This window comes from Crassostrea angulata, chromosome 2 (genome assembly GCF_025612915.1).
Source record: "Crassostrea angulata isolate pt1a10 chromosome 2, ASM2561291v2, whole genome shotgun sequence".
Taxonomy (NCBI): Eukaryota; Metazoa; Mollusca; class Bivalvia; order Ostreida; family Ostreidae; genus Magallana; species Magallana angulata.
Window position 1 is genome coordinate 2,735,047 of NC_069112.1, and position 144,179 is coordinate 2,879,225.

At 29.9% G+C, this 144,179-nt stretch overlaps 1 protein-coding gene and 1 long non-coding RNA gene across 2 annotated transcripts; one reads left to right on the forward strand and one right to left on the reverse strand.

The window, feature by feature from the left end:
* The first annotated feature begins 10,571 nt into the window (after window positions 1-10,571).
* LOC128171472 (uncharacterized) lies at window positions 10,572-91,927 on the forward strand. Its single transcript, XR_008242091.1, has 3 exons — window positions 10,572-10,786; window positions 80,495-80,614; window positions 91,807-91,927. It is a non-coding gene; the product is annotated as an uncharacterized LOC128171472 (long non-coding RNA).
* Window positions 91,928-125,323: 33,396 nt separating this feature from the next.
* On the reverse strand, window positions 125,324-126,996 carry LOC128171390 (uncharacterized). The gene has a single exon (XM_052837184.1). The coding sequence runs from the start codon at window positions 126,715-126,717 to the stop codon at window positions 125,458-125,460; it is 1,260 nt and encodes a 419-aa protein (XP_052693144.1). The 5' UTR covers window positions 126,718-126,996; the 3' UTR covers window positions 125,324-125,457.
* Between the last annotated feature and the right edge of the window lie 17,183 nt (window positions 126,997-144,179).

The following is a 144,179-nucleotide window of genomic DNA, read 5'->3' on the forward strand; positions in this document are numbered from 1 at the left end:
ACCATAACTCTACGGTAAATAAACAAGTACTATGTAAAACGTTAACACGAAAATACTATCGAACACGTTTAAGAACAGTTACCTAAAGTCTTAAATATTACAAACAAGACTAAAGTATGAGGAAAAACGAACTTACCCCTAATGGAGATGGTTACCGTAAAAAATACACTTAGCTATACATCGTGTTACTACTGCAGTGCGTGCTAATGGACCCCGGCTCACTGACCAAAACATGGGTATTTATAGCATCATAGTAAACAAATAGAACAGTCCGAGTATAGTCCAATATTGACCAATACCTGAATTGATAAAATTGAGGCACCAAAATGGATATGAACATAGAATAAAAATCAGAGGTACCCTATAGGAAAATAGTAAGAATGAATAAATCTATTGATTGTGACATACCCTCACTTACAATAATCAAGAATGACTTACAATAATCCACCATGACATACAATAATCCACCATGACTTACAATAATCAAGTATGACTTACAATAACCCAGTATGACTTAAAATAACCCAGCAAGCCATACATTAATCCAACATAACTTACAATAATCCAGCATGACTTACAATAATCCAGCACGACTTACAATTATCCACCATGACTTACAATAATCCACTATGACTTACAATAACCGAGTATGACTAACAATAACCCAGCATGTCTTACAATAATCCAGCATGACTTACAATAATCCACCATGACTTACAATAATCCACCATGACTTACAATAAATCAAGTATGACTTACAATAATCCAGCATGACTTACAAATAATCCAGCATGACCTACAATAATCTAGCATGACTTACAATAATCCACCATGACTAACAATAATCCACCATGACTTACAATAATCCACCATGACTTACAATAATCAAGTATGACATACAATAATCCAGCATGACTTACAAATAATCCAGCATGACTTACAATAATCTAGCATGACTTACAATAATCCATCATGACTTACAATAATTCAGCATGACTTACAATAATCCAGTTCTTTATATTGGCAAGCGTTTTTTCGTTAAATATCAAGTTCTTCAGTCGTTGTAGTGGTCCTTCATTATCAACGCCACGGCAACGAGAAAACACATCACAGTAACCTTGGTAATTGTTACAGGGGGAACCTAGATCATAGAAAATCAACACATAAGTTGTAAAACTGTGGGATAAAGAGGCCCATGGGCTACATATCTCAACAGAGCAACAGTTTTTGTATAGTTCTATATCTGTTCTTCGACATCTTCCCTAAGCCTATACATTTCTAAGTTAAATTTTAAACCCTTATTGGGACTCCAGTATTGGTTTAGGGTCTCGATTTGAACAATTAAGAATCTACATTATTTGAGGATGTATCATTCTATATCAGTTTTTCAACAATTTCCCTATATATTTCTAAGTTACACTTTAAATTTTTATTGGGACCCCACGATTTGAACAATTTAGAACCTTTATCATATCAGGATGCTTGCATAGTAATCTCTTAAATTGTAGCATCATAGTTCTTGAGAAGAAGATTTTAAAACAATTTCCTTTTATATTTCTATGTCAAATTTTGAACCCCTCTTAGGGCCCCATTATTTGTTCGGGGGTCAATATTTTACAATGTAGAGTCTTCACTTTACTAGTATTTACAAGTTTCTTTGTAGACACATGTATTGGCATTTCTGTTGCAATGGTTCTTAAGCAGAAGCTTTTTAAAGCCATTACATGCATCTCCTTTTTGAAAAAAAAATTTTTGCTCTTTCTTTAAACAATTTGAAATTCTCTTTCCATAAGGATGCTTTGTACTAAGTTTGGTATAATTTGGCCTAGTGGTTCTTGAGAAGGATTCAAAAATGAGAAAATCTTAGAGACGAACGGACAGACTGACATACAGATGGATGGCTGTGATAAGAAGAGCTCACCCGAACCCACGATTTAGGCGAGCTTAATATTATAACAGGGTGAACCTGTATCATAAATTTAATAGTATTTAATTTCATTTTCAAATCTTAATTTGTCTATCAAATATTTTCCAACTATGGATGAATCCTACAGGAGTTTTTTTTTTAATGCAGGACCGAAGATTAAGGCTAGGATTTTGATTGGGTACATGTAGGTATGGTTTGTTTACTTTCCCGAGAGCAGCACATTATAAAAGTGTTGACAGGTCTAATCATTTACTTGATTCTCTCCTTCTAAAGAGAAGCAGGTAATGTTTTGACTTGTGTTAAAAATAACAACCAGACAGGAAACTTATTTCTGCATACATGTGTCATACTATTGAATCATTTAATTTTGTGAGGGCCAATTTTCAGGGACTGTGGGTTTGTTTTATTCGTGGGGATGTAGTATTGTGGATGCGTCAGTTTTTAGTTTCAGTAGGAAACCTAAATCTTTTATAATAAGTTTTCGTCGAGGATGTAAATTCTGATTCGTGGGTGACAGATATTAACGAATACCACAAAAACTGAACCACAGGGAAGTCTAATGATTCCACAGTATTTCTTACAGGGAGACAATATATATTTCACCTGGGGTTTCAGACAAATTTCTTACCGGCTGTTAGTTTGATTCCGCCGCTGGACTGTTTCCGCTGGTTGACATCTTGTAGGAGAGCATACAGGGCATTAGAACTGTCCAGGTTCTGGTTTGTGGCATAGCATGTATCATCAGAGTCATTCTTCTTTTCTGTTGAAAGACTCCAACATATTAATCACACTATGGCAAAACAGACAAAACTTAACAAGATTGATTTACAAGATTGATCTACAGCATGAACTACAACTTGTCAAGGCCTCTCACACCCATTTTTTGGTACTGTGACTGGGGCCAATGGATTGGGAAAATGCAACGTTTTGATATTAAGTGGGAGTTTTTATCCTTGCTAAATGTACAGTCCCCTGAACGAAAAACTAGGGTATAATGATATAATTTTTTAAAAGTTAATCTTTAAAAAAAAATCATTTCTTATACTGGGAACATGTGTGTATAATAATGAAAAGGAAAAAAGTTTATTCACAGTGTGTGATACAAGTTTGTTAATGAAGATGTTAAAGGAATGCGAACGAAAGCATTGTCTAGCCGCCTAACTAAAAGTAATTTTTTGAAAGTTGTCTAATCTATGTTATTTTTTTACTATAATGTAAACATTTATGTATATTTTCATTAAATATAAATGATTTAGTCAAACAAAGAGATACATAACTTTGTATTTTGGGTTAAAATAGCTCATTTCATAACAGAAAATAACCGAAAACAGAAAATGTTTTTAAAACATCTCCCCCCCCCCCCCCGTGAAACAAAATTTCCTTTTGAGGGGATTTAATTATTGTTATTTAGCATATTTTTACCAAACGGTTTGTTGTTTCACGGGGGGGGGGGGGGGGGGACATATGTCTACAGACCGAAATACATTTCAAAAAAAAGAATTTTGCTTTGTAAATTATCTCAAAATTATTAACAGATTAGAATTAAAATGGAATTTTACTTTAATACGCATCGTAAATATGTTATTATTAAGTTTTTATGCACATATTGGCCGCTAAAAAATATTTTACTCACTCATAGTGACCGATTTCAATGAAATTTTTTTAAAGCCCCGCGTTAGCAAAACTTTTGTTTAAAGATAATTAATTTGATTACAAATTTTATTTTTATATTAATTGATTAGGATTTGATTATGTTTTTTATTAGAAAACTTAATTTTTTAATATCTGACAGAAATTTCGAAATATTTGGATGTAAAATGTAGGCGGGAAACGGGCGTTAGCGTTCGCAGTTCTTTCCTTAAAGTTTTTTGTGTAATTACTAGCTATGTGCCAAATGGCAAAGAAAATAATGTAACAGTCTTTTAGAGTTTTAAAAAAAGTTATCTTATTTGCATTAATGTAAAATTTAGTCTATTTTGTATTTATACCTTTTACAGATAAATGTTTCTTGATTGTGTTAGCCTAATGACAATATTTATAAAATCAGTCTTTGTACTTCTGTGTATTTGGGGTAGTAGTCCAACCCTTTGACCCACTTATTACTGTTTTGTACAGGATCTGTATAGACAAACATTTATATAATAATTTTAACTTTTATTTCAGAATTATCAACTACTAACAGCTTATCAACTAACTGTAATATCAGGATTAAAAGTAATAAACATCATTTTTAAAATTACATTGAGGAAATTCTGGCTTAGTTACCGATCACAAGAAACGGTTTACAACGCGCTAGTGTTGCATTATTTACAGTGCTTTTATGACTGCTGATTATACAAGATATATATTTAGAATAAGTATTTTGTCTAAAATACTACAGATTAGATAATTTGTCTATAATACTTACTACAGATTAGACAACTTGTCTATAATAATACAGATTAGACAACCTGTCTACAATACTTACTACAGATTAGATAACTTGTATATAATACTACATATTACACAACTTGTCTATAATACTACAGATTAGACAACTTGTCTATAATACTTACTACAGGCTAAGTAAGACAGCTGCTCCTTTTGTTGTACTGTCAGACAATTTGTCTATAATACTTACTACACATTAGACAACTTGTCTATAATACTACAGATTAGACAACTTGTCTATAATACTTACTGCAGGCTAAATAACACAGCTTGTTCTTTTGTTGTACTGTCAGACAATTTGTCTATAATACTATAGATTAGACAACAATACTTACTACAGGCTAAATAACACAGCTGTTCCATTTGTTGTACTGTCAGATCACCAGGCAGTGTAACAAAGCATTCCTCCCAATCACCTGGAGATATCCCATCTTCTGGCGTTCCGACCTTCAGACACAAGGAGCCTGTGCAAAACTGAAAAAAAACCATTAATATTATCATAATAATATTATTAGTTTTAGTAGCTTCCTTTCATTTGATTGCAAAAGCATACAGCTAACGACTTCTGAAAATTATAACTTTAGTGATTGCTTTTTGTGATTTTTCACTCAAATTCTGTAAAATTGATTTTTAAAACTGGCTTTTGGAGAAATCATTTTAATAACAAACCTACCCCTTGTTTGCAGACCTGGGAGTATTCATTGTAGTATTTGAGATTTGGCTTCTTCACTGAATCTAGACATGATGCATTGTTCCCAGCGAAAATCAGTTAACAGTCCAAGGTCACTTACATAAGTTCATAATTGGTGGCAGGTGCATAACTTTACTAATGAGAATCACTGGAAGTTCAAACTTTACATCAAGATTGTTATGACAAAAATAAATGACATTACTTTTGACTCAAGGTCATTTCGTACAGTATACGGTTACTTACAAAATAAGTTCAAAATTGATGTCAAGTGCATATCTTTGTTATGGTTGTTCATACTTCACACAAAGATTTCTTATGACCACACAATGTGACATGACATTGACTTACTGTCATTTCGTAAAGTTCAAGGTCATTGACAAAAAAATCTTTAATTGCATCTTGTCTTTATCCTTCTTAAGAGAAACTGTTGGAGTTTTATTTTACAAGACGACTTTTAGAATGTGTCTTTGCAAGGGTGGGATGTTATTCTTAAGTTTACTAAGAGTGCATTTTAGTATCGGTTTAATTTTAAATGAAAAACAACAATCTGTTTGAAATTAAAGAATTTTGCAATAAGTAATCTGTGTCATGGTAAATGAATAAGCTATAAAGTACAAATTTCGATGTTTACTTTTTAGAAAAATAAATGTAATACGTGACAGTCATAGAGACATCATCGTTGACAAACATGTAAATTGCATATATTATTGCGTCAACAATTTAAATAGTTTTTTTTTTGTATTCTTATTTAGTACACTGATGCACAAAGTGTTTCAATCTAAAGATTTTACTCTCATTTCTAAAAAAAATAATTACTGTATGCAGAGAAATATTTACCATTTGACCCCCCCCCCCCCTTTTTTCGCCTTCGTCGTCAACAGGCAAATATAAAACTGGGCGAATTCCAATATTTAAAATTATCTCTTTATGAGCACATTTATGTCAGCGCGCATTTAAGTTGGAGCAAGTGAAGAATTACGAAAATTAAATGGGGCAAAAGAAAAAAAACCTGTATACAATAAATAAAAACAAAAAATGGTAATCACACATACACTTGCATACTGAATTGTGAACAGTTAAGCAATAAGTAACAATGTTAGTGTACAATTATCCAAGAAAAATTATTTTTATAAAAAAAGTCTGCAGTGAGGGATCTACAAAACATAAATTTTATTTGTCATGGTTATTGAATACATTACTAAAAACACAATGTAAACAAACACATTGAAAGGTTTGGTACAAATGAATACGAACACAATATATATCAATGAAATTTATAATAAATGTATGAATACACATTCAAGTTCCTGTTAATTATATGTACATATAGTGTTTACACAGAAGATACAAAACAGTGATTACTCATGCAGACTCATGTAAACCTAATGCATGTACAACTATTCGTGAGGTAACTGATTGTGAATATGGTACATTTGAAAACAGGCAAATCTACACAAGTAGATATTGCAAACATTACACCCAAATATAGCTTCATGTCTTCGAACTTGAGAACTGCACCATCTGCATCGTCTCTTTTTTCCCATTTGAGGGTCTTCCACCGATTTCTTTGAACTGTACTGTTGGGAGCGGTCCACTCCAGAGTAGTTCTGCTGGTAATATTGTATTGGAGGAGGACGCTGAAGAACAACCAGAACACAATCCCTCCTGGGTCTGATTGCTGTATAGATATTAGTAAGTGGGTTTGATGTAGTGGACAATACATGTACCTGAAAAAGCATGCATTCATGTCATATAACTATTTATTCCAGGTTTTCCAGGTTTTCATATCAAGAAAAAGAAACCTGTTTCAGACAATTGTGTTAAAAATGATCCAAAATATACCAGTACAGTATACACAAAGATTAACAAAATCTCACTGGTTTATTATCATTCAAAACATCTGCATTTGCTTTGCATCCGCTGTCTGTGCTGCCTATTTGATGGTTTCCTCTGTTATCTTCCCGAATATGGCTGATGGCAGCATTAGCTGGAAGTACCGGTACACGTGCTCTTTGGAATCAAGAGTATTGCATGGGCCTTGATCTTCTCCAAATTTCCACATCATGAAGGTCGTCTTTGTTTAATTTTACATTATACGAAGATCCAGAACGTTTTTTACCTTTTGCTTTTATTTAGGAAATACACTTAACTTGATACAGGTGTTCGTCATGGAATAGTGTTGCGCTTTGTACTCGCAGGCACGGTCTGACTCTTAGTAAATTATTATAAATTTGTTACAGAATTTTAAATTAGATATTTTATTTTTATATTAAAAATTTAAAACTTACAAAAATGAAACTTAATGGTTTAATTTGCGTTGTATTCAAGATGCATATATAGTTTATACACCGTGTTTATCTCAACCAGAAAACACCAAAACTCCCATAAACAAATATCACCTTAACAATTGTTTTTTGTCGAAATGCTTGTAGAGACAAATGTAGCAGCAATTTCAAGCTTTTAAATGTTGATTAACATTTTCCTCCATGGTGAATTTAAAACAAAAGTACGACCGATGGAAGTTAGGGCAGATTCAGTCGACCAAGAGCGAGGTTTTAAGATTTCTGTACGAAAATGCGATATGCACTCCAGGTCGCACAAAAAATGATAATAATAAAAATGCTAAGTTTCAATTCTACTTTTAGAAAATAAAACGGTTTTGCTATAGACGAGTTATTAACAAAACGCCAGCATTTTATAATTAGTAACTACCGAAAGGCGTCAAAAGACGTTTTTGGGCGCTAAAGGGTTAAGTGGATCAGTATATATTTTTCGGATATATATATAGAGAGAGAAATAAATATAACCCCAGAATGTGAGAGAGAAAAACAGATATAAAGGCAAACAGAAAAGAGAAATATAGAAAGATAGAGATAATTTAACTTGTTTGATGCAAGACTACTAAAAAAATGTAGACCCACTTTCAGGCAGAAAGCATAGTTATGCCAAAAAATCTCATCAGATCACACTTGCTATAGAAACAGCTGTTTAGCCTAAATATGAGACACAAGTTGTTCTTTACCATACAAGTGTGCTAATCAGAGCGTGAGAATTGTGTCTGAGATCATACTGGCGTCGATTAATGTATTAAATTTAAAGGACAGGTGTCACAAAATCATTTTCTTCTAAAAACATTTTCTTTGATACATATAAATCAGTTTATTTTCCCACTTGACTAGCATCAGATAAGATCACACAACTTAATTCAAACTTAACTTATATTAAAGAGGGCGGATCAAGTTTTAATTACTTGTGACCAATCTCATTGCAATATATAATGCAATAAAATATGTTCAAATCAAATTAACTTGTTGGACGCCACACTACTAAGTGTACACCCACTGTCGGGCATTAAGCATTATTATGACACAAAACTCATTAGATCACACTTGCTATAAAAACAGCTGTTAAGCCTAAAAATATGACACCAATAAGTCTTTACCATACAACTGTACTTATCAAAGCGTGTGAATTGTGTCTGAGATCAGATTGGCGTCGATAAATGTATTATATTTAAGTTATTTAAGTATGATTCCCAATACTTTTTTACGGAAATTACTTATAATTGACAGCTATAACAAATCTCACAGGACTGAAATCTACATGATTCCCTTTTTAAACTAGTGGTCGATCGGTCAAGACATTTAGGAACCCAAGGAAATTCACGGACTGCACAAATTAATCAGGGTGTTTAAGACTCAAAGTTTCATATTAGTTAAATTAATTTTATCATCACGATCAATTCATTCATATATTTTATGCTTAATGTGGGTTATGTATTTTCTGCAGTGTCACTACATTCATATCCTCCAAGATTCACCAAAGAATAGATTTCAATCTAATATAAAATACTTATTACATACAATTATTTTTCTCTCCATACTTTTCATGGGTACTGCTTTAAATATTTGAGTAGCATTATATAAATAGTGCCTGTTTGGGAGGGTAACAGTTGAAATTGACACCCCGAGAAAGCCATTGTCAACCGACGCGAAGCGGAGGTTGACAATGGTTTTCGAGGGGTGTCAATTTCAACTGTTATCCTCCCAAACAGGCACTATTTATTTTGTTATACTGAATGTCTTTTTTAAAATTTTTAAGAAAATGTTACTGCTTTTATATAGGAATATCGTGAATTCTACAGCGAACCGTACGCGCATAATTTTCGCGCATGTAACATTTTTTAATGTTACCCGTTGCCAAGTGCGTTGCTAACGCTGAGGGTAATATAAAATATTATTAACTTCGTCTTAACCAATCAGATTTCAGTATTTAACATGAAAGTATAACAATAAGAAATGTCAAAATGCACTTGTGGGTATATTAGTGCATGATTTCAATGTTATGTCTATCAGTTAACAAATTGTCAATGCACTGAATTGAAGACAATTGTGCAGTATACTAAAAAAAACTATTATCTTGTACTTGTGGGTATATTAGTGTGTGATCTCAATGTTATAGCTATCAGTTAGCAAATTGACAAGGCACTGTATTGAAGGCAATCGTGCAGTATACTAAAAATCAATTTTTTAGGTCCATGTACTCAGAAATGTGTTGCTTTTGGTTAATTTGTGCAATGAATAGATATCCTGAACATAAGGATCAATAGATTTGTCAAACCATGAATATTTTATTTAAATGGGGCATTAAAGGAGCCTTTTGACCGATATCGCCTTTTTATTTATTCATTTGCTTAAAAAAGAAAATCTTAAAAAAAACAAAAAAAAACGGAGAGGTTGTTTTGGCTGCGGACTTTATAATTTGGAGATTAAAAATTGGTCTCAATGGATGTAATTTGATTTTAATAATTTATGAGAGCATGCCTAAGATTGTATAATCAAGTCCCTATTTCTTTAATAAAATATAAATGGATATATTTAATCATTGTTTTTTAGTATCTTTTAAATCCATGGAAAATTCTAATCACACCTAAGGCCTAATAATCATATAAACCATTTTTCAAAAGATGATTATCAAAACGAATAAAAAAAAAGGATAAACAAAATTAATATATTTAACCTCTTTTACCAGACAGCTTAATTTTGATTTTAAATTCAAAAATACTTTCATCCTTACACACGCCTATTAACTTACGGTCTGGCATTCTAATTATTTGCGTCATTGTAGGAAAACAGGTGTCGTATTACATCAAAACACCTTGTAGTATGTAGGGCAACCGGTCGGGTGTATCAACATTTAAAAAATGATGCAGGTGGGGGGGGGGTGAGACCTCCAGCGTGATTCGGTAAAAATTGCTAATAAACTGCATGAGTTAAGCTCTTAAATCATACATTGCTGGGTAAACAATGAACAATTTAAACTGAACTTTAAAATATATTGAATGTGGAATATGGTGCATTCCAAACTCCGTGTACAGCTTGAGTGAATTTATACACGATTTCTCTGCTGGAACGATACTAGTTTCTTCTAAAAAAAAGTTTTTTTAAATGGAGAGAGAGAGAGAGAGAGAGAATGTTTTAATATGTGTTTAATATTTTACTTCTTCACATTCATCTTATGTCAAACACATGTAAAAAGATATACAGTACAACAATTCAGGGTGTGACAGAGACTATACAGCAAACCAACCAATCAGATGACACTTCTATTGTTGGGTGTGGGATGTCAGCCATACAAGGTCTGCATACATTCAGGTACACCTGACTGCAGGCCTTACATGAATTATTGAAGGCCGGATATTTTATTAACCTGACTAAAAATACGTTTGTCATCATTGGGTAAGATATTGATTATTATAGGTAACTTTGATTTGATTTAAGCATTTCCAAAAAAATTGAAGTGAAGTTTTGTTTAAGTAATGGTGGTGGTGGGGTGGGGGGGGGGGGGATATGAAGGTGGGGATAAAAAAAATAGCGTTAAGTATATTAGAGAACTTGTCACTTGTTAACGAATTTTTTTACTTTCCAGTATTCCAATTTCTCTTTGTATTCCTTATAGACTAAAGAGTTATGATTTTAGCGTTCTAAATCGGATGTTAAGCGGGAAAACTACCATCCATAACTTCCGAGAAATAGAGCAGAACCACAGATTGCATTGAACGACACAAGTAATATAGAAGTAAGTCACGACAAACTATGTACCATGTCAAATTATATAAGGTAGTCTATAACATGTATCATGTCAAACTATATAAAATAGTCTATTAGATGTATCATATCACATTACATAATACAGTCTATTAGATGTACATGTCATTGAGTAGGACACATAGACATGATACAGACACACGTAACATTAAAGTAAGTCACTCCAAACTATATACCATGTCAAATTATATAAGACAGTCTATTCAATATTTATGCCATTGAATAGACTGCCTTTAAATCAATTCATTATTTTTCGAATTCGTTTTGTGCGTGTGATGTTTTTCTTTTAAAAAAAGGGGGAAGGGGGATGTTATTTAATTTGTGATAATGAACAATTATATGGGGTGATAATGCATGTATATAATGTGGTTTGGAATTATCTTATAAAACTGTTTATACTTACTATAGGTTAAACACAGTAATGAAAAATCAGTTACAAATATAACGGAAGCATTTACCTTTTTTAATAAAATTTAAAATGTTTTAATAAGATTTTGATACAATAAAACTTCCCACAGATGGTAGTAAGGTCCTTCGACGAAGCAGAGACATACAATTGTTGCTTATGTTTTGTCGAAATATTTTAGGAAATCCGTTATCATGCATGCATAAATTAAAAAAAAAAAAACTTTACACAGATGATAATGATGAATACATTTATCTATGATACGGAAAGATGTTCCCGGAAGCAGACACAATTAAATCTTATTTGATTTTTGCATGTACCTGGAGAGAAGTTAAACTGAAACGTCACTCATATTTTTTTAGGGAGGGGGGGGGGGTGGGGGGGGTGGAAACGTATGTTAATTTTAAAGTTCTTTTTCATGTTTAAATGCTGATATGTTCATAAAGTACTTCCCTGGTTATTGATTAAAATTAAAAGTAAACATAAACTTAATGAAAGCTTAAATTTACTATCAAAAAACCGCACACAGTGCAACATTTTAATTATCAGTACTAGAGTTATCGTTATTTAGTCATAGAAACCTTTTGTTCAACATAACTGTTCAAGGTGCATTTCCTCCCTGATGCTATACGATTGGTAAAAAAATCGAAGTTGCAACTTTTTTATGCATTGTGAGCTTAACAAGGCTTAATATAGAATGTCGTAAACTAAATTACTTTATTCTGATCTTTGGCACAAGAGTGCAAACATGAAATTCAGTAATTGTGGCATAAACTTGAAGTGGACGAGAACAGGTAAAGGGCAATTTCAAACCTGTTGTTATCTCCTTCATTACAATATTGGTAGACTAGATCAAGATCAAAAGGTCAAGTTTACATCTCAGTGTCACTTTTAAGGGGGTTACGACTTCTCCAATAGCTTAGAAAGAAACGTTCACGACAAACATGTTACTTCTTAAATTTGTTTTCACTTTTGAATATCTTTGACCTTTGACCTTGACTTTTTGTCATGCAGAGAAATCATTGATGCCACTGCAAGTTGTTCCGTGTAATTGCAATTACTCGTTTTCATATTTTTGATTCGACCACGGCGACTCATCACAAGTGTATTCAAAACAATGTATACGGTGTCAATTGAATCAATGTAATGTGATGTACACACACCCTTATGTATAAGGTAAGCCTTGTTTACATGAGCAAGTTATGCAAGATTGAGATACGTAGTGAATGAATAAACGTTGAATGACGGGTTGACAAGGTAACACCTTTAATAAAGGAAATAGTAATGCTGCTATTATACAGTGTTTCTGGATAGCATGACTAAGAAGTGAACACTCGCCTGGTCAAAGTTTGTCGTGAGCAGCTAACTAAGATGTTGACGGCGTCCTCTAATTTCAAATAAACAACTGCTGGATATTCCTGTTTTGTGTTGAATTGCATGAGATCAGAAGAGAGAAATATTGACAGACAGAAACATAGACAGAGACGGAAAAACGAAATAGCGAAATACTGAAAAAGATATAAACAGAGAGAGAGAGAGAGAGAGAGAGAGAGAGAGAGAGAGAGAGAGAGAGAGAGAGAGAGGGAGAGAGAGGGGTTGAGTACATAGCTGAAGAGGTTAATAATTTGACTGCAGGTTTTGACTTTGCAGTTAATATGTTCAAGGGTAATTTAAAACTAGTACACAACAAAATGTTAATACTTAGCGCCAATCTTCGGAATCCTATAACCCGGTATTCTTACCAATGTTCCCCTATAATTGTTTCCATAATTCCCTGAATAAATTGTGTAGAAGGGGTGGCCATTTCCATAAAAGAATACTTTTTTTATATGTGAAAAATGTCTGATTTAAAAAAATGTGCTAGAGTCAGGGCTTTTCTACCCCACCCACCCCCACCCCCACAGCCCCCAGGGTGCCGATAGCTATAGGGTGAAGGAAGAGTTGATCATTTTCGGCGCCGAAAACGTCCACAGCTCAAAGATAAGGAGTTCTTGGATATCGATATTTAAGGTAATGATCCATACGTCACAAAACAACGTCTGACGTAATTCACGCGTTATTACGTCTTTTCCGTGCCCGATCTAATCGAGACCTAACGCTAAAAGGTGTACATGTGTTTCAAAACAAAAATATCAAGCTGACCTAGAAATTAATTCAAAACAAATCTATTAAAAATCCTGAAAACTGCAATCAATTATAGCCTATTACTCAGCGAAATGAAAAATTGACCGGGTTGTGTCGATTGAGTACTCGTTTTGAAAACACAGACCGCTTACTTTTGTCCTGCATAAACATCAATTCATAACAAGGTTGAACTTAATCCAATTCTTTGAACGTTAATCCCTGAAAGTGCATAAACATCCTGACCGAGATCTATATTCCAGTGCATAAGGGAGATAAAGACACAAGGGGAAATAATTTGACTTATTTCATCTACATGTATATCCTATATTCGCTTAGCAACGAGCATAGATATATTTTCCACAAAAAATGTTTTTAGAATTAAAATCATGCGCTTAAGAAAAGTTATTTCATTTTAAGAACAGTCTTTAAAACCAGTCAAAAAAGGTTGAATAGAGGTTTTGTCTTACAGGCATATATCAGGTAGTTAGCATATCCACGCGTGGGACTGCAATTTCTAAATACCGATCTCGATCCATAATACTTACCGATATCCAAAGATACAATCTTTTGCGGATTAAATAATACAAATTGATCAACAGTTTGTTTAAATCATCTTTTCTATTTAACAATAATCTAAACATATTTTTTAGAGTGATGAAATAATAAACCTATGCACAATTTAATTTTTACGGATCTTTTTTCAAAATATATATTTTAATGATTTTTACCCAAAATACGCCCATTGTGATCCTGAAAAGGCCGGTCCCTTGGGTAATTTTATTTCCAGTTGATTAAGGGCGTTACGGCTTAAATAATATCAAAATTTTAGAGAATTCTGTACGTAAATAAATTTATAAGAGCTTAAATTCTCTTTGAAAATTTATTTCATTTTATCTCATTTGTATGCAGATTTATCTATTTTTGATAAATAAGCAAGTGTAACATAAAAAATTTTGTTTTGAAATAATAATTCCTTTTTTTTACATAGGATATAAGTCAAAAAATTTGAATTTTGTGAAATTCTAATTTCAGGCTTATGCTTATATTCTTTATGTATGAAAAAGCGCCATTTTCCGCAATCGGTTCTATTTTTAGCAATGACCCTAGCTTTTATAATACCGATGGACCACCCAACAGGGTAAAATTTGATGAGAACATATCCTCAGATACATGTTTGAAAAATATGAAAAAATTCTGTACGCATTTTGTTTATCTAGTGGGGTATGGACCATTACCTTAAATAATGCAGTGATTAAATTGCATCATAATGACCCAACATGCAAAAATCGGCTCTTTATCCTGCATTTAATGCAACAAGCTAATATTTTAAGTGGGTACAAATAACACGGTCAGTGACAGATAGCAGAGAATCACTTTTGTTCTCTCTATTCCCATTTTACTTTAAACAGAATTCCATATCTTTGCAAGAAACAATTTTAGTGTCCGTTCTATGTCCTGTTTGTGGAAATAGAACTGACCCGTAGCTTGAAACAATGGAATTGCGTTCATATTTATTAAAGAAATAAACTACCCAGAGGGCAAAATCCAGACACCTTACAAAACCCTTGGCTTTCTATGATGAGAATTATTAAAGGTATAAATGCCGTTTGAAATGAAAATTTTAAAAGAAATAAATGTTTGCGTTTTCTATTTAGCCACAAATGTTATACACTTTCTGCAAATTATACTGTTTAAATCAAACGCATTTAAAAGTATTAAATATAGATTCTAATTAAGGAGGCCGATTTGGGTTTTTTTTGCGGAAAAACTAAAATAGCATAACTCTTTATTTTTTAACCATATGTAATTTAAACCAACTCTAGTTTATTTGCGAAGGTTCATGAAAATCGACCTTCTGGTTCTTTTTAGGGGCCATCTCAAAATAGAGGTACATTTACTATAGAAATTTATAGGAAACTGCATTTTCCGCACATCAAAGCAGTTTTAAAAAAATACTACAATAGCTTTTTTTCTCAAATTGTTATATATGATTAGTAATAGCTTTTCCTACCTTATATGTAAAAAACACAAAATTCTACCGTCTGGTTTTTAGTAGGGGCCATCTCAAAATATTAAAATGCACCAAATTTTGCTATATATTTGGATTATCACAAATGATGATTGGTATAATGGATTCATTCCAAAAATGAGGAAAATGTCCTCGAGGATAGCAATATTCTCTATATAAAATTTCAACAGCGAACAATTTTTACTTTTTCTTTTATGCTTTTTTTTATAACGTACTCCTACAAAGCTTCATTTTATCATAACGTCATAAAAGCGCAATGGCAATGCCCCCCTACCGCACAACGTAAAAATCGTGTTAAAAATAAAAATTTCTCTTAACAATCTAAATATTTTTATCTGTATTTTGTTTATTGTGTTCAATTTTATAAATGATATCGAAAAAAAAATCATAAGAAGTATAAATCAACTGTATTATATTAGAATGCGCAAAAAACATGCGCAATGCAAACTAAAGTCGTCCTCCTTAATTCATTCGGTCGGTGAACGACCATTTTGAAATATTCAAAAGCACGTGATGTGACAAGCTTATTTTAGAACGTACACAAGATATCGACGCAAAAGCGTGGTTGGTCTGTAGGCAGTGGAATAACGCGTCCAAAGAGAAAAGAAAGAAACAGTTTGACAGGGAACGTTGTAAAATTAGGGTATATATTGAAGAACACATCGAGCGACGTCATTCTTAAGGTGGAATAACACAGCGGGAAAAAGTAACTTAAAGTAACAGGATTTTTTTGATAATGAAAGATATAATGATAAATAAATTGTACAGATGTCAAATAAGCGAAAAATTTGAAGATTGGGTATAAAAAATAATTATTCCAGTAAGTAACAACAAAAACCCCTGAGGGATTTGAACGCAGGATGTGCGGATCACAAGTCCGACACTTTATCCACTCGGTTATGGAGTAGGAAACATGTTTAAGTCCTCAAAATCCTTTTCATAAAACGAAATGTCGTTTCGATCAGTGTCAGCCATTTTTGTGATACTGTGTTATTCCACCTTAACTATGAGCTTGTCGGGTTCATGCTAAAGACGGGTGGGTCACACAGCGGTGTGTTCTCTTTTTTAAATAAGATATATTTATTCATAAAGGAAAAAAGGTTATATGCATGGCATGATATTCATTGTCTGATTATGATAAAACTTGTATAGGTTATTATACAGAAACGTTTAAAAAATCTAAAAATTGTATCTGTTTTGAGTCGAGTGACCCCAGAAGGGATAATTTTGACTTGCTATTTTATAATTATATATGTTGTTAAATGCATGAAAATAATGATTTATTGCAAAAGAGCTCTCATCAATTGTCATCGACACCGATACGCATCCATCCTCATAAAATGCAGATGACAATATCTGATATTGTTTTCCTGTTAACAGCACAAAAACCCCAAACAACTGTAAACAAACCTGTCTTATTACTTCGTCCTGTATGCTGCTCTTCTGAACTATTATTCCCGCGCACATGCGCAAATGTACTTCAAACATTAATCGTTTATGGATGCGCATAGGTAAATCGCCATTATTCATTTCAAACATTTTCTATCGAATTCTTTTTTATGTACTTAGGCAAGCTGACAAAATTTGGGTTGGCTTTCAACATCACAAACAATGGCGTTAAAACGGCAAATATTTACCTTCATTCATTAATATGTTGAATGATTAATGCGGGTTATGTATTTTCAGCAGTGTCACTACCTTCATATCCCTTATGAATCACCAAAGAATGGATTTTAATCTAAAATAAAATACTTATTAATTACAATCAATTATTTCATGGGTACTGCTTGAAATACTTTAGTAACATTAAGAAATGCTATCCTGTACTTGTGGGTATATTTCTGTGTGATCTCAATGTTATTGCTATCAGTTAGCAAATTGACAAGGCACTGTATTAAAGGCAATCGTGCAGTGTACTAAAACAACTATTTTTTAAGTCCATGTACTCAGAAATGTGTTGCTTTTGGTTAATTTGTGCAATGACAAAAATTCTTAAACATAAGTATCAATAGGTTCGTCAAACCACAAATATTTTTATCTAAATGGGTCAATAATGGGCGGACATCGCTTTGTAATGAATTGATTTGTTTTAAAAAGAAAATAAAAAAAATAAACCGGAAAGTTTGTTTTGACTTTAAAATCTGGAGATTAAAAATTGGTCTCAATGGATGTAATTTGATTTTAGTAATCTATGAGAGCATGCCTAAGATTGTATAATCAAGTCTTGATTTCTTTAATAAAACAATAATTGAATTAATGATCATTATTCTTTAATATCTTTTAAATCCATGGAAAACTCTAATCACACTTAACAATCATATAAAGCATCTTTCAAATGATGATTTTTTTAAAACAAATTCATCCAAAAAGATTTTAAAATTTACTTTATTTAACCTTTTTTAACAGACAGCTTAATTTTGATTTTAAATTCAAAAATTCAAAAATCCTTTCATCCTCACACACGCCTATCAGCTTACAGTCTGGCATTCCAATTATTCGCGTCATCACAGGAAAACAGGTGTCGTATTACATCAAAACACCTTGTAATATGTAGGGCAGCCAGTCGGCTGTATCAACATTTAAAACATGATGCAGGGGGGGGGGGGGGGGAACTCGAGCGTGATTTGGTGAGAATTGCTAATAAACTGCATGAGTTATGTTTTTAATTTAGACATTGCTGGGCAAACAATCAACAATTTAAACTGAATTTTAAAATATATTAGATTGGAATCGGATACATTCTATGATCGGTATACAACTTGTGTGAATTTATACTTTTTATCTCTGCTAAAACAATACTTCTTTTTTCTAGAAAAAGAAAGTTTATTAAAATTGAGAGAGAGAAAGAGAGAGAGAAAGAGAGAGAGAGATAGATAATGTTTTTATATTTGTTTTATACTTTACTTCTTCACATTCATCTTATGTCAAACACATGTAAACAGATATACAGTACAACAATTCAGGGTGTGACACAGACTATACAGTAAACCAACCAATCAGGTGACGCCTCTATTGTCGGGTGTGAGATGTCAGCCATACAAAGTCTGCATACATTCAGGTACACCTGACTGCAGGTTTCATATGAATTATTACAGGCCAGATATTTTAATAATCTGACAAAAAATAAGATATTGATTATTATATATAACTTTGATTTGGTTAAAAAAATCTTGTTTTAAAAAATGTGAACTTTAAATTGAAGTGAAGTCTTGTTTTGGTGGTGGTGGTGGTGGTGGTGGTGGTGGTGGTGGTGTGTGTGTGTGTGTGTGTGTGTGTGTGTGTGTGTGTGTGTGTGTGTGTGTGTGTGTGTGTGTGTGTGTGTGTGTGTGTGTGTGTGTGTGTGTGTGTGTGTGTGTGTGTGTGTGTGAGGGGGGGGGGGGTTATGACGGTTGGGATATAGAAATAGTGTTAAGTATATGAGAGAACATGTCGCTTGTTTACGAGTTTTCTTGATGTTCCAGTATTCCAGTTTCTCTTTTTATTTATTATAGACTACAGAGTTCTGCTTTTCGCGTGCTAAATCGGGTGTTAAGGGAAAAAACTACAATCCATAGCTTCCGAGAAGTAGAGCGGAACTACAGATTACATGAAACGACACACGGAATATAAAAGTAAGTCAGGACAAACTATGTACCATGTCAAACTATATAAGGTAGTCGATTAGATGTATCATATCGCATTACACAATGCAGTCTATTAGAAGTACATGCCATTGAGTAGGTCACACAGACATGATACAGACACAAGTAACATTAAAGTAAGTCACTCCAAACTATATACCATGTCAAATTATATAAGGCAGTCTGTAAGACGTACATGCCATTGAGTAGGTCACATAGACATTATACAGACACAAGTAACATTAAAGTAAGTCACTCCAAACAATTTATCATGTCAAATTATACATGTATAAGGTAGTCTATTAGGTGTACATATCATTGGGTAGGTCACACAGACATGATACAGACACAAGTAACATTAAAGTAAGTCACTCCAAACTATATACCATGTCAAATTATATAAGGCAGTCTGTAAGACGTACATGCCATTGAATAGACTTGTCTATAAGACGTAAATGCCATTGAATAAACTGCCGTTGAATCAATTCATAATTTCTCGATTCCATTTTGTGGCTGTGATTTCCTTCTTTAAAAAATGTGGGTAGGGGTGTTGTTGAGTACATGTAGAATACGTGGTATATTTGTTAATGAACAATTATATGAGGTGATTATATCAGGTGATAATGCATGCATGTAATGAGTTATTATCTTATAAAACTACTTATACTTACTATAGGTTAAACGCAGTAATGCAAAATCAGTAACAGATATACAGGAAGTATTTGCCTTTTTTTTAAATAAAAGACCAAATATTTGAATATAAAAGTAAGTCAGGACAAACAATGTACCATGTCAAATTATATAAGGTGGTAGCAAGATCCTTCGACAAAGCAGTCCGTCGACATACAACTGTTGTTTATATTTTGTCTGAATATTTCAGGAAATCTTTTATGCATAAATTAAAAAAAAAAAAAAAAAAAAAACTTCACACGGTTGATAATGATTGGGACATTCATCTTTGATACGGAAAGATGTGCCCGGAAGCAAATACAGTTAAATCTTCCTCATCATATACTTCCCTGGTTATTGATTACAATTAAAAGAAAACATAAATTTAATTGAAGCCTTAATTTACAATCAACAAACTGCACACAGTGAAACATTTTAATTATCAGAACTAGAGTTAACGTTATTTAGTCATAGAAACTGTTTTATTGAACTTAACTGTTTGAGGTTCATTTTCTCCCTCATGCTATTAGATTGGTAAAGAAAATCGGAGTTGCAACTATTTTATGCACTGTGAGCTTTAAGGGCTCAATATAGAATGCAGTAAAATTATTTACTTTGTTCTGATCTTTGGCACAAGAGCGTAAACATGAAATTCAGTAATTGTGGCATAAACCGGAAATGGAAGAGAACAACCTTGACTTTTTGTCATGCAGAGAAATCCTTGACGCCACTGTATGTCGTTCTGTGTATCTGCAATTTCTCGTTTTTCATATTTTGGATTCGACCGCGGCGACTCATAACAAGTGTCTGCAAAACAATGTATACGGTGTCAATTGAATCAATGTAATGTGATGCACACACACACACACACACACACACACACACACACACACACACACACACACACACACACACACACACACACACACGGCAAACAATGTGTATGGTGTCAGTTGAATCAATGTAATGTGATGTACACACACCCTTATGGACAAGGTGATCTGTGTTTACATGAACAAGTTATGCACGATTGAGATGCGTAGTGAATGAATAAACGTCAAGCATTGTTGAGTGACTGGTTGACATGGTAACATTTTAAAAAATAAAATAGTAATGCTGCTAATATAGATTGTTTCTGGATAGCATGACTAAGAAGTGAACTCGCCGGGTCAAAGTTTTGTCGTGAGCAGCTAACTAAGATATTTGCAGCGTCCTCGAATTTCAATTTAAAAACTGCTGCACATTCTTCTTTTGTGTTGAATTGCATGAGATCAGAAATTAATTAATTAATGCTGATTGTTGAACATTAAAAAACCAAAAAGTTCCAATTCGATTAAAGCCAGTCATGTAACGTATCACCTGAGAAGAAGTAAATAAATAATAAGAGAGGACATGTTAAACAATCATTCTGATAGTATTACATAAATAACAAGCATTCTGAGAGTATTGCATAAGCAATACACGTCCCCTACCGTTAACCCCTTTGATTGAGAATGACAAAAGTTTGAGACCCTGTATATTAAATACCCCCAATCATAAATGTAGTAATTGTAAAGTATGAAAAATGATTATAATTAACAGCAAACAATCTCAAAAATCCATTAAAAAAATACATATTTGAAGCAAAGCAAACACAGAAGTCTAACGTTAGTCTATATATCTCATTCAACAGCCAAACCCGATAACGAACCCGATTGTAATAATAATAATGATAAAACCCTGCCGTTAAAATTTACACAATACTTGACACCATTTTACAGAACTTATTTGTTTGTTATTAGAAATGATAAATGTAATAAAACAAATAATGCACGATAGTATTTATTATTTTACTGACCACATAATGTCCTCGTTCATTTAGTACACACCGATAATGAACCCGATCATTAAACAATTTGGAGTGAAAAAATTAAATTTCTGGAAATTATGTTAACTATTCGCTACAAAAGTATAAACTTAGTCTGCTGTTTGATATTTTGAAGCTGCTCAGCAAGTTTCACATCATTCGTCAAACGCATGCAGAAAAAAAAACAACGAAAAACTGAAGTGGGACAGACAGACGGACAGACGGACGGACGGACGGACGGACAGACAGACAGACGGACTGACGGACGCCGACGGACTGAGCTATAGTCCCCTCCGGTGAAACCGGTAGGGGACTAATAAGAGAGAACATGTTAAACAATCATTCTGATAGTATTACATAAATAATAGGAGAGAACATGTTAAACAATCATTCTGATAATATTACATAAATAATAAGAGAGAACATGTTAAACGATCATTCTGATAGTATTAGATAAATAATAAGAGAGAACATGTTAAACGATCATTCTGATAGTATTACATAAATAATATGAGAGAACATGTTAAACAATCATTCTGATAGTATTACATAAATAATAAGAGAGAACATGCTAAACAATCATTCTGAGAGTATTACATAAATAATAAGAGAGAACATGCTAAACAATCATTCTGATAGTATTACATAAATAATAAGAGAGAACATGTTAAACAATCATTCTGATAGTATTACATAAATAATAAGAGAGAACATGTTAAACAATCATTCTGAGAGTATTACATAAACAATTAGAGAGAACATGTTAAACAACCATTCTGATAGTATTACATAAACAATTAGAGAGAACATGTTAAACAATCATTCTGATAGTATTACATAAACAATTAGAGAGAACATGTTAAACAATCATTCTGATAGTATTACATAAATAATAAGAGAGAACATGTTAAACAATCATTCTGATAGTATTACATAAATAATAAGAGAGGACAAGTTAAACAATCATTCTGATAGTATTACATAAATAATAAGAGAGAACATGTCAAACAATCATTCTGATAGTATTACATAAATAATAAGAGAGAACATGTCAAACAATCATTCTGATAGTATTACATCAATAATAAGAGAGAACATGTTAAACAATCATTCTGATAGTATTACATAAACAATTAGAGAGAACATGTTAAACAATCATTCTGATAGTATTACATAAATAATAAGAGAGAACATGTTAAACAATCATTCTGATAGTATTACATAAATAATATGAGAGAACATGTTAAACAATCATTCTGATAGTATTACATAAATAATATGGGAGAACATGTTAAACAATCATTCTGATAGTATTACATAAACAATATGAGGGAACATGTTAAACAATCATTCTGATAGTATTACATAAACAATTAGAGAGAACATGTTAAACAATCATTCTGATAGTATTACATAAATAATATGAGGGAACATGTTAAACAATCATTCTGATAGTATTACATAAATAATAAGGGAGAACATGTTAAACAATCATTCTAATAGTATTACATAAACAATTAGAGAGAACATGTTAAACAATCATTCTGATAGTATTACATAAATAATATGAGAGAACATGTTAAACAATCATTCTGATAGTATTACATAAACAATTAGAGAGAACATGTTAAACAATCATTCTGATAGTATTACATAAATAATATGAGAGAACATGTTAAACAATCATTCTGATAGTATTACATAAACAATTAGGGTAACATGTTAAACAACCATTCTGATAGTATTACATAAACAATTAGAGAGAACATGTTAAACAATCATTCTGATAGTATTACATAAACAATTAGAGAGAACATGTTAAACAATCATTCTGATAGTATTACATAAACAATTAGAGAGAACATGTTAAACAATCATTCTGATAGTATTACATAAACAATAAGAGAGAACATGTTAAACAACCATTCTGATAGTATTACATAAACAATTAGAGAGAACATGTTAAACAACCATTCTGATAGTATTACATAAACAATTAGAGAGAACATGTTAAACAACCATTCTGATAGTATTACATAAACAATTAGAGAGAACATGTTAAACAATCATTCTGATAGTATTACATAAACAATTAGAGAGAACATGTTAAACAACCATTCTGATAGTATTACATAAACAATTAGAGAGAACATGTTAAACAATCATTCTGATAGTATTACATAAACAATTAGAGAGAACATGTTAAACAACCATTCTGATAGTATTACATAAACAATTAGAGAGAACATGTTAAACAACCATTCTGATAGTATTACATAAACAATTAGAGAGAACATGTTAAACAACCATTCTGATAGTATTACATAAATAATAAGAGAGAACATGTTAAACAACCATTCTGATAGTATTACATAAATAATAAGAGAGAACATGTTAAACAATCATTCTGATAGTATTACATAAACAATTAGAGAGAACATGTTAAACAATCATTCTGATAGTATTACATAAATAATAAGAGAGAACATGTTAAACAACCATTCTGATAGTATTACATAAACAATTAGAGAGAACATGTTAAACAATCATTCTGATAGTATTACATAAATAATAAGAGAGAACATGTTAAACAGTCATTCTGATAGTATTACATAAATAATAAGAGAGAACATGTTAAACAATCATTCTGATAGTATTACATAAATAATAGGAGAGAACATGTTAAACAATCATTCTGATAGTATTACATAAATAATTAGAGAGAACATGTTAAACAATCATTCTGATAGTATTACATAAATAATATGAGAGAACATGTTAAACAACCATTCTGATAGTATTACATAAACAATTAGAGAGAACATGTTAAACAACCATTCTGATAGTATTACATAAATAATTAGAGAGAACATGTTAAACAATCATTCTGATAGTATTACATAAATAATTAGAGAGAACATGTTAAACAATCATTCTGATAGTATTACATAAACAATTAGAGAGAACATGTTAAACAACCATTCTGATAGTATTACATAAACAATTAGAGAGAACATATTAAACAATCATTCTGATAGTATTACATAAATAATATGAGAGAACATGTTAAACAACCATTCTGATAGTATTACATAAACAATTAGAGAGAACATGTTAAACAACCATTCTGATAGTATTACATAAACAATTAGAGAGAACATGTTAAACAATCATTCTGATAGTATTACATAAATAATATGAGAGAACATGTTAAACAACCATTCTGATAGTATTACATAAACAATTAGAGAGAACATGTTAAACAATCATTCTGATAGTATTACATAAACAATTAGAGAGAACATGTTAAACAACCATTCTGATAGTATTACATAAACAATTAGAGAGAACATGTTAAACAATCATTCTGATAGTATTACATAAACAATTAGAGAGAACATGTTAAACAACCATTCTGATAGTATTACATAAACAATTAGAGAGAACATGTTAAACAACCATTCTGATAGTATTAGATAAATAATAAGAGAGAACATGTTAAACGATCATTCTGATAGTATTACATAAATAATATGAGAGAACATGTTAAACAATCATTCTGATAGTATTACATAAATAATAAGAGAGAACATGCTAAACAATCATTCTGAGAGTATTACATAAATAATAAGAGAGAACATGCTAAACAATCATTCTGATAGTATTACATAAATAATAAGAGAGAACATGTTAAACAATCATTCTGATAGTATTACATAAATAATAAGAGAGAACATGTTAAACAATCATTCTGAGAGTATTACATAAACAATTAGAGAGAACATGTTAAACAACCATTCTGATAGTATTACATAAACAATTAGAGAGAACATGTTAAACAACCATTCTGATAGTATTACATAAACAATTAGAGAGAACATGTTAAACAATCATTCTGATAGTATTACATAAATAATATGAGAGAACATGTTAAACAATCATTCTGATAGTATTACATAAACAATTAGGGTAACATGTTAAACAACCATTCTGATAGTATTACATAAACAATTAGAGAGAACATGTTAAACAATCATTCTGATAGTATTACATAAACAATTAGAGAGAACATGTTAAACAATCATTCTGATAGTATTACATAAACAATTAGAGAGAACATGTTAAACAATCATTCTGATAGTATTACATAAACAATAAGAGAGAACATGTTAAACAACCATTCTGATAGTATTACATAAACAATTAGAGAGAACATGTTAAACAACCATTCTGATAGTATTACATAAACAATTAGAGAGAACATGTTAAACAACCATTCTGATAGTATTACATAAACAATTAGAGAGAACATGTTAAACAATCATTCTGATAGTATTACATAAACAATTAGAGAGAACATGTTAAACAACCATTCTGATAGTATTACATAAACAATTAGAGAGAACATGTTAAACAATCATTCTGATAGTATTACATAAACAATTAGAGAGAACATGTTAAACAACCATTCTGATAGTATTACATAAACAATTAGAGAGAACATGTTAAACAACCATTCTGATAGTATTACATAAACAATTAGAGAGAACATGTTAAACAACCATTCTGATAGTATTACATAAATAATAAGAGAGAACATGTTAAACAACCATTCTGATAGTATTACATAAATAATAAGAGAGAACATGTTAAACAATCATTCTGATAGTATTACATAAACAATTAGAGAGAACATGTTAAACAATCATTCTGATAGTATTACATAAATAATAAGAGAGAACATGTTAAACAACCATTCTGATAGTATTACATAAACAATTAGAGAGAACATGTTAAACAATCATTCTGATAGTATTACATAAATAATAAGAGAGAACATGTTAAACAGTCATTCTGATAGTATTACATAAATAATAAGAGAGAACATGTTAAACAATCATTCTGATAGTATTACATAAATAATAGGAGAGAACATGTTAAACAATCATTCTGATAGTATTACATAAATAATTAGAGAGAACATGTTAAACAATCATTCTGATAGTATTACATAAATAATATGAGAGAACATGTTAAACAACCATTCTGATAGTATTACATAAACAATTAGAGAGAACATGTTAAACAACCATTCTGATAGTATTACATAAATAATTAGAGAGAACATGTTAAACAATCATTCTGATAGTATTACATAAATAATTAGAGAGAACATGTTAAACAATCATTCTGATAGTATTACATAAACAATTAGAGAGAACATGTTAAACAACCATTCTGATAGTATTACACAAACAATTAGAGAGAACATATTAAACAATCATTCTGATAGTATTACATAAATAATATGAGAGAACATGTTAAACAACCATTCTGATAGTATTACATAAACAATTAGAGAGAACATGTTAAACAACCATTCTGATAGTATTACATAAACAATTAGAGAGAACATGTTAAACAATCATTCTGATAGTATTACATAAATAATATGAGAGAACATGTTAAACAACCATTCTGATAGTATTACATAAACAATTAGAGAGAACATGTTAAACAATCATTCTGATAGTATTACATAAACAATTAGAGAGAACATGTTAAACAACCATTCTGATAGTATTACATAAACAATTAGAGAGAACATGTTAAACAATCATTCTGATAGTATTACATAAACAATTAGAGAGAACATGTTAAACAACCATTCTGATAGTATTACATAAACAATTAGAGAGAACATGTTAAACAACCATTCTGATAGTATTAGATAAATAATAAGAGAGAACATGTTAAACGATCATTCTGATAGTATTACATAAATAATATGAGAGAACATGTTAAACAATCATTCTGATAGTATTACATAAATAATAAGAGAGAACATGCTAAACAATCATTCTGAGAGTATTACATAAATAATAAGAGAGAACATGCTAAACAATCATTCTGATAGTATTACATAAATAATAAGAGAGAACATGTTAAACAATCATTCTGATAGTATTACATAAATAATAAGAGAGAACATGTTAAACAATCATTCTGAGAGTATTACATAAACAATTAGAGAGAACATGTTAAACAACCATTCTGATAGTATTACATAAACAATTAGAGAGAACATGTTAAACAATCATTCTGATAGTATTACATAAACAATTAGAGAGAACATGTTAAACAATCATTCTGATAGTATTACATAAATAATAAGAGAGAACATGTTAAACAATCATTCTGATAGTATTACATAAATAATAAGAGAGGACAAGTTAAACAATCATTCTGATAGTATTACATAAATAATAAGAGAGAACATGTCAAACAATCATTCTGATAGTATTACATAAATAATAAGAGAGAACATGTCAAACAATCATTCTGATAGTATTACATCAATAATAAGAGAGAACATGTTAAACAATCATTCTGATAGTATTACATAAACAATTAGAGAGAACATGTTAAACAATCATTCTGATAGTATTACATAAATAATAAGAGAGAACATGTTAAACAATCATTCTGATAGTATTACATAAATAATATGAGAGAACATGTTAAACAATCATTCTGATAGTATTACATAAATAATATGGGAGAACATGTTAAACAATCATTCTGATAGTATTACATAAACAATATGAGGGAACATGTTAAACAATCATTCTGATAGTATTACATAAACAATTAGAGAGAACATGTTAAACAATCATTCTGATAGTATTACATAAATAATATGAGGGAACATGTTAAACAATCATTCTGATAGTATTACATAAATAATAAGGGAGAACATGTTAAACAATCATTCTAATAGTATTACATAAACAATTAGAGAGAACATGTTAAACAATCATTCTGATAGTATTACATAAATAATATGAGAGAACATGTTAAACAATCATTCTGATAGTATTACATAAACAATTAGAGAGAACATGTTAAACAATCATTCTGATAGTATTACATAAATAATATGAGAGAACATGTTAAACAATCATTCTGATAGTATTACATAAACAATTAGGGTAACATGTTAAACAACCATTCTGATAGTATTACATAAACAATTAGAGAGAACATGTTAAACAATCATTCTGATAGTATTACATAAATAATATGAGAGAACATGTTAAACAATCATTCTGATAGTATTACATAAACAATTAGGGTAACATGTTAAACAACCATTCTGATAGTATTACATAAACAATTAGAGAGAACATGTTAAACAATCATTCTGATAGTATTACATAAACAATTAGAGAGAACATGTTAAACAATCATTCTGATAGTATTACATAAACAATTAGAGAGAACATGTTAAACAATCATTCTGATAGTATTACATAAACAATAAGAGAGAACATGTTAAACAACCATTCTGATAGTATTACATAAACAATTAGAGAGAACATGTTAAACAACCATTCTGATAGTATTACATAAACAATTAGAGAGAACATGTTAAACAACCATTCTGATAGTATTACATAAACAATTAGAGAGAACATGTTAAACAATCATTCTGATAGTATTACATAAACAATTAGAGAGAACATGTTAAACAACCATTCTGATAGTATTACATAAACAATTAGAGAGAACATGTTAAACAATCATTCTGATAGTATTACATAAACAATTAGAGAGAACATGTTAAACAACCATTCTGATAGTATTACATAAACAATTAGAGAGAACATGTTAAACAACCATTCTGATAGTATTACATAAACAATTAGAGAGAACATGTTAAACAACCATTCTGATAGTATTACATAAATAATAAGAGAGAACATGTTAAACAACCATTCTGATAGTATTACATAAATAATAAGAGAGAACATGTTAAACAATCATTCTGATAGTATTACATAAACAATTAGAGAGAACATGTTAAACAATCATTCTGATAGTATTACATAAATAATAAGAGAGAACATGTTAAACAACCATTCTGATAGTATTACATAAACAATTAGAGAGAACATGTTAAACAATCATTCTGATAGTATTACATAAATAATAAGAGAGAACATGTTAAACAGTCATTCTGATAGTATTACATAAATAATAAGAGAGAACATGTTAAACAATCATTCTGATAGTATTACATAAATAATAGGAGAGAACATGTTAAACAATCATTCTGATAGTATTACATAAATAATTAGAGAGAACATGTTAAACAATCATTCTGATAGTATTACATAAATAATATGAGAGAACATGTTAAACAACCATTCTGATAGTATTACATAAACAATTAGAGAGAACATGTTAAACAACCATTCTGATAGTATTACATAAATAATTAGAGAGAACATGTTAAACAATCATTCTGATAGTATTACATAAATAATTAGAGAGAACATGTTAAACAATCATTCTGATAGTATTACATAAACAATTAGAGAGAACATGTTAAACAACCATTCTGATAGTATTACACAAACAATTAGAGAGAACATATTAAACAATCATTCTGATAGTATTACATAAATAATATGAGAGAACATGTTAAACAACCATTCTGATAGTATTACATAAACAATTAGAGAGAACATGTTAAACAACCATTCTGATAGTATTACATAAACAATTAGAGAGAACATGTTAAACAATCATTCTGATAGTATTACATAAATAATATGAGAGAACATGTTAAACAACCATTCTGATAGTATTACATAAACAATTAGAGAGAACATGTTAAACAATCATTCTGATAGTATTACATAAACAATTAGAGAGAACATGTTAAACAACCATTCTGATAGTATTACATAAACAATTAGAGAGAACATGTTAAACAATCATTCTGATAGTATTACATAAACAATTAGAGAGAACATGTTAAACAACCATTCTGATAGTATTACATAAACAATTAGAGAGAACATGTTAAACAACCATTCTGATAGTATTAGATAAATAATAAGAGAGAACATGTTAAACGATCATTCTGATAGTATTACATAAATAATATGAGAGAACATGTTAAACAATCATTCTGATAGTATTACATAAATAATAAGAGAGAACATGCTAAACAATCATTCTGAGAGTATTACATAAATAATAAGAGAGAACATGCTAAACAATCATTCTGATAGTATTACATAAATAATAAGAGAGAACATGTTAAACAATCATTCTGATAGTATTACATAAATAATAAGAGAGAACATGTTAAACAATCATTCTGAGAGTATTACATAAACAATTAGAGAGAACATGTTAAACAACCATTCTGATAGTATTACATAAACAATTAGAGAGAACATGTTAAACAATCATTCTGATAGTATTACATAAACAATTAGAGAGAACATGTTAAACAATCATTCTGATAGTATTACATAAATAATAAGAGAGAACATGTTAAACAATCATTCTGATAGTATTACATAAATAATAAGAGAGGACAAGTTAAACAATCATTCTGATAGTATTACATAAATAATAAGAGAGAACATGTCAAACAATCATTCTGATAGTATTACATAAATAATAAGAGAGAACATGTCAAACAATCATTCTGATAGTATTACATCAATAATAAGAGAGAACATGTTAAACAATCATTCTGATAGTATTACATAAACAATTAGAGAGAACATGTTAAACAATCATTCTGATAGTATTACATAAATAATAAGAGAGAACATGTTAAACAATCATTCTGATAGTATTACATAAATAATATGAGAGAACATGTTAAACAATCATTCTGATAGTATTACATAAATAATATGGGAGAACATGTTAAACAATCATTCTGATAGTATTACATAAACAATATGAGGGAACATGTTAAACAATCATTCTGATAGTATTACATAAACAATTAGAGAGAACATGTTAAACAATCATTCTGATAGTATTACATAAATAATATGAGGGAACATGTTAAACAATCATTCTGATAGTATTACATAAATAATAAGGGAGAACATGTTAAACAATCATTCTAATAGTATTACATAAACAATTAGAGAGAACATGTTAAACAATCATTCTGATAGTATTACATAAATAATATGAGAGAACATGTTAAACAATCATTCTGATAGTATTACATAAACAATTAGAGAGAACATGTTAAACAATCATTCTGATAGTATTACATAAATAATATGAGAGAACATGTTAAACAATCATTCTGATAGTATTACATAAACAATTAGGGTAACATGTTAAACAACCATTCTGATAGTATTACATAAACAATTAGAGAGAACATGTTAAACAATCATTCTGATAGTATTACATAAACAATTAGAGAGAACATGTTAAACAATCATTCTGATAGTATTACATAAACAATTAGAGAGAACATGTTAAACAATCATTCTGATAGTATTACATAAACAATAAGAGAGAACATGTTAAACAACCATTCTGATAGTATTACATAAACAATTAGAGAGAACATGTTAAACAACCATTCTGATAGTATTACATAAACAATTAGAGAGAACATGTTAAACAACCATTCTGATAGTATTACATAAACAATTAGAGAGAACATGTTAAACAATCATTCTGATAGTATTACATAAACAGTTAGAGAGAACATGTTAAACAACCATTCTGATAGTATTACATAAACAATTAGAGAGAACATGTTAAACAATCATTCTGATAGTATTACATAAACAATTAGAGAGAACATGTTAAACAACCATTCTGATAGTATTACATAAACAATTAGAGAGAACATGTTAAACAACCATTCTGATAGTATTACATAAACAATTAGAGAGAACATGTTAAACAACCATTCTGATAGTATTACATAAATAATAAGAGAGAACATGTTAAACAACCATTCTGATAGTATTACATAAATAATAAGAGAGAACATGTTAAACAATCATTCTGATAGTATTACATAAACAATTAGAGAGAACATGTTAAACAATCATTCTGATAGTATTACATAAATAATAAGAGAGAACATGTTAAACAACCATTCTGATAGTATTACATAAACAATTAGAGAGAACATGTTAAACAATCATTCTGATAGTATTACATAAATAATAAGAGAGAACATGTTAAACAATCATTCTGATAGTATTACATAAATAATATGAGAGAACATGTTAAACAATCATTCTGATAGTATTACATAAATAATAAGAGAGAACATGCTAAACAATCATTCTGAGAGTATTACATAAATAATAAGAGAGAACATGCTAAACAATCATTCTGATAGTATTACATAAATAATAAGAGAGAACATGTTAAACAATCATTCTGATAGTATTACATAAATAATAAGAGAGAACATGTTAAACAATCATTCTGAGAGTATTACATAAACAATTAGAGAGAACATGTTAAACAACCATTCTGATAGTATTACATAAACAATTAGAGAGAACATGTTAAACAATCATTCTGATAGTATTACATAAACAATTAGAGAGAACATGTTAAACAATCATTCTGATAGTATTACATAAATAATAAGAGAGAACATGTTAAACAATCATTCTGATAGTATTACATAAATAATAAGAGAGGACAAGTTAAACAATCATTCTGATGGTATTACATAAATAATAAGAGAGAACATGTCAAACAATCATTCTGATAGTATTACATAAATAATAAGAGAGAACATGTCAAACAATCATTCTGATAGTATTACATCAATAATAAGAGAGAACATGTTAAACAATCATTCTGATAGTATTACATAAACAATTAGAGAGAACATGTTAAACAATCATTCTGATAGTATTACATAAATAATAAGAGAGAACATGTTAAACAATCATTCTGATAGTATTACATAAATAATATGAGAGAACATGTTAAACAATCATTCTGATAGTATTACATAAATAATATGGGAGAACATGTTAAACAATCATTCTGATAGTATTACATAAACAATATGAGGGAACATGTTAAACAATCATTCTGATAGTATTACATAAACAATTAGAGAGAACATGTTAAACAATCATTCTGATAGTATTACATAAATAATATGAGGGAACATGTTAAACAATCATTCTGATAGTATTACATAAATAATAAGGGAGAACATGTTAAACAATCATTCTAATAGTATTACATAAACAATTAGAGAGAACATGTTAAACAATCATTCTGATAGTATTACATAAATAATATGAGAGAACATGTTAAACAATCATTCTGATAGTATTACATAAACAATTAGAGAGAACATGTTAAACAATCATTCTGATAGTATTACATAAATAATATGAGAGAACATGTTAAACAATCATTCTGATAGTATTACATAAACAATTAGGGTAACATGTTAAACAACCATTCTGATAGTATTACATAAACAATTAGAGAGAACATGTTAAACAATCATTCTGATAGTATTACATAAATAATATGAGAGAACATGTTAAACAATCATTCTGATAGTATTACATAAACAATTAGGGTAACATGTTAAACAACCATTCTGATAGTATTACATAAACAATTAGAGAGAACATGTTAAACAATCATTCTGATAGTATTACATAAACAATTAGAGAGAACATGTTAAACAATCATTCTGATAGTATTACATAAACAATTAGAGAGAACATGTTAAACAATCATTCTGATAGTATTACATAAACAATAAGAGAGAACATGTTAAACAACCATTCTGATAGTATTACATAAACAATTAGAGAGAACATGTTAAACAACCATTCTGATAGTATTACATAAACAATTAGAGAGAACATGTTAAACAACCATTCTGATAGTATTACATAAACAATTAGAGAGAACATGTTAAACAATCATTCTGATAGTATTACATAAACAATTAGAGAGAACATGTTAAACAACCATTCTGATAGTATTACATAAACAATTAGAGAGAACATGTTAAACAATCATTCTGATAGTATTACATAAACAATTAGAGAGAACATGTTAAACAACCATTCTGATAGTATTACATAAACAATTAGAGAGAACATGTTAAACAACCATTCTGATAGTATTACATAAACAATTAGAGAGAACATGTTAAACAACCATTCTGATAGTATTACATAAATAATAAGAGAGAACATGTTAAACAACCATTCTGATAGTATTACATAAATAATAAGAGAGAACATGTTAAACAATCATTCTGATAGTATTACATAAACAATTAGAGAGAACATGTTAAACAATCATTCTGATAGTATTACATAAATAATAAGAGAGAACATGTTAAACAACCATTCTGATAGTATTACATAAACAATTAGAGAGAACATGTTAAACAATCATTCTGATAGTATTACATAAATAATAAGAGAGAACATGTTAAACAGTCATTCTGATAGTATTACATAAATAATAAGAGAGAACATGTTAAACAATCATTCTGATAGTATTACATAAATAATAGGAGAGAACATGTTAAACAATCATTCTGATAGTATTACATAAATAATTAGAGAGAACATGTTAAACAATCATTCTGATAGTATTACATAAATAATATGAGAGAACATGTTAAACAACCATTCTGATAGTATTACATAAACAATTAGAGAGAACATGTTAAACAACCATTCTGATAGTATTACATAAATAATTAGAGAGAACATGTTAAACAATCATTCTGATAGTATTACATAAATAATTAGAGAGAACATGTTAAACAATCATTCTGATAGTATTACATAAACAATTAGAGAGAACATGTTAAACAACCATTCTGATAGTATTACACAAACAATTAGAGAGAACATATTAAACAATCATTCTGATAGTATTACATAAATAATATGAGAGAACATGTTAAACAACCATTCTGATAGTATTACATAAACAATTAGAGAGAACATGTTAAACAACCATTCTGATAGTATTACATAAACAATTAGAGAGAACATGTTAAACAATCATTCTGATAGTATTACATAAATAATATGAGAGAACATGTTAAACAACCATTCTGATAGTATTACATAAACAATTAGAGAGAACATGTTAAACAATCATTCTGATAGTATTACATAAACAATTAGAGAGAACATGTTAAACAACCATTCTGATAGTATTACATAAACAATTAGAGAGAACATGTTAAACAATCATTCTGATAGTATTACATAAACAATTAGAGAGAACATGTTAAACAACCATTCTGATAGTATTACATAAACAATTAGAGAGAACATGTTAAACAACCATTCTGATAGTATTAGATAAATAATAAGAGAGAACATGTTAAACGATCATTCTGATAGTATTACATAAATAATATGAGAGAACATGTTAAACAATCATTCTGATAGTATTACATAAATAATAAGAGAGAACATGCTAAACAATCATTCTGAGAGTATTACATAAATAATAAGAGAGAACATGCTAAACAATCATTCTGATAGTATTACATAAATAATAAGAGAGAACATGTTAAACAATCATTCTGATAGTATTACATAAATAATAAGAGAGAACATGTTAAACAATCATTCTGAGAGTATTACATAAACAATTAGAGAGAACATGTTAAACAACCATTCTGATAGTATTACATAAACAATTAGAGAGAACATGTTAAACAATCATTCTGATAGTATTACATAAACAATTAGAGAGAACATGTTAAACAATCATTCTGATAGTATTACATAAATAATAAGAGAGAACATGTTAAACAATCATTCTGATAGTATTACATAAATAATAAGAGAGGACAAGTTAAACAATCATTCTGATAGTATTACATAAATAATAAGAGAGAACATGTCAAACAATCATTCTGATAGTATTACATAAATAATAAGAGAGAACATGTCAAACAATCATTCTGATAGTATTACATCAATAATAAGAGAGAACATGTTAAACAATCATTCTGATAGTATTACATAAACAATTAGAGAGAACATGTTAAACAATCATTCTGATAGTATTACATAAATAATAAGAGAGAACATGTTAAACAATCATTCTGATAGTATTACATAAATAATATGAGAGAACATGTTAAACAATCATTCTGATAGTATTACATAAATAATATGGGAGAACATGTTAAACAATCATTCTGATAGTATTACATAAACAATATGAGGGAACATGTTAAACAATCATTCTGATAGTATTACATAAACAATTAGAGAGAACATGTTAAACAATCATTCTGATAGTATTACATAAATAATATGAGGGAACATGTTAAACAATCATTCTGATAGTATTACATAAATAATAAGGGAGAACATGTTAAACAATCATTCTAATAGTATTACATAAACAATTAGAGAGAACATGTTAAACAATCATTCTGATAGTATTACATAAATAATATGAGAGAACATGTTAAACAATCATTCTGATAGTATTACATAAACAATTAGAGAGAACATGTTAAACAATCATTCTGATAGTATTACATAAATAATATGAGAGAACATGTTAAACAATCATTCTGATAGTATTACATAAACAATTAGGGTAACATGTTAAACAACCATTCTGATAGTATTACATAAACAATTAGAGAGAACATGTTAAACAATCATTCTGATAGTATTACATAAACAATTAGAGAGAACATGTTAAACAATCATTCTGATAGTATTACATAAACAATTAGAGAGAACATGTTAAACAATCATTCTGATAGTATTACATAAACAATAAGAGAGAACATGTTAAACAACCATTCTGATAGTATTACATAAACAATTAGAGAGAACATGTTAAACAACCATTCTGATAGTATTACATAAACAATTAGAGAGAACATGTTAAACAACCATTCTGATAGTATTACATAAACAATTAGAGAGAACATGTTAAACAATCATTCTGATAGTATTACATAAACAGTTAGAGAGAACATGTTAAACAACCATTCTGATAGTATTACATAAACAATTAGAGAGAACATGTTAAACAATCATTCTGATAGTATTACATAAACAATTAGAGAGAACATGTTAAACAACCATTCTGATAGTATTACATAAACAATTAGAGAGAACATGTTAAACAACCATTCTGATAGTATTACATAAACAATTAGAGAGAACATGTTAAACAACCATTCTGATAGTATTACATAAATAATAAGAGAGAACATGTTAAACAACCATTCTGATAGTATTACATAAATAATAAGAGAGAACATGTTAAACAATCATTCTGATAGTATTACATAAACAATTAGAGAGAACATGTTAAACAATCATTCTGATAGTATTACATAAATAATAAGAGAGAACATGTTAAACAACCATTCTGATAGTATTACATAAACAATTAGAGAGAACATGTTAAACAATCATTCTGATAGTATTACATAAATAATAAGAGAGAACATGTTAAACAATCATTCTGATAGTATTACATAAATAATATGAGAGAACATGTTAAACAATCATTCTGATAGTATTACATAAATAATAAGAGAGAACATGCTAAACAATCATTCTGAGAGTATTACATAAATAATAAGAGAGAACATGCTAAACAATCATTCTGATAGTATTACATAAATAATAAGAGAGAACATGTTAAACAATCATTCTGATAGTATTACATAAATAATAAGAGAGAACATGTTAAACAATCATTCTGAGAGTATTACATAAACAATTAGAGAGAACATGTTAAACAACCATTCTGATAGTATTACATAAACAATTAGAGAGAACATGTTAAACAATCATTCTGATAGTATTACATAAACAATTAGAGAGAACATGTTAAACAATCATTCTGATAGTATTACATAAATAATAAGAGAGAACATGTTAAACAATCATTCTGATAGTATTACATAAATAATAAGAGAGGACAAGTTAAACAATCATTCTGATGGTATTACATAAATAATAAGAGAGAACATGTCAAACAATCATTCTGATAGTATTACATAAATAATAAGAGAGAACATGTCAAACAATCATTCTGATAGTATTACATCAATAATAAGAGAGAACATGTTAAACAATCATTCTGATAGTATTACATAAACAATTAGAGAGAACATGTTAAACAATCATTCTGATAGTATTACATAAATAATAAGAGAGAACATGTTAAACAATCATTCTGATAGTATTACATAAATAATATGAGAGAACATGTTAAACAATCATTCTGATAGTATTACATAAATAATATGGGAGAACATGTTAAACAATCATTCTGATAGTATTACATAAACAATATGAGGGAACATGTTAAACAATCATTCTGATAGTATTACATAAACAATTAGAGAGAACATGTTAAACAATCATTCTGATAGTATTACATAAATAATATGAGGGAACATGTTAAACAATCATTCTGATAGTATTACATAAATAATAAGGGAGAACATGTTAAACAATCATTCTAATAGTATTACATAAACAATTAGAGAGAACATGTTAAACAATCATTCTGATAGTATTACATAAATAATATGAGAGAACATGTTAAACAATCATTCTGATAGTATTACATAAACAATTAGAGAGAACATGTTAAACAATCATTCTGATAGTATTACATAAATAATATGAGAGAACATGTTAAACAATCATTCTGATAGTATTACATAAACAATTAGGGTAACATGTTAAACAACCATTCTGATAGTATTACATAAACAATTAGAGAGAACATGTTAAACAATCATTCTGATAGTATTACATAAACAATTAGAGAGAACATGTTAAACAATCATTCTGATAGTATTACATAAACAATTAGAGAGAACATGTTAAACAATCATTCTGATAGTATTACATAAACAATAAGAGAGAACATGTTAAACAACCATTCTGATAGTATTACATAAACAATTAGAGAGAACATGTTAAACAACCATTCTGATAGTATTACATAAACAATTAGAGAGAACATGTTAAACAACCATTCTGATAGTATTACATAAACAATTAGAGAGAACATGTTAAACAATCATTCTGATAGTATTACATAAACAATTAGAGAGAACATGTTAAACAACCATTCTGATAGTATTACATAAACAATTAGAGAGAACATGTTAAACAATCATTCTGATAGTATTACATAAACAATTAGAGAGAACATGTTAAACAACCATTCTGATAGTATTACATAAACAATTAGAGAGAACATGTTAAACAACCATTCTGATAGTATTACATAAACAATTAGAGAGAACATGTTAAACAACCATTCTGATAGTATTACATAAATAATAAGAGAGAACATGTTAAACAACCATTCTGATAGTATTACATAAATAATAAGAGAGAACATGTTAAACAATCATTCTGATAGTATTACATAAACAATTAGAGAGAACATGTTAAACAATCATTCTGATAGTATTACATAAATAATAAGAGAGAACATGTTAAACAACCATGCTGATAGTATTACATAAACAATTAGAGAGAACATGTTAAACAATCATTCTGATAGTATTACATAAATAATAAGAGAGAACATGTTAAACAGTCATTCTGATAGTATTACATAAATAATAAGAGAGAACATGTTAAACAATCATTCTGATAGTATTACATAAATAATAGGAGAGAACATGTTAAACAATCATTCTGATAGTATTACATAAATAATTAGAGAGAACATGTTAAACAATCATTCTGATAGTATTACATAAATAATATGAGAGAACATGTTAAACAACCATTCTGATAGTATTACATAAACAATTAGAGAGAACATGTTAAACAACCATTCTGATAGTATTACATAAATAATTAGAGAGAACATGTTAAACAATCATTCTGATAGTATTACATAAATAATTAGAGAGAACATGTTAAACAATCATTCTGATAGTATTACATAAACAATTAGAGAGAACATGTTAAACAACCATTCTGATAGTATTACATAAACAATTAGAGAGAACATATTAAACAATCATTCTGATAGTATTACATAAATAATTTGAGAGAACATGTTAAACAACCATTCTGATAGTATTACATAAACAATTAGAGAGAACATGTTAAACAACCATTCTGATAGTATTACATAAACAATTAGAGAGAACATGTTAAACAATCATTCTGATAGTATTACATAAATAATATGAGAGAACATGTTAAACAACCATTCTGATAGTATTACATAAACAATTAGAGAGAACATGTTAAACAATCATTCTGATAGTATTACATAAACAATTAGAGAGAACATGTTAAACAACCATTCTGATAGTATTACATAAACAATTAGAGAGAACATGTTAAACAATCATTCTGATAGTATTACATAAACAATTAGAGAGAACATGTTAAACAACCATTCTGATAGTATTACATAAACAATTAGAGAGAACATGTTAAACAACCATTCTGATAGTATTACATAAATAATAAGAGAGAACATGTTAAACAACCATTCTGATAGTATTACATAAATAATAAGAGAGAACATGTTAAACAATCATTCTGATAGTATTACATAAACAATTAGAGAGAACATGTTAAACAACCATTCTGATAGTATTACATAAACAATTAGAGAGAACATGTTAAACAATCATTCTGATAGTATTACATAAATAATATGAGAGAACATGTTAAACAACCATTCTGATAGTATTACATAAACAATTAGAGAGAACATGTTAAACAATCATTCTGATAGTATTACATAAACAATTAGAGAGAACATGTTAAACAACCATTCTGATAGTATTACATAAACAATTAGAGAGAACATGTTAAACAATCATTCTGATAGTATTACATAAACAATTAGAGAGAACATGTTAAACAACCATTCTGATAGTATTACATAAACAATTAGAGAGAACATGTTAAACAACCATTCTGATAGTATTACATAAATAATAAGAGAGAACATGTTAAACAACCATTCTGATAGTATTACATAAATAATATGAGAGAACATGTTAAACAATCATTCTGATAGTATTACATAAACAATTAGAGAGAACATGTTAAACAATCATTCTGATAGTATTACATAAATAATATGAGAGAACATGTTAAACAATCATTCTGATAGTATTACATAAACAATTAGGGTAACATGTTAAACAACCATTCTGATAGTATTACATAAACAATTAGAGAAAACATGTTAAACAATCATTCTGATAGTATTACATAAACAATTAGAGAGAACATGTTAAACAATCATTCTGATAGTATTACATAAACAATTAGAGAGAACATGTTAAACAATCATTCTGATAGTATTACATAAACAATAAGAGAGAACATGTTAAACAACCATTCTGATAGTATTACATAAACAATTAGAGAGAACATGTTAAACAACCATTCTGATAGTATTACATAAACAATTAGAGAGAACATGTTAAACAACCATTCTGATAGTATTACATAAACAATTAGAGAGAACATGTTAAACAATCATTCTCATAGTATTACATAAACAATTAGAGAGAACATGTTAAACAACCATTCTGATAGTATTACATAAACAATTAGAGAGAACATGTTAAACAATCATTCTGATAGTATTACATAAACAATTAGAGAGAACATGTTAAACAACCATTCTGATAGTATTACATAAACAATTAGAGAGAACATGTTAAACAACCATTCTGATAGTATTACATAAACAATTAGAGAGAACATGTTAAACAACCATTCTGATAGTATTACATAAATAATAAGAGAGAACATGTTAAACAACCATTCTGATAGTATTACATAAATAATAAGAGAGAACATGTTAAACAATCATTCTGATAGTATTACATAAACAATTAGAGAGAACATGTTAAACAATCATTCTGATAGTATTACATAAATAATAAGAGAGAACATGTTAAACAACCATTCTGATAGTATTACATAAACAATTAGAGAGAACATGTTAAACAATCATTCTGATAGTATTACATAAATAATAAGAGAGAACATGTTAAACAGTCATTCTGATAGTATTACATAAATAATAAGAGAGAACATGTTAAACAATCATTCTGATAGTATTACATAAATAATAGGAGAGAACATGTTAAACAATCATTCTGATAGTATTACATAAATAATTAGAGAGAACATGTTAAACAATCATTCTGATAGTATTACATAAATAATATGAGAGAACATGTTAAACAACCATTCTGATAGTATTACATAAACAATTAGAGAGAACATGTTAAACAACCATTCTGATAGTATTACATAAATAATTAGAGAGAACATGTTAAACAATCATTCTGATAGTATTACATAAATAATTAGAGAGAACATGTTAAACAATCATTCTGATAGTATTACATAAACAATTAGAGAGAACATGTTAAACAACCATTCTGATAGTATTACATAAACAATTAGAGAGAACATATTAAACAATCATTCTGATAGTATTACATAAATAATATGAGAGAACATGTTAAACAACCATTCTGATAGTATTACATAAACAATTAGAGAGAACATGTTAAACAACCATTCTGATAGTATTACATAAACAATTAGAGAGAACATGTTAAACAATCATTCTGATAGTATTACATAAATAATATGAGAGAACATGTTAAACAACCATTCTGATAGTATTACATAAACAATTAGAGAGAACATGTTAAACAATCATTCTGATAGTATTACATAAACAATTAGAGAGAACATGTTAAACAACCATTCTGATAGTATTACATAAACAATTAGAGAGAACATGTTAAACAATCATTCTGATAGTATTACATAAACAATTAGAGAGAACATGTTAAACAACCATTCTGATAGTATTACATAAACAATTAGAGAGAACATGTTAAACAACCATTCTGATAGTATTAGATAAATAATAAGAGAGAACATGTTAAACGATCATTCTGATAGTATTACATAAATAATATGAGAGAACATGTTAAACAATCATTCTGATAGTATTACATAAATAATAAGAGAGAACATGCTAAACAATCATTCTGAGAGTATTACATAAATAATAAGAGAGAACATGCTAAACAATCATTCTGATAGTATTACATAAATAATAAGAGAGAACATGTTAAACAATCATTCTGATAGTATTACATAAATAATAAGAGAGAACATGTTAAACAATCATTCTGAGAGTATTACATAAACAATTAGAGAGAACATGTTAAACAACCATTCTGATAGTATTACATAAACAATTAGAGAGAACATGTTAAACAATCATTCTGATAGTATTACATAAACAATTAGAGAGAACATGTTAAACAATCATTCTGATAGTATTACATAAATAATAAGAGAGAACATGTTAAACAATCATTCTGATAGTATTACATAAATAATAAGAGAGGACAAGTTAAACAATCATTCTGATAGTATTACATAAATAATAAGAGAGAACATGTCAAACAATCATTCTGATAGTATTACATAAATAATAAGAGAGAACATGTCAAACAATCATTCTGATAGTATTACATCAATAATAAGAGAGAACATGTTAAACAATCATTCTGATAGTATTACATAAACAATTAGAGAGAACATGTTAAACAATCATTCTGATAGTATTACATAAATAATAAGAGAGAACATGTTAAACAATCATTCTGATAGTATTACATAAATAATATGAGAGAACATGTTAAACAATCATTCTGATAGTATTACATAAATAATATGGGAGAACATGTTAAACAATCATTCTGATAGTATTACATAAACAATATGAGGGAACATGTTAAACAATCATTCTGATAGTATTACATAAACAATTAGAGAGAACATGTTAAACAATCATTCTGATAGTATTACATAAATAATATGAGGGAACATGTTAAACAATCATTCTGATAGTATTACATAAATAATAAGGGAGAACATGTTAAACAATCATTCTAATAGTATTACATAAACAATTAGAGAGAACATGTTAAACAATCATTCTGATAGTATTACATAAATAATATGAGAGAACATGTTAAACAATCATTCTGATAGTATTACATAAACAATTAGAGAGAACATGTTAAACAATCATTCTGATAGTATTACATAAATAATATGAGAGAACATGTTAAACAATCATTCTGATAGTATTACATAAACAATTAGGGTAACATGTTAAACAACCATTCTGATAGTATTACATAAACAATTAGAGAGAACATGTTAAACAATCATTCTGATAGTATTACATAAACAATTAGAGAGAACATGTTAAACAATCATTCTGATAGTATTACATAAACAATTAGAGAGAACATGTTAAACAATCATTCTGATAGTATTACATAAACAATAAGAGAGAACATGTTAAACAACCATTCTGATAGTATTACATAAACAATTAGAGAGAACATGTTAAACAACCATTCTGATAGTATTACATAAACAATTAGAGAGAACATGTTAAACAACCATTCTGATAGTATTACATAAACAATTAGAGAGAACATGTTAAACAATCATTCTGATAGTATTACATAAACAATTAGAGAGAACATGTTAAACAACCATTCTGATAGTATTACATAAACAATTAGAGAGAACATGTTAAACAATCATTCTGATAGTATTACATAAACAATTAGAGAGAACATGTTAAACAACCATTCTGATAGTATTACATAAACAATTAGAGAGAACATGTTAAACAACCATTCTGATAGTATTACATAAACAATTAGAGAGAACATGTTAAACAACCATTCTGATAGTATTACATAAATAATAAGAGAGAACATGTTAAACAACCATTCTGATAGTATTACATAAATAATAAGAGAGAACATGTTAAACAATCATTCTGATAGTATTACATAAACAATTAGAGAGAACATGTTAAACAATCATTCTGATAGTATTACATAAATAATAAGAGAGAACATGTTAAACAACCATTCTGATAGTATTACATAAACAATTAGAGAGAACATGTTAAACAATCATTCTGATAGTATTACATAAATAATAAGAGAGAACATGTTAAACAGTCATTCTGATAGTATTACATAAATAATAAGAGAGAACATGTTAAACAATCATTCTGATAGTATTACATAAATAATAGGAGAGAACATGTTAAACAATCATTCTGATAGTATTACATAAATAATTAGAGAGAACATGTTAAACAATCATTCTGATAGTATTACATAAATAATATGAGAGAACATGTTAAACAACCATTCTGATAGTATTACATAAACAATTAGAGAGAACATGTTAAACAACCATTCTGATAGTATTACATAAATAATTAGAGAGAACATGTTAAACAATCATTCTGATAGTATTACATAAATAATTAGAGAGAACATGTTAAACAATCATTCTGATAGTATTACATAAACAATTAGAGAGAACATGTTAAACAACCATTCTGATAGTATTACATAAACAATTAGAGAGAACATATTAAACAATCATTCTGATAGTATTACATAAATAATATGAGAGAACATGTTAAACAACCATTCTGATAGTATTACATAAACAATTAGAGAGAACATGTTAAACAACCATTCTGATAGTATTACATAAACAATTAGAGAGAACATGTTAAACAATCATTCTGATAGTATTACATAAATAATATGAGAGAACATGTTAAACAACCATTCTGATAGTATTACATAAACAATTAGAGAGAACATGTTAAACAACCATTCTGATAGTATTACATAAACAATTAGAGAGAACATGTTAAACAACCATTCTGATAGTATTACATAAACAATTAGAGAGAACATGTTAAACAATCATTCTGATAGTATTACATAAACAATTAGAGAGAACATGTTAAACAACCATTCTGATAGTATTACATAAACAATTAGAGAGAACATGTTAAACAACCATTCTGATAGTATTACATAAATAATAAGAGAGAACATGTTAAACAACCATTCTGATAGTATTACATAAATAATAAGAGAGAACATGTTAAACAATCATTCTGATAGTATTACATAAACAATTAGAGAGAACATGTTAAACAACCATTCTGATAGTATTACATAAACAATTAGAGAGAACATGTTAAACAACCATTCTGATAGTATTACATAAATAATTAGAGAGAACATGTTAAACAATCATTCTGATAGTATTACATAAATAATTAGAGAGAACATGTTAAACAATCATTCTGATAGTATTACATAAACAATTAGAGAGAACATGTTAAACAACCATTCTGATAGTATTACATAAACAATTAGAGAGAACATATTAAACAATCATTCTGATAGTATTACATAAATAATATGAGAGAACATGTTAAACAACCATTCTGATAGTATTACATAAACAATTAGAGAGAACATGTTAAACAACCATTCTGATAGTATTACATAAACAATTAGAGAGAACATGTTAAACAATCATTCTGATAGTATTACATAAATAATATGAGAGAACATGTTAAACAACCATTCTGATAGTATTACATAAACAATTAGAGAGAACATGTTAAACAATCATTCTGATAGTATTACATAAACAATTAGAGAGAACATGTTAAACAACCATTCTGATAGTATTACATAAACAATTAGAGAGAACATGTTAAACAATCATTCTGATAGTATTACATAAACAATTAGAGAGAACATGTTAAACAACCATTCTGATAGTATTACATAAACAATTAGAGAGAACATGTTAAACAACCATTCTGATAGTATTACATAAACAATTAGAGAGAACATGTTAAACAACCATTCTGATAGTATTACATAAATAATAAGAGAGAACATGTTAAACAACCATTCTGATAGTATTACATAAATAATAAGAGAGAACATGTTAAACAATCATTCTGATAGTATTACATAAACAATTAGAGAGAACATGTTAAACAATCATTCTGATAGTATTACATAAATAATAAGAGAGAACATGTTAAACAACCATTCTGATAGTATTACATAAACAATTAGAGAGAACATGTTAAACAATCATTCTGATAGTATTACATAAATAATAAGAGAGAACATGTTAAACAGTCATTCTGATAGTATTACATAAATAATAAGAGAGAACATGTTAAACAATCATTCTGATAGTATTACATAAATAATAGGAGAGAACATGTTAAACAATCATTCTGATAGTATTACATAAATAATTAGAGAGAACATGTTAAACAATCATTCTGATAGTATTACATAAATAATATGAGAGAACATGTTAAACAACCATTCTGATAGTATTACATAAACAATTAGAGAGAACATGTTAAACAACCATTCTGATAGTATTACATAAATAATTAGAGAGAACATGTTAAACAATCATTCTGATAGTATTACATAAATAATTAGAGAGAACATGTTAAACAATCATTCTGATAGTATTACATAAACAATTAGAGAGAACATGTTAAACAACCATTCTGATAGTATTACATAAACAATTAGAGAGAACATATTAAACAATCATTCTGATAGTATTACATAAATAATATGAGAGAACATGTTAAACAACCATTCTGATAGTATTACATAAACAATTAGAGAGAACATGTTAAACAACCATTCTGATAGTATTACATAAACAATTAGAGAGAACATGTTAAACAATCATTCTGATAGTATTACATAAATAATATGAGAGAACATGTTAAACAACCATTCTGATAGTATTACATAAACAATTAGAGAGAACATGTTAAACAATCATTCTGATAGTATTACATAAACAATTAGAGAGAACATGTTAAACAACCATTCTGATAGTATTACATAAACAATTAGAGAGAACATGTTAAACAATCATTCTGATAGTATTACATAAACAATTAGAGAGAACATGTTAAACAACCATTCTGATAGTATTACATAAACAATTAGAGAGAACATGTTAAACAACCATTCTGATAGTATTAGATAAATAATAAGAGAGAACATGTTAAACGATCATTCTGATAGTATTACATAAATAATATGAGAGAACATGTTAAACAATCATTCTGATAGTATTACATAAATAATAAGAGAGAACATGCTAAACAATCATTCTGAGAGTATTACATAAATAATAAGAGAGAACATGCTAAACAATCATTCTGATAGTATTACATAAATAATAAGAGAGAACATGTTAAACAATCATTCTGATAGTATTACATAAATAATAAGAGAGAACATGTTAAACAATCATTCTGAGAGTATTACATAAACAATTAGAGAGAACATGTTAAACAACCATTCTGATAGTATTACATAAACAATTAGAGAGAACATGTTAAACAATCATTCTGATAGTATTACATAAACAATTAGAGAGAACATGTTAAACAATCATTCTGATAGTATTACATAAATAATAAGAGAGAACATGTTAAACAATCATTCTGATAGTATTACATAAATAATAAGAGAGGACAAGTTAAACAATCATTCTGATAGTATTACATAAATAATAAGAGAGAACATGTCAAACAATCATTCTGATAGTATTACACAAATAATAAGAGAGAACATGTCAAACAATCATTCTGATAGTATTACATCAATAATAAGAGAGAACATGTTAAACAATCATTCTGATAGTATTACATAAACAATTAGAGAGAACATGTTAAACAATCATTCTGATAGTATTACATAAATAATAAGAGAGAACATGTTAAACAATCATTCTGATAGTATTACATAAATAATATGAGAGAACATGTTAAACAATCATTCTGATAGTATTACATAAATAATATGGGAGAACATGTTAAACAATCATTCTGATAGTATTACATAAACAATATGAGGGAACATGTTAAACAATCATTCTGATAGTATTACATAAACAATTAGAGAGAACATGTTAAACAATCATTCTGATAGTATTACATAAATAATATGAGGGAACATGTTAAACAATCATTCTGATAGTATTACATAAATAATAAGGGAGAACATGTTAAACAATCATTCTAATAGTATTACATAAACAATTAGAGAGAACATGTTAAACAATCATTCTGATAGTATTACATAAATAATATGAGAGAACATGTTAAACAATCATTCTGATAGTATTACATAAACAATTAGAGAGAACATGTTAAACAATCATTCTGATAGTATTACATAAATAATATGAGAGAACATGTTAAACAATCATTCTGATAGTATTACATAAACAATTAGGGTAACATGTTAAACAACCATTCTGATAGTATTACATAAACAATTAGAGAGAACATGTTAAACAATCATTCTGATAGTATTACATAAACAATTAGAGAGAACATGTTAAACAATCATTCTGATAGTATTACATAAACAATTAGAGAGAACATGTTAAACAATCATTCTGATAGTATTACATAAACAATAAGAGAGAACATGTTAAACAACCATTCTGATAGTATTACATAAACAATTAGAGAGAACATGTTAAACAACCATTCTGATAGTATTACATAAACAATTAGAGAGAACATGTTAAACAACCATTCTGATAGTATTACATAAACAATTAGAGAGAACATGTTAAACAATCATTCTGATAGTATTACATAAACAGTTAGAGAGAACATGTTAAACAACCATTCTGATAGTATTACATAAACAATTAGAGAGAACATGTTAAACAATCATTCTGATAGTATTACATAAACAATTAGAGAGAACATGTTAAACAACCATTCTGATAGTATTACATAAACAATTAGAGAGAACATGTTAAACAACCATTCTGATAGTATTACATAAACAATTAGAGAGAACATGTTAAACAACCATTCTGATAGTATTACATAAATAATAAGAGAGAACATGTTAAACAACCATTCTGATAGTATTACATAAATAATAAGAGAGAACATGTTAAACAATCATTCTGATAGTATTACATAAACAATTAGAGAGAACATGTTAAACAATCATTCTGATAGTATTACATAAATAATAAGAGAGAACATGTTAAACAACCATTCTGATAGTATTACATAAACAATTAGAGAGAACATGTTAAACAATCATTCTGATAGTATTACATAAATAATAAGAGAGAACATGTTAAACAATCATTCTGATAGTATTACATAAATAATATGAGAGAACATGTTAAACAATCATTCTGATAGTATTACATAAATAATAAGAGAGAACATGCTAAACAATCATTCTGAGAGTATTACATAAATAATAAGAGAGAACATGCTAAACAATCATTCTGATAGTATTACATAAATAATAAGAGAGAACATGTTAAACAATCATTCTGATAGTATTACATAAATAATAAGAGAGAACATGTTAAACAATCATTCTGAGAGTATTACATAAACAATTAGAGAGAACATGTTAAACAACCATTCTGATAGTATTACATAAACAATTAGAGAGAACATGTTAAACAATCATTCTGATAGTATTACATAAACAATTAGAGAGAACATGTTAAACAATCATTCTGATAGTATTACATAAATAATAAGAGAGAACATGTTAAACAATCATTCTGATAGTATTACATAAATAATAAGAGAGGACAAGTTAAACAATCATTCTGATGGTATTACATAAATAATAAGAGAGAACATGTCAAACAATCATTCTGATAGTATTACATAAATAATAAGAGAGAACATGTCAAACAATCATTCTGATAGTATTACATCAATAATAAGAGAGAACATGTTAAACAATCATTCTGATAGTATTACATAAACAATTAGAGAGAACATGTTAAACAATCATTCTGATAGTATTACATAAATAATAAGAGAGAACATGTTAAACAATCATTCTGATAGTATTACATAAATAATATGAGAGAACATGTTAAACAATCATTCTGATAGTATTACATAAATAATATGGGAGAACATGTTAAACAATCATTCTGATAGTATTACATAAACAATATGAGGGAACATGTTAAACAATCATTCTGATAGTATTACATAAACAATTAGAGAGAACATGTTAAACAATCATTCTGATAGTATTACATAAATAATATGAGGGAACATGTTAAACAATCATTCTGATAGTATTACATAAATAATAAGGGAGAACATGTTAAACAATCATTCTAATAGTATTACATAAACAATTAGAGAGAACATGTTAAACAATCATTCTGATAGTATTACATAAATAATATGAGAGAACATGTTAAACAATCATTCTGATAGTATTACATAAACAATTAGAGAGAACATGTTAAACAATCATTCTGATAGTATTACATAAATAATATGAGAGAACATGTTAAACAATCATTCTGATAGTATTACATAAACAATTAGGGTAACATGTTAAACAACCATTCTGATAGTATTACATAAACAATTAGAGAGAACATGTTAAACAATCATTCTGATAGTATTACATAAACAATTAGAGAGAACATGTTAAACAATCATTCTGATAGTATTACATAAACAATTAGAGAGAACATGTTAAACAATCATTCTGATAGTATTACATAAACAATAAGAGAGAACATGTTAAACAACCATTCTGATAGTATTACATAAACAATTAGAGAGAACATGTTAAACAACCATTCTGATAGTATTACATAAACAATTAGAGAGAACATGTTAAACAACCATTCTGATAGTATTACATAAACAATTAGAGAGAACATGTTAAACAATCATTCTGATAGTATTACATAAACAATTAGAGAGAACATGTTAAACAACCATTCTGATAGTATTACATAAACAATTAGAGAGAACATGTTAAACAATCATTCTGATAGTATTACATAAACAATTAGAGAGAACATGTTAAACAACCATTCTGATAGTATTACATAAACAATTAGAGAGAACATGTTAAACAACCATTCTGATAGTATTACATAAACAATTAGAGAGAACATGTTAAACAACCATTCTGATAGTATTACATAAATAATAAGAGAGAACATGTTAAACAACCATTCTGATAGTATTACATAAATAATAAGAGAGAACATGTTAAACAATCATTCTGATAGTATTACATAAACAATTAGAGAGAACATGTTAAACAATCATTCTGATAGTATTACATAAATAATAAGAGAGAACATGTTAAACAACCATGCTGATAGTATTACATAAACAATTAGAGAGAACATGTTAAACAATCATTCTGATAGTATTACATAAATAATAAGAGAGAACATGTTAAACAGTCATTCTGATAGTATTACATAAATAATAAGAGAGAACATGTTAAACAATCATTCTGATAGTATTACATAAATAATAGGAGAGAACATGTTAAACAATCATTCTGATAGTATTACATAAATAATTAGAGAGAACATGTTAAACAATCATTCTGATAGTATTACATAAATAATATGAGAGAACATGTTAAACAACCATTCTGATAGTATTACATAAACAATTAGAGAGAACATGTTAAACAACCATTCTGATAGTATTACATAAATAATTAGAGAGAACATGTTAAACAATCATTCTGATAGTATTACATAAATAATTAGAGAGAACATGTTAAACAATCATTCTGATAGTATTACATAAACAATTAGAGAGAACATGTTAAACAACCATTCTGATAGTATTACATAAACAATTAGAGAGAACATATTAAACAATCATTCTGATAGTATTACATAAATAATTTGAGAGAACATGTTAAACAACCATTCTGATAGTATTACATAAACAATTAGAGAGAACATGTTAAACAACCATTCTGATAGTATTACATAAACAATTAGAGAGAACATGTTAAACAATCATTCTGATAGTATTACATAAATAATATGAGAGAACATGTTAAACAACCATTCTGATAGTATTACATAAACAATTAGAGAGAACATGTTAAACAATCATTCTGATAGTATTACATAAACAATTAGAGAGAACATGTTAAACAACCATTCTGATAGTATTACATAAACAATTAGAGAGAACATGTTAAACAATCATTCTGATAGTATTACATAAACAATTAGAGAGAACATGTTAAACAACCATTCTGATAGTATTACATAAACAATTAGAGAGAACATGTTAAACAACCATTCTGATAGTATTACATAAATAATAAGAGAGAACATGTTAAACAACCATTCTGATAGTATTACATAAATAATAAGAGAGAACATGTTAAACAATCATTCTGATAGTATTACATAAACAATTAGAGAGAACATGTTAAACAACCATTCTGATAGTATTACATAAACAATTAGAGAGAACATGTTAAACAATCATTCTGATAGTATTACATAAATAATATGAGAGAACATGTTAAACAACCATTCTGATAGTATTACATAAACAATTAGAGAGAACATGTTAAACAATCATTCTGATAGTATTACATAAACAATTAGAGAGAACATGTTAAACAACCATTCTGATAGTATTACATAAACAATTAGAGAGAACATGTTAAACAATCATTCTGATAGTATTACATAAACAATTAGAGAGAACATGTTAAACAACCATTCTGATAGTATTACATAAACAATTAGAGAGAACATGTTAAACAACCATTCTGATAGTATTACATAAATAATAAGAGAGAACATGTTAAACAACCATTCTGATAGTATTACATAAATAATATGAGAGAACATGTTAAACAATCATTCTGATAGTATTACATAAACAATTAGAGAGAACATGTTAAACAATCATTCTGATAGTATTACATAAATAATATGAGAGAACATGTTAAACAATCATTCTGATAGTATTACATAAACAATTAGGGTAACATGTTAAACAACCATTCTGATAGTATTACATAAACAATTAGAGAAAACATGTTAAACAATCATTCTGATAGTATTACATAAACAATTAGAGAGAACATGTTAAACAATCATTCTGATAGTATTACATAAACAATTAGAGAGAACATGTTAAACAATCATTCTGATAGTATTACATAAACAATAAGAGAGAACATGTTAAACAACCATTCTGATAGTATTACATAAACAATTAGAGAGAACATGTTAAACAACCATTCTGATAGTATTACATAAACAATTAGAGAGAACATGTTAAACAACCATTCTGATAGTATTACATAAACAATTAGAGAGAACATGTTAAACAATCATTCTCATAGTATTACATAAACAATTAGAGAGAACATGTTAAACAACCATTCTGATAGTATTACATAAACAATTAGAGAGAACATGTTAAACAATCATTCTGATAGTATTACATAAACAATTAGAGAGAACATGTTAAACAACCATTCTGATAGTATTACATAAACAATTAGAGAGAACATGTTAAACAACCATTCTGATAGTATTACATAAACAATTAGAGAGAACATGTTAAACAACCATTCTGATAGTATTACATAAATAATAAGAGAGAACATGTTAAACAACCATTCTGATAGTATTACATAAATAATAAGAGAGAACATGTTAAACAATCATTCTGATAGTATTACATAAACAATTAGAGAGAACATGTTAAACAATCATTCTGATAGTATTACATAAATAATAAGAGAGAACATGTTAAACAACCATTCTGATAGTATTACATAAACAATTAGAGAGAACATGTTAAACAATCATTCTGATAGTATTACATAAATAATAAGAGAGAACATGTTAAACAGTCATTCTGATAGTATTACATAAATAATAAGAGAGAACATGTTAAACAATCATTCTGATAGTATTACATAAATAATAGGAGAGAACATGTTAAACAATCATTCTGATAGTATTACATAAATAATTAGAGAGAACATGTTAAACAATCATTCTGATAGTATTACATAAATAATATGAGAGAACATGTTAAACAACCATTCTGATAGTATTACATAAACAATTAGAGAGAACATGTTAAACAACCATTCTGATAGTATTACATAAATAATTAGAGAGAACATGTTAAACAATCATTCTGATAGTATTACATAAATAATTAGAGAGAACATGTTAAACAATCATTCTGATAGTATTACATAAACAATTAGAGAGAACATGTTAAACAACCATTCTGATAGTATTACATAAACAATTAGAGAGAACATATTAAACAATCATTCTGATAGTATTACATAAATAATATGAGAGAACATGTTAAACAACCATTCTGATAGTATTACATAAACAATTAGAGAGAACATGTTAAACAACCATTCTGATAGTATTACATAAACAATTAGAGAGAACATGTTAAACAATCATTCTGATAGTATTACATAAATAATATGAGAGAACATGTTAAACAACCATTCTGATAGTATTACATAAACAATTAGAGAGAACATGTTAAACAATCATTCTGATAGTATTACATAAACAATTAGAGAGAACATGTTAAACAACCATTCTGATAGTATTACATAAACAATTAGAGAGAACATGTTAAACAATCATTCTGATAGTATTACATAAACAATTAGAGAGAACATGTTAAACAACCATTCTGATAGTATTACATAAACAATTAGAGAGAACATGTTAAACAACCATTCTGATAGTATTAGATAAATAATAAGAGAGAACATGTTAAACGATCATTCTGATAGTATTACATAAATAATATGAGAGAACATGTTAAACAATCATTCTGATAGTATTACATAAATAATAAGAGAGAACATGCTAAACAATCATTCTGAGAGTATTACATAAATAATAAGAGAGAACATGCTAAACAATCATTCTGATAGTATTACATAAATAATAAGAGAGAACATGTTAAACAATCATTCTGATAGTATTACATAAATAATAAGAGAGAACATGTTAAACAATCATTCTGAGAGTATTACATAAACAATTAGAGAGAACATGTTAAACAACCATTCTGATAGTATTACATAAACAATTAGAGAGAACATGTTAAACAATCATTCTGATAGTATTACATAAACAATTAGAGAGAACATGTTAAACAATCATTCTGATAGTATTACATAAATAATAAGAGAGAACATGTTAAACAATCATTCTGATAGTATTACATAAATAATAAGAGAGGACAAGTTAAACAATCATTCTGATAGTATTACATAAATAATAAGAGAGAACATGTCAAACAATCATTCTGATAGTATTACATAAATAATAAGAGAGAACATGTCAAACAATCATTCTGATAGTATTACATCAATAATAAGAGAGAACATGTTAAACAATCATTCTGATAGTATTACATAAACAATTAGAGAGAACATGTTAAACAATCATTCTGATAGTATTACATAAATAATAAGAGAGAACATGTTAAACAATCATTCTGATAGTATTACATAAATAATATGAGAGAACATGTTAAACAATCATTCTGATAGTATTACATAAATAATATGGGAGAACATGTTAAACAATCATTCTGATAGTATTACATAAACAATATGAGGGAACATGTTAAACAATCATTCTGATAGTATTACATAAACAATTAGAGAGAACATGTTAAACAATCATTCTGATAGTATTACATAAATAATATGAGGGAACATGTTAAACAATCATTCTGATAGTATTACATAAATAATAAGGGAGAACATGTTAAACAATCATTCTAATAGTATTACATAAACAATTAGAGAGAACATGTTAAACAATCATTCTGATAGTATTACATAAATAATATGAGAGAACATGTTAAACAATCATTCTGATAGTATTACATAAACAATTAGAGAGAACATGTTAAACAATCATTCTGATAGTATTACATAAATAATATGAGAGAACATGTTAAACAATCATTCTGATAGTATTACATAAACAATTAGGGTAACATGTTAAACAACCATTCTGATAGTATTACATAAACAATTAGAGAGAACATGTTAAACAATCATTCTGATAGTATTACATAAACAATTAGAGAGAACATGTTAAACAATCATTCTGATAGTATTACATAAACAATTAGAGAGAACATGTTAAACAATCATTCTGATAGTATTACATAAACAATAAGAGAGAACATGTTAAACAACCATTCTGATAGTATTACATAAACAATTAGAGAGAACATGTTAAACAACCATTCTGATAGTATTACATAAACAATTAGAGAGAACATGTTAAACAACCATTCTGATAGTATTACATAAACAATTAGAGAGAACATGTTAAACAATCATTCTGATAGTATTACATAAACAATTAGAGAGAACATGTTAAACAACCATTCTGATAGTATTACATAAACAATTAGAGAGAACATGTTAAACAATCATTCTGATAGTATTACATAAACAATTAGAGAGAACATGTTAAACAACCATTCTGATAGTATTACATAAACAATTAGAGAGAACATGTTAAACAACCATTCTGATAGTATTACATAAACAATTAGAGAGAACATGTTAAACAACCATTCTGATAGTATTACATAAATAATAAGAGAGAACATGTTAAACAACCATTCTGATAGTATTACATAAATAATAAGAGAGAACATGTTAAACAATCATTCTGATAGTATTACATAAACAATTAGAGAGAACATGTTAAACAATCATTCTGATAGTATTACATAAATAATAAGAGAGAACATGTTAAACAACCATTCTGATAGTATTACATAAACAATTAGAGAGAACATGTTAAACAATCATTCTGATAGTATTACATAAATAATAAGAGAGAACATGTTAAACAGTCATTCTGATAGTATTACATAAATAATAAGAGAGAACATGTTAAACAATCATTCTGATAGTATTACATAAATAATAGGAGAGAACATGTTAAACAATCATTCTGATAGTATTACATAAATAATTAGAGAGAACATGTTAAACAATCATTCTGATAGTATTACATAAATAATATGAGAGAACATGTTAAACAACCATTCTGATAGTATTACATAAACAATTAGAGAGAACATGTTAAACAACCATTCTGATAGTATTACATAAATAATTAGAGAGAACATGTTAAACAATCATTCTGATAGTATTACATAAATAATTAGAGAGAACATGTTAAACAATCATTCTGATAGTATTACATAAACAATTAGAGAGAACATGTTAAACAACCATTCTGATAGTATTACATAAACAATTAGAGAGAACATATTAAACAATCATTCTGATAGTATTACATAAATAATATGAGAGAACATGTTAAACAACCATTCTGATAGTATTACATAAACAATTAGAGAGAACATGTTAAACAACCATTCTGATAGTATTACATAAACAATTAGAGAGAACATGTTAAACAATCATTCTGATAGTATTACATAAATAATATGAGAGAACATGTTAAACAACCATTCTGATAGTATTACATAAACAATTAGAGAGAACATGTTAAACAACCATTCTGATAGTATTACATAAACAATTAGAGAGAACATGTTAAACAACCATTCTGATAGTATTACATAAACAATTAGAGAGAACATGTTAAACAATCATTCTGATAGTATTACATAAACAATTAGAGAGAACATGTTAAACAACCATTCTGATAGTATTACATAAACAATTAGAGAGAACATGTTAAACAACCATTCTGATAGTATTACATAAATAATAAGAGAGAACATGTTAAACAACCATTCTGATAGTATTACATAAATAATAAGAGAGAACATGTTAAACAATCATTCTGATAGTATTACATAAACAATTAGAGAGAACATGTTAAACAACCATTCTGATAGTATTACATAAACAATTAGAGAGAACATGTTAAACAACCATTCTGATAGTATTACATAAATAATTAGAGAGAACATGTTAAACAATCATTCTGATAGTATTACATAAATAATTAGAGAGAACATGTTAAACAATCATTCTGATAGTATTACATAAACAATTAGAGAGAACATGTTAAACAACCATTCTGATAGTATTACATAAACAATTAGAGAGAACATATTAAACAATCATTCTGATAGTATTACATAAATAATATGAGAGAACATGTTAAACAACCATTCTGATAGTATTACATAAACAATTAGAGAGAACATGTTAAACAACCATTCTGATAGTATTACATAAACAATTAGAGAGAACATGTTAAACAATCATTCTGATAGTATTACATAAATAATATGAGAGAACATGTTAAACAACCATTCTGATAGTATTACATAAACAATTAGAGAGAACATGTTAAACAATCATTCTGATAGTATTACATAAACAATTAGAGAGAACATGTTAAACAACCATTCTGATAGTATTACATAAACAATTAGAGAGAACATGTTAAACAATCATTCTGATAGTATTACATAAACAATTAGAGAGAACATGTTAAACAACCATTCTGATAGTATTACATAAACAATTAGAGAGAACATGTTAAACAACCATTCTGATAGTATTACATAAACAATTAGAGAGAACATGTTAAACAACCATTCTGATAGTATTACATAAATAATAAGAGAGAACATGTTAAACAACCATTCTGATAGTATTACATAAATAATAAGAGAGAACATGTTAAACAATCATTCTGATAGTATTACATAAACAATTAGAGAGAACATGTTAAACAATCATTCTGATAGTATTACATAAATAATAAGAGAGAACATGTTAAACAACCATTCTGATAGTATTACATAAACAATTAGAGAGAACATGTTAAACAATCATTCTGATAGTATTACATAAATAATAAGAGAGAACATGTTAAACAGTCATTCTGATAGTATTACATAAATAATAAGAGAGAACATGTTAAACAATCATTCTGATAGTATTACATAAATAATAGGAGAGAACATGTTAAACAATCATTCTGATAGTATTACATAAATAATAGGAGAGAACATGTTAAACAATCATTCTGATAGTATTACATAAATAATTAGAGAGAACATGTTAAACAATCATTCTGATAGTATTACATAAATAATATGAGAGAACATGTTAAACAACCATTCTGATAGTATTACATAAACAATTAGAGAGAACATGTTAAACAACCATTCTGATAGTATTACATAAATAATTAGAGAGAACATGTTAAACAATCATTCTGATAGTATTACATAAATAATTAGAGAGAACATGTTAAACAATCATTCTGATAGTATTACATAAACAATTAGAGAGAACATGTTAAACAACCATTCTGATAGTATTACATAAACAATTAGAGAGAACATATTAAACAATCATTCTGATAGTATTACATAAATAATATGAGAGAACATGTTAAACAACCATTCTGATAGTATTACATAAACAATTAGAGAGAACATGTTAAACAACCATTCTGATAGTATTACATAAACAATTAGAGAGAACATGTTAAACAATCATTCTGATAGTATTACATAAATAATATGAGAGAACATGTTAAACAACCATTCTGATAGTATTACATAAACAATTAGAGAGAACATGTTAAACAATCATTCTGATAGTATTACATAAACAATTAGAGAGAACATGTTAAACAACCATTCTGATAGTATTACATAAACAATTAGAGAGAACATGTTAAACAATCATTCTGATAGTATTACATAAACAATTAGAGAGAACATGTTAAACAACCATTCTGATAGTATTACATAAACAATTAGAGAGAACATGTTAAACAACCATTCTGATAGTATTAGATAAATAATAAGAGAGAACATGTTAAACGATCATTCTGATAGTATTACATAAATAATATGAGAGAACATGTTAAACAATCATTCTGATAGTATTACATAAATAATAAGAGAGAACATGCTAAACAATCATTCTGAGAGTATTACATAAATAATAAGAGAGAACATGCTAAACAATCATTCTGATAGTATTACATAAATAATAAGAGAGAACATGTTAAACAATCATTCTGATAGTATTACATAAATAATAAGAGAGAACATGTTAAACAATCATTCTGAGAGTATTACATAAACAATTAGAGAGAACATGTTAAACAACCATTCTGATAGTATTACATAAACAATTAGAGAGAACATGTTAAACAATCATTCTGATAGTATTACATAAACAATTAGAGAGAACATGTTAAACAATCATTCTGATAGTATTACATAAATAATAAGAGAGAACATGTTAAACAATCATTCTGATAGTATTACATAAATAATAAGAGAGGACAAGTTAAACAATCATTCTGATAGTATTACATAAATAATAAGAGAGAACATGTCAAACAATCATTCTGATAGTATTACACAAATAATAAGAGAGAACATGTCAAACAATCATTCTGATAGTATTACATCAATAATAAGAGAGAACATGTTAAACAATCATTCTGATAGTATTACATAAACAATTAGAGAGAACATGTTAAACAATCATTCTGATAGTATTACATAAATAATAAGAGAGAACATGTTAAACAATCATTCTGATAGTATTACATAAATAATATGAGAGAACATGTTAAACAATCATTCTGATAGTATTACATAAATAATATGGGAGAACATGTTAAACAATCATTCTGATAGTATTACATAAACAATATGAGGGAACATGTTAAACAATCATTCTGATAGTATTACATAAACAATTAGAGAGAACATGTTAAACAATCATTCTGATAGTATTACATAAATAATATGAGGGAACATGTTAAACAATCATTCTGATAGTATTACATAAATAATAAGGGAGAACATGTTAAACAATCATTCTAATAGTATTACATAAACAATTAGAGAGAACATGTTAAACAATCATTCTGATAGTATTACATAAATAATATGAGAGAACATGTTAAACAATCATTCTGATAGTATTACATAAACAATTAGAGAGAACATGTTAAACAATCATTCTGATAGTATTACATAAATAATATGAGAGAACATGTTAAACAATCATTCTGATAGTATTACATAAACAATTAGGGTAACATGTTAAACAACCATTCTGATAGTATTACATAAACAATTAGAGAGAACATGTTAAACAATCATTCTGATAGTATTACATAAACAATTAGAGAGAACATGTTAAACAATCATTCTGATAGTATTACATAAACAATTAGAGAGAACATGTTAAACAATCATTCTGATAGTATTACATAAACAATAAGAGAGAACATGTTAAACAACCATTCTGATAGTATTACATAAACAATTAGAGAGAACATGTTAAACAACCATTCTGATAGTATTACATAAACAATTAGAGAGAACATGTTAAACAACCATTCTGATAGTATTACATAAACAATTAGAGAGAACATGTTAAACAATCATTCTGATAGTATTACATAAACAATTAGAGAGAACATGTTAAACAACCATTCTGATAGTATTACATAAACAATTAGAGAGAACATGTTAAACAATCATTCTGATAGTATTACATAAACAATTAGAGAGAACATGTTAAACAACCATTCTGATAGTATTACATAAACAATTAGAGAGAACATGTTAAACAACCATTCTGATAGTATTACATAAACAATTAGAGAGAACATGTTAAACAACCATTCTGATAGTATTACATAAATAATAAGAGAGAACATGTTAAACAACCATTCTGATAGTATTACATAAATAATAAGAGAGAACATGTTAAACAATCATTCTGATAGTATTACATAAACAATTAGAGAGAACATGTTAAACAATCATTCTGATAGTATTACATAAATAATAAGAGAGAACATGTTAAACAACCATTCTGATAGTATTACATAAACAATTAGAGAGAACATGTTAAACAATCATTCTGATAGTATTACATAAATAATAAGAGAGAACATGTTAAACAGTCATTCTGATAGTATTACATAAATAATAAGAGAGAACATGTTAAACAATCATTCTGATAGTATTACATAAATAATTAGAGAGAACATGTTAAACAATCATTCTGATAGTATTACATAAACAATTAGAGAGAACATGTTAAACAACCATTCTGATAGTATTACATAAACAATTAGAGAGAACATATTAAACAATCATTCTGATAGTATTACATAAATAATATGAGAGAACATGTTAAACAACCATTCTGATAGTATTACATAAACAATTAGAGAGAACATGTTAAACAACCATTCTGATAGTATTACATAAACAATTAGAGAGAACATGTTAAACAATCATTCTGATAGTATTACATAAATAATATGAGAGAACATGTTAAACAACCATTCTGATAGTATTACATAAACAATTAGAGAGAACATGTTAAACAATCATTCTGATAGTATTACATAAACAATTAGAGAGAACATGTTAAACAACCATTCTGATAGTATTACATAAACAATTAGAGAGAACATGTTAAACAATCATTCTGATAGTATTACATAAACAATTAGAGAGAACATGTTAAACAACCATTCTGATAGTATTACATAAACAATTAGAGAGAACATGTTAAACAACCATTCTGATAGTATTACATAAATAATAAGAGAGAACATGTTAAACAACCATTCTGATAGTATTACATAAATAATAAGAGAGAACATGTTAAACAATCATTCTGATAGTATTACATAAACAATTAGAGAGAACATGTTAAACAACCATTCTGATAGTATTACATAAACAATTAGAGAGAACATGTTAAACAACCATTCTGATAGTATTACATAAATAATTAGAGAGAACATGTTAAACAATCATTCTGATAGTATTACATAAATAATTAGAGAGAACATGTTAAACAATCATTCTGATAGTATTACATAAACAATTAGAGAGAACATGTTAAACAACCATTCTGATAGTATTACATAAACAATTAGAGAGAACATATTAAACAATCATTCTGATAGTATTACATAAATAATATGAGAGAACATGTTAAACAACCATTCTGATAGTATTACATAAACAATTAGAGAGAACATGTTAAACAACCATTCTGATAGTATTACATAAACAATTAGAGAGAACATGTTAAACAATCATTCTGATAGTATTACATAAATAATATGAGAGAACATGTTAAACAACCATTCTGATAGTATTACATAAACAATTAGAGAGAACATGTTAAACAATCATTCTGATAGTATTACATAAACAATTAGAGAGAACATGTTAAACAACCATTCTGATAGTATTACATAAACAATTAGAGAGAACATGTTAAACAATCATTCTGATAGTATTACATAAACAATTAGAGAGAACATGTTAAACAACCATTCTGATAGTATTACATAAACAATTAGAGAGAACATGTTAAACAACCATTCTGATAGTATTACATAAATAATAAGAGAGAACATGTTAAACAACCATTCTGATAGTATTACATAAATAATATGAGAGAACATGTTAAACAATCATTCTGATAGTATTACATAAACAATTAGAGAGAACATGTTAAACAATCATTCTGATAGTATTACATAAATAATATGAGAGAACATGTTAAACAATCATTCTGATAGTATTACATAAACAATTAGGGTAACATGTTAAACAACCATTCTGATAGTATTACATAAACAATTAGAGAGAACATGTTAAACAATCATTCTGATAGTATTACATAAACAATTAGAGAGAACATGTTAAACAATCATTCTGATAGTATTACATAAACAATTAGAGAGAACATGTTAAACAATCATTCTGATAGTATTACATAAACAATAAGAGAGAACATGTTAAACAACCATTCTGATAGTATTACATAAACAATTAGAGAGAACATGTTAAACAACCATTCTGATAGTATTACATAAACAATTAGAGAGAACATGTTAAACAACCATTCTGATAGTATTACATAAACAATTAGAGAGAACATGTTAAACAATCATTCTGATAGTATTACATAAACAATTAGAGAGAACATGTTAAACAACCATTCTGATAGTATTACATAAACAATTAGAGAGAACATGTTAAACAATCATTCTGATAGTATTACATAAACAATTAGAGAGAACATGTTAAACAACCATTCTGATAGTATTACATAAACAATTAGAGAGAACATGTTAAACAACCATTCTGATAGTATTACATAAACAATTAGAGAGAACATGTTAAACAACCATTCTGATAGTATTACATAAATAATAAGAGAGAACATGTTAAACAACCATTCTGATAGTATTACATAAATAATAAGAGAGAACATGTTAAACAATCATTCTGATAGTATTACATAAACAATTAGAGAGAACATGTTAAACAATCATTCTGATAGTATTACATAAATAATAAGAGAGAACATGTTAAACAACCATTCTGATAGTATTACATAAACAATTAGAGAGAACATGTTAAACAATCATTCTGATAGTATTACATAAATAATAAGAGAGAACATGTTAAACAGTCATTCTGATAGTATTACATAAATAATAAGAGAGAACATGTTAAACAATCATTCTGATAGTATTACATAAATAATAGGAGAGAACATGTTAAACAATCATTCTGATAGTATTACATAAATAATTAGAGAGAACATGTTAAACAATCATTCTGATAGTATTACATAAATAATATGAGAGAACATGTTAAACAACCATTCTGATAGTATTACATAAACAATTAGAGAGAACATGTTAAACAACCATTCTGATAGTATTACATAAATAATTAGAGAGAACATGTTAAACAATCATTCTGATAGTATTACATAAATAATTAGAGAGAACATGTTAAACAATCATTCTGATAGTATTACATAAACAATTAGAGAGAACATGTTAAACAACCATTCTGATAGTATTACACAAACAATTAGAGAGAACATATTAAACAATCATTCTGATAGTATTACATAAATAATATGAGAGAACATGTTAAACAACCATTCTGATAGTATTACATAAACAATTAGAGAGAACATGTTAAACAACCATTCTGATAGTATTACATAAACAATTAGAGAGAACATGTTAAACAATCATTCTGATAGTATTACATAAATAATATGAGAGAACATGTTAAACAACCATTCTGATAGTATTACATAAACAATTAGAGAGAACATGTTAAACAATCATTCTGATAGTATTACATAAACAATTAGAGAGAACATGTTAAACAACCATTCTGATAGTATTACATAAACAATTAGAGAGAACATGTTAAACAATCATTCTGATAGTATTACATAAACAATTAGAGAGAACATGTTAAACAACCATTCTGATAGTATTACATAAACAATTAGAGAGAACATGTTAAACAACCATTCTGATAGTATTAGATAAATAATAAGAGAGAACATGTTAAACGATCATTCTGATAGTATTACATAAATAATATGAGAGAACATGTTAAACAATCATTCTGATAGTATTACATAAATAATAAGAGAGAACATGCTAAACAATCATTCTGAGAGTATTACATAAATAATAAGAGAGAACATGCTAAACAATCATTCTGATAGTATTACATAAATAATAAGAGAGAACATGTTAAACAATCATTCTGATAGTATTACATAAATAATAAGAGAGAACATGTTAAACAATCATTCTGAGAGTATTACATAAACAATTAGAGAGAACATGTTAAACAACCATTCTGATAGTATTACATAAACAATTAGAGAGAACATGTTAAACAATCATTCTGATAGTATTACATAAACAATTAGAGAGAACATGTTAAACAATCATTCTGATAGTATTACATAAATAATAAGAGAGAACATGTTAAACAATCATTCTGATAGTATTACATAAATAATAAGAGAGGACAAGTTAAACAATCATTCTGATAGTATTACATAAATAATAAGAGAGAACATGTCAAACAATCATTCTGATAGTATTACATAAATAATAAGAGAGAACATGTCAAACAATCATTCTGATAGTATTACATCAATAATAAGAGAGAACATGTTAAACAATCATTCTGATAGTATTACATAAACAATTAGAGAGAACATGTTAAACAATCATTCTGATAGTATTACATAAATAATAAGAGAGAACATGTTAAACAATCATTCTGATAGTATTACATAAATGATATGAGAGAACATGTTAAACAATCATTCTGATAGTATTACATAAATAATATGGGAGAACATGTTAAACAATCATTCTGATAGTATTACATAAACAATATGAGGGAACATGTTAAACAATCATTCTGATAGTATTACATAAACAATTAGAGAGAACATGTTAAACAATCATTCTGATAGTATTACATAAATAATATGAGGGAACATGTTAAACAATCATTCTGATAGTATTACATAAATAATAAGGGAGAACATGTTAAACAATCATTCTAATAGTATTACATAAACAATTAGAGAGAACATGTTAAACAATCATTCTGATAGTATTACATAAATAATATGAGAGAACATGTTAAACAATCATTCTGATAGTATTACATAAACAATTAGAGAGAACATGTTAAACAATCATTCTGATAGTATTACATAAATAATATGAGAGAACATGTTAAACAATCATTCTGATAGTATTACATAAACAATTAGGGTAACATGTTAAACAACCATTCTGATAGTATTACATAAACAATTAGAGAGAACATGTTAAACAATCATTCTGATAGTATTACATAAACAATTAGAGAGAACATGTTAAACAATCATTCTGATAGTATTACATAAACAATTAGAGAGAACATGTTAAACAATCATTCTGATAGTATTACATAAACAATAAGAGAGAACATGTTAAACAACCATTCTGATAGTATTACATAAACAATTAGAGAGAACATGTTAAACAACCATTCTGATAGTATTACATAAACAATTAGAGAGAACATGTTAAACAACCATTCTGATAGTATTACATAAACAATTAGAGAGAACATGTTAAACAATCATTCTGATAGTATTACATAAACAGTTAGAGAGAACATGTTAAACAACCATTCTGATAGTATTACATAAACAATTAGAGAGAACATGTTAAACAATCATTCTGATAGTATTACATAAACAATTAGAGAGAACATGTTAAACAACCATTCTGATAGTATTACATAAACAATTAGAGAGAACATGTTAAACAACCATTCTGATAGTATTACATAAACAATTAGAGAGAACATGTTAAACAACCATTCTGATAGTATTACATAAATAATAAGAGAGAACATGTTAAACAACCATTCTGATAGTATTACATAAATAATAAGAGAGAACATGTTAAACAATCATTCTGATAGTATTACATAAACAATTAGAGAGAACATGTTAAACAATCATTCTGATAGTATTACATAAATAATAAGAGAGAACATGTTAAACAACCATTCTGATAGTATTACATAAACAATTAGAGAGAACATGTTAAACAATCATTCTGATAGTATTACATAAATAATAAGAGAGAACATGTTAAACAATCATTCTGATAGTATTACATAAATAATATGAGAGAACATGTTAAACAATCATTCTGATAGTATTACATAAATAATAAGAGAGAACATGCTAAACAATCATTCTGAGAGTATTACATAAATAATAAGAGAGAACATGCTAAACAATCATTCTGATAGTATTACATAAATAATAAGAGAGAACATGTTAAACAATCATTCTGATAGTATTACATAAATAATAAGAGAGAACATGTTAAACAATCATTCTGAGAGTATTACATAAACAATTAGAGAGAACATGTTAAACAACCATTCTGATAGTATTACATAAACAATTAGAGAGAACATGTTAAACAATCATTCTGATAGTATTACATAAATAATAAGAGAGAACATGTTAAACAATCATTCTGATAGTATTACATAAATAATATGAGAGAACATGTTAAACAATCATTCTGATAGTATTACATAAATAATATGGGAGAACATGTTAAACAATCATTCTGATAGTATTACATAAACAATATGAGGGAACATGTTAAACAATCATTCTGATAGTATTACATAAACAATTAGAGAGAACATGTTAAACAATCATTCTGATAGTATTACATAAATAATATGAGGGAACATGTTAAACAATCATTCTGATAGTATTACATAAATAATAAGGGAGAACATGTTAAACAATCATTCTAATAGTATTACATAAACAATTAGAGAGAACATGTTAAACAATCATTCTGATAGTATTACATAAATAATATGAGAGAACATGTTAAACAATCATTCTGATAGTATTACATAAACAATTAGAGAGAACATGTTAAACAATCATTCTGATAGTATTACATAAATAATATGAGAGAACATGTTAAACAATCATTCTGATAGTATTACATAAACAATTAGGGTAACATGTTAAACAACCATTCTGATAGTATTACATAAACAATTAGAGAGAACATGTTAAACAATCATTCTGATAGTATTACATAAACAATTAGAGAGAACATGTTAAACAATCATTCTGATAGTATTACATAAACAATTAGAGAGAACATGTTAAACAATCATTCTGATAGTATTACATAAACAATAAGAGAGAACATGTTAAACAACCATTCTGATAGTATTACATAAACAATTAGAGAGAACATGTTAAACAACCATTCTGATAGTATTACATAAACAATTAGAGAGAACATGTTAAACAACCATTCTGATAGTATTACATAAACAATTAGAGAGAACATGTTAAACAATCATTCTGATAGTATTACATAAACAATTAGAGAGAACATGTTAAACAACCATTCTGATAGTATTACATAAACAATTAGAGAGAACATGTTAAACAATCATTCTGATAGTATTACATAAACAATTAGAGAGAACATGTTAAACAACCATTCTGATAGTATTACATAAACAATTAGAGAGAACATGTTAAACAACCATTCTGATAGTATTACATAAACAATTAGAGAGAACATGTTAAACAACCATTCTGATAGTATTACATAAATAATAAGAGAGAACATGTTAAACAACCATTCTGATAGTATTACATAAATAATAAGAGAGAACATGTTAAACAATCATTCTGATAGTATTACATAAACAATTAGAGAGAACATGTTAAACAATCATTCTGATAGTATTACATAAATAATAAGAGAGAACATGTTAAACAACCATGCTGATAGTATTACATAAACAATTAGAGAGAACATGTTAAACAATCATTCTGATAGTATTACATAAATAATAAGAGAGAACATGTTAAACAGTCATTCTGATAGTATTACATAAATAATAAGAGAGAACATGTTAAACAATCATTCTGATAGTATTACATAAATAATAGGAGAGAACATGTTAAACAATCATTCTGATAGTATTACATAAATAATTAGAGAGAACATGTTAAACAATCATTCTGATAGTATTACATAAATAATATGAGAGAACATGTTAAACAACCATTCTGATAGTATTACATAAACAATTAGAGAGAACATGTTAAACAACCATTCTGATAGTATTACATAAATAATTAGAGAGAACATGTTAAACAATCATTCTGATAGTATTACATAAATAATTAGAGAGAACATGTTAAACAATCATTCTGATAGTATTACATAAACAATTAGAGAGAACATGTTAAACAACCATTCTGATAGTATTACATAAACAATTAGAGAGAACATATTAAACAATCATTCTGATAGTATTACATAAATAATTTGAGAGAACATGTTAAACAACCATTCTGATAGTATTACATAAACAATTAGAGAGAACATGTTAAACAACCATTCTGATAGTATTACATAAACAATTAGAGAGAACATGTTAAACAATCATTCTGATAGTATTACATAAATAATATGAGAGAACATGTTAAACAACCATTCTGATAGTATTACATAAACAATTAGAGAGAACATGTTAAACAATCATTCTGATAGTATTACATAAACAATTAGAGAGAACATGTTAAACAACCATTCTGATAGTATTACATAAACAATTAGAGAGAACATGTTAAACAATCATTCTGATAGTATTACATAAACAATTAGAGAGAACATGTTAAACAACCATTCTGATAGTATTACATAAACAATTAGAGAGAACATGTTAAACAACCATTCTGATAGTATTACATAAATAATAAGAGAGAACATGTTAAACAACCATTCTGATAGTATTACATAAATAATAAGAGAGAACATGTTAAACAATCATTCTGATAGTATTACATAAACAATTAGAGAGAACATGTTAAACAACCATTCTGATAGTATTACATAAACAATTAGAGAGAACATGTTAAACAATCATTCTGATAGTATTACATAAATAATATGAGAGAACATGTTAAACAACCATTCTGATAGTATTACATAAACAATTAGAGAGAACATGTTAAACAATCATTCTGATAGTATTACATAAACAATTAGAGAGAACATGTTAAACAACCATTCTGATAGTATTACATAAACAATTAGAGAGAACATGTTAAACAATCATTCTGATAGTATTACATAAACAATTAGAGAGAACATGTTAAACAACCATTCTGATAGTATTACATAAACAATTAGAGAGAACATGTTAAACAACCATTCTGATAGTATTACATAAATAATAAGAGAGAACATGTTAAACAACCATTCTGATAGTATTACATAAATAATATGAGAGAACATGTTAAACAATCATTCTGATAGTATTACATAAACAATTAGAGAGAACATGTTAAACAATCATTCTGATAGTATTACATAAATAATATGAGAGAACATGTTAAACAATCATTCTGATAGTATTACATAAACAATTAGGGTAACATGTTAAACAACCATTCTGATAGTATTACATAAACAATTAGAGAGAACATGTTAAACAATCATTCTGATAGTATTACATAAACAATTAGAGAGAACATGTTAAACAATCATTCTGATAGTATTACATAAACAATTAGAGAGAACATGTTAAACAATCATTCTGATAGTATTACATAAACAATAAGAGAGAACATGTTAAACAACCATTCTGATAGTATTACATAAACAATTAGAGAGAACATGTTAAACAACCATTCTGATAGTATTACATAAACAATTAGAGAGAACATGTTAAACAACCATTCTGATAGTATTACATAAACAATTAGAGAGAACATGTTAAACAATCATTCTGATAGTATTACATAAACAATTAGAGAGAACATGTTAAACAACCATTCTGATAGTATTACATAAACAATTAGAGAGAACATGTTAAACAATCATTCTGATAGTATTACATAAACAATTAGAGAGAACATGTTAAACAACCATTCTGATAGTATTACATAAACAATTAGAGAGAACATGTTAAACAACCATTCTGATAGTATTACATAAACAATTAGAGAGAACATGTTAAACAACCATTCTGATAGTATTACATAAATAATAAGAGAGAACATGTTAAACAACCATTCTGATAGTATTACATAAATAATAAGAGAGAACATGTTAAACAATCATTCTGATAGTATTACATAAACAATTAGAGAGAACATGTTAAACAATCATTCTGATAGTATTACATAAATAATAAGAGAGAACATGTTAAACAACCATTCTGATAGTATTACATAAACAATTAGAGAGAACATGTTAAACAATCATTCTGATAGTATTACATAAATAATAAGAGAGAACATGTTAAACAGTCATTCTGATAGTATTACATAAATAATAAGAGAGAACATGTTAAACAATCATTCTGATAGTATTACATAAATAATAGGAGAGAACATGTTAAACAATCATTCTGATAGTATTACATAAATAATTAGAGAGAACATGTTAAACAATCATTCTGATAGTATTACATAAATAATATGAGAGAACATGTTAAACAACCATTCTGATAGTATTACATAAACAATTAGAGAGAACATGTTAAACAACCATTCTGATAGTATTACATAAATAATTAGAGAGAACATGTTAAACAATCATTCTGATAGTATTACATAAATAATTAGAGAGAACATGTTAAACAATCATTCTGATAGTATTACATAAACAATTAGAGAGAACATGTTAAACAACCATTCTGATAGTATTACATAAACAATTAGAGAGAACATATTAAACAATCATTCTGATAGTATTACATAAATAATATGAGAGAACATGTTAAACAACCATTCTGATAGTATTACATAAACAATTAGAGAGAACATGTTAAACAACCATTCTGATAGTATTACATAAACAATTAGAGAGAACATGTTAAACAATCATTCTGATAGTATTACATAAATAATATGAGAGAACATGTTAAACAACCATTCTGATAGTATTACATAAACAATTAGAGAGAACATGTTAAACAATCATTCTGATAGTATTACATAAACAATTAGAGAGAACATGTTAAACAACCATTCTGATAGTATTACATAAACAATTAGAGAGAACATGTTAAACAATCATTCTGATAGTATTACATAAACAATTAGAGAGAACATGTTAAACAACCATTCTGATAGTATTACATAAACAATTAGAGAGAACATGTTAAACAACCATTCTGATAGTATTAGATAAATAATAAGAGAGAACATGTTAAACGATCATTCTGATAGTATTACATAAATAATATGAGAGAACATGTTAAACAATCATTCTGATAGTATTACATAAATAATAAGAGAGAACATGCTAAACAATCATTCTGAGAGTATTACATAAATAATAAGAGAGAACATGCTAAACAATCATTCTGATAGTATTACATAAATAATAAGAGAGAACATGTTAAACAATCATTCTGATAGTATTACATAAATAATAAGAGAGAACATGTTAAACAATCATTCTGAGAGTATTACATAAACAATTAGAGAGAACATGTTAAACAACCATTCTGATAGTATTACATAAACAATTAGAGAGAACATGTTAAACAATCATTCTGATAGTATTACATAAACAATTAGAGAGAACATGTTAAACAATCATTCTGATAGTATTACATAAATAATAAGAGAGAACATGTTAAACAATCATTCTGATAGTATTACATAAATAATAAGAGAGGACAAGTTAAACAATCATTCTGATAGTATTACATAAATAATAAGAGAGAACATGTCAAACAATCATTCTGATAGTATTACATAAATAATAAGAGAGAACATGTCAAACAATCATTCTGATAGTATTACATCAATAATAAGAGAGAACATGTTAAACAATCATTCTGATAGTATTACATAAACAATTAGAGAGAACATGTTAAACAATCATTCTGATAGTATTACATAAATAATAAGAGAGAACATGTTAAACAATCATTCTGATAGTATTACATAAATAATATGAGAGAACATGTTAAACAATCATTCTGATAGTATTACATAAATAATATGGGAGAACATGTTAAACAATCATTCTGATAGTATTACATAAACAATATGAGGGAACATGTTAAACAATCATTCTGATAGTATTACATAAACAATTAGAGAGAACATGTTAAACAATCATTCTGATAGTATTACATAAATAATATGAGGGAACATGTTAAACAATCATTCTGATAGTATTACATAAATAATAAGGGAGAACATGTTAAACAATCATTCTAATAGTATTACATAAACAATTAGAGAGAACATGTTAAACAATCATTCTGATAGTATTACATAAATAATATGAGAGAACATGTTAAACAATCATTCTGATAGTATTACATAAACAATTAGAGAGAACATGTTAAACAATCATTCTGATAGTATTACATAAATAATATGAGAGAACATGTTAAACAATCATTCTGATAGTATTACATAAACAATTAGGGTAACATGTTAAACAACCATTCTGATAGTATTACATAAACAATTAGAGAGAACATGTTAAACAATCATTCTGATAGTATTACATAAACAATTAGAGAGAACATGTTAAACAATCATTCTGATAGTATTACATAAACAATTAGAGAGAACATGTTAAACAATCATTCTGATAGTATTACATAAACAATAAGAGAGAACATGTTAAACAACCATTCTGATAGTATTACATAAACAATTAGAGAGAACATGTTAAACAACCATTCTGATAGTATTACATAAACAATTAGAGAGAACATGTTAAACAACCATTCTGATAGTATTACATAAACAATTAGAGAGAACATGTTAAACAATCATTCTGATAGTATTACATAAACAATTAGAGAGAACATGTTAAACAACCATTCTGATAGTATTACATAAACAATTAGAGAGAACATGTTAAACAATCATTCTGATAGTATTACATAAACAATTAGAGAGAACATGTTAAACAACCATTCTGATAGTATTACATAAACAATTAGAGAGAACATGTTAAACAACCATTCTGATAGTATTACATAAACAATTAGAGAGAACATGTTAAACAACCATTCTGATAGTATTACATAAATAATAAGAGAGAACATGTTAAACAACCATTCTGATAGTATTACATAAATAATAAGAGAGAACATGTTAAACAATCATTCTGATAGTATTACATAAACAATTAGAGAGAACATGTTAAACAATCATTCTGATAGTATTACATAAATAATAAGAGAGAACATGTTAAACAACCATTCTGATAGTATTACATAAACAATTAGAGAGAACATGTTAAACAATCATTCTGATAGTATTACATAAATAATAAGAGAGAACATGTTAAACAGTCATTCTGATAGTATTACATAAATAATAAGAGAGAACATGTTAAACAATCATTCTGATAGTATTACATAAATAATAGGAGAGAACATGTTAAACAATCATTCTGATAGTATTACATAAATAATTAGAGAGAACATGTTAAACAATCATTCTGATAGTATTACATAAATAATATGAGAGAACATGTTAAACAACCATTCTGATAGTATTACATAAACAATTAGAGAGAACATGTTAAACAACCATTCTGATAGTATTACATAAATAATTAGAGAGAACATGTTAAACAATCATTCTGATAGTATTACATAAATAATTAGAGAGAACATGTTAAACAATCATTCTGATAGTATTACATAAACAATTAGAGAGAACATGTTAAACAACCATTCTGATAGTATTACATAAACAATTAGAGAGAACATATTAAACAATCATTCTGATAGTATTACATAAATAATATGAGAGAACATGTTAAACAACCATTCTGATAGTATTACATAAACAATTAGAGAGAACATGTTAAACAACCATTCTGATAGTATTACATAAACAATTAGAGAGAACATGTTAAACAATCATTCTGATAGTATTACATAAATAATATGAGAGAACATGTTAAACAACCATTCTGATAGTATTACATAAACAATTAGAGAGAACATGTTAAACAACCATTCTGATAGTATTACATAAACAATTAGAGAGAACATGTTAAACAACCATTCTGATAGTATTACATAAACAATTAGAGAGAACATGTTAAACAATCATTCTGATAGTATTACATAAACAATTAGAGAGAACATGTTAAACAACCATTCTGATAGTATTACATAAACAATTAGAGAGAACATGTTAAACAACCATTCTGATAGTATTACATAAATAATAAGAGAGAACATGTTAAACAACCATTCTGATAGTATTACATAAATAATAAGAGAGAACATGTTAAACAATCATTCTGATAGTATTACATAAACAATTAGAGAGAACATGTTAAACAACCATTCTGATAGTATTACATAAACAATTAGAGAGAACATGTTAAACAACCATTCTGATAGTATTACATAAATAATTAGAGAGAACATGTTAAACAATCATTCTGATAGTATTACATAAATAATTAGAGAGAACATGTTAAACAATCATTCTGATAGTATTACATAAACAATTAGAGAGAACATGTTAAACAACCATTCTGATAGTATTACATAAACAATTAGAGAGAACATATTAAACAATCATTCTGATAGTATTACATAAATAATATGAGAGAACATGTTAAACAACCATTCTGATAGTATTACATAAACAATTAGAGAGAACATGTTAAACAACCATTCTGATAGTATTACATAAACAATTAGAGAGAACATGTTAAACAATCATTCTGATAGTATTACATAAATAATATGAGAGAACATGTTAAACAACCATTCTGATAGTATTACATAAACAATTAGAGAGAACATGTTAAACAATCATTCTGATAGTATTACATAAACAATTAGAGAGAACATGTTAAACAACCATTCTGATAGTATTACATAAACAATTAGAGAGAACATGTTAAACAATCATTCTGATAGTATTACATAAACAATTAGAGAGAACATGTTAAACAACCATTCTGATAGTATTACATAAACAATTAGAGAGAACATGTTAAACAACCATTCTGATAGTATTACATAAATAATAAGAGAGAACATGTTAAACAACCATTCTGATAGTATTACATAAATAATAAGAGAGAACATGTTAAACAATCATTCTGATAGTATTACATAAACAATTAGAGAGAACATGTTAAACAATCATTCTGATAGTATTACATAAATATTAAGAGAGAACATGTTAAACAATCATTCTGATAGTATTACATAAATAATAGGAGAGAACATGTTAAACAATCATTCTGATAGTATTACATAAATAATTAGAGAGAACATGTTAAACAATCATTCTGATAGTATTACATAAATAATAAGAGAGAACATGTTAAACGATCATTCTGATAGTATTACATAAATAATAAGAGAGAACATGTTAAACAATCATTCTGATAGTATTACATAAATAATAGGAGAGAACATGTTAAACAATCATTCTGATAGTATTACATAAATAATTAGAGAGAACATGTTAAACAATCATTCTGATAGTATTACATAAATAATAAGAGAGAACATGTTAAACAATCATTCTGATAGTATTACATAAACAATTAGAGAGAACATGTTAAACAATCATTCTGATAGTATTACATAAATAATTAGAGAGAACATGTTAAACAATCATTCTGATAGTATTACATAAATAATTAGAGAGAACATGTTAAACAATCATTCTGATAGTATTACATAAACAATTAGAGAGAACATGTTAAACAATCATTCTGATAGTATTACATAAATAATTAGAGAGAACATGTTAAACAATCATTCTGATAGTATTACATAAACAATTAGAGAGAACATGTTAAACAATCATTCTGATAGTATTACATAAATAATATGAGGGAACATGTTAAACAATCATTCTGATAGTATTACATAAACAATTAGAGAGAACATGTTAAACAACCATTCTGATAGTATTACATAAACAATTAGAGAGAACATGTTAAACAATCATTCTGATAGTATTACATAAATAATAAGAGAGAACATGTTAAACAATCATTCTGATAGTATTACATAAATAATATGAGAGAACATGTTAAACAATCATTCTGATAGTATTACATAAATAATTAGAGAGAACATGTTAAACAATCATTCTGATAGTATTACATAAATAATATGAGAGAACATGTTAAACAATCATTCTGATAGTATTACATAAATAATTAGAGAGAACATGTTAAACAACCATTCTGATAGTATTACATAAACAATTAGAGAGAACATGTTAAACAACCATTTTGATAGTATTACATAAATAATAAGAGAGAACATGTCAAACAATCATTCTGATAGTATTACATAAACAATTAGAGAGAACATGTTAAACAATCATTCTGATAGTATTACATAAACAATTAGAGAGAACATGTTAAACAACCATTCTGATAGTATTACATAAACAATTAGAGAGAACATGTTAAACAACCATTCTGATAGTATTACATAAATAATATGAGAGAACATGTTAAACAATCATTCTGATAGTATTACATAAACAATTAGAGAGAACATGTTAAACAACCATTCTGATAGTATTACATAAACAATTAGAGAGAACATGTTAAACAACCATTCTGATAGTATTACATAAACAATTAGAGAGAACATGTTAAACAACCATTCTGATAGTATTACATAAACAATTAGAGAGAACATGTTAAACAACCATTCTGATAGTATTACATAAACAATTAGAGAGAACATGTTAAACAACCATTCTGATAGTATTACATAAACAATTAGAGAGAACATGTTAAACAACCAGTCTGGTGTATCAACATTTAAAACATGATGCAGGAAGGGGGGGGGGTGAAAACTTCGGTGAGAATTGCTAATAAACTGCATGAGTTATGTTTTTAATTTGAACATTGCTGGGCAAACAATCAACAATTTAAACTGAATTATAAAATAAATTGGATCGAAATATGATGAATTCCAAACTCGGTGTACAGCTTGGGTGAATTTATACTTGATATCTCTGCTGGAACGATACTAGTTTCTTCTAAAAAAAGAAACAAGTTTTTTGAATTGAGATAAGAGAGAGATAGAGAGAGAGAGAGAGAGAGAGAGAGAGAGAGAGATAAATTTGTTTAATATTTTACTTCTTCACATTCATCTTATGTCAAACACATGTAAAAAGATATATAGTACAACAATTCAGGGTGTGACACAGACTATACAGCAAACCAACCAATCAGGTGACACTTCTATTGTCGGGTGTGGGATGTCAGCCCGACAAAGTCTGCACACATTCAGGTACACCTGACTGCAGGTCTTACATGAATTATTTGAGGCCGGATATTTTATTAACCTGACAAAAAAAAGTTTGTCATTATTAGGTAAGATATTGATTATTATAGGTAACTTTGATTTCATTTAAGAATTTCCTTTTTTTTTTAAATTGAAGTGAAGTTTTGTTTTAGTGGTGGGGGGGGGGTGTGGGGATATGACAGTGGGGATAAAGAAATAGCGTTAAGTATATGAGATAACTTGTCGTTTGTTCCAGTGTTCCAGTTTCTCTTTTTATTCTTTATAGACTAAAGAGTTCTGATTTTAGCGTGCTAAATCGGATGTTAAGGGGGAAAACTACAATCCATAGCTTCCGAGAAGTAGAGCGGAACTACAGATTTCATTTAACGACACAAGGAATATAGAAGTAAGTCACTCCAAACTATATACCATGTCAAATTATATAAAGCAGTCTATTGAATATTCATGCCATTGAATAGACTGCTTTTGAATCAATTCATTATTTCTCGAATCCGTTAATGTGTGTGGTATCTTTCTTTTAAAAAAAAAGGGGGGGGGATGTTATTAAATTTGTGTAAAATGTGGAGTATATCTGTTAATGAACTATTATATGGGGTGATAATGCATGTATGTAATGTGGTATTATCTTATAAACCTGTTTATACTTACTGGAGGTTAAACACAGTAATAACAGATCAGTTACAAATATACAGGAAGTATTTGCTTTTTTTTAAAAAATAAAAATAAAAATGTTTTAATAAAATTTTGATAAAAAAAAAACTTCCCACATATGGTAGTAAGGTCTTTCGAGTAAGCAGTCCGTCGCCATACAACTGTTGCTTATGTTTTGTCGATATATTTTAGTATATCCATTATCATGCATGCATAAAAAGAAATATCAAAAAAACAAAAACAAAAAAAAACTTCACTTAACTTAAACTTAGAGTGGTAAAATAAAGCAGATGTGCAACTATTTTATGCATTGTGAGCTTTAAAGGCTCAATATAAAATGCCGTGAACTTGAATACTTTGTTCTTATCTTTGGCACAAAAGTGTAAACATAAAATTTAGTAATTGTGGCATAAAGCGGAAGTAACATCCCTGGTTATAGATTAAAATTAAATGTAAACATAAATTTAACGGAAGCCTTAATTTACAATCAACAAACTGCACACAGTGAAACAGTTAAATTATCAGAACTAGAGTTATCGTTATTTAGTCATAGAAACATTTTTGTTGAACTTAACTGTTTGAGGTTCATTTTCTCCCTTATGCTATTAGATTGGTAAAAAAAAAAAAATCGGAGTTGCAACTATTTTATGCATTGTGAGCTTAACAAGGCTTTATATAGAATGTCGTAAACTAAATCATTTTATTCTGATCTTTGGCACAAGGTTGTAAACATGAAATTCAGTAATTGTGGCATAAACTGGAAGTGGACGAGAACAGGAAAAGGGCGATTTCAAACCTGTTGTTATCTCCTTCATTACAATATTGGCAGAATAGATCAAGATCAAAAGGTCAAGGTTACATCTCAGTGTCACTTTTAGGGGGGTTACAACTTCTCCAATAGCTTATAAAGAAACGTTCACGACAAACATGTTACTGGTTTAAAAAAAAATTCACTTTTGAATAACCTTGACCATTGACCTTGTTATTTTTGTCATGCATAGAAATCATTGATACCACTGCAAGTTGTTCCGTGTATCTGCAATAGCTCGTTTTCATATTTTTGATTCGACCACGGCGACTCATCACAAGTGTATTCAAAACAATGTATACGATGTCCATTGAATCAATGTAATGTGATATTCACACACCCTTATGTATAAGGTCAGCCTTGTTTACATGAGCAAGTTATGCAAGATTGAGATGCGTAGTGAATGAGTTAACAAAGGAAATAGTAATGCTGCTATTATACAGTGTTTCTGGATAGCATGACTAACTTTGTCGTGAGCAGCTAACTAAGATGTTGACGGTGTCATCTAATTTCAAATAAACAACTGCTAGATATTCCTCTTTTGTGTTGAATTGCATGAGATCAGAAGAGAGAAATACAGACAGACAGAAACATAGACAGAGACGGAAAGAACGAATTAGCGAAATACTGTAAAAGATATAAACAGAGAGAGAGAGAGAGAGAGAGAGAGAGAGAGAGAGAGGGGAGGGGTTGAGTTCCTAGCTGAAGATGTTATCAATTTGACTGCAGGTTTTGACTTTGCAGTTAATATGTTCAAGGGTAATTTAACACTAGTACACAAGAAACTGTTAATACTTAGCGCCAATCTTCAGAATCCTATAACCCGGTATTCTTATCAATGTTCCCCTGTAATTGTTTCCATAATTCGCTAAATAAATTGTGTAGAAGGGATGGCCATTTTCATAAAAGAATATTTTTCTATATGTGAAAAATGTCTGATTTAAGAAAATGTGCTAGAGACAGGGCTTTCCTACCCCCCCCCCCCCAAGCCCCCGGGGTGTCGATATCTATAGGGTGAAGGAAGAGTTTGTCATTGTCGGCGCCGAAAACGTCCACAGCTCGAAGAAAAGGAGTTCTGGGATATAGATATTTAAATGATGCAGTGATTAAAGTGCATTATATTGACCCAACATGCAAACATCGGCTCTTTATCCTACATTTAATGCAACAAGCTAATATTTTAAGTGGGTACAAATTACACGGTCACTGACAGATAGCAGAGACTCACTGTTGTTCTCCCTATTCCCATTTTACTTTTAACAGAATTCTTCATCTTTGCAAGAAACAATTTTAGTGTCCATTCTATGTCCTGTTTGTGGAAATAGAACAGACACAAAACCCGTAGCTTGAAATAATGGAATTGCGTTCATATCTATTAAAGAGTAAACTACCCAGAGGGCAAAATCCAGACACCTTACAAAACCCTTGGCTTTCTATGATGAGAATTATTAAAGGTATAAATGCCGTTTGAAATGAAAATTTTAAAAGAAATAAATGTTTGCCTTTTCTATTAAGCCACAAATGTTATACACTTTCTGCAATATATACTGTTTAAATCAAACGCATTTAAAAGTATTAAAAACAGATTCTAATTAATATATTCGGTCGGTAAACGACAATTTTGAAATATTCAAAAGCACGTGATGTGACAAGCTAATTTTAGAACGTACACAAGATGTCGACGCAAAAACGTGGTTTGTCTGTGGGCTGTGGAATAACGCGTCCAAAGAGAAAAGAAAGAAACAGTTTGACAGAGAACGTTGTAAAATTAGAGTATATATTGAAGAACACCTCGAGCGGTGGGAACGTGTAAGAGACGTCATGCTTAAGGTGGAATAACACAGCTGGAAAAAGTAACTCAAATTAACAGGATTTTTTTTTATAATGAAAGATATAATGATAAATAAATTGTAAAGATGTCAAATAAGCGAAAAATTTGAAGTTTGGGGATAAAAGAATGAATATAGAAAATAATTATTCTAGTAAGTAACAACAAAAACCCCTGAAGGATTCGAACGCGGGATGTATGGATCACATGTCCGACACTTTATCCACTCGGCTATGGAGTAGGATACATGTTTTAGTCCATAAAATTTTGACTTGCTATTTTATGATTATATATGTTGTCAAATGCATGAAAATAATGATTTATTGCAAAAGAGCTCTCATCAATTGTCATCGACACCGATACGCACCCATCCTCATAAAATGCAGATGAAAATATATGATACTGTTTTCTGTTAACAGCACAAAACCCCAAACAACTGTAAACAAACCTGTCTTATTACCTCGTCCTGCATGCTGCTCCTCTGAATTATTATTCCCGCGCACATGCGCAAAAGTACCTCAAACGTTAATCGTTTATGGATGCGCATAGGTAAATCGCCGTTATTCATTTTTAACATTTTTATCGAATTCTTTTTTATGTACTTAGTCATGCTGACAAAATTTGGGTTTGGCTTTCAACATCACAAAAAATGGCGTTAAAATGGCATATATTTACCTTCATTCATTAATATGTTTTATGATTAATGCGGGTTATGTATTTTCTTCAGTGTCACTAGCTTCATATCCAGCATGAATCACCAAAGAATGGATTTTAATCTAATATAAAATACTTATTAACTACTTTCAATTATTTTTCTCTCCGTTCTTATCATGGGTACTGCTTAAAATATTTAAGTAGCATTAAGAAATGTTATCCTGTACTTGTGGGTATATTAGTGTGTGATCTCAATGTTATAGCTATCAGTTAGCAAATTGACAAGGCACTGTATTGAAGGCAATCGTGCAGTATACTAAACACAGGATGAATGACCATCTTTAAGTTCTCCTTAAAGATAGCTTAAAGATGCTTAAAGGTAGCTTAAAGACGATCTTTACGCTACCTTTAAGCTATATGTGTTGCTTAAAGATGGCTTAAAGAAAGCGTAAAGATGGCTTAAAGGCAGCTTAAAGACTATCTTTAAGTCACCTTTAAGTACAACTTATAGGTCCTTAATGTCCAAACTTCTTTAAGCTATATTTAAGCTACCTTTAAGCCATCTTTAAGCCACCTTTAAGCCATTAAAAAATCTTTTAATTCAATATTGTGCTTAATTTACCAACAAAATGTATTAACTATATGATATTGATAGAAAAGGTATTACAAACGGTTTTTGTTCTAGAAAATAAAATGAAAAAAAAAATAATCAAAACGCCCAAGACGAGGATTGAACCTGGGACCCTTCGTTTACCAGCATCACCTCGCTTCCTCTGCGCCACGGCTACTTACATATTTAAGGAGGTTTTTAAATTCTATATATCAGTGGATATTGAATCATTGTATTCAATGTGTATTTTTATACCTGCACTTTCTAAAGAAAGTTCGGGTATATTGTTGTTACCCTGTTCCGTCCGTCCGTCCGTCTGTCAGGCTGTCTGTCTGTCCGTCCGTCCGTCCGTCCGTCCGTCCGTCTGTCACGTTTTACTTTCTCAACTGCTCCTACATCTTATAAACCAGCAAACTGAACTCTTGGAGTTTGATTTGGGGTATCATGTTGTTTTGTAAAAAGGTTTCAAAAATTCTCTGTTAGTCCTGGGGGTCAAATAATTGGTAAAAAATGACGTTTTTTCACAAAAAAACCTTCTTCCTCGAACTCCTCCTACATTTTCAACAGTAGACAAATCATCTTTTGGAATATGTTTTAGGGTATCCTATAGATGCGCAATAAGGTTTCGGAATTTTCAATTTTGTCCTGGGGGTCATTTAATGGCTAAAAAATTACGTTTATTTACCAAAAAACTGGTTTCAAAAACGTCATTTTTTTTTGCAGTAGCCAAATGATCTTCTAGAATTTGATTGGGGGTGTCATATTAAGGCGTGATCAGGTTCCAGAATTTTTTTTTTTATAAAGGGGATCAGTGGGCAACAAAAAATGACGTTTTTTTGGCAAAAAAAATATAACCAGAACTCCTCTTACAACTTTTGGAGTAGCTACGTCATCTCTTGGGATATAATTGGGGCTATAGATGTGCAATAAGGTTTTAAAAATTTAAATTTCATCCAGGTAGTCAAATAGTAGCAGAAAATTAACGTTTATCACTAAAAAAACAAACATTGATCCAAGAGCTCATCTTATGATTTAATGGATAGACAATCATATCATGGGATATGATAGGGACTGTTCTATAGATGTGCAGTAAGGTTTTCAAAATTTACATTTCATCCAGGGAGTCAAAAAGTAGCAGAAAATTGACGTTTATCACTTCAAAAAAACATAGATCCTAGAACTCCTTTTATGATTTAATGGATAGACACATCATATCTTGGGATATGATAGGAACTGTTCCATAGATGTGCATTACAGTTTTGAAAAATTAAATTTAACCCTGAGGCCCATTACCTACCGGTACATACCTTTTGATGCCCTTTAAGGATCAAGAATATATATGGTTAAGGGGTGGGGATCTCAACCGTTTTCGAGATATTCATGCACTTCCTGTTCAAGGGGGGTCATGACCACCCCCGGGGCCCATGACCTACATAACGTTTGATGCCCCTTGACACAAGGAACAAGAATATATATGGTTTAAGGGTGGGGATCTCAACTGTTTTGAAGATATTAAGGGACTTGCTGTTTGAGGGGGTCAGGACCACCCACAGGGCCCATGACCTACATAACATTTGATGCTCCTTGACATCAGAAACATGAATATATATGGTTTAGGGGTCATGATTATAACAGTTTCTGAGATATATGGTAATTTCAAATTCCTGGGGGTTGGGGATGACCCCAGGGGTCAGATCTAATAAACCCTATATATTGCCAGTAACGGCCAATATATGATTATGAAAACCCTATATTATCTTTGTCCGTTTTCAAGTTACTATTTACAATAGAGTCTAAGATTCTTCCTACAAGGTTCAATGCTAGACCCCCCACCCTTTTGACACCCCCCTCCCCCCTCCCCCGAAAAGTGGTTGTCTAACCCAAAATGAGAAAAATCAAACCAGGGTGCACAACTAGATATGCAGGCCTATCATATCCTAGAGTTTTGTACAATTATGTTCAGCCATCTCTGAGAAACAAGTTCAGAGCAGGAAAGAAGAAAAAGAAGATGAATAATAATACATGTACCGTATTAAGAACCGTACAAAAACAATAAGTCTCCAAAATTTCATTCGGGAGACTTAATAATAAAGATTAAATAGAGATAGGATCATCAAACATCAATAATTTAAAGATAATTGACAATTTCTGATTCTAAGGGGGTCAGGATAATCCCTTAGGGTCATGACTTACATGCCATAATGATCTGATGCGCCTGCATGACCTAAGGAGGAATAATATCTTTGGATTAAGGTGGGGATCTCAATGGATTTTATGATATTTAATAATTTCAGGAAGAGCACTTGGGATCATGACCTACATACCATCTTAAATGCCTTGAACAAAGAAACAATAATATAATATGTACATGATATATGATTCAATTTAAGAACCCATATATAGATCAATCATCTGTTTTGTAATACATCCTATGTATATATACATGTACATGTATTAGTTTGTGTTTTGCTCTATACTATTCATGTTCATGACTGTAGTATGGCTTAGTCTTATTTTAAATTACATTAAAAAATTGTCAAATATATGACTTGGAACCCCAACTCCCAAACAAACTCAAATATAAACTGCCCCCCCCCCTCCCTTGTCGAATGATCTATTAAAATCAAAATATAATTTGGGTGTCTAAAAACTTTTGTAAACTGGTAAAAAATGTTATTCTTAAAAAAAAATTATATTACATATTACATATTACACTAAATAGCTTTAGTTGAGTACGGAAACGGAAAAATCAAATGTATACGAATTGTGAAACATTAACATTATTAAACGAGCAAATTAGCTATAACTTTTTACTTATTTTTCTTGTATGGTATTGCTGGCATATCAGCGTAACGTACGCAGTTAGTGAAAGCGTTTTATGCGTGTTTTGAGTATTTTTATATTTCAAATATGATGTACATGTATATACTTACATCAAAATTGAATTTTCGGTGTTCTAGACGATCTTTTATTATACAGACGATACAGTATCATTGAGATGGAAGAAAAAAAAACGTAGGACTGACGACATTAAAAATTAAAATACAGTAAACATTAAAATACCCGGTAATTTGTGAAACTAGTAATTTGTGAAACTAGTATTTTTATATATATATAGTATATTATATACTAGTATATTATAACAATAAAGTATATTAAATATTGATTAAATATTTACCCCCAAATAATGTTACCTAACATTGAAGCGCAATGGGTTTGAGCGTTTACATGTCTGTAAGAGCATTGGGGTCCAAGGTGTATTTTTGGTAATTTTACAATTGATATAAATGAATTTTCATGGGGGGGGGGGTCTGGACCCCTCACCCCCACCCCTTTTCTAAATCTGTGCACACGATGATGTTCATGTAGGCACACAGAAGCAAATCTAAAACCGGCAACCGCCACGGGGAGGGGGCATAATTTAATTTTTAATTTTGTTTGTAATAATTATGTAGACCATTATACTTTCTATGACATAAAATGTTAAGATTATTGAATAACTGAAAATTCACTGCAAACAGTTCTACCCCAAATTGCACATAAAGTGCTGCTCATGTCACGATGTGTATTATCATATGGGAAGGGATCTCATCCTTCAGTTATGAAAATTATAAATTTTAATTGTATTACCGGAGCTTGCATAGAGCCTTCATTTTTAATTAAACTGGTACAAAACAGTGTTATTTAGGGGCAAACACATGGTGCGGGTATTACTGTCTAATGACAGCATCTAGTTTCAGATTTTGACTTCCATTCAAATTGTAACAATCAATCATATCTAATTTATAAATTACATGCATGCATATATTTAGAATGAAATACGGAACTTGGTCTTCAGTGAAAAAAATATATTATACCATAATGGAAACCGTTAGGCTTATTTAGTAAATAAATTTAAACCGAGTAGATAAACGTTCATCTAATTCACAGCTAAATGAAATGCAAGGAAGAAGATGAAATCATTTCTTTTATTAAATGCATTGAAACTATTAGTATTAGTATTAGTATTAGGGTATTAGTTCTACGCAATTTTCCCGGTTTTCATGATCACGGCGCTGTTCCAGTATGTTTAAACATTTACTTGTATACATGATTTTTAGACTATCAATTCTATAACAAACAATATTACCAATAACGGATGACGTATTTACTGCATGTGGCAATTGCAAATATTGTATACATATACTTGCACATACAATTGTATGATGTACCAGGCCGGGTATGTGACATATTTACTCTTATACTTATATTTTAACAATTAACCCCTTAACCCCATAATAATTTATGATCACCGGTACAGGAATTAATTAGCCTCTAGATTTTACTCTTACATACATGTAGCTTTAATTTGTAGACGTAACATTTTTAAATCACAGAGTTGGGAAATAATTCTTTGAAAATGAATTACAAATGTAAATAATCTTTTGTTCACTAGAATTATCGTATACACGTACATACTAAGATTTAACGCCTTTAGAAACACTGACTTGCACCTGGGCACACGACACACCTGTTGTGTATATCTTGTATATTCTGTGTTAGTTCCAGGGGTTTTCTTAAGTTGGACAAACAATAGACTCTAATTAGATATACACAAACATGCACCTGGGCACAAGACACAACTGTTGTGTATATCTTGTATATTCTGTGTTAGTTCCGGGGGTTTTCTTAAGTTGGACAAACAATAGACTCTAATTAGATATACACAAACGAACAAAACTATGTCTAGACAAACAAAGCAGTAATATCCTGCACGATATAACAAAGGCAGTTGAGAGTATTTTCATCTTTAACATTTATCTAGCAGATCTAGAATTAGACCTAGAAATAATTAAAATTGAAAAAAATACATACCTTCAACCGATTATTAAATTAAATCATGCAGTTTTGGTTCATTATCTTTATTTTGTTTAATAACCGGATGAACTAAGAAAGACAGACAGAGCGAGAGAGAGAGAGAAAGAGAGAGAGATATATATATATTTCACCGATTAATTTATAATAGGAAACAAACATAATTAGATATAATTTCATACACGAATTTAGATACAGAGACTGCACTCACCCCTACAATAATTTTGAATAATTTTGAAAAAAAAAATTATCAAGAATTTTATAACGGCAATCTGTGTCCATCGGAGCGGTGTTGATGATAGCGATATGTGTTTAATAAAACCGCCTGGAACATCCCCTTCCCTTCCTTGGAAATTATATCATCACTCGGATCACCCCCTCCCCTCCCTATAAAAGAGCTTTTGCATTTAATACATGTTTTTATTGTTCAGTTTGATCAAACCTGACTTAAAGGGAAATTAAAGATGGTTTAAAGACAACTTAAAGGGAGCATAAATGCCACTTAAAGATGCTTAAAGGTAGCTTAAAGATGTCTTAAAGGTGACTTAAAGAAGTTTGGACATTAAGGACCTATAAGCTCAGCTTAAAGGTGACTTAAAGGTGGCTTAAAGATTGTATCTCCTTTAAGCCACCTTTAAGCCACCTTTAAGGACTTGCTTAAAGATTGTTTTTCGCCCTGTGAAAACAACTATTTTTTAAGTCCATGTACTCAGAAATGTGTTGCTTTTGGTTAATTTGTGCAATGAAAAAAATTCCTAAACATAAGTATCAATAGGTTCGTCAAACCACAATTATTTTTATCTAAATGGGTCAATAATGGGCCGCCGTCGCTTTGTAATGAATTGATTTGATTTAAAAAGAAAATAAAAAAAAACCCGGAGAGGTTGTTTTGGCTGCGGACTTTATAATCTGGAGATTAAAAATTGGTCTCAATGGATGTAATTTAATTTTAGTAATTTATGAAAGCATGCCTAAGATTGTATAATCAAGTCCCTATTTCTTTAATAAAACAATAATTGACATACTAATCATTATTCTTTAATATCTTTTATATCCATGGAAAGTTCTAAGCACACGTAACAATCATATAAAGCATCTATCAAACGATGGTAATTTAAAACGAATTAATAAAAAACATGTACTACAAACTTCTACCAGACAGTCTAATTTTGATTTTAAATTCAAAAATACTTTCATCCTTACACACCACACACGCCTATCAGCTTACAGTGTGGCATTCTAATTATTCGCGTCATCGTAGGTGAACAGGTGTCGTATTACATCAAAACACCTTGTATTATGTAGGGCAACCAGTCTGGTGTATCAACATTTAAAACATGATGCAGGGGGGGGGGGGGGGGGTGAAAACTCGAGCGTGATTCGGTGAAAATTGCTAATAAACTGCATGAGTTTTGTTTTAAATTTATACATTGCTGGGCAAACAATCAACAATTTAAACTGAATTTTAAAATATATTAGATTGGAATCTGATACATTCCATGATCGATGTACAGCTAGTGTGAATTTATACTTGATATCTCTGCTGGAACGATACTAGCTTCTTCTAGAAAAAAAAAGTTTATTGAAATAAAAAAGAGAGAGAGAGAGTGTTTCAATATTTGTTTAATACTTTACTTCTTCACATTCATCTTATGTCAAACACATGCAAAAAGATATAAAGTACAACAATTCAGGGACTGACACAGACTATACAGTAAACCAACCAATCAAGTGACACTTCTATTGTTGGGTTCTCGATGTCAGCCCGAAAAAGTCTGCACACATTCAGGTACACCAGACTGGTTGCCCTACATAATACAAGGTGTTTTGATGTAATACGACACCTGTACACATTCAGGTACACCTGACTGCAGGTTTCATATGCATTATTACAGGCCAGATATTTTAATAATCTGACAAAAAATACATTTGTCATCATTGGGTAAGATATTGATTATTATATGTAACTTTGATTTGATTAAAACATTTCTTGTTTTAAAAAATGTGAACTTTGAATTGAAGTGAAGTCTTGTTTTGGTGGTGGTGGGGGGGGGGGGGGGGGGGGGCTTTATGACGGTTGGGAAATAGAAATAGTGTATGAGAGAACATGTCGCTTGTTTACGAGTTTTCTTGATGTTCCAGTATTCCAGTTTCTCTTTTTATTTATTATAGACTACAGAGTTCTGCTTTTCGCGTGCTAAATCGGGTGTTAGGGGAAAAAACTACAATCCATAGCTTCCGAGTAGTAGAGCGGAACTACAGATTACATTAAACGACACATGGAATATAAAAGTAAGTCACGACAAACTATGTACCATGTCAAACTATATAAGGTAGTCGATTAGATGTATCATCTCGCATTACACAATGCAGTCTATTAGAAGTACATGCCATTGAATAGGTCACACAGACATGATACAGACACAAGTAACATTAAAGTAAGTCACTCCAAACTATATACATGTCAAATTATATAAGGCAGTCTGTAAGACGTACATGCCATTGAATAGACTTGTCTATAAGACGTAAATGCCATTGAATAAACTGCCGTTGAATCAATTCATAATTTCTCGATTCCATTTTGTGGTTGTGATTTCCTTCTTTAAAAAAAGTGGGTAGGGGTGTTGTTGAGTACATGTAGAATACTTGGTATATTTGTTAATGAACAATTATATGAGGTGATTATATCAGGTGATAATGCATGCATGTAATGAGTTATTATCTTATAAAACTGCTTATACTTACTATAGGTTAAACGCAGTAATACAAAATCAGTAACAAATATACAGGAAGTATTTGCCTTTTTTTTAAATAAAAGACCAAATATTTGAATATAAAAGTAAGTCAGGACAAACAATGTACCATGTCAAATTATATAAGGTGGTAGCAAGATCCTTCGACAAAGCAGTCCGTCGACATACAACTGTTGTTTATATTTTGTCTAAATATTTCAGGAAATCTATTATGCATAAATTAATAAAAAAAAAAAAAACTTCACACGGTTGATAATGATTGGGACATTCATCTTTGATACGGAAAGATGTGCCCGGAAGCAAATACAGTTAAATCTTCTTCATCATATACTTCCCTGGTTATTGATTAAAATTAAAAGAAAACATAAATTTAATTGAAGCCTTAATTTACAATCAACAAACTGCACACAGTGAAACATTTTAATTATCAGAACTAGAGTTAAAGTTATTTAGTCATAGAAACTTTTTTATTGAACTTAACTGTTTGAGGTTCATTTTCTCCCTCATGCTATTAGATTGGTAAAGAAAATCGGAGTTGCAACTATTTTATGCACTGTGAGCTTTAAGGGCTCAATATAGAATGCAGTAAAATTATTTACTTTGTTCTGATCTTTGGCACAAGAGCGTAAACATGAAATTCAGTAATTGTGGCATAAACCGGAAGTGGAAGAGAACAACCCTAAGTGGAAGAGATCAACCTTGACTTTTTGTCATGCAGAGAAATCCTTGACGCCACTGTATGTTGTTCTGTGTATCTGCAATTTCTCGTTTTTCATATTTTGGATTCGACCGCGGCGACTCATAACAAGTGTCTGCAAAACAATGTATACGGTGTCAATTGAATCAATGTAATGTGATGCGCACACACACACACACACACACACACACACACACACACACACACACACACACACACACACACACACACACACACACACACACACACACACACACACACACATTCTTCTTTTGTGCTGAATTGCATGGGATCAGAAATTAATCAATTAATGCTGATTGTTGAACATGAAAAAACCAAAAAGTTCCAATTCGATTAAAGCCAGTCATGTAACGTATCACCTGAGAAGAAGTAAATAAATAAATAATAAGAGAGGACATGTTAAACAATCATTCTGATAGTATTACATAAATAACAAGCATTCTGAGAGTATTGCACGTCCCCTACCGTTAACCCCTTTGATTGAGAATGACAAAAGTTTGAGACCCTGTATATTAAATACCCCCAATCATAAATGTAGTAATTGTAAAGTATGAAAAATGATTATAATTAATAGCAAACAATCTCAAAAATCCATTTAAAAAATACATATTTGAAGCAAAGCAAACTCAGAAGTCTAACGTTAGTCTATATATCTCATTCAACAGCCAAACCCGATAACGAACCCGATTGTAATAATAATAATAATGATAAAACCCTGCCGTTAAAATTTACACAATACTTGACACCATTTTACAGAACTTATTTGTTTGTTATTAGAAATGATAGATGTAATAAAACAAATAATGCACGATAGTATTTATTATTTTACTGACCACATAATGTCCTCGTTCATTTAGTACACACCGATAATGAACCCGATCATTAAACAATTTGGAGTGAAAAAATTAAATTTCTGGAAATTATGTTGACTATTCGCTACAAAAGTATAAACTTGGTCTGCTGTTTGATATTTTGAAGCTGCTCAGCAAGTTTCACATCATTCGTCAAACGCATGCAGAAAAAAACAACGAAAAACTGAAGTGAGACAGACAGACGGACGGACAGATAGACAGACGGACGGACGGACGGACAGACAGACAGACGGACTGACGGACGCCGACGGACTGAGCTATAGTCCCCTCCGGTGAAACCGGTAGGGGACTAATAAGAGAGAACATGTTAAACAATCATTCTGATAGTATTACATAAATAATAAGAGAGAACATGTTTAGCAATTATTCTGATAGTACTACATAAATAATAAGAGAGAACATGTTAAACAACATTCTGATAGTATTACATAAATAATACACGTCCCATACCGGTTTGTAGAAATCTGAGAAAATAATGCACTGTTATGCAGAATATCATTTCTTACCGTCTTCTGTACCCCGAATCAACAGACCAACCCGAAACGAACCCGATTGTTATAATACAATAACCCTGTCGATTAAATTTACAATACAATGCATGACACTATTTTACAGAACTTATTTGTTACAAACAATAAAAAAAAGGAATGGTCCAAGTAATGCACGATATTATTACTGACTACATACTTTCCTCATTTGTTCAACACACATCAAACCCGATAACGAACCCAAACATTAAAAAATTGAATATAAACAATTAATTTTTATCGAAAATGTGTCAACCCGACGCTACAAAAGTGTAAACTTGATCTTTAGTTTGAGATTTTGAAGCTGTTCACCAAATGTCATATCATTCCTCAAACGCATCAAGAAAAAAAATGTGGAAAACTGAAGTGGGGCAGACAGACGGACGAACAGACGGACGGACGGAAAGACGGACTGAGGGACGCAGAGGAAAGCTACAGTCCCCTCCGGTGAAAACCGGTATGGGAACAATAATTTTAAGTAAAATTGGGGGTCTTTCGTCACAATCATGTGTATGTCTAGAGGAGAGAGAGAAAGAAAAAAGAGAGAGAAATACAGACAGAAACATAGCCAGAGACGGAAAGAACGAAATAGCGAAACAGTGAAAAGAGAGAGAGAGAGAGAGAGAGAGAGAGAGAGAGAGAGAGAGAGAGTTGAGTACTCCAAGTTTTAACTTTGCAGTTAATATGTTCAAGGGTAATCTACAACAAGTACACAACGACATGTTGATACTTAGCGCCAATCTTCAGAGTCCTATAACCCAGTATTCTTATCAATGTTCTCCTATAATTGTTTCCATAATTCCCCCAAAAATTGTGTAGCCATTTCCATAAAAGAATATTTTTCTATATGTGAAAAATTATTCCCGTGCACATGCGCAAATGTACCTCAAACGTTATTCGTTTACGAATGTGCATAGGTAAATCACCGTTATTTATTTGTAGGATTTTCTATAAAATTCTTTTTTTATGTATCTTGTCATGCTGGCAAAATTTGGGTTTGGTTTTTAACATCGCAAAAATGGCGTTAAAAAAGGTATATATGATTTTCTATCACATTCTTTTTTATATGCATAAAACAATTTGGGTTCCGTTTTCAACATCGCAAAAATGGCGTTAAAAACGGCAAACAAACCTTTAAGTGATTGAATGTAATGCATTAAATGCACATATCTACAGGTATAGAGGGCCCTGGTGGTTCTGGTCAGAAACTCTGAACAATTCAAACCTGTCAAATTAGAATGGTAAAGTTACCGAAAATAAACTTTGGAGCCCCCCTCCCCTCCTCGATAACAGCCTCTCTTCCGAATTAAAATCGAGTTCCGTGCATGCATTCGTAAACTGGGAAAACTGTCTTGGAATAACAAGACAAAAATTGTTAATCGCTTAGTTGAAAATCCATATCTTGATGTTAAATGAATTTTGACATATTTTATTTTTAGATTGGTTGGGTCTATTATGTAAACGGCAGTTCAAACATTTTGTATGATAATTACCGGTATGTCATTCAATTTTAATCGTCAAATAATAAGATATAAAGTTAAACTATTGATGTTTATTCCGCAGTAGTTGAATTTCCAGTTTATATTGCACATGGCGGAAAGGGGTATATTTTTTACATGTATTTATCTTGAGATCTACACGTGGAACTAAAATATATGTCAAAGTCGTGAAGTTCTGTCGGGAGTTGATTTAATAGATTATCAAATATCTTAAAAATCAACAATATGAAATTTCGAATGGCAAATAGCTTATGAGATGTATTTTAATTATTACGCATATTTTTGCCTAATGAATTTAAATTCTCGGGCTTCGACAAAAAAAACCAGAACTATAGACGGAAAAGCCCATATGAATCATGTTCTGTACAAAGTTGCTTAGGAGAGGATCCACCTGCTTCTAAATACATTTCATTGAATTTATCGATTATATTCAAGTACTGAGTCTTGTCAGTGTGATAATTTGTGTTAATTATGTCCAAACACTGTTTCACTTCCTTTTTGCCCGAGTAACTGCAGATGAGAGTTGATTAAAATCAACTCCCAAAAAATGTGTTAATCCATGAAAATAAAATCATACTGCTTTCTCTTAAACAAATATGTATAGTTAATGCATCTATAGACTTTAGTTTATCATTTTAGAAATAGAATATCAAACTACAAGGGTCATTTAAAAGTCAATTCCTCTAATGTATTGCGATTGTTATGAGCGCTTCATTAAAGGAAACGAGGTACCAACATTTGCCTTATCCCAATTTTACTTGAAAAGAAATTATCGAATTCCATTGTAAAATAGGAATGATATAGGCCCTAATTATAAAAAAGTTTAACCCTTTCGCTGCCAACGTATATATTTGAATTGCCAAATATTTAACGTCACTGGTTACGAAAGGACTATGTGCGGTATGGTCAAATATCTGCCCCCGATTTCAACCAATTTTAAATAGTATCGTATTAAAACAAAATCTGTACAAATCATTGTATAGAGGATGCCTATAACTTTATCTTGATTTTAGTCAGCATTGCTTATTTGCTGTTTATCTATGACGTCACCTAAATGACATAATTCCCGCACATTTTCAAACAAATGAAAATAATCTCATTTTTGCTCTATATTTTGCATTTGGAAGTATAGAGCGCAGGTCTCCTCAAGTGCGATTTTAACATATGTTTTTCTTCAGATAGGTATACACATTATACTAAAAATCGTACTTGAGCAAGCCTGCACTCATTGTTTCCCAGTCGAAAAACCATCGGAAACACCCATATTTTGCTACAAAACACCAATTTATCAAAATAATGCAATCTTTATGACGTCATTTCTACATTATGACGTCACTGTGGTGTTAAGTCGGCCCTCGGAGGGAATGTTTTCTCTAAAATATTCAACACTATCGAGTTCTTTATCTTACTTAAAATCCCCCCATTGAACCTCCAAGAAGCATTGACCCATTCATATATCCAACTGTGCTGTAATACAAAAGCATCAAGCTCATTTGAGATTCCAATAGTACCATACACAATAGCCTAACCAAACACACCTTTTATTCATGGACGAGTGAAAAGGTGCGCATCTTATAGTAAACCATTCCGCTGTACTGAGCAGACTTAAATGTAGATGATGAATTTTTTAACGCAAAGTACATTTAATGTATATAGATCTAGAGGTCTACACTACCGGGAAAGACACGAATACCGTTTGAATGATATTTTAGACTTGCAAGGAGAAAGGACAAATCAGAAATTTGACGAAAATTAACAGACGATGTTTGTTAAAAATTTTATAGGAGTCTTATGAAGTCAAAGTGCGACAATATTAAGGAAAAGGAGTGATATGATTCAAGGTTCAAAGAGGAAGTCTAGTACTGTTTATGGAAGTGATTTATATGTGATCCCAAATCTATCAAAATTAGGAAAAGGAGATATTTCTGCTGAAATTTCATTTGTGGCTTATCGGATTTACATTTACGGATGACAAGATTCTATAAATTTGGATATATGTTGGAAATACATGTTTTAACATTTTGTCATTTTTATTTGTTTTATGCACTGTTGGATATTTGAATATCCAACTGACGGGCGGTTGGATATTAAAAATATCCAACTGCCCATCAGTTGGATATGTATATATCCAATCACTGTTGATTGAATAGTGAAAATAAACGTTGACAAAATACAATAGGTGACGTCATTGACAAACAAGACAGTAAATTGATTATGGAGGCGCTTCAAGAAGTTTTAGATTGTGCATAAGAGGAAGAAAGAAAAGTTTAAATGTTTGATGTTAAAGATATAAAAAAGCGTTTGAACAAATAATGAGCTTTTCGTAACTAATCAGATAAAATGGATATCAATATTTGACAGCTTGTTTTGATGAGCAAACTATAGATCGTTACATCCCACCGAAAGTCAAAGCACTTGTAAAATGGCTCAAATAAATATTGTCATTGCCTGCTAATAGGTTTTCTTCATTTTTTAATACTGAACAACTCGATAAAAAAAGTTATACACATAAAAAATAATGAAAGGATTGACGCAAGCTACAACAGCAATGAGTTGAACTAAATTTAAAAAAAAGAAACAATAAGGATAGCATGATTGTGGTGTTTAGTTTAGCTAACCATTTATACGTATATACATGTACAGTAAGTACAATGTATATGTACTACCAACACTAAAACACCTTCGCAATGCATGACAATAGATACATATAAAATGCATGATAAATCGTACGGAAGCTCGTTTGTGCCACGTAGGAAATTAAAAATATTTCATCTGGCGGCCGCCAGATAGTTATTTGGCGGCCGCATTTTATTATCAGACGGCCGCCACATAATGTTCTGGCGACCGCCACTTATATATCTGGCGGTCGCAACTTAATATCTGGCGGCCGCCACATAATTTATCTTGCGGCCGCCACCTCAATCATTTTGCAAAACGTAAGTGTTAGTGTATTTATATTTGGTTGAGAAGATTGATGTTGACACAGCCGCTGCTAAATTATCAAAACTAAACAACTGTATAAATTTGAAAAAAGGAAGGTTTCTTATAGTAGTTAGGTTTTATTTTTTTTTCTCGAATATTCGAAAAAATGAATATTTCATTCGAACAAAATGAAATTCGTCCACTATCTCTTGAGAATTAAACAAAGTACATTTACGGTCATTTCTAGGTATGTTTTTATACCTTCCATTCTAAACGTTTAAGGAATGCGCTGATATTCTATATTTACATAACAGAGACATTTCTTTATGTGACAGCCGTTTCAAAAGATATTTCTGTAAACAAAAATGTGAAGCTATTTCCTTGTACACTATACATTTTAAAGAATTTTCAAAAACACTATAACAATTCTGTATGAACGCGTCCGTAAGGCGCTGTTCAACTAGTAGAACCAATTATTTAACATTAGTAACTTCTTGTTGTTCTCAAAAATTTCCAAGTCCCAGATAATAAAGTTCATTTCTAACAAGACTTACCCAGTTTTTACATTTTTGCTGTTGTTTTTCATATTTATATAACAATTCCTTATAACAGTTCTGAAGTATACAATTATTTGTTGTCAGCAAGCTACACCAGTATTTCAAAATACGAATTTTTCTTTGTACATACATAGGATATCTACCAAATTCAAAGTAAACCATAAAATTATTGGTAGATTTTCGAAGCGACATAATTCTTTTCAAAAGATCAATATGTATTTTTTCAACTTGTGGGGCTTTATGAAAACCCCAAGTTTAACACCCATAGTTCAGAACAGAACTAAAATATGTATCAAATAAAGAGAGCGTGGTCTCAACATTTCGACTATTTTCTTCAACCCTTTTCAACAGTAGAAACAAATATGTTTTTGCTTGTATTGAGTTTTGAGTAGAGTCAAATTTGCCATTATACTTGAAATTAACACCAAGATAAGTAAATACGTCAACATTTTCGAGCTCTGTGTTATCATAAAAAAAAAACATTTTTCAGAGCTTTTAATTTTTCCAACATTTCGAAAAACAACCATTTTTGTTTTGCTAACATTTACCTCTAGCTTCCAACTATCTGTATACGCTTTTTGTGTATCTAACATTTTTTGAAGCCCTTCTACACTTTCTGAGAATAACACAGTATCGTCAGCATACAAAAGTAAAACAGATTCAAATCTTGAAGCTCAATGCTTTGACAACAGTTTGAAAGTAATTCATTTTCTAGATCATTAATAAATAATAAAAACAACATGGGTGAGAGTGCATCACCTTGTATAAGACCTGACTGTAAAGGAAAATTTTCGAAAAATTGACCATTAACTTTCACACAGCTTCTGATGTCATTATACATAGATCTAATGATATTAAACAATTTTCCATTAATACCAGCTTTAACCAATTCATGCCATAGTTTATTGTGTTGAATGCTGTCGAACGCCTTTTTAAAGTCAACAAAACAACAGTACAAACGTTTCTTGTCATTCAACGTTTTGCTTATTAATGAGTGTAAGACAAATATAGCATCTTTTGTCCCTGATCCAGGTTTAAACCCAAACTGTGTGTCACTTACTACATTATTTTCCTCACTCCACAACAACAGACGTTTATTCAAGATAGATGTGAATAATTATGAAATATGACTTAATAAAGTTATCCCCCGATAATTGTATGGGTTATTTACATCACCTTTTTATGAATAGGGACAATTATTCCTTGTGACCAAACAGTTGGGTAACAACCGGCATTCAAAATGGCATTGAACAGTTTTGTCAAAAGAGGTGAAAATACATTTGAAAAACTTTTGAAAAATTCATTAAGTACATTATCAAAACCTGCAGACTTATTTAATTTTGAATCAGCAATTGCTGTGTTTATTTCATCAATTGTAAATGGAGAGCATTGTATTATTTCTCTTTTTGGCACCTTTAAATACACGGAAGAATGACTTTGGGTTGGATCGGCGGAGTAACTCCAGTTGATTTCCCTCATTTCTTTGGTATATACGTTTAATACGAGTTTCGACGGTTTTGTATTTCTTTTTGGCAGCAGCGAGTTTATCATGGTTTTCCAGTGTTCTAGATGTGTTGAATGTTGACAAAGATTTTCTGTATTCCTGATATAGGGCCTTGCATCGATCATCGAACCATGATTTGTGTTCTGAGTTGGTGTTTGACTTGGAATTTTGTTTGGAACCGCGTACGCTGTTTTGGTTATATGTTATTTCCTTTTCACAGAACTCACTGAAAGTGTCTAGTATTGCGCTGGAAAAATTTGTCGCTGAGATGTTGATACCTTCTGGAGATTCGTCTATATCTTCAGCAGAAGCGATTGTATTTGGTGAACTATGGTCTAGTCGTTTTTTTATTTCGCCAAAAGCATCCGAGTTCCATAATACTTTTGTAGTTTTTTTCCACAGGGGTTTGAAGTATATTATGCTGTTTATTATTGTTTTCTTTCGTTTTTACTGTGAGGTAAATGGGCGCATGGTCGGAATATAAATTAAAGTCACCAACACGAAAGTTACAAGTTTCACTTCGTAAAAAAACATATTCAATTTGTACATCTATACTACTATATTAAAATAATAGACTCGAATGTTTCGCCTTTTATACCGATAAATTGGAAGAGTACTGTCTTTTGTTTTATATATTTTAAACATTATTGGTACTTTAATATTACCAATTTGTTTTAATTTTTCTCAATCAAGTTTCACTTATTAAAAATCAACGAAAATTGCTTTAAAAATTCCGGAAATCATCTGGATTTTTTTATTTTACAATATTGCGCATTGCATTAACGCTAAATCACGGGAGCCGTTTTAGTTTACGTTCCAACAATATCACATTTGCATGGATGAACTCAGAAACAATACTACAAATATGTGTAAATTGTTATTGGAAATCTGCTTTATATATTCTGGTAAAAAAAAAAACGTTGGTGAAAAAGAATTGAATTCTTCAATAATTTGAATAAGATATTTAGATGACAGGTATTTACAGTCTCAAAATTGTTTGTTATTTAAAAAAATCGTTTTGGATCGATTCTGCAATTTCCTACTACATTACGGTTATATGGGAGGCATTTTAACTGTGGTGACGGCCTGTTCTGAGACACAGTTAGATTATTTTAATTAAGCAGAGGGTAGTGAAATAAATAGCATTATTACAGGCTTAACGCTTGGTTCTGTTAAGGTCAACAATACGGTGTGTCGATGTATCTATTTTATAAATGTTCGATATCATATGCAATGTTAACCCGTGCACGCACGGGTTAAAGTCTAGTAATCTATAAGAGTGGTGCCTCTCGAGTTACAGAAGGTCATTTTTCCTGTTTTATCATCACTAGACAGACCATTCAAGATTCTCAACTGCGTTGACTTACATAAAGAGATTAGGGCACGTCCATTGGAGTTGATAGTATTCTTATCTTCTGTTCTGCGTTTTGTAATTTCTTCATCCCGGATATAACTTAGGACAATTAGTATATGACTATGAAAAGTTTTTTTAATAATATCAGATTCAATGAAATCTGCTGCAATTCCACACCTGCTATTCAAGTCAACCATAATAGGTACATTTCCGCGAAAGATATATTTCGCAACACTGTCTTCTAGAATATCAAAAATCTCTATATTGTAAGCAGAGTGGAAGACGCTTCCCTCGGGTAGTATGTATGTGAAGGCAATATAGAGGTCCTTACCAGTGTCAAATAATCGTTTGTCAAGCTTTAGCCAAATAATGCTATCGAATAGAACCTCGGATACAGTGATAAATGACTTAAGCCACGTTTTGCTAGCAAGTAATAACCCACCCCCTTTACATTTACTTCTCTGTATTGGCGGGAAAACGTCAAAATCACACAGTTCAAAATCATTATCGCTAGCCAGGTCTTACACAAGAATATCAAATCATTGCCCTTTAAAAGAGTTTGAAAGTGTTCGTCCTGTAATTTTTTATCAAGAGATCTCTGGACATTCCAGCTACATATCTTCAAAGGATGTTCAAATGAACCCCTTCCGCTGTCCTAATTTGTATCATCGGGTACCTTGACCTCTTTTCCGTCTATAATATAGTGTCTATTTACTACTAAGCTTGCGCGTTGGTTGTTTTTCTTAGCTTCTTGGTAGATAGGGTAAAGCCTCTTTCTCGCTTCGATTACCTCTGTGGGGAATTGCTCACGAACAAAATAGTTGGTGCCTTTCAGGTTTTTTGAATGGGATCGGACTGTTTCTCTTTCTTTATGAAAACTGAACTTGGCCACAATTTTCCTATGTTTTTTCTTGTCAATAGGTCCAGCCCTGTGAACCCTTTTAAAACTGATATTTTTGGCAAACTGACTATCTAGTCTCATGTCATGTTCGATGAATTCATATAGGATTTGCTCTGTTTCTTCTGGTTTTTCATTCGGTTTCTCGGGAATATTGAAAAATACTAAATTGTCTCTCAAAGTTCTGGTCTGTAAATCAAGCAAATCGTCTTTTGTTTTGGCTAGATCTGCTTTGATATTGCTTGTTGTGTTTTTTGAAAAACAGATGTGTTTGTTTTGCATTTGGCAACTTCCTATGTTAGATAATTAACTGTTTGCTCCATATGACCGAATCTAGTTTCAAGATTGCCAAGTTTATTAAGAATTTCATCTAAGCAGTTTAACTTTGAAAATTTGTTGTGGATATCCACTAGAATGTTCTGAACAGTAGGCACAGGGGCTTGAAACTGGGGGAATCCTGACGGTACACCAAAATGAGGGTGTTGCTGGAGATTAGGGCTGTGGATTGGGGCTCCTTCCGTTACCTGTGTGTTTGTCATTTGATTTGGTGTTTGGTGTATCATAGCTAATTCGGGTCTAGCATTTAGAATTTCATTTTAACCGGCTCTCATTTCGCCAGTGGAGCCAAGCGTGACATTTTGACTAGTAATACTAGTACTCTGTGTATGTGTGTTATGCTGGTCATGCAATTCTTGCGTTCTTTTGGGTGATAATTCACTTTCTGTTCCTGTATAACTTCTATCAGACCGCCTACGTTTGCCAATTTCAATTTCGTTTTTGTTTGTGTTTCTACTCTTAGCCTTTGTAACATGTGCTATATACAATCAGGTGCGAATACCTTTGTTTATTTCAGGTAATGCGACTATTCACGGACTATGACACGTATATATAGTCATGTAGATAAACGCTTTGCTATAAAACTACTAAATATTAAGACACGAGAAGTCACAATACTAGTACATACACTTTCCAATGTCTGTTTGCCCTGTTTTTGCTCCTTATAAAACGTCTCTATGTGCAACTACCCGGATTCTCGATTAGAGCTCAGCGAACACGTCCGCCATTCACCACGTCACAACCCCCCCTCTAAAAAAAAAGAAGATTACATTCACGATTTTTTTCATTATAAGAATGGAATGAAAATGCTAGCTATTCTTGTTATGCCCCTGATTTTGTTATTTTACATATAACTTGTAGTCATATTTTAAAATCTCGTAGGAAAGTATTAAATTAAGTAATTCCAGTGTTTCTGTTGTTTGGGCTTTTTTAGCCAATGTGTTCTCACGCATGAATTTGGTATGCTGACCATCAGTCGTGTCATTCTTATAAAGTCTCTTAACTGACCATTCGTTTTTTACCCAGAGAGACTGTGGCCGATCACGATCTTTTTATTGTACTGCCTTCTATGTCATTTGGAATAAGAGTTTAACAACACAGTCAGTTAACTAGTTTCATTTGCATGGCCATGAATGCTACACACTTATCCTAGTTTATCCTTATAAAGTCATCGGAGAGTAGGATCCGCTCTCGTGATAATATTGCCTGTTCTAGCTGTCGTGGTAAAAAAAAACTGACTTTAATCTGCGTTGATAAATTATTATACCAAAATTAAAACATATATATGTTATTTTTTTGTAGTTGGTATGTAAAAAATTAAGTCATCATCAACGTGCATGCTGCACACATAAAGTCTGGGTGTGGATCCGTTAGTTAGAGATCTAGTTAATTAAAGTTTATTGAGACAAATTACATTTTACAAGTCACTGAATCACCGTGTCCTGTTATAATATTCAATCTTTTTTCAGCAACTGACAAGAGCAATCTTTAATATAATTTTTAATCTTTTTTTTACATGGCACCAACGGGCTTCCGTAAAATAGTTACATAGAATATTAATTACATGAAAAAACTTTCCGGAATGAAGTAGAAACTTTTAGCAAGGGAGATGATAGCGTCAGATGGTATTGACTAGGACGTTTCTCATGCGCTGGATGAGCTTTCTACATAGAACATGAATCCTACCGCTGGATTCAGTTCCTCCCAGATGTCTGATGAGTTGTGTTTACTTGCCAATTTATTAGAGATCAGATACAAATGTACAGATTTATGAAACAATTCTTTGAAGGGGATTATTGCACCTGCCGCGCCGATTGAAAAGAAAAACAAAAAGATTTAATAGGTCACATATATATTTCATATTTCTTCCCCTTCCCAACTTCGTTTTCTTTCTAAAGGTTGAATAACACATCGTCACAAAATGGCTGACCTCTGATCGAAACGAAATTTCATTACATTAAAAGGATTTTAATCGACAGCAACATCTACATTACTTCATAGCCGGGTGGTTAAAGTGTGTGGCTTATGATCCGTACATCCCGAGTTCGAATCCATTGGAGCTTTTGCTGTTACTAACTGAATTGAATTTCTAATTATTCTTTTTTTATCCCCAAACTGCAAATTTTCGTTTATTTGACATATGTACGGTTAATTTATCATAAAATCTTTCATAATCAAATAATTTACTGTTAGTTCGAGTGACTTTTTCCAGGTGTGTTATTCCACTTTAGACAAAGAATGTATTTTTAAACGTTAACAATGTTGTTCTAACCCAGTTTATGATGTCTAAGTATAACGTCGCTAGCTGTTGAATTTTATTCAGTCGTTATTTAAATTTCAGTTCTTTTAGCATCAACATACTGATCAAAAGTAAAGTTAACCGACAATTATTGCACACAGTTCAGGTTGCATTTTCATAGTTACATAAAGGAGAACCTTGGAATGTTTTCCCTGCAAATTTCAGCACTTTCAGTCTTTCAGTAGGTGCTCTTTATTGCCAAATTCACTCTCACGCAAAGAACGACGACAATGAAAATTAGAATAATTATTTTGGTGAAATACGGTTATGTATAATTTTAAATATGTCTCCAAACAAATATCTAAACCTTTCAAGCAGACGATTTCTATATTTGTAGATTTTTAATTTTAGAATGACAGTAAATCTCTTATTCAGTAAAAATGACTTTGAGCCTAGGTTTAGGGTAATTCTATTAGTCAAAATTCATCTTTACAAAAGATAATCTATAATTGTAAATACTTCGAGAGGGTGGGGTATATTTCTCGTGTCACGAAAACGACTGAGTACATTGCGTGCAAATGCAGGCGCCTTTCTTTTATATAATTTGACTTTTAAACAAGTTAACTTGATCTCGATCTTAACACTAGTTGTCATGAGAATATTTAATCTCTTATAAGTAGTTCAACATTGTGTATGAATTTTACGTCCCGGTTAATTGATTTTAAAGATTTTTAGTTATTTTCTCAAGGAACCCGACATCAAACTGATAAGTGACAAAGTCCTAAAAATAAATACAATTTTACGTGTGATAATAATTGAATGGCATTAAATGGTTATTTGAAAAAAAAGGCCTTTATTTATTTTAAAGGTGATAAATGATATAAGCACATGTAGATGACTATTTAAACAGTTTTAAAATGCTTTCTCTGGTGATTCATGCGGAATGTGAAGGTCGCTATATTGCAGAAAAAATGCATATTTTTTTCTGAATTGTCTACGGAGATTTTGTATTGCAGCAAGCCCGGATGATAACGTTGAAAAATTGCGCGATGTATTCCGAGTGTATTCCGAATGAAAAAAAAATGTAAACATTCCCCATTATAAATCTCCGTAAGGAATCTGTTTTCGTTCCTGTGTATTTTTCCGAGTGAAAGATGATAATGTGTCAATGAAATTATCTTGGAAAATATCCCTTTCAACTATTTCAATTGCACTTCTTTCACAGGTAAGTGTATTTTTATTAATAATCGTCTAAACGTGTTGCATAAATATCTTGGGACAGACTATAATACGTTAGCTAAAAGAAACGGCCAAAACGTCTCCAGTGAGACTTTGTGTCTGACATCATCATGATTATTTCGTGCAGTCCGTGATTTCTCTTAGGTCGCTGTAGGTTTCGACCAATCCATAAACGGAGCGTGTATATATATATTTAAGTCCTGTCAGTTTCAGTCGATGAAAGGTTAGAGCAATCGATAAACGGGGCGCGTAATTTTCAGCCTGACTGATTCTATATAGCTATGAAATAACTATACGTTTCCGTAAAAAATAGAAGGAATTATACTCGGAGGATGGAAATTTGAAAATGAATGTTCAGGAGATTGTGACGCATTTCAAACATAAGCATAACATATAAAGCCTGTATGTTGGTAAAAGATTGACAAAAGTCAGTACAAGTAGCATTTTCAAAACCATGATGTTTTACCTGTGAAACACAATAAGATGGTATCATGCAAGAATTCTACTCTGACAAATTGTTTGGATCACCATGTCACATAAAAAAACACGACTCACATTTTTTGTTCATATTTTTTCCACTGTATTCGGCATATTACTTGTATGACAAATAACTTTATTTTGAGATTTGTATTTAGAAAATAGCAGTAAATATAGTAATTAAGTGATAAGTGATTTGACTTTTTCTGTGCTGTAAATTACAGTTGTTTGGGTGACAGAAGAATATACGAGCACGCACATGTAATTATGACGTCACTTACGTAAAATGACGTCAATTTAAATCGTTAACGTTTCGTGTGTCAATCATTATTCTAACCTGATTGCCAGTGCGAACTATTTCATTTTTAAAGTACATGTAGTTGATCTTTATTTCATTTATTCAATACTGCTATGAGCAAGAGCATAAACAGAGCATACATGTAACATGGAATTATTTCTATCTCAAATTTCATTTTTTTTTATTACATGTAGAACATATGTACATATAATATTTTTTTCTTGTTAATTTATACCAAAAAAAACTCCACACATAATCCACAAAAATTGCAATATATAATATTTTAAATGTGCAAAAATTTCATTACTGTTATTTTTAAAACCATAAAATATGTATTAAATATCTTATGTTTAAATCGGCCCAAAATCGGCCCCGTGGCACTCTACGCAACTGTGTGATCGGCCCAAAATCGGCCCTGTGGCACAGAAGTGGTTTAGAAGCGTGAGGTGGGGGAATGGGGTAAATTAAAGACATACACATGTAGAAAGTGTGATAATGTATGCCGGTAATGTGGTATTATCTTATGGAAATGTTTAAATTAAAGACATACACATGTAGAAAGTGTGATAATGTATGCCGGTAATGTGGTATTATCTTGTGTAACTGTTTAAATTAAAGACATTCACATGTAGAAAGTGTGATAATGTATGCCGGTAATGTGGTATTATCTTACGAAAAGTTTAAATTAAAGACATACACATGTAGAAAGTGTGTTAATGTATGCCGGTAATGTGGTATTATCTTGTGTAAATGTTTAAATTAAAGACATACACATGTAGAAAGTGTGTTAATGTATGCCGGTAATGTGTTATTATCTTGTGTAAATGTTTAAATTAAAGACATACACATGTAGAAAGTGTGTTAATGTATGCCGGTAATGTGGTATTATCTTATGGAAATGTTTAAATTAAAGACATACACATGTAGAAAGTGTGTTAGAGTATGCCGGTAATGTGGTATTATCTTATGGAAATGTTTAAATTAAAGACATACACATGTAGAAAGTGTGTTAGAGTATGCCGGTAATGTGGTATTATCTTATGGAAATGTTTAAATTAAAGACATACACATGTAGAAAGTGTGATAATGTATGCCGGTAATGTGGTATTATCTTATGGAAATGTTTAAATTAAAGACATACACATGTAGAAAGTGTGTTAGAGTATGCCGGTAATGTGGTATTATCTTATGGAAATGTTTAAATTAAAGACATACACATGTAGAAAGTGTGTTAGAGTATGCCGGTAATGTGGTATTATCTTATGGAAATGTTTAAATTAAAGACATTCACATGTAGAAAATGTGTTAGAGTATGCCGGTAATGTGGTATTATCTTATGGAAATGTTTAAATTAAAGACATTCACATGTAGAAAATGTGTTAATGTATGCCGGTTATGTGGTATTATCTTATGGAAATGTTTAAATTAAAGACATACACATGTAGAAAGTGTGTTAGAGTATGCCGGTTATGTGGTATTATCTTATGGAAATGTTTAAATTAAAGACATACACATGTAGAAAGTGTGATAATGTATGCCGGTTATGTGGTATTATCTTATGGAAATGTTTAAATTAAAGACAAACACATGTAGAAAGTGTGATAATGTATGCCGGTAATGTGGTATTATCTTGTGTAAATGTTTAAATTAAAGACATACACATGTAGAAAGTGTGTTAATGTATGCCGGTAATGTGGTATTATCTTATGGAAATGTTTAAATTAAAGACATACACATGTAGAAAGTGTGTTAGAGTATGCCGGTAATGTGGTATTATCTTATGGAAATGTTTAAATTAAAGACATACACATGTAGAAAGTGTGTTAGAGTATGCCGGTAATGTGGTATTATCTTATGGAAATGTTTAAATTAAAGACATACACATGTAGAAAGTGTGTTAGAGTATGCCGGTAATGTGGTATTATCTTATGGAAATGTTTAAATTAAAGACATTCACATGTAGAAAATGTGTTAGAGTATGCCGGTAATGTGGTATTATCTTATGGAAATGTTTAAATTAAAGACATTCACATGTAGAAAATGTGTTAATGTATGCCGGTTATGTGGTATTATCTTATGGAAATGTTTAAATTAAAGACATACACATGTAGAAAGTGTGTTAGAGTATGCCGGTTATGTGGTATTATCTTATGGAAATGTTTAAATTAAAGACATACACATGTAGAAAGTGTGATAATGTATGCCGGTTATGTGGTATTATCTTATGGAAATGTTTAAATTAAAGACATACACATGTAGAAAGTGTGTTAATGTATGCCGGTAATGTGGTATTATCTTATGGAAATGTTTAAATTAAAGACATACACATGTAGAAAGTGTGTTAATGTATGCCGGTAATGTGGTATTATCTTATGGAAATGTTTAAATTAAAGACATTCACATGTAGAAAATGTGTTAATGTATGCCGGTTATGTGGTATTATCTTATGGAAATGTTTAAATTAAAGACATACACATGTAGAAAGTGTGTTAATGTATGCCGGTAATGTGGTATTATCTTATGGAAATGTTTAAATTAAAGACATACACATGTAGAAAGTGTGTTAATGTATGCCGGTAATGTGGTATTATCTTATGGAAATGTTTAAATTAAAGACATACACATGTAGAAAGTGTGATAATGTATGCCGGTTATGTGGTACATGTAATTGGGCTCAATCATGGAAAACCCAGTTTAGATTATATATATATATACACATCCTAACAATACATTATAAATAAGAAAAAGTATATGTTTACTTGCTAGTTGTTTGTTATAACCTCTCAGAAATGGGTATCCACTTGAAAACTTTTGTGAAAAACATGAAATTTGCAAAATGTCTGGATTTTTTTCTAAAATTAATTCCTTAATGGTTGGTAAATTAAAAAAAATACATGTAAAAATCGAGTATTAACATTTGTTTAAACCATATCACATCAATATTTTGCGCAATTTGTAAGTTTTTTTTTGTTTTTTGTTATAAGTATCTCTGTGTTGTGTGGGCCTATTTAAAGAGGTTGATACTCCGAGTTATCTCCCTTCTAACACAGATTGAAGTGTATATAAAGACCTTTTCGTGAATAATTTACAACAAGAATATACAAAGAAATGATGATAAGATACATCAAGGAACTCTACGATATATTACTTAGCATTGTTTCTGAAAGTGGACGGGGCATGTGCAGATCCAAAAAATATCCCCGGGAGGGGGGGGGGGGGGGGTCCTGCGGATATTTGAGTTAGCCGGGGGGGGGGGGGACATATTTCTGGCAAATTCTTTAGTTAATTTAAAGAAATTTGAATTTTGCAAGGGTTGGAGGGGGGTCCGTACCCCTGACCCCCTCTAGATTAGCGCATGGGGGAGTGGCATACTTAACCATAATTTTAGAAAAATCAACTATCATATCTATTTCCATGGTGGCTTACTATAGGAAGTGAAGGACATGTCTTGGTAGGCGCTGGCACGATAAGGGTCCTCCAAAGCTCAAAGTCAGGAACTGACCTAGATCTTTAAATGATGGCGTGGTTGAAGTACATGGATCATAATTTCAAAAATATCAATAAATATATGCACTTTATTCTACATAAGATGCAATGCAAGAAATAACGCATTGTCAGGGACACGTACACTCACATCTAGCAGGGTACAGCTGTTTGAACACTTAATTTCCATTTTACTTTTAAAAGAATTCCTCATGTAATACATTTCATGCGCGGGTCTACAGGTGGAGTGGTTGCGTATCTCCCCCCCCCCAAAAAAAAAAAAAACCTCATCAAATAAGTAAAGCAAAGCTACCCCCACCCCCCCAAAAGCCATTGTATCCCCCATCCGCTAAACAAAATATCCCCCTCCCACATTTTTTCGCTTATTTGACATATACGTACAGTTTATTTATCATCATATCTTTCGTAATTAAATAATTTACCTTTGATTTTAGTGACTTTTACCAGGTGTGGTAGTCCACCTTAATGACTTTGTTTCTTTGTTGTAAACGGCTTTCTCCCCGTCAAAAACGAGCGCGGCCTTCGCTAAATTTCTCTACTGAAACAGTTCTTCAAATTCAGCCAACTTTTGGGACTTCGCCCATCGTGCTTGAATTCAAATGCTGGTCCGGTCTCTGCCACATGCACAGCACTGCTCACCGTGGTGGGGTTTTTGGAAGTTTCTGAGTAAGCCCCGTTATGTTTTTATGATTAAACAACTCTGTTTTTCTATCGCTTTCTTTATAGTAAGGAAGGAAAATAATGAAACTGTCTCATCGTTCGATAGTCCTATATCACTGCATTCCATTCTATCTGCCATTTCACCTCATTTAAAACACATACAACTAACGAGCAAGCTTAGAGTGCCACGCCACCGCATTGTTCTACTATTTATATTACCTGATCACGTGACTCGAAACCTATTCGAGTTCATGTATGTATGAAAACTCATCACGCTCATGATCTCAAATACAGTTGAACGAATGGCAGAGCTTTATCGCCGTGTTTTAATGATAAAAACATGCGAGGTGAAAGGTTGTGAATAATGCGTGGTGGGTGGATAGGTGTAGAGGGACTGATTATCATGACAACACATTTAACTGAGAGAGAGAGAGAGAGAGAGAGAGAGAGAGAGAGAGAGAGAGAGAGAGAGAGGAGGGTTAGTTATGCTGAAGAGGTTGATAATTTGAGTTATCTCCCTTATAACACCAAGTTATGACATATCCTGTAAATAATTTACAACAATTTTTTTTTCGAAATATCAAGACCATTAAGAATAATAAGAACCGATTTTGAAAGTTAACAAAAAGCAATCCTACTTGGAAATATAGAAAGTAATCAAAAATGAGCAGTAAGTAATACAAACGCATGTTAAAGGGCATTAGATGTAAACTTAAATGATATTTCATCTTTTTTTTTATTTACAAGAAACAAATTTCGATGATACTGAAGTCAATGTGTATGATCGTTTGTTCCAATGTACAATGTATAGCCATAAAAAAAATCTTAGAATCGCGAAATTTATTAAAACTTCAGATTACCGCATGCATCTGCATGCACTCTATAAACGACTATTATTTAATTTTTTTTTAAATATATAATCACTAGGCCGATATTTGTATTCATTGTTCAATGAGAGAGAGAGAGAGAGAGAGAGAGAGAGAGAGAGAGAGACATGTATTCATTCGTTGTGTAACATCGATAATATGAAAATTTTAGACACTATGTAAAAATCTTACTACTGACCGAGTATAAGCTACAACTATCGGCACTGTGCTATCGATTAGTGCCAAAAAATGGACATAATTAACGCAGATGTCTTATTGATAGTTACATGCAATCTTACATTTTGAAAAAAAAAATATGTGAATAATGCTTATATATAATTAATTATTTCAAAGATTATGGTTTATAAAAATCGCATCACAAAATACAACGGTGCGTGTGAACTTAGTAAGCGATTTTCATGTGGTGTAGACACGTGTACTTATAAGTGAAACTCAAATAGAAGCTGTGATTGTCACTTTAATTTATGAAATTCCGAAAACATATTTTATAAACAATTTGTGCAAAGGAGGGGCGAGCTTGAACAGATCTGGAAAGTCTAAAACATGCATACATGAAAGGCGATGACTTGATTGAATAGAAGTATATACATGTAGGTTCAGCACGTGGGGTGGCTTTTGTATTTTGTTGGTCTGACGTATTTGATACACTTAATTTGGCGTGTACGATTATGTTTCAACACTGATGAATTTGATAAATCCAGTGTTAATGGGAAATTTATCAACAAACTGTGTTTATGTCAAATGTTTTTGTAAAAGAGGTAAGGAGCGTAGATATAAATAACTTTTAAAAGAACGAGGTAATTAACGGTCTGTAATTCTCTCTCTCTCTCTCTCTCTCTCTCTCTCTCTCTCTCTCTCTCTCTCTCTCTCTCTCTCTCTCTCTCTCTCTCTCTAACCCGGGTAATTTACAGTTTATACAAATTAAGCTTGTTTATGTAAACTAATGACAGTACTTTAATTAATTAAAACACGCATGATAACAGCTAAAAATTATGAGAGAGAGAAAGAGAGAGAGAGAGAATTTCATCAGTTATAGATGCAGACACATCTCCATGCTCGCAGATGATAAAGGGCATAATATACATGTAAAAAATGTGTTATATTTTGTTCAGAAATAATTGATCTGGATACACGTACAGTTTGTCTACATGTCAGGACTTTTTACATGAATTTCCGTGCTTTGTCTTCCTCTAGAGACGTAAGAATTCCCTCCACCAGCTTTTGGAGCATACTCCAAATAGTACTCATGCAGCGGAAATTATGTGTTTTATTAGAAGATTAAATTAAAAATGCTCCCCAGTTTCGAACCCCCATACTTCACATTTGTATTAAGAGTCAGGGTTGATCTTGTACATGTGGTTTTTCCCTCTCTCTCTCTCTCTCTCTCTCTCTCTCTCTCTCTCTCTCTCTCTCTCTCTCTCTCTCTCTCTCTTGCTTACGCATGCATTGTTGATAAGTAAGAAATACCACATAAGTGTGGGGGAGGGCAGGCCCCATCCACCTCCCCCCTCCCCTAATCCGCCCCCGATCCTGAAGCCTGCAAACATTTCTTTGTTTTGAAGTTGCCTAATTATAGGAAGTAAAGGACGTGTCTTGCGCTGACGATTTTTAAACGATTGCGTGGTTTAAGCTAACCCCCCCCCCCCCCAACTTATTAAAGCAGTGTAGTAAAGCTACCAAAAATAGACCTCATACCCCCCCCCCCCCAGCTTCCTCCGGGAGAAGGGTGGGTGGGGACAAACAAAATAACACACCTTGGGTTAAAAGTTGAAATATATATATATATCTTGGTGATTGCTGCTTATATATGTTTAATGTATATTAATAGCTTTGTTATAATTTATATGTTTAATGTATATTAATAGCTTTGTTATAATTTATATGTTTAATGTATGCTGTTTCTTAAATTGATTGTGTCTATAATGCGAATAACATTTCTAGCTGTAATTCATAAAAAAAAAAAAATTATGTCATACGATTCTTACCGTATATATTTTGCTTTCATTGATTATTTTATTTTGTGCAAAAGTGCGTGTACCGAATGTCCTTGACATGTTGTTATGTGCTTGTGTTCAGTTCAACAAGTGCGATGTTTTGGCTGCTGAAATAAACACGATTTCCGGTGTCAGTCAGAATCAGACATTCTGTTATAAAACAAACACACTTCATACTGACTGGACAGGAATGCTATACTCTATATATGGAGGTAGGAGAGAGAGAGAGAGAGAGAGAGAGAGAGAGAGAGAGAGAGAGAGAGAGAGAGAGAGAGAGAGAGAGAGTGAACCTGTTAGAGAAAAATTTAACAAATAGAGTCAAAGATAAATTTAAAAAAAACGGCAATATATAGGCCTATAGCAAAACAGAGAGAAAGATATATTTTTCTGTGAAGTGTATCCCGAGTTTTTGCTTCCATCACTTTTTGCTTGATATTTTGATAATCATCAATACCTTTGCATTCAAACTATGTTCATCCACTAATATGAAAAATATCCAGATTATCTGTTTTGAAACGCCCCCTCTACTGCCTCAGGTATTCATGATAATTGTTCAATGAAAATATATTGGACATATTCCCCTATATCGATGTCATTTGTATTTCTTTCACAGGTATATGTATCTTTATTAAAAATCATCAACAAGTGATGGAAGCAATAACTTGGGACAGATTATGGAGGTAGCAGGATTGCCGTCAAAAAGACAATTTCATTTCACAAACGCATTATGAAATTTGACATGAATTAATAAAACAAAACACATACAGTGAAACTGACCAATAAATTCACTTGAATTGTTCTGGCAAACATTTCTGCGAAAAATGTAGAAATACAGGATTGCTTTAGAAGTCATCCGTGGTCTCCAATCCATTTTTATCCCCCCCCCCCCCCGATCCCTCCACCCACCCCCTTACTTTAAAAAATGTTTACTTCGACTACATATACGTTAAGTAATAGCGAGCGCAGCGAGGCGGCGCGAAGCGCCGCTCGCGTAGCGAGCTCCATAGACAACGTGTACGAACGGAGGAAACACAGATAGCAGAATTGCCGTCCACAAGATAATTCTAAAATGTTATTTCACAAACGCATAATGACATTTGACATGAATTAATAAAACAAAGTGAAACCGAGTGGAATAAGACAGGAAATCCAGTCGATGGGTTATTGTAGGTTTATTTGTGTATGGCAAATATTACAGAATAAAATTCCCCGACCCTGGAATATAATAAAATACAATAAATACAAGAACGATAACTCTTGATGCAAATTCTGCAAGCATGACCTTGTATTGAAATTATAATAAAATTAAACCAAACAATTATCCAAAGTTTAAACGCAAATTCAAATTAACAATAAACTTTCTTATTAGCTTATTATAATTATGCTCAACTCAAATAGAGTTTCTGTTTAACACAAACTGAATAAATTTCAAATAACAAATAACTCATGCAAATCAATTGAACTACATGAACAAAACATATAACCAAGTTATGCATATGAACTCAAATTCTTTCCACAACATCATTTCAAATGTAGCAATAGTTCTGTTCAATTAATATATTTTTCAACATTTAGATGAAAATATATTCATATAAACAAACATATCATATATACATATAATAGCATATCATACCTCCCATGAGGTGCGAAGGTCATGGAAACTTCTACCAGTTACATGTAGGTCGTGTAAGTGTATGTCAAAACTAAATGTGAAAGAAATATGATTTTGACATGTATGGATATTTATATTTAAGCATTATAAAACTGTAAAATTTAAAATTATAATGCACTCACACTCTTTCTCCTAGCTTTTAAACTTATTAAGAAAAACACAATTATTTACACATGATTAACTTAATTTGAAGATTATTACTTTAATTACTGACTGCATTCATACAAATGTAAACTCACATAAGCCATTCACTCTCCTCTCATTCTATCTTAAACATTCCAACATTCATTCAAAGTGGGAAAAGAAGTGGAAATAGATAAATAAATAATTAAAGAAATTGTAAACCCAATTACACTGTAATACACTAAAAGAACTAACCTTTTAGGTGCAGGAAAATACTTCAAAGATGAATAAAATATAGAACAACTTCAAAATTCTAATATGGCAGTTAAAACTGTATGGCTAGCCTCTTAGCATGAAATTCAGGAGTTAGAATGAACAAAAACAAGTACCCCAATAAACCAATCACATGACCAGATCTAAGTGACCACTCCAATATATGCTATAAATAGAAACTACAGGTGTACTCCAAAGAGGAGTAACCAATGTAAATAAAAACAAACACAAAATATCAATTTAAATTAATTCAACTAAATAATTTATTTATTCACCACTGATAAATCATTTTCTGTTATGTAATTAAATAAATTGAAGTCTGCAATAGTAAAATTCCTGAAAAGTAACAAATTGATTAGAACATGTCAATAATAATGAAGAAATCAATATTCTGAAATTAAAATATTAAAAACCTATAAAATTTCACTCTACTACAAAAGCACATACAGTGAAACTGACCAATAAATTCACATGAATTGTTATGGCAAACATTTCTGCAAAATATGTAGAAATACAGGATTGCTTTAGAAGTCATCCGTGGTCTCCAATCCATGTTCACCCCCCCCCCCCCTTTAAAAAGAATACATTAAGTAATATAAAGATGAAATTAAGTAATAATGAAAAGTAAGTTGACCGATCAGTACACTAAAAACTAAATATTCGAACTGCTTTTTTGTATTTTTGAAAACCGGTATATTCATTATCTGGAAACGACTTGGGGCCGAAATTGCTGGGTGGCGAAACGTCTAAGCATCGCTGTGACGTAGGTCGAACAGACGAGAGACAGATTTGGGAAGAGGAAAGTTTATTTCTATCCGTTTAGATAATTGTTCCCAGTGAAACAAAAGGTTTGTCATATCATATATTCTACATGTAGTCTACTTCTTCCATATATCATGCCAGTGATAATCTATGTGAGATAAAACGTGATATTTTTAAAAATCAACTTGAAATAAAATGGCTGACCCGGAAACAAACCTTCGAAATCGTGTCATTCATGTATATGTAAAGTGTTGAAGAAACTAACTGTTGTAACTTAGTTCAGGTAAGGGAGGAGGGGGTAAGTTGTTTCAATCCAACAGCTCAATGTACTAGTGACAAGACAAGTCGTTTGATCAGACACAGAACCCCCCCCCCCCCCTTTTTTTTTTAAATGTTTATAGAGTATATATACGTTTAATAAGTAATATAAAGATGAAATTAATATAGGAATGACTGTATAAATTTTTTTGTTCATCGACAAATGAATCTAAAAACCGCATCGCAAACTTTATGAAAAATGTTTTTGTTCATCGACAAATGAATCTAAAAACCGCATCGCAAACTTTATGAAAGTCGAAGGCTTTCATAAAAAAGTTTGCGGTGCGGTTTTTAGATTCATTTGTCGATGAGCAAAAAAATTTATACTGTCAATGCTTATAATTCAATTTCAAACACAAATGTTGTATATTTAAGCGAAATTTATTTGTAAAAAGCAAGAGTTAACAAGAAACAAACAAGGTCATGAAATTAACACGCGGAGTGATTTACTCGAGGAGTTGTTTATTATGTATTACTCTTGATCTGGCTTTACATTTACATTGATTGAACAATTTTGAAAAACAGAATTGTTTATAAAAGATTTTGATGATACATTTGAGGTTTGTTTTTTGAACAGCGATTGTTGAAACAGGTATGCTCCCTCACTGCCCTGGTCGTCGGGATAGCTGGGCCCCGCACCGCCATCGCTCGCTGATGCCAAGCTGGAGAGAGTCTTGCTTATTGCGAGTTTCTGGTTTCCCGGGCATTTTCTCGCATAGCTGCGGATAGAACCTTCGTTTCTGTGTCCACTCAATAACATTATATGACGAAGTTCTATTCCTGCGTCACTAAGCGCCTGAATGCTAGTTGCTCGGAGGCGGTGTGCTGTATACCGTTGTTTACACTTAGCATTTTTGGATATATCACACATAAAAAAATCCTCATCAATTTCTTGCAGAAAATCTAAATTTTCACCATTTTCTTCCATTTCTAGTGTTACTTTGAAATCTCCGTGCTCATCCGATGCCATCGAGAAAACGATGAATTATTCTTGCAGACGTTTATGTATATTTCATTTCCTGACACTTAGCCAGAAAAATATTAAGAGTTATCCTTCTTTGTTATTTGAAGTTATCGTTCTTGATATTTCTTCATTAAATTGATTAAATTTGTCTCTAATTAAAGAATTTAAGAATATATATTAAATGATTGTATCCAATAAATAAAATTGTATAAAATCACATCATGAATGATTGTTAAAACTAAAATTTTAGGGTTTAAAATACAAAATTTAAAATATACTACTATAGCTAATGTTAATCTTCTGCACCATTCATACATGTATTTCTTTTTTGTATGGTATATGTAAAACTAAAATTCCGTCATTTATTGATGCACAGCCAATGAGTTACTGTTAGCATTGCGTCTGTGCAGAAAGTAGTTTGCTAAAATCCCATTCATCGAGCTATGGATGGAATAGAGCGCAGTGGTGAGAGAGGGGAAGAAAGTGATAAACACAATGATAACTAGACCTATTTTTGTCTCCAACAAAAAGGAAGGGCTTTTCGACAGCCCTTAAAACCCCTTATTTAAATTTATTATATTTTCTCTCAAAATCTGTATTTTAAAAATTAAAAAAATATCATGAGCATATACCCACACGTTAACATTTAAAAAATTAAATGCCAAAAGAAAGACAACTGCAGAATTTTTTATCCAACTTCATCGTTTATTTCTTGAAAAAAAAAAAGCTCTTAAAATTCATAAATAAAAAAGTACTCATTTAAGATTCAAGTGTTTTGGTATGCCTAAAGCTCTAATGCTATTCATTCATTGAGCAAAGCGAGGTAACTCTTGAATTTTAATTTTTAAGAATGTGATAAATTTATCATTTTCAGGCCCTTTAAACCCCTATAAGGAGTCAAAAAGTGGCCATTTGGACCATGATTTGTGAATTGTTCTCTTTATTCTTAACTAATAACTGAAAAGAGTTTGAAAATTGGATGAGTAATAAAAAAGTTATAGCAAAAGGGCTGTTTTTAATACTGACCCCTTCAGGTCCCTCAATTTTCGGAATTTTTTTCCTAAAACCTTTTCCGATCTGCGCATTTAGTCCCTTATTACAAGTACAAAATATAAAAATATTTGCTTAAAAACTGTTTGAGAAAACGTTACATGCGTGAATTCAATTTAACATAAAAACTCCCCTAGACAATTTTTTTTTTTTTTTTTTTTTTTTTATTGAGTTTTTCACTTTCACAACATATATACATACATATATGACTTATCTTGTACATGTATTTATATAATTATCTTGAAAAGCTTCTAAGTATATGATTATTCTATATTATACAGTTCTTATGTAGTGAAAGTAAATTTTGAGAGAGAGAGAGAGAGAGAGAGTAAATGAAGGGGAGAGAGCAAGGAAAAGGTTTGGGGCATTGTTCATATATGAATATAAAACTTAAACCATAATCATGTGATAGATCCCTGTTCTACAGGGATACTTAAGGGAGGAAAAAAGGATAAAACACGAAAAAAGGACATCACAGTTCAAAACAAGATTGAGATGAGACACATAAAGAGACAATTTAACTATATATAGTACAGTGCTATAGCTTATCACATATATTTTGCCAATGGCTTTCATACTCCTTATATCTACAATTTTTCATTAGCATATATTTTTCAGTCAAGAGCCTTTCTATTACAACATTTTTTAATCCATGTATATTTGGATTTGTATTACTTTTGTATTTACAAGAAAAAATATATTGCTTCACAATAAGAACCAACAAGTTAAAAAATCTATAAATATCTCTATTTTTATATTTTCCAAAGAGAACTGATTGTTTATCAAATGTTATTAACAGATCAAACTGTCGCAAAATCCAGTCTTCAACAGCAGACCATAATTCTTTTACAATAGTACATTCATAGAATAAATGTCCAATACTCTCTTCATCTCTTTTACAGAAAGTACATACAGGAGACTCTGCTTTTTTTATTTTGAAAAGATATTTATTTGTCGGAACAATCCTATGAAGAATTTGGAACTGTAACCAATGTAGTTTTGATTCTTGTGTAGATTTAAAGGGGAGTTCAAAAATTTTGTGCCAGGTTTCTTGTGCATAGTTATAACCATTTTCTCTCCATTTTGGTATAGATGTACATGTTTCTCTCTTTTTATCTAATAATAAGTTGTACATAAGTTTGCAGCCTTTACGATTATTATTAAAAATTAGGATATGATTAGGGATAACAGGTCCATATTCTTTTATTATTTGTAAGTTTGGTATGTTTAAATCTTGTGTATTCAGTCTGGTCCTTACAGCAGTTCTTAAACTTGCATATTCAATAAAGTTTGTCATTGGATTTATTTGTTTCAATTTTTCAAAGCTTATAAAAGTTCCATTAATATTAAGTAAATCACTAACAAAAATAAATCTTGTATTGGCAAAGCTTTTAAAAAATACTGATTTATTGTCTACTGTGATTTTCGGATTGTACCATATATTATCATTTATAACCTGGGGTTTACTTATTAATACATTTTGCTCCTGTATTTTTAACCAGCTAATGAACACCTCTTTCCAGAATGAATTTCCCAAAGTTTTACATAAACTATATGAATAATCTGTGCCATTCCTCCATATTTCTGGGATTTTAATTTTCAGAATGGATTCTAGAAGTTTTACCCATTTTGTATCAGCCCTAATAAGTCTTTTTATCCAAGTGGATTTGAGTGCGGTAATAAAATCCCTATAATCAATCATTTTGAGACCTCCATGGCAGTAATCTTGTACAATTATACTCTTCTTTACTCTATGCACTTTACCACCCCATAAAAATTGAAAAATATCATTTTCGAAGTTTTTCAAGTAATCAGTACTTGGGTTGGGTAATGTTAGTATTAAATTATTTAATTTTGGTATTAATAATGTCTTAATGACTGTGATTCGCCCAATAGGGGTTAATTTTCTTGATTTCCATTGATTTATTAATTTTCTTATTTCTGAGAGTTTTGGTAAGTAGTTTAAATCTTCCATTTCATCTAGTGTTACTGAGAATTTAATACCTAGGAGCTCAAATGTTAAATTGTCCCAACTCAGTTTCCATCGTGAGTGATGAAATACATCTCTTGAAAATTTTTTACTACCGATCCAAACCATTTTTGTTTTTGTGAAATTTATTTTTAAGCCTGAAACCTGTGCGAAAGAGTCTAAAACCCTGAGGATGCCATCATATGATTGAGGTGTACCATCCATTATTATTGAGGTGTCGTCTGCATATTGAGTTATTTTGTATTCTTTCCCATCTATGATTATGCCTTTAATATCTTTATCGTTTCTTATTAGTATTCCTAAAATTTCAGCACAAAGTAAAAATAAGTATGGCGATACTGGGTCCCCTTGTCTACAGCCTCTTTCCGGGTAAAAATATTCTGAAATTACACCGTTTTGAATTACACAAGCTTTTATTCCATTATAAAAGGTTTTAATCCAATTTTTAAAGGAGGGTCCAAAATTAAAAAGATCTAGTGCTTTCGAGTTAAAACTCCATGAGATAGTGTCAAAAGCTTTTTCAAAGTCAATTAACATTAATAGGCCTGGTATATCATTTTGTTCTGTATAGTACATGAGGTCATAAATAAGTCTTATATTTTCCCCAATAAATCTTCCTTTTAGAAATCCAGTCTGGTCCTTATTTATCAGTTTATCTAGAACTGTTTTCATACGTTCAGCTATACTTCCTGATGCTAACTTGTAAATTACATTTAATAAGGTTATAGGGCGCCAATTTTTCAAAAACTTTTTAGGTTTTCCAGCTTTTGGAATGCACGTTATTACACCAAGTTTATTAATTTCTGAAAAACTTCCTATTTCAAAGGATTGATTTATTGCTCTTGTAATGAATGAACCTAAGTCTTTCCAAAAAAATTTAAAAAACTCACTTGTGAAACCATCTGGGCCAGGACTTTTGTCATTTTTTGTTTTTTTAAGGAAATTCAGTACCTCTGTATTCGTTAAAGGACCTTCAAGGGTGTTTAATTCTTCGTTATTAAGTGTAGGGCTATTTATTGTTTTCAACTTATCATAAAAACTATATTCATCTATGATTTCTCTTTTCTTATACAGCTTTTCATAAAAGGCTTTTGTTTCTTTTAATATTTCTGTTTGATCAAAAATGGATGACCCATCTTCTTTTTCTATATTTGGAATTTGTTTGTTAATAAAGTTCCGAGTCTCAAGATTAATAAAATATCTAGTAGGCTTTTCCCCCTCATCAATCCATTTAGACTTTGACCTTATACAATGACCTTTTAATCTATTTTTTCTTATGTTAAGTAACTCATCTTGTTTGTCTGAAAGTGAATTTAAAGAGTTTTCTGTTAGATTCTGCTCTAAAGAAACAATATCTTTTTCTAGTTTTTTTTCTCTTTCATTTAATTTTTCTTATAGGCAGAATATGAGATGGATTTGCCTCTTATTTCAGCAAGCAGAATGTCCAAAAAAAGTTGATCATCAATAATGAATTGTATCTCGTCATTTCTAATATTTTCTAAGTTTTCTAAGTTGTATATGGGGCAAACATATTGACTTTTGACTTCCCTAATTATTTTTTTAATAGAATTAATATATGTCATATCAACTAAAAGGGAATTATTAAATTTCCAGAAGCCTTTCCCGTTTATAAATTCATTTATTTTATATTCTAAAATCACAGGAGAATGGTCTGATCGATAACTATTTTCATATTTAATTTGTGGTACTCGGTTTGTAAGTGTTTCAGATATTAGGAAAAAATCTAATCTAGCTTGTTTTATGGGGTTTTTTCTCCTCCATGTATATCTCTTTAGATTTGGATTAGTTTCCCTAAATATGTCTACCAGATTAAATGTATCTATTAATTTCAATACTTCCATTCTAGCTTTTGGGTTGTTCAAGTGCTTATAGTTCATAGAATCTGAATCTTTATTCATTACTAGATTAAAATCACCCCCCATTATAATATGCTGGGTATTTAGACACGAGTCAATTTTATCTATTATTTCCGAATAAAAATTGGGTGTATCTAAATTTGGACCATATATATTTACTAGTAAAAGGTTCATATTTTCAATAGTGGTATCTAGTATCAGATAATTACCACTGTCGTCTTTATGTACATTGTGTACCTTATATTCAAAATTATTATTTAAAAGAATTGCTACCCCTCTTGAATTTGTTTTATAACTATTAAAAAAAGCTTTAGATCCCCATTGTGATTGTATTAATATTTCCTCTTTTTCATTAAAATGTGTATCTTGTAAAAAATAAATATTGTAGTTTTTCATTCTAAGATTTTTGAACACATCTTTTCTCTTATTGAAATCATTGAGCCCTTGGCAGTTTAAAGTTAATACTTTTAACTTATTTTCCTCAAGATCCTTGTTGTCCATTGGATTTAACTGTAATCATTGCCCCAGTGTGGAAGAAGAGAAGAAAGATATCAACTAATGAGAAGTAATATGGAAAAAAATGTGCAGGCATGTCTTGGTGAAATTGGCGTCGAGATTAACCCCCCAAAAACCACTGTATTGATCATAGTAATCAATTTGAAATAAAAGTATCGTTATATAACAACTAGATTCAGTTCGGGTGTAGGTGATGCCATAGGCACGCTCATATGTCTAAAATAAAAAAGATATATTATTTAATTTGCTGTATGATCCCTTTTTAAAAGTGCTTCTTTCGTGTATAGCTTAACTCGGGATATTTACAACAGTAAATTGAATTTTCTTGGGTAAGATACAGGACAACGAGAAAATTTTGACATTAAAGAGAGTACGTTTAGCCCCCTACTGTGTTTTGTGGGGAAAAAAAGACAAGAAATAAGGAAACATTACTACCTTCTACAGAAACCATTTCCATGAATATCAATATTCGTAACCGGATATAAACACATGCTACGTAACATCAAAACTCAATGCTCCAGCGTAGTGGATAAATAAATTCCGGAATACTGTATAACTTATTCAAAATAAATAAAGTAAAAAAGATGAAATGGTTTACAAAAAGATCATTAATAACAAATTAGGAAAACAAAAAAAAAAATAAAACAATATTATGATTGAAATATTCGTGCACCGTATATCAAAAAAAAAGCCGAACTTTTCGGGCACATAGTAGACACGAAGTACATATACTGATGAACCCAGGAATTGTAAATCTCAGTAGGTTCGGTAAAGACGAAAAAATTGGGGTGATATATAAAATAAATATATAAATAAATAAATTTATGAAAAACAAAAAACAAAGCTAATGAGAAAAAAGGAACACATATGAGGTACTTCACATTTCATGTATAAAAAAAGGCTTAAGTTTCCGTGCACTTAGTAATTACCTACATCTTCATAAACAGATACAACATTATAGCGTTTTTAAGAAAAATTAACCGTTTAACTGGGAATGGTTTAACACAAAAACAGTGAGCATGTCACGTTCGGGTTTATATTCAGCCTTTGTTGAGCAAGTTTTTCACAGCACTGAGTCCAACATCGCATATGTGGGTGAAACGACGAGGTCCCAGTTTGTTTCCACTGTACCATCTCGATACGACAACTAGCGCGTTTTTTATTTCGTTATCGACCAGTGTTCGTAATAGTTGTCTACCTGCTCCATGCTCCCCATCATCGTTCGAACCTTCGTGGATCGCGCCGTCTTGTCCTTCGAATCGGTAGGCGTACACGTTATGGGTAGCACTCGGTACTCCTTCCAGTCTCATGACTTCGACCAATGATCGTCTGACCTGTTTGTACGATGTGGCGTCGGTGGCGTGACCGGTGAAGCGGTTCCCGTTATCTTCTACAGAGTTACCAGCACTGAACACGGTTTTTACCTCTTCCCCTGAAATAACTTCATCGGCGGTGGGTCTGGGTCCAAGTTTGTCCCTATATACCGAGTTACTCTTGGTGAATACTAATTTGTCTCCTTTTATTCTGGTGTCTATGTTGCGCTCTGCATACTTTTGCTGTATATTGTAAAGCTGTTTCCTTTTTTCGCGCATTTCTTCAGGAAGTTGCTGTGCAACGCGGACACTTGATTTGTTTTCCTTCAGAACTTTTATGTTTTTCATAACTGTATCTTTACTTTGTTTGTCGGCAAACTGGATAAGTATAGGTCTAGGGAATTTTCTGCGGGAATCAAAGCTTCCCATTCTGTGCAGTTTCTCGATGCGCAGATTATTTACCACCGTTTCGTCTATTCCCATATCTTGTATAAATACATTTTTCAAAATCAATGGTAATTTCTCAGGATTTGTCTTTTCGGGAGCCTTTTCTTCTACACCGTTAACTATAACATTGTTTTCCATCGATCGTGATTGCAGTTCTAGAATCTGAGAATTTTGGGTATTTACTTGGGATTCTAGTCGAACGACATAGTCTCTTAACATTGCCATCTCTCGTTCCATTTTTTTTTGTTTTTGGTCAACCTCTGTAATTGTGTATAAAGTGTCATTTGCTTGTTCTTGTACACACTCTAATCTGTCATTTATTCCATCTTTCGATCTTATTTCTTTCGTTATTTCATCTATGTGTCGTCCTTGGCTATCTAATCGTAACATAAAATTAGCTAAGGTATTTTGAATGTTAGCGATGCCATTCATAATGTCCCTGATCTGAAAATCGTGTACTTTCTCGTGTTCCCCTTTTGACTCACTGGAATTTTCACCTGTTTCCATTGTATCAAGAGGACGTTTCTTTGTCTCAGGCATTTAAAGCATTGGGCGCTTAACGTGTACACTAGTAAGTTACAAAGTTGTATGGATGAGTTATGTTCACTGTTGTTTACCGTTGTACTGACCAAGCGCACTGAACTCAGGACTCAGGATTTAGAATATCATCAATCAGATTTATGAAATAACGACAATTTGTCCACAAACCACTATCAAAGTGTACTTACATATGTTTAGCTAAGATTTTTCACACTAAGTCCATTATATTCTGTATTTTTGGTAGAATCTCTCTGCCAGAAAAAATCACTGCCCTACATGTTCACGCATGCGCACCAATCCCCCCCTAGACAATTTTCATCGGCTCATAAAACCGGAAGTACTCGACACTATTCAATGAAACTTGGAATATATCTTGATTACGTCTATTAACACAATATCTATCCTAATCTTTTATTGAGCAAAGCGAGATAACTCTTGAAATTGAATTGTGATAAAGTTATCATTTTCAGACCCTTAAAACCCCTATAAGGAGTCAAAAAGTGCCCCCTCGGACCATATGTTTTAAATTGTACTCTTTATTCTGAACTATAAACCGAAACAATTTTGAAAATCGGATAAACAATAAAAAGGTTACAGCTAAATAGCCGTTTTTAATATTGACCCCTTGAGCTCCCTTATTTTTCGGAATTTTTTTCCCAAGACCTTTTCCGGTCTGCGCATTAGGTCCCTTATTGCAAATACAAAATATCAAAATATTTGCTTGAAAACTGTTTGAGAAAACGTTACATGCGTGAATTCAATTTAACATAGAAACTCCCATAGACAATTTTCATCGGCTTATAAAACCGGAAGTACTCATTACTTTTCAATGAAACTTGAAATATATCTTAATTACATCTATTTAAACAATATATATCCGTCTTAGAACATTCTAAAGCTTTTCTGAGTTTTTTATTTTTTCATCCCCCCTTTTCTCAAGTTTGAGGCCTAAAATCTCAAAACTGATAAGAGATAGAAACTCGTCGCCGCTTTCCTTTTTAAAGAACTCGACATGGTTGATCTAACTGTAAAATTACAACGAATTTCCTTTAAAAATAAAAACAATATATTGATTCATTTAATTTCTACTATTTTGCTTGTGTAAACCGGAAGTACCGGAACCGGAAATCCAAAACCTTACATACTGGTGACATTTAAAAATGCTATAAGACTATTGCATAGTTATTCCTGAAATCCTTTCCGTTTTCAAAAAATCGCTGACGGAAAATCTGTCGAGAAAAAGAAAAATAACTAGAACTTTTTTTGTCTTCAACAAAAAGTAAGGGCTTTTCGATAGCCCCATTATCCCTTTTTAATTAAATGTTCAAAACAAAATATTCTCTAATTTATTTCCAAGTGTTCTAAACGCCTTGGTATCTCCAGTTGCTTAGATAGGAACTTATGAGTAGTGCAATGTGAAAAGAAAGATAACTCCAGAACTTTACAGGTAGCTACACTTTTAATTTCCAGAGGAATATTTTCAAAAAATCATATTGAAGTAAGTATTCATTCCTGGGACACAAAACTTGGTATGCCTATAGTATTTATGCTCTATATTCTTACAGCAAAGGGAGATAACTCTTACTAAAAAATATTTTGAAATTTAAACAAGTGATGATCTTTGGGCCTTCAAAACCCCTATAAGGAGTCAAAAAGCGGCCCACCGGACCATAATTTTAAGATAGAACTCTTTATTTTGAACAAAAAACAGAAAAGATTTTTAATATCGGATGAAAGGTAAAAAAGTTACAGCTAGAGGGCTGTTTTGCACGTTTGCCCCTGCAGATCCCTTATTCTTTAAAGTTGTCTACCCAAAAACTTTTCCGGTCTGCGCATTGGTTGTGTCGTTACACATGATAAATATTGTAATATTTACTTATATACTTTTTGAGAAAACGAATCACGCGTGATTTTAGTTTAACATTGACACTCCCATAGACATTTTTTCATAGGCTCATAAAACCGGAAGTACTCAATATTCTGTATTCAAACTTGGAATATAGGTTAAATCGTGCTATCTGAACAATGTTTAGGCGTCTAATAAAATTTCTATGGTTTTTAAAAAAAAAAAATCTTTTTCACCCCCTTTTCCCAAGTTTGAGCCTTAATATCTCAAAAATTGTAAGAGATAGAGGAATTACTACGCTTACGATTTTGTACAACTGGACAAGATGCATCTAATTCTTAAATTTGAATGCTCTAACTTAAAACATAATAAAGATATCACGTTTCAATTAATTCTTAGTATTTTCCTTGTCAAAACCGGAAGTGTCGAAACCGGAAGTCCAAAACCTTACATACGCGTGTCATCAACAATTGCCATAAGACTATTGAATTATTGTTTAAACATTCCTTTCCGTTTACAAAAAATCGCTGACGGAAATTCTGTCGAGAATATAGAATAATAATAACTAGAACTTTTTTTGTCTTCAACAAAAAGTAAGGGCTTTTCGACAGCCCCATTATCCCTTTTTAATTAAATGTTCTAAAAAAAATTAGTCTCTAAGTTTTTTCCAAGTGTTCTAAACGCCTTGGTATCCCTAGTTGCTTGGATATGATCTTATAAGTAGTGCAATGTGAAAAGAAAGATAACTCCAGAATTTTACAGGTAGCTACACTTCTAATATCCAGAGGAATATTTTCAAAAAATCATTTTGAAGTAAGTATTTATTCCTCGGACACAAAACTTGGTATGCCTATAGTATGTATGCTCTTCCTTCTTACAGCAAAGCGAGATAACTCTTACTAAAAAAAAATTTGAAATTTAAACATGTGATGATCTTTGGGCTTTCCAAACCCCTATAAGGACTCAAAAAGTGGCCCCTCGGAGCATAATTTTAAGATTGTACTCTTTATTCTGAACAATAAACTGAAAAGATTTTGGAAATTAGATGAAAGATAAAAAGGTTACAGCTAAAGGGCTGTTTTGAACGTTGGCCCCTGCAGATCCCTTATTCTTTCGAATTGTCTACCCAAAAACTTTTCCGGTCTGCGCATTGATTGTGTCATTATTAGAAAAAAATGTTGTAATAATTACCCAAAAACTTTTTGAGAAAACGTGACACGCGTGATTTTAGTTTAACATTGAAACTCCCATAGACAATTTTTCATAGGCTCATAAAACCGGAAGTACTGAATATTTTTTATTCAAACCTGGAATATATGTTAAATAGTTGTATCTGAACAATGTTTTGGCGTCTTATAAAATTTGAAGGTTATTTGAATTTTTTGGGTTTTACATCCCCCCTTTTCTCAAGTTCGAGCCTTAATATCTCAAAAATGGTAAGAGATAGAGGAATGCCTACGCTTACAATTTTGTACAGCTGGACAAGATGCATCTAATTCTTAAATTTGAATGCTCTAACTCAAAAAATAATAAAGATATTATGTTTCAATGAATTTTTAGTATTTCCCTTGTCAAAACCGGAAGTGCCGGAACCGGAAGTCCAAAACCTTACATACGCGTGTCATATAAAGGTGCTATAAGATTATAGCATACTTGTTTTAATATGTTTTTCCGTTTTCAAAAAATCGCTGACGAAACTTTGTCGAGAATAAGAATAATAACTAGACCTATCTTTGTCTCCAACAAAAAGGAAGGGCTTTTCGACAGCCCTTAAAACCCCTTATTTAAATTTATCATATTATCTCTCAGAATCTGTATATTCAAAATGAGGAAAATATCATGAGCATATACCCACACGTTAACATTTAAGAAATTAAATGCCCAAAGAAAGACAACTTCAGAATTTTTTATCCAAGTATATCGTTTGTTTCCTGAAATAAAAGTTCTAAAAATTCTTATATAAGAAAGTACGCATTTAAGATTCAAGAGTTTTGGTATGCCAAAAGCTCTAATGCTAATCATTCATTGAGCAAAGCGAGATAACTCTTGAATTTTATTTTTTTTTAAATGTGATAAAGTTATCATTTTCAGGCCCTTAAAACCCCTATAAGGAGTCAAAATTGGCCCTTTGGACCATAATTTTTAAAATGAACTCCTCATTTTAAACTAATAACTGAAAAGAGTTTGAAAATTGGTTGAATAATAAAAAAGTTATAGCTAAAGGGCTGTTTTTAATATTGACCCCTTCAGGTCCCTTATTTTTCGGAATTTTTTTCCTCAGACCTTTTCCAGTCTGTGCATTAGGTCCCTCATTACAAGTACAAAATATAAAAATTTTTGCTTAAAAACTGTTCGAGAAAACGTTTCATGCGTGAATTCAATTTAACATAGAAACTCCCATAGAGAATTTTCATCGGCTCATAAAAACGGAAGTACTCTATACCATCCAATGAAACTTTGAATATATCTTAATTACGTCTATTTAAACAATATCTATCCTAATCATTTATTGAGCAAAGCGAGATAACTCTTGAAATTGAATTCTGATAAAGTTATCAGTTTCAGACCCTTAAAACCCCTATAAGGAGTCAAAAAGTGCCCCCTTGGACCATATTTTTTAAATTGTACTCTTTATTCTGAACTATAAACCGAAAAGATTTTGAAAATCGGATAAACAATGAAAAAGTTACAGCAAAAGGACCGATTTTAATATTGACCCCTTTAGATCCCTTATTTTTCGGAATTTTTTTCCCAGGACCTTTTCCGGTCTGCGCATTAGGTCCCTTATGACAAATACAAAATATAAAAATATTTGCTTGAAAAGTGTTTGAGAAAACCTTACATGCGTGAATTCAATTTAACATAGAAACTCTCATAGACAATTTTCATCGGCTTATAAAACCGGAAGTACTCAATACTATTCAATGAAACTTGGAATATATCTTAATTACATCTATTTAAACAATATATATCCGTCTTAGAACATTCCTAAGCTTTTCTGAGTTTTTTATTTTTTCATCCCCCCTTTTCTCAAGTTTGAGGCCTAAAATCTCAAAACTGGTAAGAGATAGAAATTCGCCGCCGGTTTACTTTTTAAACAACTCGACATGGTTGATCTAACTGTAAAATTACAACGAATTTCCTTTAAAAATAAAAACAATATATTGATTTTTTTAAATTCTACTATTTTGCTTTTATGAACCGGAAGTACCGGAACCGGAAATCCAAAACCTTACATACTGGTGACATTTAAAAATGCTATAAGACTATTGTATAGTTATTTCTGAAATCTTTTCCGTTTTCAAAAAATCGCTGACGGAAATTCTGTCGAGAAAAAGAATAATAACTAGAACTTTTTTTGTCTTCAACAAAAAGTAAGGGCTTTTCGACAGCCCCAGTTTCCCCTTTTTAATTAAAGTGTCCAAAAAAATATCTCTAATCTATTTCCAAATTTTCTTAACGCCTCGGTATAACCAGTTGCTAAGATAGGAGTTTATGAGAACTGCAGTGTGAAAAGAAAGATAACTCCAGAATTTAACAAGTAGCTACACCTGTAATTTTTAGAAGAATATTTTCAAAAAATCATTTCAAAGTAAGTATTCATTCCTGGGACGCAAAACTTGGTATGCCAAGAGTATTTATGTTTTACATTCTTGGAGCAAAGCGAGATAACTCCTCCAAAAAAAATTTTGAAATTTAAACAAGATGTGATCATTGGGCCTTCAAAACCCCTTTAAGGAGTGAAAAAGTGGCCCCTCGGACCATATTTTTTTAATTGCACTCTGTACTCTAAACTCTAAGCCGAAAAAATTTTAAAAATCGGATGAAAAATTAAAAAGTTACAGTAAAAGGGCTGTTTTGCACGTTGGCCCCTGTAGACCCCTTACTTTTTTGAAATGTGTACCCAAAACTTTTTCCGGTCTGCGGAATGTTTGTGTCAATATACTGATAAAATATTGTAATATTTAATCGGAAACTTTTTGAGAAAACGAATGACGCGTGATTTTTGTTTAACATTGAAACTCCCATAGACGATTTTCATTGACCAATAAAACCGGAAGTAGTCAACATTTTTTAATGGAACGTGGAATATATGTTGACTACGTCTATTTAAATAATATTCAGGCGTTATATGAACTTTTAATGGTCATTTAAATTTTTTTTTGGTTTTCATCCCCCCTTTTCTAAAATTTAAGGCTTTATATCTCAAAAACTGTAAGAGATAGAAAAATGTATACGCTTACAAATTTGTACACCTAGCTACGATGCATCTAATTCTAAAATTTGATTGCTCTAACTCAAAAAGTTAACAAAATTTTTTGTTTAATATAATTTTTTTAATTCTCCTTGTAACTCCCGGAAGTACCGGAACCGGAAATCCAAAACCTTACATTCCATAGATTGATATAGTTGCTATAAGATCCATGCATAATTGTGTCATCGTGTCTTCTAGTTTTCATAAAATCGCTGACAAAAAACTGTCGAGTATAATAATAATAAAACAGAACAAAAACAATAGGTCTTTTCGACCGAAGTCGAAAAGCCCTAAAAAGACAATAACAATAGGTCTTTTCGACCGAAAGTCGAAAAGCCCTAACTAGAACTTTTTTTGTCTTCAACAAAAAGTAAGGGCTTTTCGATAGCCCCTTGAGCCCTTTTTTAATTAAATGTTGAAAAAAAATCATTCTCTAATTTATTTCCAAGTGTTCTAAACGCCTTGGTATCTCCAGTTGCTTACATAGGAACTTATGAGTAGTGCAATGTGAAAAGAAAGATAACTCCAGAACTTTACAGGTAGCTACACTTCTAATTTCCAGAGGAATATTTTCAAAAAATCATATTGAAGAAAGTATTCATTCCTGGGACACAAAACTTGGTATGCCTATAGTATTTATGCTCTACATTCTTACATCAAAGCGAGATAACTTTTACTAAAAAACATTTTGAAATTTAAACAAGTGATGATCTTTGGGCTCTCCTAACCCCTATAAGGAGTCAAAAAGTGGCCCCTCGGACCATAATTTTAAGATAGAACTTGTTATTTCAAACAATAAACTGAAAATATTTTTAAAATCGGATGAAAGGTAAAAAAGTTACAGCTAAAGGGCTGTTTTGCACGTTGGCCCCTGCAGATCCCTTATTTTTTCGGATTCTCTACCCAAAAACTTTTCCGGTCTGCGCATTGGTAGTGTCATTACACAAAAGAAATATTGTAATTTTTACTTACAAACTTTTTGAGAAAACGAATCACGCGTGATTTTAGTTTAACATTGAAACTCCCATAGACATTTTTTCATAGGCTCATAAAACCGGAAGTACTCAATATTTTGTATTCAAACTTGGAATATATGTTAAATAGTGCTATCTGAACAATGTTTAGGCGTCTTATAAAATTTCTATGGTTTTTTTTAAATTTTTTTCTTTTGCACCCCCCTTTTCTCAAGTTTGAGCCTTAATATCTCAAAAATGGTAAGAGATAGAGGAATGACTACGTTTACAATTTTGTACAACTGGACAAGATGCATCTAATTCTTAAATTTGATTGCTCTAACTTAAAACATAATAAAGATATTACGTTTCAATGAATTCTTAGTATTTTCCTTGTCAAAACCGGAAGTGTCGGAACCGGAAGTCCAAAACCTTACATACGCGTGTCATCAACAATTGCTATAAGACTATTGAATTACTGTTAAAATATTCCTTTCCGTTTTCAAAAAATCGCTGACGGAAATTCTGTCGAGAATATAGAATAATAATAATAAAACATCAGAATAACAATAGGTCTTTTCGACCGAAAGTCGAAAAGCCCTAATAACTAGACCTATTGTTGTCTCCAACAAAAAGGAAGGGCTTTTCGACAGCCCTTAAAACCCTTTATTTAAATTTATCATATTTTCTCTCAGAATCTGTATATTAAAAATTAGGAAAATATCATGAGGTTATACCCACCCGTTAACATTTAAGAAATTAAATGCCCAAAGAAAGACAACTTCAGAATTTTTTATCCAACTATATCGTTTGTTTCCTGAAATAAAAGTTCTAAAAATGCATATACAAGAAAGTACTCATTTAAGATTCAAGAGTTTTGGTATGCCAAAAGCTCTAATGCTAATCATTCATTGAGCAAAGCGAGATAACTCTTGAATTTTAATTTTTTTTAAATGTAATAAATTTGTCATTTTCAGACCCTTAAAACCCCTATAAGGAGTCAAAAAGTGCCTCCTCGGACCATATTTTTTAAATTGTACTCTTTATTCTGAACTATAAACCGAAAAAATTTGGAAAGTCGGATAAACAATTAAAAAGTTACAGCTAAAGGACCGTTTTGAATATTGACCCCTTCAGATCCCTTATGTTTTAGAATTTTTTTCCCAGGACCTTTTCAGGTCTGCGCATTAGGTATCTTATGACAAATACAAAATATAAAAATATTTGCTTGAAAACTGTTTGAGAAAACGTTACATGCGTGAATTTAATTTAACATAGAAACTCCCATAGACAATTTTCATCGGCTCATAAAACCGGAAGTACTCAATACTATTCAATAAAACTTGGAATATATCTTAATTACATCTATTTGAACAATATATATCCGTCTTAAAACATTCCTAAGCTTTTCTGAATTTTTTATTTTTTCATCCCCCCTTTTCTCAAGTTTGAGTCCTAAAATCTCAAAACTGATAAGAGATAAAAACTCGCCGCCGCTTTACTTTTTAAACAACTCGACATGGTTGATCTAACTCTAAAATTACAACGAATTTCCTTTAGAAATAAAAACAATATATTGATTTATTTAATTTCTACTATTTTGCTTGTGTGAACCGGAAGTACCGGAACCGGAAATCCAAAACCTTACATACTGGTGACATTTAAAAATGCTATAAGACTATTGTATAGTTATTTCTGAAATCATTTCCGTTTTCAAAATATCGCTGACGGAAATTCTGTCGAGAAAAAGAATAATAATAACTAGACCTATTTTTGTCTCCAACAAAAAGGAAGGGCTTTTCGACAGCCCTTAAAACCCCTTATTTAAATTTATCATATTTTCTCTCAGAATCTGTATATTCAAAATGAGGAAAATATCATGAGCATATACCCACACGTTAACATTTAAGAAATTAAATGCCCAAAGAAAGACAACTTCAGAATTTTTTATCCAAGTATATCGTTTGTTTCCTGAAATAAAAGTTCTAAAAATTCTTACATAAGAAAGTACTCATTTAAGATTCAAGAGTTTTGGTATGCCAAAAGCTCTAATGCTAATCATTCATTGAGCAAAGCGAGATAACTCTTGAATTTAAATTTTTTTAAAATGTGATAAAGTTATCATTTTCAGGCCCTTAATACCCCTATAAGGAGTAAAAAGTGGCCCTTTGGACCATGATTTTTAAATTGTCCTTTTTATTCTAAACTAATAACTGAAAAGAGTTTGAAAATTTGGTGAGTAATAAAAAAGTTATAGCTAAAGGGCTGTTTTTAATACTGACCCCTTCATGTCCCTTATTTTTCGGAATTTTTTTCCTCAGATCTTTTCCGGTCTGCGCATTTAGTCCCTCATTACAAGTACAAAATATAAAAATATTTGCTTAAAAACCGTTTGAGAAAACGTTACATGCGTGAATTCAATTTAACATAGAAACTCCCATAGACAATTTTCATCGGCTCATAAAACCGGAAGTACTCAATACTATTCAATCAAACTTGGAATATATCTTAATTACGTCTATTTAAACAATATATATCATAATCATTTATTTAAAAAAAGCGAGATAACTCTTGAAATTGAATTGCGATAAAGTTATCATTATCAGACCCTTAAAACCCCTATAAGGAGTCAAAAAGTGCCCCCTCGGACAATATTTTTTAAATTGTACTCTTTATTCTGAACTATAAACCGAAAAGATTTTGAAAATCGGAAAAACAATAAAAAAGTTACAGCTAAAGAGCCGTTTTTAATATTGACCCCTTCAGGTCCCTTATTTTTCGGAATTTTTTTCCCAAGACCTTTTCCGGTCTGCACATCAGGTCCCTAATTGCAAATACAAAATATAAAAATATTTGCTTTAAAACTGTTTGAGAAAACGTTACATGCGTGAATTCAATTTAACATAGAAACTCCCATAGACAATTTTCATCGGCTCATAAAACCGGAAGTGCTCAATACTATTCAATGAAACTTAGAATATATCTTAATTACATTTGTTTAAACAATATATATCCGTCTTACAACATTTCTAAGCTTTTCTGAGTTTTTTATTTTTTCATCCCCCCTTTTCTCAAGTTTGAGGCCTAAAATCTCAAAATTGATAAGAGATAGAAACTCGCCGCCGCTATACTTTTTAAACAACTCGACATGGTTGATCTAACTCTAAAATTACAACGAATTTCCTAAAAGAATAAAAACAATATATTGATTCATTTAATTTCTACTATTTTGCTTGTGTGAACCGGAAGTACCGGAACCGGAAATCCAATACCTTACATACTGGTGACATTTAAAAATGCTATAAGACTATTGTATAGTTATTTCTGAAATCCTTTCCGTTTTCAAAAAATCGCTTACGGAAATTCTGTCGAGAAAAAGAATAATAATAATAATAATAATAATAATAATAATAAAACATCAGAATAACAATAGGTCTTTTCGACCGAAAGTCGAAAAGCCCTAATAATAACTAGACCTATTTTTGTCTCCAACAAAAAGGAAGGGCTTTTCGACAGCCCTTAAAACCCCTTAATTAAATTTATCGTATTTTCTCTCATTGAATCTGTATATAAAAAATTAGGAAGATATCATGAGCATATACCCACACGTTAACATTTAAGAAATTAAATGCCCAAAGAAAGACAACTTCAGAATTTTTTATCCAACTATATCGTTTGTTTCCTGAAATAAAAGTTCTAAAAATTCATATATAACAAAGTACTCATTTAAGATTCAAGAGATTTGGTATGCCAAAAGCTCTAATGCTAATCATTCATTGAGCAAAGCGAGATAACTCTTGAAATTAAATTTTTTTGAAATGGGATAAAGTTGTCATTTTCAGGCCCTTAAAACCCCTATAAGGAGTCAAAAAGTGGCCCTTTGGACCATGATTTTTAAATTGTACTCTTTATTCTAAACTAATAACTCAAAAGAGTTTTAAAATTGGATAAGTAATAAAAAAGTTATAGCTAAAGGGCTGTTTTTAATACTGACCCCTTCAGGTCCCTTATTTTTCGGAATTTTTTTCCTCAGACATTTTCCAGTCTGCGCATTTAGTCCCTCATTACAAGTACAAAATATAAAAATATTTGCTTAAAAACTGTTTGAGAAAACGTTACATGCATGAATTCAATTTAACATAGAAACTCCCATAGACAATTTTTATCGGCCCATAAAACCGGAAGTACTCGATACCATCCAATGAAACTTTGAATATATCTTAATTACGTCTATTTAAACAATATCTATCCTAATCATTTATTGAGCAAAGCGAGATAACTCTTAAAATTGAATTGTGATAAAGTTATCAGTTTCAGACCCTTAAAACCCCTATAAGGAGTCAAAAAGTGCCCCCTCGGACCATATTTTTTGAATTGTACTCTTTATAATGAACTATAAACCGAAAAGATTTTGAAAATCGGATAAACAATAAAAAAGTTACAGCTGAAGAGCCGTTTTTAATATTGACCCCTTGAGCTCCCTTATTTTTCGGAATTTTTTTCCCAAGACCTTTTCCGGTCTGCGCATTAGGTCCCTAATTGCAAATACAAAATATAAAAATATTTGCTTGAAAACTGTTTGAGAACACGTTACATGCGTGAATTCAATTTAACATAGAAACTCCCATAGACAATTTTCATCGGCTCATAAAACCGGAAGTACTCATTACTATTCAATGAAACTTGGAATATATCTTAATAACATCTATTTAAACAATATATATCCGTCTTAGAACATTCCTAAGCTTTTCTGAGTTTTTTATTTTTTCATCCCCCCTTTTCTCAAGTTTGAGGCCTAAAATCTCAAAACTGATAAGAGATAGAAACTCGCCGCCGCTTTACTTTTTAAACAACTCGACATGGTTGATCTAACTCTAAAATTACAACGAATTTCCTTTAAAAATAAAAACAATATATTGATTCATTTAATTTCTACTATTTTGCTTGTGTAAACCGGATGTACCGGAACCGGAAGTCCAAAACCTTACATACTGGTGACATTTAAAAATGCTATAAGACTATTGTATAGTTATTTCTGAAATCCTTTCCGTTTTAAAAAAATCGCTGACGGAAATTCTGTCGAGAAAAAGAATAATAATAATAATAATAATAATAATAATAAAACAACAGAATAACAATAGGTCTTTTCGACCGAAAGTCGAAAAGCCCTAATAACTAGACCTATTTTTGTCTCCAACAAAAAGGAAGGGCTTTTCGACAGCCCTTAAAACCCCTTATTTAAATTTATCATATTTTCTCTCAGAATCTGTATATTCAAAATGAGGAAAATATCATGAGCATATACCCACACGTTAACATTTAAGAAATTAAATGCCCAAAGAAAGACAACTTCAGAATTTTTTATACAACTATATCGTTTGTTTCCTGAAATAAAAGTTCTAAAAATTCTTATATAAGAAAGTACGCATTTAAGATTCAAGAGTTTTGGTATGCCAAAAGCTCTAATGCTAATCATTCATTGAGCAAAGCGAGATAACTCTTGAATTTTAATTTTTTTAAAATATGATAAAGTTATCATTTTCAGGCCCTTAAAACCCCTATAAGGAGTCAAAATTGGCCCTTTGGACCATAATTTTTAAATTGAACTCCTTATTTTAAACTAATAACTGAAAAGAGTTTTAAAATTGGGTGAATAATAAAAAAGTTATAGCTAAAGGGCTGTTTTTAATACTGACCCCTTCAGGTCCCTTATTTTTCGGATTTTTTTTCCTCAGACCTTTTCCGGTCTGCGCATTCAGTCCCTTATTACAGGTACAAAATATAAAAATATTTGCTTAAAAACTGTTTGAGAAAACGTTACATGCGTGAATTCAATTTAACATAGAAACTCCCATAGACAATTTTCATCGGCTCATAAAACCGGAAGTACTCGACACTATTCAACGAAACTTGGAATATATCCTAATTACGTCTATTTACACAATATCTATCCTAATCATTTATTGAGCAAAGCGAGATAACTCTTGAAATTGAAATGTGATAAAGTTATCATTTTCAGGCCCTTAAAACCCCTATAAGGAGTCAAAAAGTGCCCCCTCGGACCCTATTTTTTAAATTGTACTCTTTATTCTGAACTATAAACCGAAAAGATTTTGAAAATCAGATAAACAATAAAAAAGTTACAGCTAAAGAGCCGTTTTTAATATTGACCCCTTGAGCTCCCTTATTTTTCGGAATTTTTTCCCCAGGACCTTTTCCGGTCTGCGCATTAGGTCCCTAATTGCAAATACAAAATATAAAAATATTTGCTTGAAAACTGTTTGAGAAAACGTTACATGCGTGAATTCAATTTAACATAGAAACTCCCATAGACAATTTTCATCGGCTCATAAAACCGGAAGTACTCAATACTATTCAATGAAACTTTGAATATATCTTAATTACATCTATTTGAACAATACCTATCCGTCTTACAACATTCCTAAGCTTTTCTGAGTTTTTTATTTTTTCATCCCCCCTTTTCTCAAGTTTGAGGCCTAAAATCTCAAAACTGATAAGAGATAGAAACTCGCCGCCGCTTTACTTTTTAAACAACTTGACATGGTTGATCTAACTCTAAAAATTACAACAAATTTCCATTAAAAATAAAAACAATATATTGATTTATTTAATTTCTTTTATTTTGCTTGTGTAAACCGGGAGTACCGGAACCGGAAATCCAAAACCTTACATACTGGTGACGTTCAAAAATGCTATAAGACTAATGTATTGTTATTTCTGAAATCCTTTCCGTTTTCAAAAAATCGCTGACGGAAATTCTGTCGAGAAAAAGAAAAATAATAACTAGACCTATTTTTGTCTCCAACAAAAAGGAAGGGCTTTTCGACAGCCCTTAAAACCCCCTATTTTAATTTATCATATTTTCTCTCAGAATCTGTATATTCAAAATGTGGAAAATATCATGAGCATATACCCACACGTTAACATTTATGAAATTAAATGCCCAAAGAAAGACAACTTCAGAATTTTTTATCCAAGTATATGGTTTGTTTTCTGAAATAAAAGTTCTAAAAATTCATATATAAGAAAGTACTCATTTAAGATTCAAGAGTTTTGGTATGCCAAAAGCTCTAATGCTAATCATTCATTGAGCAAAGCGAGATAACTCTTGAAATTTAATTTTTTTGAAATGTGATAAAGTTATCATTTTTAGGCCCTTTAAACCCCTATAAGGAGTCAAAAAGTGGCCCATTGGACCATGCTTTTTAAATTGTACTCTTTATTCTAAACTAATAACTGAAAAGAGTTTGAAAATTGGATGAGTAATAAAAAAGTTATAGCTAAAGGGCTGTTTTTAATACTTACCCCTTCAGGTCCCCTTAATTTTCGGAATTTTTTTCCTAAAACCTTTTCCGGTCTGTGCATTTAGTCCCTCATTACAAGTACAAAATATAAAAATATTTGCTTAAAAACTGTTTGAGAAAACGTTACATGCGTGAATTCAATTTAACATAGAAACTCCCATAGACAATTTTCATCGGCTCATAAAACCGGAAGTACTCGACACTATTCAATGAAACTTGAAATATATCTTAATTACGTCTATTAACACAATATCTATCCTAATCATTTATTGAGCAAAGAGAGATAACTCTTGAAATCGAATTGTCATAAAGTTATCATTTTCAGACCCTTAAAACCCCTATAAGGAGTCAAAAAGTGCCCCCTCGGACCATATTTTTTAAATTGTACTCTTTATTCTGAACTATAAACCGAAAAGATTTTGAAAATCGAATAAACAATACAAAAGTAACAGCTAAAGAGCCGTTTTTAATATTGACCCCTTGAGCTCCCTTATTTTTCAGAATTTTTTTCCCAAGACCTTTTCAGGTCTGCGCATTAGGTCCCTAATTGCAAATACAAAATATAAAAATATTTGCTTGAAAACTGTTTGAGAAAACATTACATGCGTGAATTCAATTTAACATAGAAACTCCCATAGACAATTTTCATCGGCTCATAAAACCGGAAGTACTCAATACATTTCAATGAAACTTGAAATATATCTTAATTACATCTATTTAAACAATATATATCCGTCTTAGAACATTCCTAAGCTTTTCTGAGTTTTTTATTTTTCCATCCCCCCTTTTCTCAAGTTTGAGGCCTAAAATCTCAAAACTGATAAGAGATAGAAACTCGCCGCCGCTTTACTTTTTAAACAACTCGACATGGTTGATCTAACTGTAAAATTACAACGAATTTCCGTTAAAAATAAAAACAATATATTGATTCATTTAATTTCTACTATTTTGCTTGTGTAAACCGGAAGTACCGGAACCGGAAGTCTAAAACCTTACATACTGGTGACATTTAAAAATGCTATAAGACTATTGTATTGTTATTTCTGAAATCCTTTCCGTTTTCAAAAAATCGCCGACGGAAAATCTGTCGAGAAAAAGAATAATAATAATAATAATAATAATAATAATAAAACAACAGAATAACAATAGGTCTTTTCGACCGAAAGTCGAAAAGCCCTAATAAAACATCAGAATAACAATAGGTCTTTTCGACCGAAAGTCGAAAAGCCCTAATAACTAGAACTTTTTTTGTCTTCAACAAAAAGTAAGGGCTTTTCGACAGCCCCATTATCCCTTTTTAATTAAATGTTCCAAAAAAATTATTCTCAAATTTATTTCCAAGTGTTCTAAACGCCTTGGTATCTCCAGTTGCTAAGATAGGAACTTATGAGTAGTGCAATGTGAAAAGAAAGATAACTCCAGAACTTTACAGGTAGCCACACTTCTAATTTCCAGAGGAATATTTTCAAAAAATCATTTTGAAGAAAGTATTCATTCCTGGGACACAAAACTTGGTATGCCTATAGTACTTATGCTCTGCATTCTTACATCAAAGCGAGATAAATCTTACTAAAAAACATATTGAAATTTCAACCAGTGATGGTCTTTGGGCCCTCCAAACCCCTATAAGAAGTCAAAAAGTGGCCCCTCGGACCATAATTTTAAGATAGAACTCTTTATTTTAAACAATAAACTGAAAAGATTTTTAATATCGGATGAAAGGTAAAAAAGTTACAACTAAAGGGCTGTTTTGTACGTTGGCCCCTGCAGATCCCTTATTTTTTTGAATTGTCTACCCAAAAACTTTTCCGGTCTGCGCATTGGTAGTGTTATTACACAAAAGAAATATTGTTATTTTTACTTACACACTTTTTGAGAAAACGAATGACGCGTGATTTTAGTTTAACACTGAAATTCCCATAGACGATTTTCATTGACTTATAAAACCGGAAGTAGTTAACATTTTTTACTAGAACTTGAAAAATATATCTTAATTACTTTAATCTTAATAATGTCAAGGCGTCAAATATAATTTTTAATTTCATTTGAATTTTTTTATTTTGTTCACCCCCCTTGTCTAAAGTTTCAAGCTTTATATCTCAAAAACGGTAAGATATAGAAAAATGTCTACGCTTACAAATTTGTACATCTAGCCACGATGCATCTAATTCTGAAATTTGATTGCTCTAACTCAAAAAGTAAACAAAATATTTTGTTTAATATAGTTTTCATAATTTTCCTTGTAAAAACCGGAAGTACCGGAACCGGAAATCCAAAACCTTACATTCCATAGATTGATAGATTTGCTATTAGATCCATGCATAATTGTATCATCGTGTCTTCTAGTTTTTTATAAAATCGCTGACAAAAAACTGTCGAGTATAATAATAATAAAACAGAACAAAAACAATAGGTCTTTTCGACCGAAGTCGAAAAGCCCTAATAATAACTAGAACTTTTTTTGTCTTCAACAAAAAGTAAGGGCTTTTCGACAGCCCCATTATCCCTTTTTAATTAAATGTTCAAAAAAATTATTCTCTAATTTGTTTCCAAGTGTTCTAAACGCCTTGGTATCCCCAGTTGCTTAGATACGAACTTTTGAGTAGTGCAATGTGAAAAGAAAGATAACTCCAGAAGTTTACAGGTAGCTACACTTCTAATTTCCAGAGGAATATTTTCAAAAAATCATACTGAAGTAAGTATTCATTCCTGGGACACAAAACTTGGTATGCCTATAGTATTTATGCTCTATATTCTTACAGCAAAGCGAGTTAACTCTTACTAACAAACATTTTGAAATTTAAACAAGTGATGATCATTGGGCCTTCAAAACCCCTATAAGGAGTCGAAAAGTTGACCCTCGGACCATAATTTGAAGATAGACCTCTTTATTCTAAACAATAAACTGAAAAGATTTTTAATATCGGATGAAAGGTAAAAAAGTTACAGCTAAAGGGCTGTTTTTTACGTTGGCCCCTGCAGATCCCTTATTCTTTCAAGTTGTCTACCCAAAAACTTTTCCGGTCTGCGCATTGGTTGTTTCGTTACACATATAAAATATTGTAATATTTACTAATATACTT

Coding starts and splice junctions, on each gene's coding strand:
- LOC128171390 (XM_052837184.1), bottom strand. CDS start 126,717: ATGCCTGAGACAAAGAAACGTCCTCTTGATACAATGGAAACAGGTGAA.